Source organism: Pelodiscus sinensis, chromosome 10, assembly GCF_052426305.1.
Source record: "Pelodiscus sinensis isolate ZL-2025 chromosome 10, ASM5242630v1, whole genome shotgun sequence".
In the NCBI taxonomy this organism is placed as follows: domain Eukaryota; kingdom Metazoa; phylum Chordata; order Testudines; family Trionychidae; genus Pelodiscus; species Pelodiscus sinensis.
In genome coordinates, this window is record NC_143061.1 from 53,994,885 (window position 1) to 54,136,687 (window position 141,803).

The window sequence follows — 141,803 nt, forward strand, 5'->3', positions numbered from 1 at the left end:
CTGTGCCAATGGAGCGGGGAGCTGACATCTCCACCAGTTGTAACAACACCCGTCTCCTCAGAGCCTTGCCGGCTCTGTCACACAGTGGCTGGGTCGGGCTCTCTGCACAGCAAAAGGAGGGTTACAAGGAAGGCAGGGCCTTGCGCTGTTCCTAGCTGGAGACCTGAGCGGGGAAAGCTACAGTTTTGCCAGCCAGACTCGGCCACTCCCCCACAACCGCGCACGGCAACTGAGCTGTTGGGAGACTCGCATCTCTGTGCCGCTGCAGCTGCGACGTAGCGCCAGAGCGTAGGACCGGGTGGCATGGCTGGGCTGGATTGGTGGAATAGCTGGTGGACGGAGAACAGGCGCAGGGCAGCAAGACCCGGGCAGCCCTCTAACGGCTGTTCTGTGCTGGGGGGAGCAGTGGCCATGCAGATGTGTGAGTGATTTGTTGGGGTTGGGTGTTGAGGATGTACAGGTATGAAAGAATGGTTAGTGCAGGAAACTTATCTTTTTCAAGTGATCAGGAGTGGCCATGTAGCCCAGTGTCCTGTCTTCTGACAGTGGCCAATGCCAGCTGCCCCAGAGACAGTGAACAGAACAGGGAATCAAAGTGATCCACTTACTTTTCAGCCTCAGACAAACAGAGGCTAGGGTCACCATTTCTGGCTAATAGCCATTGATGGCCCTAACCTCCATGTGTTTTTCTAGCTCTTTATTGAACCCTGTTAAAGTCCTGGTCTTCACAACATCCTCTGGCAAGGAGTTCCACAAGTTGACTATGTGCTGCCTGAAGAAAAACTTCCTTTTGTTTGTTTTAAACCCGCAGTCTCTTCACTTCGGCTGCGTCTACACTGGCATGATTTTCAGAAAATCGCGTCTAGATTGGCAGGACGCTTTTCCACAAAAGCACTTTTTGAGGCAAAGCGTCCGTGGCCAATATAGACGCGCTTTTCATTTTAGCCATCGGGGCTTTTTTGCGGAAAACAGCGCTGTACTGTCTACACTGGCCCTCTTGCGCAAATGATTTGCGCAGAAAGGCTTTTGCCCGAACGAGAGCAGCATAGCATTTCCGCAAGAACACTGACGATCTTACATGAGATTGTCAGTGTTCTTGTGGAAATTCAAGTGGCCAGTGTAGACAGCTGGCAAGTTTTTCCGCAAAAGCAGATGATTTTGCAGAAAAACTTGCCAGTCTAGACACAGCCTTCGTGTGATGACCCCTAGTTCTTCTGTTATGGGAACAAATAAACAACTTTTCCTTATTCAATTTCTCCACACCTGTCATGGTTTTATAGACCTCTATCCTATCTCTCCCCCCTCCCCACCCCCGTCTCCTCTTTTCCTAAGCTGAAAAGTCCCTGTCTTTTAAATCTCTCCTCACAAGGACCTGTTCCAAACCCCTCATCATTTCTGTTGCCCTTTCTGAACCTTTTCCAATGCCAATATATCTTTTTGGAGATGAGGTGACCACATCTGTCTGTGGGATTCAAGATGAGGGTGTGCCATGGTTTTATACAGAGGCAATATGATATTCTCGGTCTTATTCTCTATCCCTTTTTTCATGATTCCTAACAACGTTTTAATGAGGCCTCAGCACCATTATTACATAATTAGCCGATGAAAGGAAAGCAAAATGTGCGATGATGTTTCATGAAGGCAAACGTCTTGTCCCTATCTTAGCGGCACCAAGCGGGGGAAAGAAATGAATATGTTGGCGTAACGCGCAGGCGGTTACAGTAACATGAGCATGCTTCCTTGCTGCCTAGCTGTGGGTACAATGTCACATACCACCTGCCCGGCTGTTAGCAACTGGCTGAGTCCTGTACGTCAATAAAAAGGAGGGAACGCAGTGAAAGGCAACACAAAACTATGAAATGGGCTGGAAAACCCGCCTGACTTAAGTCTGTAAGGGTTGGCTAGGCAGGGGCTAAGGGGATGAGCTGCAGTGTTGGCTCTGTATGGAGACACAGCACGCAGCTTTCCTGTGGCATCAACTAGGACAGGGGTCTCCAACCTTTTTAAGCACCAGATGACTTTTTCAATATGGCTACATCTAGACTGACATGATATTCCGGAAATGCTTTTAATGGAACAGTTTTCCGTTAAAAGCAGTTGCGGAAAAGAGCGTCTAGATTGGCACGGATGCTTTTCTGCAAAAGCACATTTTGCGGAAAAGCGTCCGTGCCAATCTAGACGCGCTTTTGCGTAAAAAAAAGCCCCAAATCCATTTTCGCGATCAGGGCTTTTTTGCGGAAAACAAATCTGAGCTGTCTACACTGGCCCTTTTGCGCAAAAGGGACTTTTGCCCGAATGGGAGCAGCATAGTATTTCCGCAAAAAGCACTGATTTCTTACAGTAGGAAGTCAGTGCTTGTACGGAAATTCAAGCGGCCAGTGTAGACAGCTGGCAAGTTTTTCCGGAAAAGCGGCTGATTTCCCAAAAAAACTGGCCAGTCTAGACGCAGCCTCTCAGTTAAATGGTGCCCAGCCAGGGCCTGTTTCCGCTACCCCATCCCAGCCTTGATCTCCGTCCTGCACCGACCCCCTGCGCCCAAACTCCTCCCCGGAGCGTGCACCCTGAACCCCCAGCTAGACCCCAATCCTCTGCCCTGGGATAAGCCGCAAGCCCCTTCCACACTCCAAACCCCTTGGCCCAAGCCCAGAGCCTGCCCCCCAACCCGCTACCCAGCCTGGTGCAAGTGAGTGAGGACGGTGGAGGAAGAGGGATGGAGTGAGCAGGGTGAGGCTTCGGAGACAGGGCTTCAAAGAAGGGGCGGGAAGGAAGCCCTCAAGGATATTTGGGTTGGAGATAGATCTTACACTGCACTTATAGGCTGTGTCTAGACTGGCCAGTTTTTCCGGAAAATCAGCCGCTTTTCCGGAAAAACTTGCCAGCTGTCTACACTGGCTGCTTGAATTTCTACAAAAGCACTGACTTCCTACTGTAAGAAATCAGTGCTTCTTGCGGAAATATGATGCTGCTCCCGTTCGGGCAAAAGTCCTTTTGTGCAAAAGGGCCAGTGTAGACAACTCAGATTTGTTTTGCGCAAAAAAAGCCCCGATTGTGAAAATGGCGATCGGGGCTTTTTTGCGGAAAAGCGCATCTAGATGGGCACGGAAAGTGCTTTTGCAGAAAAGCGCCCGTGCCAATCTAGACGCGATTTTCTGAAAATGCTTTTAACGGAAAACTTTTCTGTTAAAAGCATTTCCGGAAAATCATGCCAGTGTAGTCATAGCCAGACAGTTTCCGGGTGGTGGAGCAGTGGGTTAAGGCAGCTGACTCCGGCCTTGAGCACTCCTGAAAGCAGCCGGCATGTACAGCAATGACTCCATGGCCCCTCCCACACAGGCACTGATCCCACAGCGTCTACTGGCCACGGTTCCCTATTACCGATCAGTAAGAGCTGCAGGAGCAGTGTCTGCAGGCCAAGTCAGATCTGCTGCTCTGCCTTTCTCAGGGGCTGCAGGGATGTGCCAGCCACTTCCAGAAGCAGCCATCCCCACAGGGATAATGACTCCAGCCACGCCAGGTTCGGCATTTTCCAACTCACTACTCAAAGCCTTAAATGTAAGCGTAAGAGAAATGAAAATGCTGAAATGCACAGACCCGTCAGAAACCGAAACGAACCCACTTTGCAAGCAGTAACAGGAGTAACAACCCCCCACACGTGAGTTGGGTCGGGAGAAGAGAGGGAAGGACCGTGTGTGTTTGTGAGAATGACACACACACACACTGTGGCTGCAGCGAGACTGGCAAGTTTTTCCACAAAAGCACCTGCTTTTACACAAAAACTTGCGAGCTGTCTACACTGGCCGCTGTCTACACTGGCCGCTTGATTTTGCGCAAAAGCACTGACGTTCTACTGTCCGAAATCAGTGCTTCTTGCGCGAATGCTTTGACGTTCCCATTTGGGCAAAAGCCCTTTTCAAGTGATCCTGACTGGTTTGGCCAGGAAGCTGTCAGAGGCTCCAAGATCTACCGGTAGATCCCGACCTCCTGGTTGACGACCACTCAACTAGGGCCAAAAAGCCATCAGCTCCCTCTCCGAGCCTTTTGCAGGGCTATCTGACAGCGTGACCCTGAGTTGGGTGGGACAAGCAACTTGCAAAGCGCCTAGAGGTTCAAGGGAGCCACAAGGAAATGGAAGGGAAAGGCAGGGAAAGTCTCCAGCTAGCTAGCTCTCTTTAACAGGGATGGTTCTCCCCGGAAAGCGATGGGTACCCTACTGCTCGAGCCATTTCCCACGAGTCGGGGCAGAGAAGTGAAGAATCCTGCACTGTCAGGGGACGGGCGAGAGGACAGACAAGGTGTTTCCTAGCTCACTTCAGTGCTGCTATGAAGGAAGCGTCTGAGTCGGCCCATCAATGAACCCTCCGTCCCTGCAGACAGCCTGTTCCCTAGCTGCTCTGCCGTCATGCAACGGGAGAATCCGATGCCCTGGGGCGAGGGGCAGCCGGGGACCGTTACTCGTTTGTCGTTCCCGCCTCCTTGAAATTCTGGTGCCGCCTCGGTTGTCGTGGGTCTGTCGATGGAAACCGGCAGAACATTCTTCCAGACAATGAAACGGCTCAATGCACCCAGAGAGTCCATCTTCACAGGCTGTGCTGAGGGATTCAGGCTGCCCGCCATCCGCAAGTTTTTGCTGCCATCTTGTGGCTGGGATACAAGTTGCTTTGTGGCTCCCACGGAGGGAAATTGGCCTTTAACAGGGCCCTCAAAGCCAAACAGAGATTTTTATCCCCAGGAGTAATGAATTCGGTCGTCACTATCTACAGATCGGGGCAAAAGGTCTCTCCCCTCAATGCCGGCATTTGTGTTCGGATTGTTGCTTGTCGTGGTTACAATATTGCCCGCCCCTACTATTCGAGAATCAGGAGTCGAGCCCCCCAGATTCTGAGCGTGGCTCAAACATTGAGATTATTAAAAACAAACACACACCTGGGCTACGTCTACACTGGCCCCTTTTCCGGAAGGGGCATGTAAATTTCATGAGTCGTAGTAGGGAAATGCGCGGGGGATTTAAATATCCCCCGCGGCATTTAAATAAAAATGTCCGCCGCTTTTTTCCGGCTTTTAAAAAAGCCGGAAAAGAGCGTCTACACTGGCCCCGATCCTCCGGAAAAAGTGCCCTTTTCCGGAGGCTCTTATTCCTACTTTGAAGGGCACTTTTTCCGGAGGATAGGGGCCAGTGTAGACGCTCTTTTCCGGCTTTTTTAAAAGCCGGAAAAAAGCGGCGGACATTTTTATTTAAATGCCGCGGGGGATATTTAAATCCCCCGCGCATTTCCCTACTACGACTCATGAAATTTACATGCCCCTTCCGGAAAAGGGGCCAGTGTAGACGTAGCCCTGTAGCTTTAAAAGTGTACGATTGTAAAGGTAATTGGGTCACATTTGCAAGCATTTCTTCTACAGTCATAAAGGCTAGAAACGTAAAGAAAATTTGACATGCTAACCTAGTCACGTGACTCCGGGAGCTGGGGATTTACAAAACACCAAGTATAGCAAATGATCAATCGTAAGAGCTGGTAACATCTGACTACCTCTCTCCCGCAACCCCACTCCCGCCCCCTGAATTTTGTGACGTGCACCGATATGAAGGTGACATGGGCCCTCAGCCCCACCCGGGTGCACGTAGGAAAATTCATTGAGGGAAAAATGAAAGGGGACACCGGTGCCAGGCCCACTCATCTTCTCCCTCCCCCGCCAGCTCCCTCGGTTTCCCCACGCCCGCTCCTCCCCTCTTGCGCTGTCTGCGAGGGAAGGTGGAAACTTCTAGAATTCTCCTCCTTCCGCCGTTGCAACGGCTGCGACTCCACCCGCCTCGTGTCCTGCCGCACAGCAGGCCCAGGCCCCAAGCGGCCTGAGGACGTCGACATGGCCTGCCTGGCTCTGCGAGGCTGCTGGGACCGGCACCATGGGAGCCATTATGGCGCCTGCCTAGTGTATTCCCGAGGCCCGAATTGTCCGCCTTCCGGGCAAACTCCGTGTATGCCCCCAACTCACGCCCACTGCTGTGGGGAGATGCACAGGATGGGGCCAAAGTGAGGGGAAGGCCTGGGGGGAGGAGGCATACAAGGAGCCTGACTCCTCCTCCCCTATGGGAGAAACCTCTGCCCTGAGGGGGCGGAGAGGAGACGCCTATAGGGGCAGCAGCTATATGAACGGCCCCACAGGCACGAGCCCCATCTGCCCTCCACAAAGGGCCCCCGTAGGAGTTCGCCCTCCTCCTCGGCCCAGCCATCCCAGCTGCGCCGAGAAGAGTCATGTACTACAGAGTCCCATTGGTTTCCAGGGGACCGTTTGGACAGATGAGTCAAAGCGGCACATCCCTCCTAAACTTCCTAGTCACCTCATCGGCAGCCGTCCATATGGCCCCCCCGGGCAGTGACGGTTGCTGGTAACATCAATGCTCAGGCTGAACCAGGCGGCCAATTCCCAGCTTAAGGGTTTGTCAGTAAAATATAAAAGCTCAAAGCATCTGTCACAAACACCATTTCACGCTTGTTGCTGCACCAAGCCTTTGTCTTCACTCATTGCTTTGGTGCCGTCAGATTTCCCTGGGAACCCCAGGAATTGTGTTTGCAAATAATACAGCCCAGCCTTCCAGAGGCCAGACGCTGGGCACTGAACAAACCAGTCGTCTGCCTCCCAGGTTTTTGGAAAGATAAAATATACATTGGCAGGGCCTCGGAGCCGGTGGACAGAGAATGCCCAGCGCCAGTATGTCTCTGTCTCTGTCTCTCTTAAATCTCCCGTTTTTCACAGAATCCTAGACCTTGAGAGGTCATCGATTCCAGCCCTCTGCCCTCACGGCAGGACCAAGCACCCTCTAGATCATCCCTGACAGGCGTCTGTCCAACCTGCTCTGAGATATCTCCAGTGATGGAGAATCCACAACCTCCCCAGGCAATTTATTCCAGCGTTTAACCACCCTGACAGGCAGGAAGTTTTTCCTAATGTCCAACCCAAATCTCCCTTGCTGCAATGTAAGCCCATTGTTTCTTCTCCTCTTCTCAGAGGCCAAGGAGAACAATTTTCCTCCCTCTTCCTTGTGACACCCTTTTAGGCACTTGAAACCTGCTCTCATGTCCCCTCTCAGGGTACGTCCAGACTAGGTTTTTCGACAGTGAAAGTAGTCTGGATGCATTTTTTGGGGGGGGAACCCTTTTTTGAAAAAAACGCTCTTCCAAAAAAAAAAAAGAGGTCTACACAGTTTTTCAAAAAAGGGGTTTTTTTTTCTGAAAAAGATGCGTCCAGACTACGTTCACTTGTAAAAAACCCGCTTTTGAAAAGGCGATTGGAAGAAGATATGGAAATTAGCACTGAATTTGCATATCTCCTTTTGAAAATAAAACTTAGTCGAGACGTACCCTCAGTCTTCTCTTTTCCACGCTAAACAAACCTAATGCTTTCAGCCTTCCCTCCTAGGTCACTTCCAGAAAGGAGGAGGATAAAGCTGCTAAGGGGTTCACTCATGGTGCAATCAAATAGGAGCCTAAGACATGTGACTTTCTTGGCCAAGCCACAGAGAGAGGGTGTTAGCACCCGTAAAGGCGCCCCTGCTAACTACGGGGAGTGAACAGGCATGGTCCCCAGCACTCTGGGAATCTGACACCTGCTTTATCATGAAGAAAGAGAGAAAATCAAACAGGAAGAAGCTATACAACCTACCTAATCACAGCCCATTCAGACAGGCCCACCTGCCCCTCGGGAGGGAGAAATCGGTGCCATTTCACCCCAGCTTATTTCGAGCCTTCGGCTTGGCAGCCTGCTAGGAAGGCCACTTCCAGTTGGCCAACTGGTGAGGTCTTCCCTACTTCGCCGGGTCTGTGTTCTCCCACTGACAATCCATCACCTCTCAGGGGTCGGAGGGTCAGTGAAAAGTAGAGTTGACCAAGTGAATTTCAGCTCAACAGGTTTGCCCTGGAAAATATCACTTCGTCGGAGTGACGAGGAGTCCAGTGGCATCTTATAGTCTAACAGAAGTGTCGGAGCATAAGCTTTCGTGGGCAAAGATGAAAGCTTATGCTCCAACACTTCTGTTAGTCTATAAGGTGCCACAGGACTCCTTGCCGCTTTTGCAGATTCAGACTAACACGGATATTTGTCGGAGTGGAAACTTTTCCCACAAAGAGGTTGGCTTTGAGCTAATTTTTGCCAGGAAGAGAACATAAGAACATAGGAATGGCCATATCAGGTCAGACCAAAGATCTATCTATCCCAGTATCCTATGTACCGATAGTGGCCAATGCCAGATGCCCCAGAAGGAGGGAACACAACAGGTAATCCTCATGTGATTCCGCCCCTGTCACCCATCTCCAGAGAAACAGTGGCTAGGGACACCATGCCTACCCATCCTGGCTAATAGCTTCATGGAGGTTAGGTCCATCAATGGCTATCTAACTCTTTTTTTGAACCCTGTTAAATCCTGGCCTTCACCACATCCTCTGGCAAGGAGTTCCCCAGGTTGACTGTGCACTGCATGAGGAAAAAGTTTCTTTTGTCTGTTTTAAAACAGTTGCCTATTTATTCCATTTAGTGACCTCATAGTTTTTATATTGTGGGAATAAGTAAATAACTTTTCATTATTGACTTTTTCCACACCAGCCATAATTTTGTAGACCTCTATCCTATCCCCCCTTAGTCTCCTCTTTTCTAAGCTGAAATGTTCCAGTCTTTATAATCACTCTTCATATGGGATCCCTTCCAAACCCCTAATCATTTTTGTTGCCCTTTTCTGAACCCTTTCCAATGCCAAGAGATCTTTTTTGAGATGAGGCAACCACATCTGTACATAGTATTCAAGATGTGGGCATAGCATGGCTTTATATTGAGGCACTAAGATATTCTCTCTTACTCTCTATCCCTTTAAAAGTGATTCCTAACATTCAATTTGCTTTGTTGACTGCCGCTGCACACTGAGGTTATGTCTACACTACAGAGGGGGTTTCTTTTTCAGAAAAACGGCCGTTTTCCTGAAAAAACAATTACGTCCACACTGCAATCACGTTCTCCCAAAAGAAAATTGAAAGAAAAGAGGGTTTTTTCCGACATTGGTAATCCTCATTCTACGAAGTAGTCTTTTTCCGAAAGAGCTTTCGGAAAAAGGCATGCATGGACGGGGAAGAAGAAGTTCTTCCGAAAGAAGAGGAAAGAGGAAAAAGCACAGGTGCCTTGGTGGCCACTCCATCCATAGTAATCACAGCTGAAATGCGAGGGAGCATCCATTTAGTGTGGACGCTATCTTTCGAAAAAGCAGATGGCTTTTTCGATGCGCTTTTGCAGTGTGGACACGCTCTTTCGGAAGAAGTTTCTCCGGAAGATCTCTTCAGAAGAAGCTTCTTCCGAAAGTAGCCTGCTGTCTAGACATAGCCAGAATGAAGACTATCCCATGAGAAAATACCCTCTCTGCCAATCCCCTATCTAAAAAAGAACTAGATTAAAGAGCATTAAGCAACGGCATTAGAACTAGAGAACTAGATTAAAGAGCATTAAGCAACGGCATTAGAACTAGAGAACTAGATTAAAGAGCATTCAACACGGTCTACACCCAGTCCACACTGCTAGTTAATCTAGGCGAGGTTGAGTCCGGCTTGCTGCAAACTGGCCGTTCATAGAGACAACCAAGTTGAGAAATGTAAGACGACAGAGCATTATAATATGCCATTGAGAACTGGGATGGGAAACATGAAATAATGATTGAGCCTGAAACTTTGGCTGGCAGTTCCTACCCAATAAAACTCTTTTGACCTTTAATGGGAGCTTACCTTGAAAGAGGCCGGGCCCACCGATCTTAATGCATGTGCGCAGGATTGTGGGCATGGCCGTGCATTTCTTCATCTTGGCACTTCTCGGTTTGGCCAGCTGAAACGTGCAACATTAACATCACACTAGCATTGGGGTTTTCCATCTAATTACTAACCGCAGAAACGTTGCTGAACTGGAGGGAATCCAGCAATGGCCGACAAGTCTGATAAAAGGATTAGAGGGTATGGCTCATGAAGAGAGATTAAGGGAATTTTATCGTGGGCAGCCTAGAGAAAAGATGACAAAGGAGGCACATAGGATAACTGCATAGAAACACTTGAGAGGAAATAGCGCTAACGGGGCAGATGATTTATTTATGGTGGTAAAAGAAGGAGGGACGCAAACCTGGGCGGGGGGGAAAAGGAACAGAAACCAGACATTAGGAAAACCTTGTGTTCCAGACCGGTCAATTTCGACAATGCAATTGATGCTGCTGAAGTAGTAACATTCGCGGTGTTTAAAATGAGACTAGACAGGAACACTGTGAGGGCAGTGGACCTACCGGCCTAGAGGATCCTATTTTCACCTCCAGACAAGCTTTCCTAAACTCAAGAAACCCAGTGCTGATACTGCTCCTAGTAATAACAGTAATAGGTAAGTAATCAAGAAATCATCCTCACTAACGAACACAGGGGAGGGGAGGTGTGATCCAAGCTTATGCAGGAGAATATGTAATTAATCACCGACATTTGAGAGGATGACTGTGATATTTGGGTATCTGCCACATCTTCAAACCAGGTGCGTTCCTTAGCAGACTCAAGAGCTGCTAAATAAAACAGTAGGTCATTTTGAAAATTTAGAAAATCATAGATTTAAGGCGAAATGTGTCAGCTTGGTGTCTAAAATTGAACTCCCAAATACATATTTAGCTGGCTAAATGATGACCTCTCTCTGCCTACGAACCTTTAAACACCTGCTACGCTGTGTCTTTGAGAAGCAATAAAACCTTCCACTCTACTGGCTGGCTAGATGTGACACTCAGGTGGCCAGTAGAGTAGGTTTTATTGCTTCTCAGAGAGACAGTGCAGCATAGGAGTGATGTTAGCACAGGATCCAGGGTAGAGCTCATGGGTCCCAAACCCCCATTTCCTGCTCTCAGTCTACTCTCCTCATCCTACCAGCCGAGACTAACTCACACTCCCAGCAACTGGTCCCTAAGCCCCCAGGCGGCCACGCCCCTTGCTCTGTTCAGATCCCTCCACCTAGGCCAGGTGGCTGGTGGCTTGGCCACTTCCTACATGCCTCCGCTCAGGAACCCATCCCCTGCTTTGTGCTGCACACACAGACACACATGCAGTCGCTGCAGACCACTGTAGGGCAGTAGGGATCACCCACAGCACAACAGAGCAACCAGTGAATGCAAAACCAGAGCAAATCCAGGGCCACAAGAGCGGGCAGCACCCCCACTGCGTCACAACCCCATTGGCAGCGCCGCGTGTGTTAATTACCCTACTCCCCGAGTGTTTCAGGGCAGAAAGTTTACCAAAGTAAAGAAAAGATATTCCTCCGCTCGGAACATGAATGAGATTTCACTTTGCTCGCTCTGAGGCAGGATGACAGGTCAACGTCGCAAATGTTTTTTGCAAACAGACAACCCGAGAAAAACTGGGTTGAGTGGATCTGAATGAATGACCTCCATTGCCCGTCTGGTTTTTGCCTCGTGAATGTTAGAAGAGCTGCAATCAAGGTGGTAAAACAGATTCTTTCTCAGTTCGGGGCTCTCAGATCTTCCAGCTGGCTGCGGAAAGTCTTTATAGTTATCAAGGATCTTCCTTTTCAAAGAAACATCTTATAATCTCTAGGAGCAAGCTGGTGGACAATCAGCTATTGTTGTCCGGTTTCTTAGTGCATGCAAACAGCCTCAGCCACCCATTGAGAAATTTAATAATCCCCAAGAAACATTCATTTCAAGGCTCATGGTTTACACAACTCCCCCAATAACATGCTAGAATTAATTAGCTTAGTTTGCATGCACTATTACCATTATTGCATGCCCAGTCTATTACACGATTCTGCGTGCAATTAAGTTGATAACTCGTAATTCGGGAAATATGTCCCAATCCATCCTTGTGAGTCCTTAGTTCATCACTTAGAGAGGGGGCAAATCCAGAGAAGTCTCTTAGCTGCGACTGAACTATTGATTGGAGCTGGTTAGAAAAACTTTGATGGAATCATTTTCTATTGGAGACTGATCCAAATCATTTGTGAAATCATGTGGATGTTGCCAAAAGTTCACTCTTAAGGTAAAAAAAAAAAGGGGAGGGGGAAGAAGCAAAGATCTAAGAGTTTCAACATTGCTGTCGTTTCCTGAAGAAAACGTTTTGATTTTTCATTTGGAAACAACGTCCCATTTTGTCTTTGTTGTTTTAAATTCAGTATCACAGAAAAAGCCCAAATCCATCAACCATTTTGATGCACCTGAAAGGGCGCAGAGGGGTGTTTTCATTTTTGAAAATTTCAATATCTTCCCTGAAAGCAAGTTTGAAATTCTTTGTGAAATGGAATTTTGGTTCCCCGCATGACACCTGTCAGGAACCGGGCCATGATTTGCAAACTCGTCTTGCAGCTGGGCAGGATAAGTAGAACTCTGCTATGCGGGCCGGTTGAAGTTTTCCTGCTGGTTTTTTTTTCCTTTCCTCTTCTCTGTTTCCTTTTTTCCTTTTCTTCTTGTTCTTCTTGTCTCTCCTCTTCCACCCTTCACCCCCATTTTACCTTCTCCTCTTCACCCCACAGCTCTCCCCTTTCGGGTTCTTCTCCTACTTTATGCTGTCCGTGGACATACACGCAAAGAAGAACCATTTGCATTGATTGGGCAAAACGTGTCCAACTTTGGGCCACATTAACGGAGACATTCATGGTCCCGCAGACATCCTCTTCTCCCATTAGGAACTAAATAATGGTTGCAAGTCAACCGCAGCAACTGTTGACTTGGGAAGGTAATGTCATCATATGGGGGATGCGTCCGCTGCTGTGTTATGCCCTTCCGCCACCCCATGTCCAAAAGGTGTTTCAGATGCCGAGAGGTGGTGGAGACCTGGACAAGTCTCTAAGGGTGCGTCTACACTGCACCGTTATTTCGAGAGAACTGGTGCGAGCGTCTACACAGCCATTCCGTTATTTCGAAACCATTCCAAAATAATGGGCGGCTGATTCCAAAATAGGAAAACCTCCTTCTACAAGGAATAATGCCTCTTTTGAAATAAAGCGGGTGGCGACGCCTCACTTCTGCTATTTGGAAATAGCCCCTCCCCAGGGCTATTCTAAGGTATTCCTCTAAATCGAGATAGCACGTCCACATTAGGGAACCCTGCCTTGGACTCATGTTGAGGCTTCCCTGTAGTGTAGATGTGCTATTTCGAAAGAAGCTATTTTGGAATAACTATTCCGGAATAGCTTATGCCGAAAGAACTGTGCCGTGTAGGCGTACCCTGAGTGTCTGTTGCTGCCGATTGGTGATTAAGCTGCCTCCACTGGGCACAAGTACAGTGAGGCTGGAGCGAAAGGATAAACACGAGAGCAGTATTAGCATGTTCTTTGGCTCTGAACAGCTGGCGAAAGCACAAGGAATCTTTTGGCACTTTTTTCCCCGGGAAAAAAAAGAGAATATCTTTAATTGAAGCCCACAATGTTGTATAAATGGAAGATCTAAGTTTTAATTGAAAAATAATTATAACCATTTAATCATTTTAAATGAGGGCTATAATTGCAGTCACTTCATAATAGCCAAATGCAGACACTTAGATTCCCACAATAAAGCAGGGATGGTAGGGTTTGATTTGCTAATAGCACTTACACTTTCTCGCCCCTTTTGTCTCCGAGATTAATTCAGGCAAGGGCGATTAGTGCCGTTAATTGGTTCTGCAATTTAGACCTTGTGCTTGTGAATGAGTGACTGATGCGAGCCCTGCCGCCCGTGATGTGAGCACTCTGTCAAGGCGCGCCTCATTGTCCGGCCGGAGAGGACTTCCTGCCACCCCACCTCGCCGCGTCCCCAGAGGGATCGCGCTGAAAGAGCCTCTGCCGGCACGAGCGACTCGCTCGGCTTTAGATAGGGCAACGAGATGTCTTTGAAACGGCCGCAGACGGGGGAATCAAATAATTCGTCAGCCCTTGCAGGGACAAATCTGGTCGCCGGGAGGGATGTGCTGCCGCTGACGCCGGGGGAAGGAACGAGGTCGCAAGGAGGCCCGGCTGGAAGAAACCCTTGACCTTGTTGGACTGGAAATATACATGTCCCGGGCCTGATCCAAAACCTAGGAAAACCCACCGAAAGACTGTGGTTGGTGCCATAAATCAGGATCAGGCCGTAAGGAATGTGATCTCAGACGAGGGCTGGGCAAGATCGGCTCAGGGGCTGGATCCGGCCCTCCAAACACTTTGATCCGGCCTGTGGACTACACCTGGCTGCTTTCTGTTTGTGTCCTGCTGCCCCTGCCATCGAATTTCCAGGTGGTGGCTCAGGCAGCAGGATCCTATTTGAATGGCTCCTGGGCATGGTGCTACCCCAGCAGGGCCTGGAGCTGTGAGCCTCTTAAATCACCATAGCAACCCCAGGCGGCTGCCATGCAACATGGTAGCAGCAGGGTCGGGAGTCGTGAGCCCTTTGCTGTGTCTTTAATTCAAAGCCTCCGGCCTCAGACAGCTCTGGGAGAAGGGTAGTCCCCGGCCCCGCCCCTTCTGCTGCAGGCCACGCCCCTTCTGCAACAGGCCCCGCCCCTTCTGCAACAGGCCCCGCCCCTTCTGATGCAGGCCCCGCCCCTTCTGGGGGTGGAACTGGCCCATGACCATGTACCAAAATTAAGTGCCCCCCCTCCTTAAAAATTATTGACCACCCCTGTCTCAGACTCATCTTGCAAGTTCAGGTTACACCCTTACTAGGTTGACTGTGTCTCTTATAACAAGCCAAGTTGAAAGAATTACCTGTAGGGGAGAGATGTGTCTACAGCCATTAAGAGACGATGTGCTATTGGGGGCGGAGCTAAGATTTCAAGGGATTCAAGGGACTACCCATTGAAATGGGACTTTCACTTCAAAACACCTTTCACTCTTTAAGAAATCTATGCCTAAGATGGTGGAAGGATATTGCGTTGTCCTCCCTAGTTTGAAGGAATTCAGACTAATGGCCCATGCAGTCAATCTGTGGAACTCCTTGCTAGAGGATGTTGTGAAGACCAGGACGTTAAAAGGGTTCAAAAAAAGAACTAGATAAATTCATGGTGGATAGGTCTATCAATGGCCAGGATGGGTAGGAATGGTATCCCTAGCCTCTGTTTTTCTGTGCCTTCCTATTAGTTAGGTCTTGTTTACGCTTCAGCATTAATCCCGATTAAGATTAAGAGCTAGGGGGGTCACCCAATGAAATTAATAGGTAGCAGGTTTAAAAGACACAAAAGGAAGTTTTTCTTCATGCCGCGCAAAGTCAAACTGTGGAACTCCTCGCCAGAGGATGTTGTGAAAACCAGGACTTCATCAGGGTTCAAAATAGACCTAGATACATTCACGGAGGACAGGTCCATCAATGGCTATTAGCCAGGATGGGTAGGAAAGGTGTCCCTAATGTCTGTTTGTCAGAGACTGGAAATGGATGACAGGAGAGGGTTCACGTAACGGTTACCTGTTCTGGTCACTTCTTCTGGCATCGGCCACTGTGGGCAGACAGGACTAGATGGACCTTTGGCCTGACCCAGTCTGGCCGTTCTTGTGTTCTGATGCAGGGGACCCGCCTAGGACTTGAGGGAAGCAGATGAAGAGGCGGACTTTGGCTCTGCCTCGGGGTGCGTCTACACAGCAAAGTTATAACAGCTGCTATTCCAAGATAACTATTTCGAAACTGTTTTCGAAATAACGGACGGCTTATTCCAACTTCTGTGAACCTCATTCTCTGAGGAATAACGCCTCTTCCGAAATAGCTATTTCAAAATACAGCGTGCGGAGATGCTCCGCCTCTGCTATTTGGAAATAGCCCGTTGCCATGGCTGTTCTAAGTTTTCCTCCTGGGGCTCTCAAACGAGAGAGCACGTCTACATTAGGGGAACCTGCCTCCGACTCATCTTGAGGCTTCCCTGTGCAGTGGAGACGTACCCTGGTTGCCTTCCGTCTGAAATAGTCCTGTCTACAGGCACGTTTCGTGCCCTCGCACCGAGCCTCCACACACTGCTCCTGGCAGGCCAAATCAAAAGGAGAAGAGCTGGGAAGGCGCCTTTCCCTCCGGCCTGGATACCCTTCAGGATCCTGGGCAGATTTCTGGCCCTGCCGGTCACTGCAGGGGCTGGCGCACCTCATGAGTCAGAGTGAAACTGCCCGGCAAGGTAAACAGAGAGCAAAGTGTTAACAAAGTGACTAACAAATGGCTCTTGGTACCGGTTATCTCCCCAAACAGATAAAGGGAACTGGGCAAGCCCATGGTGCACAGGCCGGCTCCTTCCTGCCTCCATTCCTGACGTGGCCGGCGACTGCAGCTACAAGAAGCTTTGTGTTCGCGGGGAGCCCAGGCGCGATTCGGAGGGTGCGCGTGCCCATTCGGAGAGCGAGCCGTCAGCATGTCGGTGACAATGTGCCAATCCCTGGGTTTTGTGGTGTCCGTTTTAGGGGTCGGCGGGATCCTCGCGGCGACGGGCATGGACATGTGGAGCACTCAGGACATGTACAACAACCCCGTGACCGCCGTGTACACCTACCAAGGCCTGTGGCGCACCTGTGTCAGGGAGAGCTCGGGTTTCACTGAATGCCGCTCTTACTTCACCATCCTTGGGCTGCCAGGTAGGGGCCTGCTGGTCTTATAACGTCCCTGAGGGGCAGAGGTGGGAGTCGGGGTGGGGGCTCTAGATCGGAAAGAGCTGGGCCTGCCGTCTGTCTTCTTCCCCCTACCGTTTCCCCCATTTCTGTAGTGATTGAGGACTAAATCTTGCAGAGGGACACGTCGTTTGGGGTTTTCCAAACTGAGGGGCGGGCAAAAGGCCTGTTGTTCTGAAGAGCAGGGTTCCCTCAAAATGCCTCAGCCTGTGTATCCAAAAAGCACCCGTCACATCTAAACACGTTATTTTGGACTCACGCAGTGAAAAGCAGAACTACGGCGTTTGAATACCACTTCCCCTTATTTCGGAATAACGGGCGTGGTAGTGCGGACACACTGCTTACAAATTTTACTGTGGGGGGGGAGGTATTTCGGACTAAGGTCCTCATGTAGACCAGGCCTGAATGTGTAAAGTGCGCCGTTTGCCATACAATCAGCAAAGTAGAGCAGAGGTAAAAGGCAGTAGGCTGGGATTATATTTCAATACACTCACACATTATTCAAGCACAATGAGATTCAATCAGTCAGAGCCATAATGAATGCAGACGGGAGCCCCCAAAACGATGCCATTAAATAGTGGTAGGTTCTAGAGTTCGCAAAATGCATATGATTAGCGTAATGGAGGGAAGGATACAGAGTCATAGAAAGCTCCCAATTTTCATTTTGCAACTCTTCCTCTGTGCAAAGTTTGGAATTCACCAGTGCTATCTTCCAGGAAATGTTTTTTGTTCACTTGTTTTGCTGGACTGAGGCTTATTTTACACTCGGGTCTCAAAGAGACAGTTCCGACGCCCCCGAACGAGCTGGAAAAAGCAGTTTACGATTGTGCCGTTCCTTGCACAGCTTTTCCAGTTCCCCACATTTCTCCTGGTTCTTGAGATCTTGGGTTGATACCTACAAGAAGAAGCTATTTCACTCTGCAAACATAAAGCAGGGGGGATCAAACTGATCAACTCACCAAACACTCGGTGATTTTCCAAATCATCAGAAAGCAAGGCGTTTTTGGTGGGCCAAAAGACAATCAATCCAAAGAGCATCCCACAGTGCAAACAGGCTTTTAATTAATTCATCATTTTCAAGTCCTACCAGTTAGAATCAGAAGCTTCAGGGAGTAGCCGAGTGAGTCTGTGCAGGATAAACTTAAAAAACAACAAATGGTCCGGTAGCATTTTAAGACTAACAAAACATGTAGATGATCTCATGAGCTTTCGTAGGCACAGCCCACTTGAATTCTCGGGCTCATTGCAACCACTGACAGTGGGGGTAAATCTCTTGTAAAAAAAATGGGGGTGATACGCAGGCCTCAGTCAATGGGATGTGAATATCGCCATGGGGGGGAGGGGGCACGCAGATACATATGAATATTTATGTTCTGTCTTTCTGATTTGCTGATCATTACGTCAGACGCAACCAGGAGTCTTGTGATACCTTAAAGACGCGCAGATTTATGTGGGCAGCAGCTTTCGTGGGTCAAAACCACTTTGGCAGACACAGACTAACGTGTCTGCCCCTCTGAGATCTGCGGCAGACAGTGTCTGCACTATCCGATGAAAAGGAACCTGGCTTTCCTTAAGGGGAGGGAAGTGAAAGAGACTTTCCTTGCCTGTTATACTGCATGACATTTCAAGTCTCTAGTGACAGTGGGGGGCGGGGAGGGAAATCCGACAGCCTCCCCATTGGATCTGTCGCAACATTGGCTTCGTATCTGAGCTAATTCTGCTGCACAGAAACACTTTTGCACTTGCAACTGTGGGGCTGGTTTTCAGCTAGAAAAAAAGCGTGTGAAAATTAAACAAACCCCTATCTCTTTTTCTTAATCTATTTTATTGAAGATGATCAGCCCGCCCACCCGTTTTAACTATTTCACCCCCTGATTTGCATTACAGCCGCCTTGCAAGTCGTGCTATAATTAATGGTATGTCAGTATTTCCATTATAAACCTCTATTTATTATCCCGACAATGGCAATTTATATTATGAACAATGGGGCCGTAGTGAATAAAAACAGTAAAACAGGTCAGCCAGGTGACCCGAGTGCATGATTGAATTTTGAGTTTCTGTATTTTACTTTTCACTTCTCAACCCGTAGCATAAGACAAACAGCAGAGTTGTAATTTTCCATCTTTTAGCATGTCTCTAATTTTTCTGGACTTTTAAATTTTGAATGTACTGGGGAGAAATCAATATAGGAAATTTGAAAACGAGAAATAACTTCTGTAGTTTATTGCTCTGACTTCAGCTGTTCCATTATAAACATTCTGTCTGGGAAGAAATTTGTCATCCAAGGACCAAGCTTGTTTGGTCTCATTTTGTTTCTGAATATTATTTTTTCTGGTAGATTTTCTGGACAAAAATACTCTTTTGTGATCATCTGAGGCACATGATCTGGATTTAAATATACAATAAATAGAGAGGTAAATAAACAAAATAAACAAATACATAAAAATAATAAATAACCATTACTAATTCTTGGCGGCATTTTATTAACTGTATTAAATTCAGCTGGACACGTTCCATTATATACCATAGTTTTCAGTTGGTTATAACTTGGCCACACGTTACTAATTCAGGATGAAATTTTCCACATCAGATGTCTGTTTCAGGCTGAATTTTTCTGGGAAGTTTCAGTGACATTGGTTCAGCCAGTCAGCGAATGAAGCCACATCGTCACTCCATGGAAAATTGCTGCTGTCTTGATCCATCTTCCAGAGTTCTATTTAGTGAGTCTGGTTAAGACTTGCTAAATCAAACTCAGAGAACGGCCACACCTGCATCCAGTACTCCTGCTCTAGCAAGGAGTAAGGGAAGCTGACAGGAGTGTTTGCATCCCGTTGGCATCCCATTGTGGTCCAAAGAAACATCCCTATGTGCTCAGTACAGATGTGCTAGTGTTTGGCAGCTAAGTTCTCCAGAGTTTCCATCTTCACTGATCATTCTCCAATTGGCGGTGTGTGACTATACTCTGCATGTGCCATCCCCACAGAGTGACGGGCATGCTCCATCCCAGGAGGGTCTCTGCAATTGCTGCTCCCGGCTCATGGGGTGCTGGGTACCAAAGCTGAGAGCAGGGATGGAAGGAGGGTACAGCTTGAGGGAGCTGAAACCAGAGTGATGGGTGTGGATAGAAGGAAAGGGGGAGGGAGACAGGTGGGCACACAGAGACAGAATACTCTATAACCACTAGATCATACTCCCCTCCAAACCCCAAAATTGAAACCAGTTGTTCTGAATCTCTATATTACTCTGCTACATAAGAACATAAGCATGGCCATACTGGGTCAGACCAAAGGTCCATCCAGACCGGAGTCCTGTCTGCTGAAAGTGGCCAATGCCAGGTGCCTCAGAGGGAGTGGACCGAACAGCTAATGATCAAGCGATCTCTCTACTGCCATCCATCTCCACCCTCTGACAAAAAGAGGCTAGGGACACCATTCCTACCCATCCTGGCTAATAGCCATTAATGGACTTAACCTCCAAAAATTTATCTAGTTCTCTTTTAAATGCTGTTATAGTCCTAGCCTTCACAATCTCCTCAGGCAAGGAGTTCCACAGGTTGACTATGCCAGAAAAGACTTATGAAACCCACTGGGAAAGAAGTGTGTCCTACCTCTTCCTGCAGTGGCTAGTCTACAACATAGAAGAGAAGAGCTTCTACTTTTACCAGTTATCCCGTTAGCTCAAATGGCAGAATTTTGTGTGGTGGACCTAAGAGTTCCAACCTGCTGACGACAAACGTTGAGCGCCAATATAGCGCCACATGCTAGAGCCTTTATCTCTTCTGTCTGTCCGTTTGTTTGAAATAGGAACTTACATTACAATTCTACATGAAAAGAACAATGATATGGCAAAGCCAAGCATGGAAAAATGCCCGAATGAAGGTTTCCCTTGTCAAAGGCATAAGGAGAAATTTAATTGTGGCATCACCTAAATGATAACTCCTTGATTCTACAACCGTAACAACCTTTTCACATAGGGTACGTCTAAACTACATGCCTCCGTCGACGGAGGCATGTAGATTAGCCAGATCGGCAGAGGGAAATGAAGCCGCGATTAAAATAATCGCGGCTTCATTTAAATTTAAATGGCTGCCCCGCTCTGCCGATCAGCTGTTTGTCGGCAGATCGGGGCAGTCTGGACGCGACGCGCCGACAAAGAAGCCTTTCTTGATCGGCACAGGTATGCCTCGTGAAACCAGGTTTACCTGTGCCGATCAAGAAAGGCTTCTTTGTCGGCGCGTCGCGTCCAGACTGCCCCGCTCTGCCGACAAACAGCTGATCGGCAGAGCGGGGCAGCCATTTAAATTTAAATGAAGCCGCGATTATTTTAATCGCGGCTTCATTTCCCTCTGCCGATCTGGCTAATCTACATGCCTCCATCGACGGAGGCATGTAGTCTAGACACACCCATAGTGTTTGGGACATAATCATGAATAACGAATGCACATCTGTTCCTTAACACTAAGACTTGTCAGAGCATGTTAGTTATAGAGCAGCAAAGTTTGAAAGCCAAAGAAATCATAGTTAAAATTCAACAGCCATTACCTCATTGCCTCCACCCTGGCTGGTCATGCTGTATATCCAAGAGTTAGACAGGGATTAGGGACTAGCAAAATACAGAGATCAATAATGAAACTCCTTTTGACTATGGTGGGGCTGGGATTTCATTGTATGTTTGGGAGTTCACATAGGTCAGTGATAAGTCTTCTCCGGTGCAGGGTCTGAGTCGTATCAGGAGGTGAACGAGGAGTACTAGAGTCCCAAAGAGCCCTATTTGGCCACCCGACTCACGTTCAGTGACGCCTTCTGTGGCAAGGATCTCTGCTGATTTCAGCAGCCTCATGGAGTAAGAACAGGAGAATGGCCAGACTGGGTCAGACTAAAGATCCATTTAGCCCAGTGTCCTGTCTGCCCACAGTGGCCAATGCCAGATGCCCCAGAGGGAGGGAACTCAACAGGTAATCCTTGTGTTATCCCTCCCTATACACCCATTTCCAGACAAACAGAGGCTAGGGACACCATTCCTACCCATCCTGGCTAAAAAGTATTGATAGACCTAACCTCTCTGAATTTATTTAGCTTTTTCTTGAACCCTGTTAAAATCCTGGCCTTCATCACATCCTTTGGCAAGGAGTTCCACAAGTTGACTGTGCACTGAGTGAAGAAAAATGTCCTTTTGTTTGTTTTAAACCTGCTACCTATTCATTTCACTTGGTGACCCCTCAGTCTTCTATTATGGGAACAAGTAAACAACTTTTCCTTATTCACTTTTTCCACACCAGTCATGATTTTATAGACCTCCATCCTATCCCCGCCTTAATCTCCTCTTTTCTAAGCTGAAAAGTCCCCATCTTTTTAATCTCTCCTCGTGTGGGACCCGTTCCAAACCCCTCATCATTTCTGTTGCCCTTTTCTGAACCTTTTCCAGTGCCAATATATCTTTTTGGAGATGAGGCAACCACATGTGTCCGCAGAATTCAAGATGTGGGCGTTCCATAGTTACATGTAGAGGCAGAAGGTATTCATCAGTAGGAATAAGGCTGGCTTTATAAACACTGGGCTCTCTGGCTAATAGCATCCGGGTGGATAGAGAAGTTGTTTCTTGAATAAGTCTGGAAGATATGATGTCTGAGTTCTCATTGTCATGAACAGCCAGGTTTCACACCTTGTGCATTATAAACTGTGAGGCTGAGGAGGAACCTCATATTATATGAGCACAGAATTTGGTGCTTGGAATTTTGAAAAGTGAAATTTCCCCTGAGTGTGAATGGGCACGTGTGTGACACCAACAATAGTCTAATAAGATTTCTGGCTTATGTTATTGATACATATTTAAAATTCAGCCTTTATAACTAAGTGATTAGGCAACAAAACGGCAAACGAATTTTAATGTTGATAAACATAAAGTAATGCACGTTGGAAAAAATACGTATAGTATGATGGGGACTAATTTGGCTACAACTACTCAAGAGGGAAATCTTGGAGTCATTGTGGATAGTTCTCTGAAAACTTCCACTCAGCGTGCAGCAGCAGTGAAAAAAGCAAGCTGAATGTTAGGAATTATTTTTAAAGGGGTAGAGAATAAGACAGAGAATATTTTATTGCCTCTATAGAAAATCATGGTATGCCCAGATCTTGAATACTGCGAATAGATGTGGTCACCTCATCTCAAAAAAGATATATTGGCATTAGAAAAGCTTCCACGATAGAGGTCTATAAAATCATGACGGGTGTGGAAAAAGTGAATAAGGAAAAGTTATTTACTTACTCCCACAATATTAGAACCAGGGGTCACCAAACGAAATGAATAGGCAGTAGATTTAAAACAAACAAAAGGAAGTTTTTCTTTACTCAGCGCACAGTCAACCTGTGGAACTCCTTGCCAGAGGATGTGGTGAAGGCTAGGACTTGAACAGGGTTCAAAAAAGATTGAACAGGGTTCAAAAAAATAGATTCGTGGAGGTTAGATCCATCAATGGCTATTAGCCAGGGTGGGTAGGAATGGTGTCCCTAGCCTCTGTTTGTCTGGAGGTGGGTGACAGGGGAGGGATCACGTGAGGATTACCAGTTGTGTTCCCTCCCTCTGGGGCACCTGGCATTGGCCACTGTCAGCAGGCAGGATACTGGGCTAGATGGACCTTTGGTCTGAGCAGTGCGGCCGTTCTTATTGGAACAGAAGTCAGGGACCTCTGCTGACATCTGTGCTGAGTAGGACCGTTTTTAACCACTAAGTGATCACGGCAGTGCTAATGGGCATTGTGTCTTCCTCAACGGGCAGGAAGTGCAGCGGTTTCATCAACGCGAGGCCTGTGCTCTGCCTAAAACCCTTTGCCCCAGGCAGTTCCGCTCCTGAGTTGGACACACCAGTAGGGGAACGACTTAAACATCTTCCAAGGCCAGCTTTGTGGATGGCAGGGATGTGAGCCTCCTAGGGACAAGCCTATGGACTTCCCAGAGGAGATAAGGAGGCCTCAGAATGACCAGAGGCCAAAGAGACCAACACACAGAAAGGAGACCTCCATGCTAGGGGATACGACTTGTCCTCTTCTATGAAAGCAATGGGGCTCCCCCCAGATTGCTCTAGGTTTGGAAGCAGGGACGCTGGGGGCAGAGTGAACTGGGTCTCGTGACCTGGGCCATAATGAAAAACTCAGAAATACACTTTCCAGCCCATCCCCAAACCAGCCCCTCCGGCGTCAGTCTTCAATCAGGCCAACAGAAAACAACCCGACGCCAGCGTGTCTCTGCTGAGCCATTTACAAAATGGCCCGATCCCCTCCCAACCCGCAGTGGAAAGTGTCAGAGTAACCCCGCTGCTTTTTCAGGCTATCCTAACTCCCTCCTGACCTGACTCAGACACTCCAAGAGGTCGGGAGGCAGAGGAGGTGGTAGTACTCGGCTTACACTCTGCCTGCAGTACCCTGTCCCCAATGCGGCTGGATGTTCTTGTGCAAACATCTGGGATGAAAGAGTTAAGAGTGTGGTCAGTAGGGACCAGAGTTAACACGATCTGATGTGATGCAGGGGGGCAGTTCTCAACTCACTTAGAAGGGCTGGTTCAGTCTCGCTGCCGCGGTTTACGGCCAGAAGGCTTTCTTCATGCGCAGAAGAGCTAGAAGTTTGCAGGGAGCTAGGTCCCAAGTTGCCGTATATTGGTGGCGCTGCACTGAAGTGGGCAGGGTGACTCCAAAGTTTAAACTCTTCAGAAACTGGGGGCATCGTGTCACTATGTGTCCTCGACTCAACCCATCCTGCCACCATCCCTCTGCCCCAAGCCCCTGGGGCCGTCAAAGATAAACCAGCCTGAAGGGGAGTCCAGGGCCCGGAGGAGGCCAAGGCGCCTTCAGTCTCCAGCAGACTGCCCGGAGTTCTGCTTTGCTCCCGCTAACGTTAAAGGCACCAACCCATTGATGCACGAGGGGCATCTAGCAAACTCCAAATGCTCCTGAAACCCCCACCGAGAGCTTCCGAGAAATAAGCCCCTCCATTCCCCCAATACCAGGTACCAGGAGACCTTCATGGTGCCATGGGGGGTTCTGGCGACTCCGGTTTTGCAAGTCACGTAGAGCAGGAGAAGAGGGTGGGTGTCTTTTGACTCAGTCTGAGTCGGGAACGGCTGTTGTGGGTGTGGTTTTGTGTTTGCCAACCACAAAGTACCTATGAGCAACAAGTAACTCCACGGGAGCAGCCGAGATAACATTCACCGGCGGTAATGGGCCCAGCGATTAGGTTGGAGATAAATTAGCACCGGCCAGATAAAGGAGGCGTGTCCTGAAACAAAGATTTTGACTTTCAGTTTGGTCCCAAATGGGGATGGAAATTCAAACCCACAGACTGTTTCACCCACAACTATTCCGGAGCGATTTCCATTGGCTCAGGCTGAGATGTTTCATCACAAGGCAAGCGGGTCTCCTTGTATGCTGGCATGTGTAATCCTTCGGCCGGGTCATGTCCCCTTTCTTTGGGACTCCTTCTGAAAACTTAAATAACACCCGCTCGAGCTCCCTAGCAGAAGCCTGAAACACTGAAACCACCGGTGGCCTTCTTCATAGAATCATAGAATCATAGGACTGGAAGGGACCTCAAGAGGTCATCGAGTCCAGCCCCCCGCCCTCAAGGCAGGACCAAGCTCCATCTACACCATCCCTGACAGATGTCTATCTAACCTGTTCTTAAATATCTCCAGAGAGGGAGATTCCACCACCTCCCTTGGCAATTTAGTCCAATATTTGACCACCCTGACAGTTAGGAATTTTTTCCTAATGTCCAATCTAAACCTCCCCTGCTGCACTTTAAGCCCATTACTCCTTGTCCTGTCCTCAGAAACCAAGAGGAACAAATTTTCGCCTTCCTCCTTGTGACACCCTTTTAGATATTTGAAAACCGCTATCATGTCCCCCCTTAATCTTCTTTTTTCCAAACTAAACAAGCCCAGTTCATGAAGCCTGGCTTCATAGGTCATGTTCTCTAAACCTTTAATCATTCTTGTCGCTCTTCTCTGGACCCTTTCCAATTTCTCCACATCTTTCTTGAAATGTGGCGCCCAGAACTGGACACAGTACTCAAGCTGAGGCCTAACTAGTGCAGAGTAGAGCGGCAGAATGACTTCACGAGTTTTGCTTACAACACACCTGTTGATACAACCTAAAATCATATTTGCTTTTTTTGCAACAGCATCACACTGCTGACTCATATTCAACCTGTGGTCCACTATGACCCCTAGATCCCTTTCCGCCATGCTCCTTCCTAGACAGTCGCTTCCCATCTTGTATGTATGGAACTGATTGTTCCTTCCTAAGTGGAGCACTTTGCATTTCTCTTTATTAAACCTCATCCTGTTTACCTCTGACTATTTCTCTAACTTGCTAAGGTCATTTTGAATTATGTCCCTATCCTCCAAAGAAGTCGCAACCCCACCCAGTTTGGTATCATCTGCAAACTTAGTCAACACCTAACGCCACATCCCCCCAAAGGACTCTGGTTCCAGTCTCGGGGATGGGAAGAGCTAGGGGGCAGATTACCTCTGAAGGGAGCAGGCGATACTGAAAGTTGTAGGCCACAGCACACTCCGACGGCAAAGGGCGAATGGCAAAGCCTAGCATGCCCCCAGAGAAAGCTAACCGTGCTGGACAAAACGGTGGGTGGAGGTACAAACAGCTGTCACCTCTGGAACAGCTGTACTTGAGCCGCTGCGTTCTGGGAGAGAGGTAGCGCACTCATCCCTTTCTTCATTTTCTGCGGGGAGTCGCTCTCTGGCTTGGGATTTTTGCTTGCCACGTGTTTGTTCTGATAGATGGGAGGTCCGCCAACCCATTTCTTGGCCCATGCAAGACTGCCTCCTCCGGTGCATTCACTAGCGGTTTTTTAGGGTCACTGTAACAACCCCAAGCCTTGGAGGTTCCGCCATGTCCCTTCGAGGGGTGCTTCTTAGGCAGTGCTACCCAGAGGCCTTCCAGAGATACAACAACTCTTTTAGGTCTTGGCCTAGTTTTACCACAGGCTACATGAAAATCCCTAGCGCGGTCAGTACAAACCCCAATTTCATACAGACAACGAGTTGGTTATACGGCTCTGTATACTGGTCACTGAAATGTAAGTACAAGATGTCTACTCCACTGGGTTTATCTGATAATTATCTGGTAGGAATGTGAAAGGTGGCATTTTTCAGCAGTTGTGTTCTGCAACCCGTTTGTACGGCTGAGTTTTTAGACGTTAGGCGAGGTGAAACTTTGGAGGGACACGCAAGAGAAATCAGACTCCTGAAGGGGTGCCGTAATATGGAGCAGGTGAGAGCCACTGCCTTAGAAGACACGTCCGGACCCTAACCCGGTATGTTGTTCATTCATCTCCCATCTTGCGGCTCTTTCTCAGCCAGGCAGGCGTTTTCAAAATGAAGTGTCAGGGGCACACTGTGTTCCGAAAATGGTCCCTAAATTACCCTAGGGTCATGACCAGAGCTTGGGTGGTCAACCCCACGTGTTAGAGCAGGGGTAAAGGTCAGGGGTCAAGGGTCAGAGTCAGTGACTCAATCTACAAGTTAGAACTAGAACGTATGATCAGTCAAGAGCAAGGGTGTGTCTAGACTACAGAGTTTTGTCGACAAAAGTGGACTTTTGTCGACAAAACTATACCTGCGTCTACACTACTGCTGAGTTCTGTCGACATAACGTCGACAGAACTCAGCAGTTTTGTCGACGCTGGTAAACCTCATTTTACGAGGCATAACGCCTTCTGTTGACAGTTCTGTTGACAGAAGGTGTTATTGCCTGTAGGGTTGTGTCTAGACTACAGGGTTTTGTCGACAAAGCAGCTTGCTTTGTCGACAGAACTGAATGTAGTCTAGACGCTCTTTGTCGACAGAAGCTTTGTCGACAGTATCTGTCGACAAAACTTCTGTCGACAAAACCCTGTAGTCTAGACGTACCCCAAGGCCGAATGCGCCAGAATCTCACTGCCAGAAACAACCATACAAAATATCTAAAAATCCCTCCCCCACCCCAAAAATCATTTCATTTCTCTGTTTTCTGAAAGAAATGTTTCCATTTTTAATTGAGCAACTATTTTTGAATTTTAAATCAGTTTTATAAAAAGGGGGAAAAAATCCCACCCCCCCACCCAAATAAACAGAATAATTTATGGTGGAGCAAATGAAATGTTTTGTTCAACCCAAAATGAGAGGCTTTGTATGTTTTCAGTTTGCTAAACATTTTTAAAAAATGTTATTTCAGGTCAACTTGAAAGATTGCTTTTAAAATTGTTTTTGTTCAGATGCTGAACTGGCGGGTTAACAAAAGATTTGACTATCCCATGAGATCAACTCCTCCTCTTGCGAGCGTTTCTGCCCTTACCTCATTCCCATTTATTGCATTCGTTGTGTAAATTTAAGGCCCAATTCTCATTTTAGCTGCCTGGGGAATAGATCCTTACTGATGTAATTCTAGTAACATCAATGAAGCGATGCCAATTTATACAAGCTGAGGGCCTCCTTGTGAAATTCGCTAGCCCACAAGCAATTTGTGAGCTGACTTTGCTGCACTGCGTGTGATTTGCGATTATGCTAGAGATTGATATCGGGCCTTTTACGGGATTCTCACCTACAGGTTGAACCTCTCTAATCCAGAACTTGCTTGTCCAGAAACCTCCGTCATCCGGAACGATTTATAATTAGCTGCATGTCCACTTTCATGGCCAAGTTTCCAGCAGTTCCATAAAGTCTGTTAACATCCACCCATCCTGGCTCTGTATTTAATTCTAATTTACCCCTAAATGACCTTGAACAGCCTAGCAAGCAGTGGAAGGGTTGGTAATGCTGCTAGACAATATTGACCTCTCATGGTCTGGATTATTTTCTGGTTCAGAACTGGTCAGGTCCCAAGGGTGCTGGATTAGAGAGGCTCAACTTTATCATTGAAACTTTAAAATACAGGCAGAAAGCATTCTGTTTGCTGCCAGTCAGTTGCAAGAGGCAACCACTAGCAGCTAATTTGCAAAGTTCGACTTCTCGGATTGTGCAAAAGTGTAGGGGTGTCCCTCTATGAGCAGATGTTCCTGCTTGTCTCGGGGTGGACAATTGAAGCAATCCCCTGTGGACTCCATTAAAGCAAGAAGAGAAAGCCACGCGAATCAGCTCAGAGGGCAACCCCAACATCATCCTTTCTCAGGGGGAGCGATCTAAACAAAAGACACAGCTGCTAGCTAATTCTTGCGGCTGTTCCACCAGGGTTCCATATGATTTCCTTCACCTTCTGATTATAAACCTAGGCCTAAATGGACCACGATTTTCGTGCGGTATTCCTCCTTGTAAATCTCTCTCCTTTGTCAAGATCAGGATGCATTTGCTCTGGTGCACGTAAAATCTTAAAAGGGACGTCTTGGGGATGTCATTATATAGGATACAGAGGCAAGGTTTATAATAACCCCCTGTAAATCACCCATCCTTGTAGTAACCTCACCGCTCTTCCTGGTAGCTTGCCTTCTGCTTCCTAACGAGGCGATCACGGTCACTATCCCACCGCACAGAGCGCGCTCTGGATTGGATAAAGACAGAATTTGTTTCTAGGTCAAGGCTGAAGTAAATCAGCCGGGACAGCGCAGTCAATCAGAATGGACGAGCGGGGAGTCGGGACGCTCCTGTAACTCATAGCAGCCTGGCAAATTGATATTGCTCCCCGGAGCAGAGCCCTTGGCCACGGGGGGGGAGAGAGAATTGATTTCCTCCTTTTCGCATCCCCTCTGCCTTCATGAAGAACTACTCCTGAGCCAAACCTCTCCCAGCGTCGGTTCTCCTGACAGCGCACACCCGGACAATGCGCATTGACACTGGGAGGTGTCACAAGTGGGGGCCAAGTGGGGTGGTATCGCGTGATGGTTCCCTGTTTTGTTCACCCCCTCTGGGGACCTGGCATCGGCCACTGTGGGCAGACAGGACACAGGACTAGACGGACCTTTGGTCTGACCCGGTCTGGCCGAGCAACAAAAACGAGGAAAGGTCTAGAGAACATGAGCGATGAGGCAAGACTGAAAGAACTGGGCTTGTTTAGTTTGGAAAGGGGAAGACTGAGAGGGGACGTGAGAGCAGTTTTCAAGTATCTAAAAGGGTGTCACAAGGAGGAGGGAGAAAAATTGTTCTCCTTGACCTCTGAGGTTAGGACAAGAAGCAATGGGCTTACACTGCAGCCAGGGAGGCTTAGGTCGGACATTAAGAAAAGCTTCCTAACTGTCAGGATGGTGGAACCCTGGAATAAATCACCTGGGGAGGTTGTGGAATCTCCATCACTGGAGATATTTCAGAGTGGGTTGGACAGACACCTGTCAGGGAGGGTCTAGATGGTGTTTGGTCCTGTCGTGAGGGTCGGGGGCTGGACTTGACGACCCCTCGAGGTCCCTTCCGGTTCTGTGATTCTTATGGACAATTGACCTTCCCATTTGGATTGTTCCTGTATGAACATGTAGCTACCCATCTGGTAACCAGGCTAGCTATGGGCAGCTCTCCAGATGATGTAAAACTGGGGCTAGGCTGCACCTGCTTGTGCTGCTGATAGGCATGGCCAGGATCTGCTTCGCTCCTCTGAGGAACTGTTTGGTGCCGGTAGCAACCGCAGCCCAGCTCCTGCCTGAACTCGGCGTCGGAGATGGGGGAAGGTGGTTGAAACGCACGCGACTCCTCTAAGGCATGCTGGGGATACCTCTGGTGCCCAGGAGAGCGGCAGCTAGTCCTTTCCATTTTATCCTTATTACAGCTCCTTCCTTTCCCGCTCTTGGTGGCAGATCTTTGGAAGCACTCACGTAAAACACACATGGCCCGATTTCCCCCTGTGAAGCTGTGACGGTGGGAAATGAACGCAAGGGGAGCATAGGTTGTACCACCAGCCTGAGCTACGGGTGCCTGTTTGGATAGGGGGTTAAGAACGACAGAAGGAGCAAGGTGTGAGAATGAGATCCTTGTAATCCGTGAGGGCCTTTGGAGGGAGCTGTGTTGGGCAACACTGGCACGGTATGTCTACCCCAAAATGGGGAATTCATTTGTGTGTCCAGTTCTCCCTTGGTCCCTCTCCTCCACCATGCGCCACACACAGAGAATAAGTGGAGCAGACTCCAGCCTAGCTAGGCACGGTGAGAGAAACAGGCACGTTCAGGCAAGGGAACGTGCCTCCGAACTTGGTTCAAAGCGGGTTTGCCCTACACTTGACCAGCAGTGACTGCTTAACTCTGAGAACAAGTGCTCGGAAAGGACAAAAGCCCCTATCTCAAGCCTCGCCAACCAAAAACAACACACAACCCTACCCAACGAGAGCGAAACTGGACTATCTTGCAAAAACACTTTGAGCAAACAAAGCCACGGAGCAGGCACCATCTGATAAGAGCAGCTGCGTTTCTGGTGACTCAGTCGAGAGGACTTGAGTGTTCCCAGAAGGTCTCCGGCTTCCACAGAGGTAGCTCCGATCCTGGCCAAGGGAGAGACATGTCGACGACCCTTTGCCAAGTGATGGGCTTTGTCGTCTCGTCTTTGGGTGTGGCAGGGTGCATCGCGGCCACTGGACTGGACATGTGGAGCACCCAGGACTTGTACGACAACCCAGTCACGGCCGTGTTCCAGTACCAGGGTCTCTGGAGAAGCTGTGTGAGGCAGAGTTCGGGTTTCACAGAATGCCGGCCTTATTACACCATTCTTGGGCTACCAGGTAGGGGCAAAAGACGGACCCAGGAGAACCACTGGAGTTTTCTTGAAGGATAAATCCAACACTGTTTTCACTGAATTGTAGGAGAGGCTATTTTAAAGCGCTTTGCATAGGGGGGAAGGAGGAGGGGCTCTCCAAAGTATTTAGCATATGTGCATAACAACACGTGTACATTGTATTACTATAAATAATAATCTGACATGGCAAATATTACAGATTGAGGCAGATCTGTCTTGTACCACAATTGTTGTCCTCTGCTAGAAATAAATTAGCACACCTCCGTTGATTCTGCAGCGATTCTGACTCTTTGGATTTAAACATACATGAAACGGGGGATCAGAACCATTCTGGAATTGTATTTAACTGTTCCAGTCTTGTTGGCTGATCATACTGATAATTTCCAGCAAGAGACCAGTGGAAACATCCCCCCAGCTCCCCAAGGAAAGAGGTTATTCTGTGGAGAAAGCCGATGCTGAAAGCAGACATAGAGGAATTGGCACGCAAGAGTCTAGAGGGTAATTGAAGGGCCCCTTTTTTGTACATGAAGTGTCACTGGAAGGTAGTGGTTGATTTGATTTGATTTGATTTTAATTGTAAAAGTTTTGGATCTTTAGGGTATTTTTGTAAATGGAGGCAAACCAGCTCACCTGATCTGTGACCTTTACAGCATCTCACCCAAAGCTGATTCGGATGGATAAGGACGGGTGTATGAAAGCTTGTATTAAAATATGGCGTCGTCTATGTCCCACTGGATCATTTGGTTACCATGCCATTATTCCTGGGGCCTGATCCTCTGTGGCTGAGCTATTTGTATAATGATTTGCGCCCTTGCAAGGTAAATGCAAATTTGGTTTCAAACCCATTTGGATCCAGTAGCATTTTGCAGTCACTGTACCCAGTTGTAGAGGGGCAACGGAGTAAAGAACTCAGAGCAAGGTATTGAGAGGAGTTGGGAGGAAACTTAGGAGTGTTGAAATCAGGGGACAGTCCCTATTACCAAAGCATTTTGTTAAAAAAATATCCAAACATTTTATACCCGCCTTAGAGCATTTGAGTAATTTACGAAGCCCTAGGAGATACTGAGGTTGGATCCACGTTGAAACTGACCAGAATGATCAGTATGATTCACCATTACTGTGCGCAGTTATTTACACCCGTTCAGGGTGGAATAAAAAATTAACACTGCGTCACTGGCTCATTTGACATCCATTTTTCCTTGCCCAGGTGCAAATCAGTGCCCAGGATGCAGGGCAGTGACAGATCATGGCCTTTTATGTTCATATTGACTTGTGTAAAGCAGAGAACAGATCCTAGAATTTTTCACCTGTTCTGTGCGTTTGGATGGCTGACTTGCTTGGTCTTTGAGAAGCCACCAGAGACTGTACAGCTGAAGACAAACATTTTTGTTTTTGTGTTTGTTGCTTGATAAAGTTTGGGATGTCTCTCCAGAGAAGTGATTTAATAAATACACCCAGGTTCATTATGGCTGGTAGACAACATGTTATTTGGTTTTGGAAAAACAAAAAAAGCGTTTGAAGTCGGTGCTGTCCTTTTATTTTAATAATGATCTCTAATAAAGTTGTACAAGACTGATTATGGTTTAAGAGGGCAATATATTTTCCCGTTGAGACAGTGATGATTAGGTTTGACTTCACTGATTTATCACTGTCAGGAGACAGATTTTAATTAGGTTACTCTTTAAGTCATATTGCAATATGTAGAGACAATCAGGAGTTTTTTGATGAAATACATTTTTGCAGGAAAAATGTCCACTCATTAAAACCAAAACTTTATGCCAGAAACGGTCAAGTTCTAACAAATTTTCTATGTGTATGTGTGTGAAGCAACATGTTGTTTTTCAGTCTGAGATGCCTTTTCACGGAGAAATGTAAACTGTTTTGGTAGTAAAGCAATACACCAAAATTTGAAAGGTCAATATCCAATTGAAACAGCGAAAATTAATTAAGTAAAACATTTTGTTTGGCTTAAAATGACGTTGTTGGATTTTTGGTTTGTGAAAATGTTGAGAGTCTGAATTTTTGTCTCAATTAAAGTTGGGAAACTTTTTATCTAAATTTCAATTATTTTTGCAGGAGGGGAAACTGTTTCGGTCCTAATCTCTAGGAATAAGAACATGCATTAGACAGACAAAGAAACACCATAGTGCAAAAACAGACGTTCAATCAGTGTTATTTTCTATAGTGCATTGCTAAAATGTAAACTTGGAATGACTTGACTTTAAATTGGCAGATTTTTCGAAAGATATTCATAGTCTAGTAACTGTAAATGGCCGTAGGGTTTTTATGACTTATATTTGAAGGAATACAGATGATGTAGGCCCAAATCTTCAAAGGTATTTAGGAGCTTAACTCCTATTGGTGCCTAAAAACCTTTGAATGTATAGGTCTCAATGCATATTATTTATAGCAACATTGGGAAAAGAGAGAGAAGTCTCTTTCACATCTCTTTGGGCTGAACAACCCAATGATGAGCTACAATATTAATTATTACAGATCATTCACGGCTGGTTCAGCCAATCAGATTGCTTGACTGACAGATCATTGGAAAACTTCCATTTTATAGTGATGTGGCTGATGGATAATTCCATTGTTCTTGATTGGGAAGTGGGTGGGTGGGTGGGTGGGTGGGTAAGGGATTTTGTTATTTAATGTCAAAATATTTTCTGTTCAGGTTCATTTATATCACTGGTTGGATTTTTCAAAGGAGGTCTATGCCATTGCATGGATGTATCTCTTGTTCCTATCTTGTGCACGCAACCCCTTGAGGTGTGCATGCCAATAAGAGGTGCAAATAGACATTTGTGCAGCTGACTGTCCATGTATGTTCCAAGCAGGTCCGTGCGTGATAAGTGTATGTATATTTCATAGGCTTGGTTTAAAAATATGGCTATGGATTATTAAGTGCTCCAGCTGACACCTTTAGAATGTTTTATACTCTCCGTTTGGAGGAACTCTTCGTTCCTTCCACCGTTGAAACAACTATCCTCTTAGACATCATTTTATTAAAACGGTTACTGATTGTTTCATTCTTTTGCTGAAAATGACAATGCTTCCGATCCCAACTGTTTCCACTCACCAGCCCGTGTTCAGGGTGAGAGATAGCACAAGGCCCATAATATGAACATAACGTGGCATCAGCTCAGGTGGCACTTCTTCTGTGGTCTTCTGCCCGGTGGGAATGGGTAGGAACCAAGCCCAGAGTGGGATACAGCCGTAAATCGGCGTCCCTCCATTGCAGTCCCATAGACAATGGCCATGCTTGATGGCCCCATACTGATTTACACCAGCTGGGGAGGTGGCCCACCATGGGTGCGCTAACTCACTCCATTTCGAACGACAAGGGGCTTGAGCCACAAAGAGGTCGAGGCTGGCGCTGAGGAAATGCTCAGGAGAGGGGTGGAGCCGAAGTCCCGCCTTTCAAAGGGATGTAGGCCACCAGGAGGTGAATGTAAGGCCTATCTTTGTGGCACAGAGGATGAGGTGTCTTGCTCTTTCCCACCCCAGGTGGGACTACAAGGCGAGAGAGAGATCTGAGTGCATAATCCTTCATTTTTGCTTCTGTTGGCGTGAACGACAGAGTCGAAAAGCTCATGGGCTCCGTCTACACTGGCATGATTTTCCGGAAATGCTTTTAACAGAAAAGTTTTCCGTTAAAAGCATTTTTGGAAAAGCGCGTCTAGATTGGCAGGACGCTTTTCCGGAAAAGTCATTTTCGCGATTGGGGATTTTTTGCGGAAAACACTACTGTGCTGTCTACACTGGCCCTTTTCCGGAACAGTTTTCCGGAAAAAGACTTTTGCCCCAACGGGAGCAGCATAGTTTTTCCGGAAAAGCACTGATGATTTTACATGAGATCGTCAGTGCTTTTCCGGAAATTCAAGCGGCCAGTGTAGACAGCTGGCAAGTTTTTCCGGAAAAGCGGCTGATTTTCTGGAATAACTTGTCAGTGTAGACACAGCCATGATGTCTCAACCATCCCATAGCCAAGCCATGTCCGCACCTACCTGGCCTTCTGCCACTCAGCTGCATCGGGACAGAATGCCACTGCCGATTTTAAAACTCCCCAGCTCAAAGGAGTCCGTTCCTTAGCTCTGGCCCCAATCCACCAGTCCAGGCTGGACTTCACCCAAAGATTCTTCTTCCACAAGGACTCACAGTGTCGGGACTCATGTGTTTTGTAACACAAGGTCAAATCCAGGGTGGTTCCGGCTGCTTCACCCCAGACCAGAGAGATACAACGCAACTGAAATGTACCAATTTATCTCATCTAGAATGTGCTAGCAGCATCTATCAATACACCCTCCTGCCATCTTGCTCACTCCCAGAGATTGTAATCTTTTAGGCTACGTCTAGACAGCGGTGCTTTTTCAGGTGTCCATCAGTATCGTGAAATAGCTATTCCACGTCTTTTGAGCACGCCTGTTATACATAACACGCCTGTTATACATAACAGGCGGGCTATCCCGGCATGCCTGTAACCCTTGTTCTATGAGGGTTAAGGAACATTTCGGAATGGCGCTTTATTTCAAAATTTGGCGTTGTGTAGACAGCGCCAAATTTCGAAATGAGCTATTTTGAAAGAAGATCGAAATAAGCTACGCAACTTGCGTAGTGCAAATTGCATAGCTTGTTTTGAGTGAAGAGTGCAATGCAGACACACCTTAAGTGTCTCAGAAGGGTCCCCATGTAAGTCTGTAACTTTGAAAACAACAAGTCGTCCCGTGGCACTTTAGAGACTCACAAAATTATATATCATGTGCTTTCGTGGGCAAACCCCACTTCTCAGGCTCCTCGAAAGAAGTGGGGTTTGCCCACGAAAGCTCACGATAGTATATATATGTGTGTGAGTCTCTAAGCTGCCCCAGGACTGCTCGTTATTAATCTTTTAAGGACATTCGTAGGAAGGAAAACAGTGTCACGCTGGAGGGCTCCTTGCTCCCTGAGAGGAAGCCAGAGGTGCAGACTCTGTTCCGGTGTGGCTTACTCACCGCAATGGAGCGTTAATTTCACCGGATGTCAAAACACCAAGCAACACAGGCCTTGCCTGGGGATATCACGGGCTACTTCTGCTCTCTCGCCGAAACCACAGCGGCTGAAATGAAACTGCAGCCTTTGTAAAGCAAAATGTGCAAAGACACATGGTGATTTTCTTCTCGCGGCTTCCGCCTGCGCCCCGGGAACACCCTTCGGGGCTGATAACAGGTATCCATCAGCCGCTGGGTTTCTGATGAATAACAATGAAATCGCACCTCTGCGCTGATGAGTGGGAGGCTGAAAATGCCTGCTTTGTTAACACTGGTTATCACCTGATAAGGGCATGCTTGATGAGCAGAATGACTCATGGCAGCAGTAGGCCGGAATGGCCAAGATGGCCGAATCCCATTGAAAGCTGTGGTTATTTAGGTTGGGTCTCTCCATGCGTCCACTGCTGTGTGTCACGTTCATTGTGCGGAGCTGACAAAGCTACTGGTTCTACCCACACATGAGGTAACCCACCGAATGGCGGGGAGGTGTCATGGTCCCCTGACCACCTCCTCATCCGACGTGGGTCAGGAAGGTCGGGCAAAGCTGGCAGAATTGCCGATTCCCCCTTCACGCCTGGCCAACTTGTTGTGCGATGTAATTTTTTCCTATGGTCACTATGGCAGGGGGGAGGGATAGCTCAGTGGTTTGAGCATTGGCCTGCTAAACCCAGGGTTGTGCATTCAATCCTTGCGGAGGCCGTTTAGGGATTTGGGGCAAAAATTCATCAGGGATGGTACTTGGTCCTGCTGAGAAGGCAGGGGACTGGACTCAATAACCTATCAAGGTCCCTTCCAGTTCTAGGAGATAGGCAATCTCCATTGTTATTATTGTTAAAATTCTGTGGTTGTGAGGCAACCCACGGTCTTGGCGATGTGCGGGGTGGAAAGAATAATTGACAAAGGGGGCCCCAAAGCCCTGAGCAACACTCGTTCAAAACGTTCAATTCACCTCAGAGTGGCGCTGGAGGGAATGGCCACTGAATCGTGGCTTCTCCTCTGTGCAGTGCATCATGGCTCACTTCTGGCTCTTTTCCATATGGTGTCTTCTCCCTCTCTGTCAGCTGATATACACTGTCAACCGATGGCCATACAAGTCAATAGGAGCTTTTATCACAGCCAGCACCGGTTGGTAGCAACACATGAACATCTAGAAAACTTTCTGTCTCTAGACACTCCCCCGTCCTTCACTCCACTCACTCGGCTGAGGCGAGGGTACAGAGTGGTGTAGAAGATGGCCTTGACAGCTCTTTGCCAGCTGAGAACAACTAGATACCAAGGGACTTCCCAGCTGATGGCATCACACTAGAGACTCCTGCCCTCTTGGTCACATGATTACTCTTGTGTTTGCAGAAATACAGCTGTTCATACCCATGAGAGCGTTGAGATAAAGAGAACTCAGTCACTGTATAATCATAGAAGGACAAAAAGAGGCCCAAATGCATCAATATCAAATTACCCATAGTACTTTGCAAATGTATGTGTGACTGCATCCATCCACAATTTGACACGTGGGCTACAGCCGCATGCTGTGAAGTCCGATGTTTCTTTTCTTGACTTGTTTTGCAGCCATGTTCCAGGCAGTGCGAGCCCTAATGATCGTGGGCATCGTCTTGGGCGTCCTTGGTCTTCTCGTGTCCATTTTTGCCCTGAAATGCATCCGCATTGGCAATATGGAGGACTCTGCAAAAGCCAACATGACCCTGACCTCTGGCATCATGTTTATTGTGGCTGGTAAGTTCAGGCATCCTTGTGCGCGACACGATTTCTTCTGTTGCATGCAAAGCTCAGCCAGCTAGATACATTCATGGAGATTAGGTGCATCAATGCTTATTAGCCAGGATAGGTAGGAATGGGTGACAGGGGATGGATCACCTGATGGTTCCCTGTTCTGTTCATTCTCTTTGGGCCACCTGGCATTGGCCACTGCTGGAAGACAGGACATTGGGCTAGATGGACCTTTGGGGTATGTCTACACTACCCTCCTAGTTCGAACTAGGAGGGTAATGTAGGCATACCGCACTTGCAAATGAAGCCCGGGATTTGAATTTCCCGGGCTTCATTTGCATAAGCGGGGCTCCGCCATTTTTAAATCCCCGCTGGTTCGAACCCCGTGCCGCGTGGCTACACGCAGCACGAACTAGGTAGTTCGAACTAGGCTTCCTAGTTCAAACTACCGTTACTCCTCATTCCACGAGTGGACCCTCATTCCACGAGGAGTAACGGTAGTTCGAACTAGGAAGCCTAGTTCGAACTACCTAGTTCGTGCCACGTGTAGCCGTGCAGCACAGGGTTCGAACCAGCGGGGATTTAAAAATGGCGGAGCCCCGCTTATGCAAATGAAGCCCGGGAAATTCAAATCCCGGGCTTCATTTGCAAGTGCGGTATGCCTACATTACCCCGCTAGTTCGAACTAGCGGGGTAGTGTAGACATACCCTGGGTCTGACCAAATATGTTCGTTCTTATGTTCATCTGCTGAATTTGAGACTAGGAAAGTCTCCGTAAAACAAAAAGCAAAAGAACAAATACAGTCAAGATGCACAGGGAAAGAACGTTTCAGAATTTCGAGTGGCAGGAACCCCAACTCTAGCAATATTTCTGATGCTTTTATTAACACCACTGGTTTCTGTGGTCCTGGCTCCTTAAGCCTTCCCATCCAGGCCATCAATCGGGTACTCCTTGCATATTTATTTGCTATTAAATTCCATTTCATTTCCACAGCCCTCAACTTTTCAGTGGGCAGCATGCTTTAGACAGGGCTCCTTGGAGAGGAGCCAGAGACTTTGCTGTCTGGATTAAGGATAGATGGGGCTTTTGGAAGATGTCACCATCAGCATTGCTGGTTGGCAAGCAGAGGGGTTTTTCCGGGGGTTGAGTCTTTCCCTCCCCACTTTGGGACACGGATATCTGTGACTTTAGATATGCAAGTGCATGGTTTGGATTCCTCACTCCAACCCCAGCAAACCTTCACAGCAGGTATTTGCTATTTGCACCTTTCTCACTATCGCAACGGGGGGCAAAATGATTTTGGTTTTCCCCGTGAAAAATGTGGGCAACAATGAAAATTCTTTCTTTGAAGTGTTTTGTTGGAAAACGGAACGTTCAAAACCAGGAAAAAGGTGGGTTTTTTAGCAATCACGGCTTACGTGACCCGCAGATTTGCTGTTGAGAAAAGGCTGAATGGAGAGAGCATCTACCAGCGCTCCTAGAAAGATGGTTTTTGGGAGGGTTGGGGAAAGAGAAGGGATGAGGTAGTGGATGCTTTGATTCTGGAGTGCTCTATCATTGAGCAATTTACATAGAAACCTGATGACTCTTGGTCTCACTGCCATGGCACAGCTTGGGCAAAGCGAGTGCCATCGGAAGGGGAGGTAGCCCTTGATGCCTATTCTTGCAAGATCTGAATCACTCCATGCCACAGGAGGCAGTGGGGAATCATGCTCCCACCTTCTCCCTGTTCCCAGGTCTATGCGCCATTGCGGGAGTGTCCGTATTTGCCAACATGCTGGTCACAAACTTCTGGATGTCGACAGCCAATATGTACCAAGGATCGATGCAGACGATCCAGACGAGGTAACTTTCTCTTCTTGTGCAGAACAGTCGGGGGAGGTTGGTACAGCTCGGGAGCAAAATCTTCGCTTGGGCATGCGGTAGCTAGCCATGGCTGCCCTAGAATGACCAAGCTTGCAGCAATGGAGTCTAGTCTGTGCTTGAAGACGAGTTTGGATGCCGTGTACTGATGGATTTGTGAGGACTGATCTTTAGCTGTGATGGGCACACAGTGTAGCTTGAAACCACCTTTGGGGTCCCCTGACATCCATCAGGTCTGCTCTTTCCAATGCCAGTTCCCCAAGCATCTACTCAGCTGGGGACAGGTCTACCTAGCAATGTCATCTTTCTAGTATGGCTGCACGGAAGGGGGCACAATGTAGAAGTCACTATCGTGAGGAGACACTTGATCGTTCCCCTACATGGGGTGGGACCAAGGAAGTGGGGAGGTCTTCCTGGCCAGGTCTACACTAAAGGAGAAAGTCGACTTCAGATATGCAACTCCAGCTTCGTTAATTACGTACCTGGAGTCAATATATCTTAAATCTTGTTTTTGGGCCATCCTCACAGAGGGAGGTCAACAGGAGCAAACACTCCCATTGGCTTCCCTTACTCCTCATGAGGACCAGGAGTACTGGCACTGATGGGAGCACCCTCTGAGTTCGAATGAGTGGGTCTTCACTAGACCCACTAAGTTGAGTGCTAGAAGATCAACCTCTGGAGGTTGATCTTCTCCGTAGTGTAGACAAGCCCCCTGTGGCTAGTTAATCCTGCTTTAAGATCTGACCCAAAGCCCAGGGTAGTTAATGGGAGTCTGTCTATACCTTCAGTGGGCACTTTGAAGACTGAAATGAACAAGCAAGCAACGCAAACAATGTGGTGTCTATGCTCACTCATTAAACGAGGGGAGTAGGGAGAACACATCTGCCCACTCTACGACGTGGATCACACTAGTGTGGTGGGGATGAAACATAGTCACACTCATTGCTGTTGTGACAGAGGGAAATCGGAAGGCAAAAACGAAGAGAGATCTCCGCTAAGAGAACAACATGGCAGAAAGCAGGTCTTGTTCCAGGCCAGAATTCTGTGTCTTACATACACTTCAAAGCAATTAGCACGGCAATTTCCTACACCCTCATTGAAGTACGGGCCCTTTGGTTTTTTATTTTGTAGATACACCTTTGGCTCAGCCTTATTCGTTGGCTGGGTTGCTGGCGGCTTGTCCCTGGTAGGGGGCGTCATGATGTGCATTGCCTGCAGGGGACTGGTCCCAGAAGAAACCCAGTAAGTTGTGTTTGGTTCTACCTTGTAAGTTTTGCTGGTGATGAAATAGTGTTTGGCTGGGTCTAGATGACAAAGAAAAGTCGGAAAAAGATACGCAAATTGCAATATGCATACCTTTTTCCACTTTTCTTCGGAAAGAGGCTTTTCCAACATTTAGCTCATCTACGCTGCACCAAATGTCGGGGAAAAAAGCCTCTTTCAGAACATCCCTTCTTCCTTATAAAACGAGGTTTACAGGGGTGCCGAAAAAACACGTCTGCTTTTCTGAAGGTTTTTTTTCCGGAAAAGCAGATGCGTTCCTTGGACGCGACAGATGCAGAAAAATTCCGCAGTCTAGACATACCCTTTGAGCATGTATCAGGAAGAAATGGGCACTCTTTTGCAGGTTGCAGTATTATATGGCACATGGTAAATTTCTAGCTTAGACTACTCTGTCTAGCACACCCTGGTTACAAAGGATATAATGATTAGAGCTTGGCAGGTTTTTTTCAGAGAACAGTAATTTCACTGAAAAATGCATTTAGGGGCACAAACTATTCACAAATTCATGCTGAGAATGATGCATGACTTTGGCCAAAAATGTTTTTTTAAGTAAAAAACACTTCTTTTCGATTTTTTGTTTTGTTTTATTTTGAAACGTTGCTTCATTTTGAAATGCGGCCACTTTTTTTTTTAAATGAACAACTGTGAAAAAACAGCGAAAAAGAACCAAAATGGAAACCCGCAAAGCATTCATAATAAGCTCACCAAAACTTCATTTTCTCAAGCTTTTCAAGTCAGTGAAACATTTGGAAAAAAATGGGTTTGGGTTTGAATTGAAGCCAACTGTTGGGGGAGAGGGAGAAGGGATTGTGCATTTTGGCCCCGGCACTCAAAACCAATTATTTGCTCAGCTGTGATCATGATGTCTGTGGGCCCCCTAAGAGTTCAGTACACTTGTAAAGTACAAGTTCAACCTCTCTAGTCCGGCACCCTCAGGACCTGACTGGTTCCGAACAAATTTTCCAGATCACAGGAGGTCAAATGACAGGAAGTCAATATTGTTTAACTTCATTATCAACACTTCTGCTGCTTCCTGTGCTGTTAGAGGAAATTTAGGAGTTGATTAGAGCTAATTAACAGCACAGACACTGAGCGCCAGACTGGTGGCTGTAAACAAACTTTATGGGACCACGGGAAACTTGGCCACACGCATGAAAAGTGAACATCCGGCTACCTAAATTCATTCCAGACCATGGATGTTTCCAGACCAAAAAGTTCCGGACTAGAGAGGTTCAACCTCTATTGATTACTTACATGAATGACCACGGGTATTGTATTTTTCCCGGACTGGGGGATTATATATACATATATCAACAAGGTACGAACTGCAATTTTTACAGTCAAATACACAATTCAAAATGTGCACTGTGTTTGTTAGCTAACTTGGTTACACAAATCACAGCATGGCTTGCAAATTTGGTAACCTGTCATGCAGCCTCCCAAGCCAAAGGAGCTAAAGCGTGAGAATCTGTCCCTGTGTGTTTCACTGTTACATTTTCAAATGGCAATGCAAACAATTTGCGGTCCAGGAATTTATTTGTGGAAGAAACCGGTGAAGCATTTCAAATAGTAAATTTAGAGGAGAGAATTATGCAAATCTGTTTGTGGACGTTCATCTTCCTCAGGGACTCAAGGGTTATTATAATACAAATAACAGGAATAAATATAGTGCTTAATCAGTTGTGTTTAATCCAGGAACTCACAGGAATAAAGTTCACAGTGGAACGGACATTGGAGGTTCTCAGGGTCTGAATCGCCGACGTTGTATTTTATTTCTCTTTCAGTTATAAAACAGTGTCCTACAATGCGTCAGGACGGAATATCGCCTACAAGACCGCACCCTACAAGGCTGGTACTGGCTACGAATCTGAAGCCAAAAGTAAAAAAGTCTCAGCATACGATGACACTGCTCGTAGTGATGATGGGAAACGCTCGTACCCTTCAAAGTATGACTATGTCTAAAAATCCTGTAGGGGTCAAAGATACACTATCGGTTTATACCACTTTTCAGTCCAAAAAGAAACCGAAAGGAATACTCAGACAAAATATACATTGGTTTACTCTTCCTTATTGTGTTTGGTTTGCTGTGATGAGGTGTAGGGCATTTTCATTGTCTATTCGTGTGACCTTGATTTGACTTTTTACTGGTGTTCCCAGTGTGATGAGGTCCATAAAAACACCAGTGTGTTCTAATTGTTCTCATCTTTAAAAGCGATGGTTAATATTTCAAATACAGCTTGTGAAAGCCAAAAGCATGGTTCTTCCATGCACCATTACCCATTTCTTTTAATCAATTGACATTTCTATTTCATAACACAACAAAGCGGAAGTCTGCCAACCCACGTAAATCAATGCCGGTTGCATTTGCAGCTGTGACGAAAAGCCACACACCACTGACGGTAGGCACGAAAGGCCTTTGCGAGTCAGGTTGCTAGCCCCAAAGGCCTGTGCTGATGAGCTACCAAAGGAAATTGTTTGCAGAAATGCTGGTGGCTGATCTTGGTTACAGAGCAGGGTGTAAAAACAACACAACAATTCGCCCATCTCCTCATACAAAGGGAAGTTCATGCAAGGTATAGAGTTCACCCAAGCCTCTTGGGGAGTGTGGAGACCTTAACGCAACTTCTAGTGATGTTCAAAGAAAGCAACGGTGCCGTGTTTAAACCCTAGTGTATCTTTGCCCGAGTTTTGTAACCCAGCTTTGCCATGGCAGGTTGAAGAGAGGAAATATCATGGCCTGATGTGTTTTATGCTGTGTGCTTTAGTTCCAGTGGCCTTTCTTTAAGCATAGTGGGCAGATCCAACATTTGCAATGGGCCATCACTTGTACCCAGACACTTCCTTGCCTCATCCCGTCACGTACCATACAACGCTGAGTTGGTGTGATATTTAATTTGATTGTCCTTAGACAGGGAACATATATATATATATATATATATATATATAAACCCCATTGTTATTCCTATGCCTGGTATTTGATGTGAGAGCTGAGAAGCTTTGTGCATCATTGGTACTCCTGCAGATGTCATCTCTAAGGAAGCCAGCTGACTGTCCCCATGTGGAATGAATTAGAGTTACATTCGGAGCAGGAATCCCAGGGAAGATTAGATGAGTGATTCTCTTCCCTGGCATTAGGGCTTCCTCATGAATTCTTTCCATGCTGATTTGAATATTCACCCCTTAAAGGGTCACTATTATCTTCTCGGTGGTCAATGGACAATCCAACCTGCTGTGAGTATTGTAGGCCAAGATCCCAGAAAAGGGATCTGTCCCAATCCAGAGCATGGGAAGCCTCAACTCTTCCCTCAGCAGGCTTGACTCAAGGGGTATCTTGGATGGGTCTCTGGACAGCGACTCCCTAGCAGTGTGAGGATTTTCTGTTGTGGGGCTTTGATGGTTTAAAGGGATAAGCAAAAGAGGGATCCCAGAAGCCCTTCCCTCAACCCGCCACGTTGAGAGCTAGCAGGGACGTTGCCCTTGTTCTTGGGAACAGCTCTAAGTTCTCTGCTCTCTGGAGCAGAAATGAAGGCAGAAGGGTTCCTCCACAACTGGATCCTTGCGGTGTCTGGAGGCCTTGACAGCATCCCCTTTCAGCATGCATTGGGTGTGTGTCTGTTCAGCTCCTGAGCATAGTAGCCCACACTCATGAACGAGGCCCATCACATGACCGAAGCCCCGCAGAGAGCCCACGCTGGAGGGGGAGGACTATGAACTCCATGAGTATCTCCAGACTAGCTCCAAAGAGGAGAGAGTGTAAAGGGAGTATGGAAGTGGGATGGGGTAGAGACATAAGGCTCAGTGAGGTTGAGTTGCATCCCCTAGCCCTAGTGTAGACCCCAAAACGAAGTCTCATTGTACTGCCTTGGGGCGGGACCACATGACCGTCACCGATGAAGCTCAAAGAACTCTCACGTAAGTCCCAAGCCCGAGAAAATGCAAATCTGCATAATACTAAGGAACTCCATGGAACTTTGCTGGCTTACACCACTGGGGGAATTCTTTTTACAGGGCCGTTGAGTCACATGGCTCTATCGCGTATGTTTGGTGGGGTGTTTTTTAACAGCTGTCTTTGTTACTTTGAAGACTAGATTTTCATACCGCTCTGATACATCATTTGCTTTTGTGTCTGTGTTTTGCATGCTGGAAATATTGTGCTTGGTTAATGTTTTTGTTACTTGAATATTAAAGAAAGTGATGTTACGATCCCAAAGCGTTGGTTCACTTCTTTGGCTTTTGTGTTGGCGTTCTTTGAAGTTCGTCGGGATTACTCAATTCATTCTACAGTAAAACTCCATTGGTCCGGCATCCAATGCTCTGGCACTCCTGATGGTCCGGCACCATCGGGAACCTGGAAGTGCTCTGAGCAGCCGGACCATTGGAGCTGCTCTGTGCCCGGCTTCTCTGATTCAGCCGCTGCTGAAACTGACCAGCAGCTGAATCGGGAAAGCCCGGGGCAGAGCAGCTGGGGTGCTGCTGAGTTGGTCCAGTAGAGCCGCTCCTCGGCGCTGCGAGACCAACCCGGCAGCACCCCAACTGCTTTTGGGGACGCCTGGGACAGAGCAGCTGGGGTGCTGCCAGGTTGGTCCCGCAGCGCCGAGGAGTGGTGCTACCGGACCAACTTGGCAGCACCCCAGCTGCTCTGCTGCAGGCATCCGCGATTCAGCTGCTACTGAAATTGACCAGCAGCGGCTGAATCGGAGACGCCTGGGGCAGAGCTTGACTATCGGAAGGGGGGGCTATGAGGGATTTGGGGTGGCATCTCCCTCCACCCCACCCTAGACCCCTCAGAGCCCCCCCTGCCGATAGTCCAGCACAGCTGATAATCTGGCACCCCCTGGGTCCTAAAGGTGCCAGATTATCGGAAGTTTACTGTAGTTTTGGACCGCTCGAGTTCCCCTGAGTGTGATCTGCCAGAGAGGGGAAAATGGGTCCTTTCTTCTTTTTTGCTTCTCCTAGGTGTCTAAAGAAGAGCTAGAAGGTCGTTTTCTTCTTGGGTTTTCAGAGTTTCTTTCCTGCTTGTTGTTACATTGGAAATATAGTTTCATATGTAAGGTTGCTTTGTGCTCCAAATGTATATGTGCTCTGTACAAAACACTGCATAGGATCTGGGACAATAAATCAGGAATCTACACCCGAGCTTTCAAGAGTTATGTGAATTAGCCCATCAACTCCAAGGACCACATTTTGCCCAACAAATGCAAAGAACTCTCCTATTACCCTTTGCAAAAAATGTAGATCTACTATAGTGCATTACCAGGAGATGTAGCCATGCCAGGTGCCTCTTATTAAAAAGCAAATCAATCACATATTTGCAGGTGGCTGCTTTTCCTGGGTAAACACAGAGAACCTGTAACAGCAAAGCACAAGAAAGGTTTGTTCTGATAACAGAGACTCGGAGGGCTGCTAGTTTTCACCACCAGTCTGGTTCACACACTCATTCTGCACACGTGCAAAAGGTAGCTTGGGTTTTCTCATCGTTTCCTGTTCGGCAGCTCAAGGGTCTAATCTCACAAACTGCACAGTCCAACCCGCGATCTCCAAAGGATCGGGTGTGTCTTTCATCCAGTTGTATTGCTACTGCCATGGTTCATCATCGTAGGAATATAAGAAACGTTGTAGTTCAGGCTTTGGTCATCTTTCAAGAAGCATTAAAATACCCTCTGGGACTCTATATGACAACCCAGAAGAGATGCTACTATAACTCGCTGGTGAGTAAATGTTAAAGGCGTCTCTATGTCCCATTCACAGAGGGCAGGATTCTGTTACAACCCAAGCTAAAAATGACTGATTCTTTCATTTTTCCAACAACAGCTCTTGCTTTTAGCTATGGAGGTTCCGGTTCCATCCCTCGTGTGTCTCTTAAGAAGGCAGTACAGGTTGGACCTCCCTGGTCCGGCGTCCTCAGGAGTTTGCCGGACCAGGGGGGTCAATTCCAGCCTCTCTGCTCCTGGCCAGAATCCCTTCCTGGCCGCTAACCCTTCCTTGGCCACTGTGGGCAGACAGGACACTGGGCTAAATGGACGTTTGGTTTCACCCAGTATGGCTGGACTTATGTAACACCACTGCCAGTTCCAACCACTAGGCTCCCTGCCCCTGGGCTGCTGGCCTGGCTCTGCAGTCAGCCCTGTGTGGGCTCCTGGCCTCCAGCCCCCTGGCTGCCAGATAGGCTCTGCTCCTGGCCCCAGATGCTGGTCCCTTTGCTGTTAGACCCCCAGCTGCCCCCCCTCCCAGCTGTTCCCAGGACTCTCTGGTCCAGGGGCTCTCGGACCGGTGATATTTAACCTGTATCACTTTATCACAAGGCCATGGGCTTGATTCAGCATAGCAAGGGTACGTCTATACAGCGAAGCTATTTCGGGATACCGGAAACACCCCGAAATACCTATCTCATGTCTTGTGACTGCACCCACTATTTTGAGACCTATTTCAGCATATCTGTAACCCTCATTGCACAGGGGTTAAGGGCTGTCTCGAAATAGCGCATTATTTCCAAATTTGACACTGTGGAGACACGCCACATTTTGAAACCCGCTGTTTCGAAATTCAATCAAAATAAGATGGCAATTACTTTGCGCTTAGGGGGCTGTGTAGATGCACCCCAAATGAGCGGATTTCCCCCGGCTTGGAACTGAAGGAACGTAGTGATGAATTAAGCCTCCAACCTGCCCCAGATCTAACAGTTGGACAAAGAACATTGACCAGCTGACTGTGCAGAAGCCTCGAATCACAGAAATCACAGGTCCCAAGCCAGCGAATCCTTATGCAGAAGTTTAACTGACGCCACGTGAACAGCCGCATTGAACTCAGAGAGTCTATTCGCAGCGGTAAAGGATATTTGAATGGTTCTTGAAAGGGGACCAAAGACTGAACTACGTCATGTCTTATATTCCTACGATGATAAAGATAAACATTCTTGCAGGATCGGGGTCCTAGCCACTTCAGGCTCTGCTATTCTTTAGCACTCAATAGCCCTCCAGGGAAAAAAAACCAAATACTTCTGAGCACTTCATGGTGCTTTGAAAGGGACAAAAATGGCTGGTATGTACCCACTTCTGCTGCTAGATTCTGTCTGGGGAGAGATTGAAACGCTTGGGACTGTTTAGTTTTGATAACAGGCAGAGACTTGGTAGCATGTTACGTACAATAACGAGAAATCAAATCGAACAATGGAATAATCACACGAATACATTTTCGACCGTCCTAGAACAAAAGGCAACCCAGTTAAATTATACAGAAGTGTAGTACTTTTTTTTTTTTTTTAACACAGCACGGTTAGCTCTCTGACCCTGATATTATGGAGGCAAAATTTGTAGTGATTTCAAGTGAGTAACCGAATCACAAGAGCATACGCTCCCAGGGAAATTCCAAATGGGAACTGTTTGGTTTTTTCCTGAAGCAGGAAGAGAAATCAAACCACCCGCATTTTTCATGGAATAGGCATTTCTGAAAACATTCAGTTCCGAGATATCAAAATGCTTCCTTCTGAAGCTGTTCAGTATGAAACGGCACCGGCCGAGTTTGCCCCAGTGCCTCATGGGAGTTGTAGTTTCGGTGTTCCACGGGCCATTACCCGCGGTTGGCCAGACTCCCTGGCTGGACTATATGGTTCACGAGGCAGCCGTAGTCATGCGGGATCCAAAAAATGACTTGAGCATCCCAACCCCACCTAGAAAAATCATGGCACCCCACTGTGATCCCGGTAAGAACAGCCAGACTGGGTCAGACCAAAGCTCCACCCAGCCCAGGGTCCTGTCGGCCGACAGTGGCCAAAGCCAGGTGCCCCGATGTTGTCCTTAAATAAGTGACGGGGAGGGATCATGTGATGGTTCCCTGTTGTGTTCCGTCCCTCTGGGGCACCTGGCGTTGGCCACTGTCGTGGGACAGGACGCTGGGCTAGATGGACCTTTGGTCTAACCCAGTCTGGCCGCTCTTATGTTCTAGAGGCTAGGGACCCCATCCTTACCCATCCTGACTAATACATATTGGTGGACCTATCCTCCATGAATGTATCTAGCTCTTTTCTGAATCCCGTTAAAAGATCCTCTGGCAAGGAGTTCCACAGGTTGACTGTGCGCTGCATGAAGAAAAAACTTCCTTCTATTTGTTTTAAACCTGCTCCCTATTAATTTCATTTGGTGGCCCCCACTTCTTATGTTATGGGAACAACTACATAGCTTTTCCTGATTCAATTTCTCCATACCTGTCACGATTTTATAGACCCCTATCATATCCCCCCTTTAGTCTCCTCTTTTCTAAGCTGAAAACTCCCAGTCTTTTTAATCCCTCTTCATACAGCAGCTGTTCCAAACCTCTCACCATTTCTGTTGCCCTTTTCTGAACCTTTTCCAATGTCAAGAGGTCTTTTTGAGCTGGGTTTGGTGCCTAGGTTCCTCATGCAACGAATGTGGGGCACTGGCATCTTAGAAAGTAATCTATCAAGCCAGCATGCTAAATGGGGAGCTGCCTCACGTAACCACTGAGAAATATTGTCCAGAAAGGGATGTGCTGAGTCACTTGCGATCCATCAGCAGATCCCAGACACTGGGGCTGTGTCTAGACTGGCAAGTTTTTCCGGAAAATCATCTGCTTTCCCAGAAAAACTTGCTAGCTGTCTACACTGGCCACTTGAATTTCTGGAAAAGCACTGACGATCTCATGTAAAATCATCAGTGCTTTTCCAGAAAAACTATGCTGCTCCCATTCGGGCAAAAGTCTTTTTCCGAAAGACTTTTGCCCAAAAGGGCCAGTGTAGACAGCACAGTACTGTTTTCCGCAAAAAAGCCCCGATCGCGAAAATGGCGATCGGGGCTTTTTTGCGGAAAAGCCCGTCTAGATTGGCCACGGACGCTTTTCCACAAAAAGTGCTTTTGCGGAAAAGCATCCTGCCAATCTAGACGCGCTTTTCCGAAAATGCTTTTAACGGAAAACTTTTCCGTTAAAAGCATTTTCGGAAATTCATGCCAGTGTAGACGTAGCCTGGGAGTCAGGTGGCTTTGGGGCCTGAGACATTCCTTGCTGGAACGAATTAGGTGCCTGCTTTGCTACTGACTGGTTTTGTTGTCGCACAATTTGGTCAGCTAGTGTAAAAGATCCGGGACCGTCCTTCTAGTCTCACCCAATCCAACAGGCTCTAAACGGTGCCCCTGTTCCCCACGTTCATTCCGAAGGCACGTGGGCCCCCGAGACATTTCTGACTTTCCGGAGTGCGGTGAATTTGTATTGACTTTGAGCGAGGGAAGCACAGGCCCATCTCGGGAGCTCCAAATTGGACTGGGAGATAAGAACTCTCCTGAAATCTATATGCAATTAAAAGCCCTATCTCCCTGCCTTTAGTGACAAGGTTACTGCTTTTATATAGCTGAGCCGAAATGAATGAGGCTGTGGATTAATAGCGCTAAGATTTATGACACTGCGCTGCCCAAATATTCTGGGAGTGCGGCTCGCTGGGGGAGAGATTCCAGCTGCATAAGTGCGATAGGATTTTTCTTTTCCTGTATTTTTCCGCTTTTGTGGGTTGGGGGTGTGTGCTGTGTTCCGGAGGGGGGTGTGTGTGCTGTCTGATTACCTGTTCGTTTTTCCAGGCACTTACATAGCCTATAAGGCTACGTCTACGCTAAGCGTTTTCTCGGCCAAAATATGCAAATGAGGGACTTATTTGCATGAGCCGTGATCTCATTTGCATATTTTCTGCCGATCCGTTGTTGCGCTGGGGTTTTTGCGCAAAAACCCCTTTCCCCGCAAGATCGGTACACCTGGGGACCAGATCCTGTGCACCACTTCAGCCTAAAGCAAGAATTGCCTCTCCCCTGCGGGTTGCAGGACTAGCCGCTCCGAGACGCAGCCATTAATAACATCTAGACGCTTCATCTCTGCGTTCTGTCCTGAGACGGAATGTACCCAGTCAACACTGGCTCCCGGGGGCGGGGCCTGGGCAGAAGGGGCGGGGCTAGGGGTGGGGCTGGGGGCTTGCCGGTTATTTTATCTAATGTGTGGGGGCGTGGCAGAGACCCTTTCAAGCATAGGGCTGCATTGACTGCGGGGTTGGAAATCACGTAGCCAGGTCAGCCAGAATTGATTTTGATCTAAGGACTGTTGCAACCCAGGGTGATGTTTAATTAATGGTGCCGGGCTCCACGAGAGGCTAATTGAATAACAGAAAAGTCCATTTCCAGGGTGTCTGTCTGAGGGTGGGGAGGGCTCCTCAGATCCGGGATTGATCCATCTGTAGAATATCCGCGTTGCCCCCGGGGCGGTGCCTCTCGCCTGCAACCATCCCTCGCTCCGGCACACAGACCCATTTCTCCTTCCCCTCCTTTGCAGACGGTGGGCTACCAGCTCCTGTCCCTGAGTTTTGACTCTCCCCTGGGTCGGGTCTGCTGGGAATCTCTCCCTCTCCCCCCGAGTAGGTTTTATGGTTACGGCCACTCTCGGCGCTGAAATGGTTAAACACACGGGGCAGGGCCGCTGGACCTCGGACTCCCCGGTACAAAGTGGGTGTCGGTGCGGAGGTCGTCGTTAGGCCTCTCCACGAGAGCCCTCCAAGGCCAGAAGAGACCACTGTGATCCTCTCTCCTGGCCTCCTGCAGAGCGCGGGCCGCCCCGACACCATCCCGAGTGCCATGGCGTGGGGGAGAGTGGCAGTGGGAGTCCATGCTGGCAGGATTGCGGGCGGCCTCTCCAGGGGCGAGAGCCCGTGTGGTCCAATGACCAAGGCAGCAGGAAGCGAGCTGAGCTCCTCCAGTTCCGTGCTGCGTGAGTCCCTTCACTCTGTGTGCCTGGGTCCCGGTTCTTTGGAGTAGAAGATCTAAGGGGAGGGTCCGTCCCTTATTTCGTGTTTGTACAGCACCTAGCACACGGTGGTCAGGTGGAGCTACCAGAAATACAATGGGAGCGCCAGCTGGGGAATGACAGCCTTTGGCCCATACACTGGAAACTGGAGTTGACTTTCTTAGCCTATGTGTATCGATTGCAGCTTCGGGTACAGGTGGGACCTCTCTGGTCCGGCACCCTGGGGACCTGACTGTTCCCAAATGGATTTTTCCCGGGCCAAGGGAAGTCATTTCTGGTCTCCCTGCTGCTGACCCTTTCCTGCCCTACTACCCCACCAGGTTTCCCCCCTCTGTAGCCTGCTGGGACTCTGATCCTGGAACATCCATGGTCCTTCCGGACCACAGATTGTGCTTTACCAGAGAGTTCCAATTTATAGAGGTGCAACCTGTGCATTCCGGCTAATACCCTGGACCTGTGACAATGTAAACTCATTTGCTATTTCACAGCATGTTTGGTGGGACTCCTTCATTTTATGTCCTCAGACACCGCCTCCGGAAGGAATGATTTAAAAGCAAATCCCATCGCTGAAACACACGTTTTATTGAAGGAAGTATTCAAAATAGCCTGATTTATCTTCCAGAAAGAAGGATAATGTCTGTTTAAAGTAATTGTAGAGAATCAGATTTAGGTAGGACACTGTAGCCATAATAAATAATTAATACAAATAAATCATAATTCTCCCTTAACCGGGGAACATAAATTAGTTATGGGCATGGGTGGGCCATGCATCTGTGTTTTCAAACAGGGTTTGTTTGCGCTTGTTTTGAGAGCTACGTGGAATTTCTTAAGAGTTTTGAGACTGCCGGTGAGCAGGTGTGCTTGATATTTTATAAAAGCTCGAAAACAGCATTTTGGAGTGAATTTCTATTTGAATTCTCCTAAACTCAGACTCTTGCATTCCACAGATGATGAGACCAGCCATGTAAAATGTCAGTGTAAAATATTTCTTGCCTAAAGACAGAGGCATTAGAAATAAAGCTGGTTGAAAAAGGGGGGAAATATAATGCATTTTGGCCTTCAATTTGACCTTTTTTCTCTTAAAAAAAATTATGAACATGTAAAAATTCTATGTAGCTCTATATTTGACTGGGAAAAAAGTGTGTGTGGGGGGGTGGGGGGAGTTTGTGCAACTGTTCCTGTGATTTTTTTTCTCCTGTTCATTTTACAAATTTACAAAAGTACAAAGATGAAAAAATAACCAGAGTAGAAAGGAGAGTGCTAGAGCAAATGCAATGCAACCTTGTTAATCCCCATTGGAGTCTGCGGAAGTAGATCACAGCCTCATAAAAGTACCAGGAAAAGCATCAAGTGAGCGGGAGGTAGTATGTTGGAAGGCTGTTGTATTCTTTACTTGTATAACGATCGTTGTGCCGTACTCGGCCATTTTAGTCCACAGTTAGAATCCTAGGGCTGGAAGAGAGCTCAGGAGGTCACTGAATCCAACCCCCTGCGCAAGGCAGGACCTACCCCAACTCGATCATCCCAGCCAGGGCTTTGTCAAGCCGGGACTTCTACACATCTAAGGATGGAGACTCCACGCCCTCCCGCCCTAGGGAACCCAGCCCAGCGCTTCCCCACCCGCCTAGGCTACGTCTAGACTGAAAGCCTCTTTCGAAAAAGAGCGTCTAGACAACAAGAAGATTTTTCGAAAAAGCGGCTCGCTCTAGCCACTCTCTTTCGAAAAAGCCCTGTCATGCAATAGCGCCTTTTTTCGAAGATGACTTTCGAAAAAAGTTGTTATTCCTTGTAGAATGAGGGTTACCGCCGTCGACAAAAACTCTGCGTTCTTTCGATTTACTGTCGACAGAACGTGGCGGTAGTGTAGACGCAGGTACAGGTTTTTTGAAAAAACCCTGTTGTATAGACACACTCCTAGGGAAATAGTTTTTCCTAATATCCAACCTAGACCTCCCCCACTGTAACTTGAGCCCATTGCTCCTCGTTCTGCCATCTGTCACCACTGAGACCAGCCTCTCTCAGGAAGTTGAAGGCTGCTCTAAAATCCCCCCTCATTCTTCTCTTCTGCAGACTAAATAAGCCCCGATCCCTCAGCCTCTCTCCATCTCCTCTGGAACCCCCTTGGGGTGTTACACACGCGGGGTCAGATGTGTCATTAAGGCACAATTCTGCCTCACAAGTCTGGGGCTGCGCAATTGGGCTCCCCTGCCCCTTTTGGGGTGACATGGAGCTGCTCTGCGTGAGCCTTTCCTGACTACTGACATCCGGGAGTGGCCCCAGACCGGGAAGGTCCCTGCAAAGCGGGCCGCTAGGAAAGCGTTCGCATCCTTCTCCTTTGTGCTCCTGAGCAAGGCACAGCCACAAGCCACCTTGCAGACAGCCCTTCAGTCCAGCCTCACCGGCCCTGCTGGCCGGCAGCTGTATCCCTCTGGGGCAGCGAGGAGTCCAGAGGCCCTGCTGGCCGGGGGCTGTATCCCTCTGGGGCAGTGAGGAGTCCAGACGCCCTGCTGGCCGGCAGCTGTATCCCTGTGGGGCAGCGAGGAGTCCAGAGGCCCTGCTGGCCGGCGGCTGTATCCCTCTGGGGCAGCGAGGAGTCCAGAGGCCCTGCTGGCCGGTGGCTGTATCCCTGTGGGGCAGCGAGGAGTCCAGAGGCCCTGCTGGCCGGTGGCTGTATCCCTCTGGGGCAGCGAGGAGTCCAGAGGCCCTGCTGGCCGGTGGCTGTATCCCTGTGGGGCAGCGAGGAGTCCAGAGGCCCTGCTGGCTGGTGGCTGTATCCCTCTGGGGCAGCAAGGAGTCCAGAGGCCCTGCTGGCCGGTGGCTGTATCCCTCTGGGGCAGCGAGGAGTCCAGAGGCCCTGCTGGCCGGGGGCTGTATCCCTCTGGGGCAGCGAGGAGTCCAGAGGCCCTGCTGGCCGGCGGCTGTATCCCTCTGGGGCACCGAGGAGTCCAGAGGCCCTGCTGGCCGGCGGCTGTATCCCTCTGGGGCAGCGAGGAGTCCAGAGGCCCTGCTGGCCGGGGGCTGTATCCCTCTGGGGCAGCAAGGAGTCCAGAGGCCCTGCTGGCCGGCGGCTGTATCCCTCTGGGGCAGCGAGGAGTCCAGAGGCCCTGCTGGCCGGTTGCTGTATCCCTCTGGGGCAGCGAGGAGTCCAGAGGCCCTGCTGGCCGGCGGCTGTATCCCTCTGGGGCAGCGAGGAGTCCAGAGGCCCTGCTGGCCGGCGGCTGTATCCCTCTGGGGCAGCGAGGAGTCCAGAGGCCCTGCTGGCTGGGGGCTGTATCCCTCTGGGGCAGCGAGGAGTCCAGAGGCCCTGCTGGCCGGCGGCTGTATCCCTCTGGGGCAGCGAGGAGTCCAGAGGCCCTGCTGGCCGGGGGCTGTATCCCTCTGGGGCAGCGAGGAGTCCAGAGGCCCTGCTGACCTTTGGGCCTTCTCGGTCCCCACCGCACTTCCTGGTTTCCTGTGCACTTCCCAGGCCCTTCAGCGAATGGAGGGATATGTGGCTGCCGTTCTCCCAGGCAACAGTTCAGGCGGCTGGGTGTGAGAGACGGGCCAAGGTGGAAGCCGGCCGGGAGCCGGGCCTGGCGTGTGGACCTGACGCAGCTCTGCTGCTTTCTGTCATGTGCTCGGCCGCCTGCCACCTGCCGCCCTGCCTGTTTCTGGGGCTCTGGCGCCATCCAGTGGGCGCTTCTGGACATCAGCCCTCAGAGAATTCCCAGCATTCCTGGACACTGCCACCCTCTGCGCTGGGACCCGGCTCCTCGGCGCTGGCACGCCTGGGAGAGGCCGACGCTGAGGGCCTGTGCCTGCAGCCGAGGGGTCACCAGTCATGTTCCGTGGATTTGATCTTCTGCTCCCTGGCTGTGAAATCAAGCCCGATTCTGGCTCTGAGGGCACAGCCCCAGATGAGGCAGGGGAGGGGTGGAAACCCATGGAGGCTCCCCTAGGAAGGAGTCTCTAGTGGGGGGGGGTCCCCCACAGAACAGGCTGCGTCCCACAGGGAGGGAGGGCCAGGCACCCATCTGTGGCCCTGGTGGGTGGCCTCAACCCCTCCCCTCCATGGAACCGGCCTGATGGGGCCTCACAGGCAGCAGCTGCCTCTAGGACCCCTCGTGGGGGGCTCCGTGCAGGCAGTGGGGAAGCTGGGGCCTGTGCAGGGCTGGGGGGCATCCCAAAGGCCTCTCCATCCCTCCCATGGCAGCTGGCTCGGTTGCTACATGGAAGGGGCCCTCGGCACGAGAAACATCCCCGCTGCACGCCTGGAGTTCTGCAGCCCCATCGGGCTCCCTCGGGGCCCGATCCTGCGACACCCAGCACAGTGAGCTGCCTGCGGGGGGTCCCCTGTGGGGTGGGAGGAGTCGGGCACTGCTTCAGCCCCCCCACCCCAGCTGAGGAGGCGCTTTGGTGCCTCAGTGGCCTCCATGCTCCAGACTGGTCAGAGCCCCGCATGCCCCGAACGCTGACCCATCCCCTCCCCCTGCTCTCCTCGCCGGCAGAACGCGCCCTCCACGCGCACACAGGGGTGCGGGCCGACGAGCCTGCCACTCCCCCAGGACACACCGGCCCGCGCGCTGGGGGGGAGTGCGACTGGGCAGCCGTCGCACGAATGCATCCTGGCCAGCAAGTGCTGGGGGCCCTTCGGCTCACGCTACGCCAGTGGCTTGTTCCTGCACTGGAGCCCGGTGCCTGATCCTCCCGCGAGTGGCAGGAGCTGTCGGCGTGGCGGCTGGCCCCTGAAATCCCAGCACTCTGCCGGGTCCGGCGAAGGGGCCATCAAGCGCCTCACCAGACGCCAGCCCTCGTGCTGCCGGAGCTCCAGACACTGGTGCCCTGCGACCCGGCCGAGTCCCCGCTGCGCCTCACGCCCGGCGGCTGCTTCGTCTGGCGCCCGGGCTCCAGCAGCTGGGTGATCTCCTCCAGCGAGGAGCTCGCCACGTCGCTGTCCTCCGCGATCTGCACGGGGAACGGGAAGAGACCGAATGAGCTGGCATCGGCACGGTCGCTGCTGACAGTGACCCAGGCTGGCCTGGGGCCTGTGGAGCGGGGGACAGACCATCCCTGGCGTTCAGGGCCCCGGCTGGGTTTATTAATGCTCCCTCCAGCTCCTGGCTGGTGTGGTAGCAGCTCCTAGGTCGCGGCGCTGCCCATCGGCAGAACCACGGAGAGGGTCAAATGCGTGTCATGGAGCATGAAGGCCGAGGTCCCTCAGCATCGCTGGCATGTAGCCATGGGCCTGCCTGGACCGCTGGTCCGATTTCTTGCCTAACAGAGGCCCAGAGTCCCCCCGGGAGTCCCACACCGAGCCCATCTCCGGGGGGCTGAGCTAGGGGGCCTACTTCAGGATGGCCTGCAGGCCTTGTTTCCCAGGCCTGGGAGAGGGAGTGGGCAGAGCTGCGTGAGGCGTGTCAAGGGACAGAATTTCTATGGGGAGAAGGGCAGAAGGGATCCGGCGCCCTGAGGACTGGGGCAGGAGGGATCCAGCGCCCTGAGGAGTGGGGCAGGAAGGATCCGGTGCCCTGAGGAGTGGGGCAGGAGGGATCCGGCGCCCTGAGGAGTGGGGCAGGAAGGATCCGGCGCCCTGAGGAGTGGGGCAGGAAGGATCCGGCGCCCTGAGGAGTGGGGCAGGAGGGATCCGGCGCCCTGAGGAGTGGGGCAGGAAGGATCCGGCGCCCTGAGGAGTGGGGCAGGAAGGATCCGGCGCCCTGAGGAGTGGGGCAGGAGGGATCCGGTGCCCTGAGGAGTGGGGCAGGAAGGATCTGGCACCCTGAGGAGTGGGGCAGGAGGGATCCGGTGCCCTGAGGAGTGGGGCAGGAGGGATCCGGCGCCCTGAGGAGTGGGGCAGGAGGGATCCGGCGCCCTGGGGAGAGGGGCAGGAGGGATCCGGCGCCCTGAGGAGTGGGGAAGGAAGGATCCGGCGCCCTGGGGAGAGGGGCAGGAGGGATCCGGCGCCCTGAGGAGTGGGGAAGGAAGGATCCGGCGCCCTGAGGAGTGGGGCAGGAGGAATCCGGTGCCCTGAGGAGTGGGGCAGGAGGGATCCCGTGCCCCGGGGAGAAGGGATCTGGAGCCCTGGGGAGAAGGGCAGGAAGGATCCGGAGCCCTGGGGAGAAGGGCAGGAGGGATCCGGCGCCCTGAGGAGTGGGGCAGGAGGGATCCGGCGCCCTGGGGACAAAGGCAGGAGGGATCCGGCGCCCTGAGGAGTGGGGCAGGAGGGATCCGGCGCCCCGGGGAGAAGGGATCTGGAGCCCTGGGGAGACAGGCAGAAGGGATCTGGAGCCCTGAGGAGTGGGGCAGGAAGGATCTGGCACCCCGAGGAGTGGGGCAGGAAGGATCCGGCGCCCTGAGGAGTGGGGCAGGAGGGATCCGGCGCCCCGGGGAGAAGGGCAGGAAGGGGAAGGGGTGCAGTGGGATCCGTGGCCTTGGCAAGTGGGGGCAGGAAGAATGAGCGTCCTGCCTCCCCCCAACCTCCCTTACTGCTCAGCAGCCACAGTGCCCTCCTACCTGGGCCATACGCTGCTGCCCCAATTTCCAGCCCGTGTTGGCCTTTCCAGACGTTCCACCAGGAGGCACCCTCCCACGGGGCTGGCGCTGGGGCCGGAGACTGGGGCAGGAGGGCACTGCACCAGCAACACGGCCAGGCTGTGGACCTGGCCCACCTGTAGCTACCCCCCACTTCCGGGTCGCCGCTTTCTCCAAAAGGCACGATACCTGCAGTTGCTTGGCTGAGTGGCTGGCGTGGGGCGAGTCGGAGGGCGGCGCGGGGAGGAGTTTGAACCCGCCGACAGGCTTCCTCCCGGGCATGCTCAGCGTGCGCTCCAGGTTTCTAGCCATGGCCGACACCAGCGTCCCTGCGGAGAGCACAGCTCGGTAGGAGGGGAATGCGGGGCCCTGCCATCACACGCTCAATGTCGCTGCATCGCTGAGCTGCTCCCCAGGACCCAGCGTGGGTGGGAACGGATTTCCTTCCAGACCACAGGGCGGATAGAGCCCTCCACCCCCCATGCCCGTGCCTCCCAGACTGGTTAGAAACCGTCTTCCAACTTCCAGCCTCCGCTCCCCCATAGGGCAAATACAACCAGCTGCCGATGACTGCCCCCATGCACCTCAATCTGAAATTGCTACAGCTCCTGCTACGCTTTGCTGCCGCAGCTCACGGTCCATCGCTGATTGAAATGTCGGGGCAAAGTTCTGGCCTCTTGGGGGGTGGAGCCCGCAGGTCGTTTCCGGGCATAGCACGCCGGAAAGGACCGCTGGGACCCTCCAGGCTGATCTCACCAGAGAACTCCCCAAAGTAATTTCCAGATCAGAGCTTTCAGAAACACAACCCATCTGGTGTTGACACTTGTCAGCGAGGGACAATCCACCACCACCCTTGGCCGGCAGCTCTAATGGGTTAGCGCTTGTCTAGTAACTTCCAGCTCATCGGGTGCCAGGTAACTCAACACGTGCGTGTAAGGCATAGTCTTGTCATGCCTCGAATGCCTGTTCCAGGATAAAAGTGCTTGTAATTTTGGCTCCCCCTCTACCCAACTCCATAGTCAAAATTCTATCGTTTTTACTGCCAAAACCCCACTGTTTTTACAGTGGGATACCACACTCGCTACCCTGCTGGAAGACTCCGGTGGAGACAAGTCTCTGACTTTTACTGTGGGGAAGATAGGTGAGATCAACAGCCTAGCCCGGCCTGCGGTTCACCTTGAGTGTGATATTTACATCCTGCAGTAAACTCTTGGGGAGCATGCACACCCGCCTTTACAAGGGTGCTGGTAAAACACCTCCAGGGCACACACCTTTGCAAATAATGTGCAAGAGGAGTGTCGTTCAAAGGGATGGCGTCAAGATTTGGGACTGCAAATATGGTCCCCACGTAACACGCTTGCCAAAGACTGGGGCAGAGGTAGTGATGAAAGGGGCCATGTAAACGGACGTCTTTTAGCTCAAGCAGTAGAAGCCAGCTTGGTGGGGTTAAAGAAAGTCCTGGATTTATTCCCCTCTGGGAACTGGAATCTACTCGGGCACCTAAGGCTTCTCAGGGAGCAAGCTAAAATCAGTGGTTCTTTCTGTGGGGCGTTTGACAGCCATTTGCATAAGGTTTGTTTCACTGTTTCCCGGAATAGTCAGTTTCTATCTTGCTTAAACCCCTCTCCCCATATCAGCCTCAGCAGCAAACCTGATATTGGTTCCCCAAAAGCATGTTGGAAAAAGACAGCACACTGAGCAAACACTAGTGTCCATTAAAAACGCCAAGTGGTAGCCAGAAGCCCCAGACCCCTTTATATTTCTGGGCCCCCCCAGCAGCTTCCCCCTTTACTCCTCCGGTCGGTGATCCTGCTTCACAGTTTCCTCCTAGACGGAGAACAGGCTGAACAGATGGGAACACTCAGCTGGCTCTTTGGTTGAGAGGAGCTGTCAAAGATGGCAACTGACGTGCATGCAAATCTCCCTGGGTATGTCTACACTACCCTCCTAATTCAAACTAGGAGGGTAATGTAGGCATACCGCACTTGCAAATGAAGCCCGGGATTTGAATTTCCCGGGCTTCATTTGCATGAAGCCGGCCGGCGCCATTTTTAAATGCCGGCAGTCCGAACCCCGTGCCGCACGGCTACATGCGGCACGGAGTAGCTAGTTCGGATTAGGCTTCCTAATCCGAACTAGCTGTACTCCTAGGAAGCCTAATCCGGACTAGCTACTCCGTGCCGCGTGTAGCTGCACGGCACGGGGTTCGAACTGCCGGCATTTAAAAATGGCGCCGGCCGGCTTCATGCAAATGAAGCCCGGGAAATTCAAATCCCGGGCTTCATTTGCAAGTGCGGTATGCCTACATTACCCTCCTAGTTCGAATTAGGAGGGTAGTGTAGACAAACCCCCCTTTCCTCAGGGCCCGGACTACAATGGCGATTTCTGTTTCTAGTACCATAGCTGCCTTCCCGGAGAGGAAAATGATCCATGCTTCACCTTTCGGAGTGGTTCCTAGAGGCGGGCTGGCTTTTCCCTCGGAGGACTCCAGGTCAGACCAGTCGGACATGGTATTGTCATTCGGGATCCGGCTGGAAGCGGTGGGCGCTTGCCTCAGGGGGGTGGGATACTTGGGTTTCACTGGGGTGAAGCCGGCACGGTGCCCCTCAGAGTCCTCCTCAGAACTGAACGGCGGGGTGCTGCGATTGAAAAGATGGGAGAAGGAACAGTCAGATGCGGAGGAAGTGGAGGATTCTTGGCAGAGGGTATCTGGAGCTATTGGTGAAGAGACCTAGCTAGTTCCCCACCAACGGGCAGAGCAGGAATCTCGGACTGCCAGTCCATCCCCCTCGGGGCAAAATGCTGCCACAAAAACTCAAGTCCCTTGCCCATTGCTTGGCCTACTTCCAGCCCGTCTTCAAACCCCTCCATTGGCTTCTTCCTTCCACAACCCCACCCAACGCCGCTGCCCCAGATCTCTCCTCTGTCATCTCTTATCCTCGCCCAGGTGAGCCCTTCTTTCTACCCACACAGCAGGGCCTCTCCATTCTTGTCCTTAGGGCCTATGTGGACATTTGTCATCGAGACACTGTTGCTTAAAGAACGATACTTTTCTCAAAACGGAAATATTCTCAGAAAGTGGGGGTGAAACTCCCGGGACAGGAGAGAGCCTGAAACAAAGGCTTCGGATCAGGTCAGAACGCCCTGGCGCGACGCTCATGGAACGGAAAGTTCTAGATTGTGCAGTTCAAAGTGAAATGCATGAGGGGGGCCTTATGCAGCATAACATTTGAAAAGCATAACGGTCAGACTGGAACCAAAATGTTCCTATTTTTGTCAGCGTGTGGGCGGAGCGTGTGTCATAGACTAGGGGTGTCTACGCTCTGCCAGGCCGCGGGCCCCAGAGAGCACCAAGTGGAAGGCATGAGAGCAATGTCTACGGCGAAGACAAGTGGTGTCAACGGCCTCACCTCGGCTGCTGGCTGGCGGCCCGGTGTGGGCTTCTGGCTTTGGTTTGTGGGGTTCCTCGGGGCAGCTCTGGTAGGCTGTGGGAGAGGCTGGCTTTGCTCCGAGGAGCTGGCCTGGGCGTCTCCTCCGCATAGGGCTGTAACTCCACTTGCAGCACTTGGGGCTTGGCAGAGGTGACCCGGCGAGGCGACGTGGGGCTCCTCTGACCTTTAGCTGGAAAGGAAGAAGGGACACTGAGAGTCAAGGAGTGAAGGATCGGCGAGCGGCCTGGCCCACGCAAGTGTCTAGCAGCACGGATTGACAACGCACTAAGCCAGCCTGGCAAACGGGACTGGCTTAGGAAAAGCAAGCAGAGGTACAAGATGGCTGCTGAGAATCCCCAGGCTTTGAATCATAGAATCCCAGGGCTGGCAGAGACCTTAGGAGTCATGGAGTCCAGCCCCCTGCCCAAAGCAGGACCAACCTCAACTCCATCATCCCAGCCAGGGCTTGTCAAGTTGGGACTTACACACCTCTAGGGATGGAGATTCCACCAGCTCCCTAGGTAACCCATCCCAGTGCTTCACCATCCTCCTAGGGAAAGAGTTTTTCTGAATCTCCAACCTAGACCTCCCCCACTGCAACTTGAGACCATTGCTCCTTGTTCTGCCACCTGCCACCACTGAGAACAGCCTCTCCCCATCCTCTTTGGAACCTCCCTTCAGGAAGTTGAAGGCTGCTCTCAAATCCCCCCTCACTCTTCGCTTCTGCAGACTAAACAGACCCAACTCCCTCAGCCTCTCCTCGTAGGTCATGTGCTCCAGCCCCCTCATCATTTTGGGTGCCTCCGCTGGACCCTCTACAATGCGTCCACATCCTTTCTGTAGTGGGGGGGCTGAACACAATATCTCTCTTGCCCAGTTTTCCTTGGGGGTGCACAAGGGGTCCCAGACATGATGTCTTGAGACAACAGCTCCACGCTGGGATTGTGGCGCGGACAGGGTTCAAGGAGAGCATCGCAGCCCGTTACCTGGCACTACCGAAAGCTGCGGTGGGAACACGCCTTCATCCTTCTGGCGCTCCTTGACTTTCCAGGTGACCTCTCGGACGAGCTTGTCCCTTAAGCTGAGGAGATTTGGAAACTTCCTGGCCTTCTGCTGCTGCTGAGTCCGTATGAGGGAGCTCAGATTTTTGTAGGACTGAGGTGGAATCCCCTTTGTGGCCTAAAGCAGAGAGAATTGTGGGTAACATGGCAATCACCCCGGTTTAATTCTGACGCTGCCTCAGAGGGCGAAACCGGTCTCCGTTATCTCTGACAGAGAACATGGCCTTCTCCGGACGATGGGCCTCATCCAGCTGTCCATCAGCCTGGGCGCTGGATCTGGTCTTATGCCCAGGATGTTCTTCAGCATACAGCGGGGACCCAGTATCAACGGTGCAGCTAGTCCTCTCAGTGCAATCTCACCTATCCCTGAGGGGTTAGGAACAAGCTCAGAGAGTCGACTCTGTCCCCTCTGGGGTCACTCACCTGCCCTAGAGGAAATGGGGTGGACAAGGGGTGCTCCCCTCTTTAATGCCCCACTGCAACACAGAGCCCTGTTTCTTTTGGCTCTGCCGGGGATCCCTGAGAGAGGCCCATCCTCCCTCCGGAGCTGGAAGGGAGGACACACAAACTGGATGACAGGCTCTGGGCAGGGACTGTCTACACAGCCCGTTACAATGGGACCCCGTTCTGTGAGGGCCTCCCCTTAGCCAGGTCACTCTAAGAAACTGGAGCTGCTCTTTCTATCCATGCAGTGCTCCTCCCCCGTCAACTGTGCCCCAGCGAGGTAACTCACATAGAAAGCAATGGAAGGCGTGTAAGGGACGAGGCGGGAAGAGACCCACTTCCCCTCTCACAACTCTCACCTTCTTCACACCCATGTTCTCCAGCTTCTCCTCCAACGTCTCCTCCAGGATGGGGCGGAACTGCTTCAGCAGGTTGGGATTCCTCTTCAGGGCTTCCAGGAGCCTCTGCTTCCTGTCCAGGGTGTCCTCCAGGTCCGTGTCTAAACCCCAAATCACAAGGCTGGGTTTGGATGGACCGAACGCCCCACAGGAAATCAGAACCAGAGAGTCTGGGTCCAGAGGCGTGGTCCCTCCCGAAGATCCCCTTCTCTAGAGAGGATGGATTGGTAGCTCCCTGTTCACCAATTTTGTGGAGAGAATACCAGGGAGAGAGTACCTCACCCAAGGCCTGTTTTGTCCTGTCATTCCTCATTTTTGCACCCACTGATCCATGTCCAAAGCCCAAGAATGGCACCAGGAAAGAAGGGCTTTCACTTCTAGGATAGTTACCTTCGTCAGAAGATTCCTCTAGATCTGGTGCCTTGGGTGCTTCCTGGGTCACTGCAGAAGAGAGAAACCTGGGTTACGCCAGCAGAGTCCTATGTACGACTGGCTACCTATCTCGCTGGGAAGAGTCTCCTCCCCGGAAAAGGCAGACTCGCCCCTCTGAGGAACGCTGTGAAAACTGAGGCTTCCACAGCTAGTAATGCCACAGATAAGTGCTCTGCACAGGCTCTTAGGGCCTTGCAAGAGGTGAGGAGGTCAGAAGGTCTGTCCCATGCGCTTGAGTCCAGCACTGGAACCCGGGAGCCTGTGTCTGTAGGTCTGAGCCAGCCCTGATTACAGGATGGGCCCCATGCAAGAGGAATTAGCTGATTATGACATAAAAGGGGCCAGGGTTAAGTGCCCTGAGGGCCTGGTGGGGGAAAGGTTGGAGGGACAGAACTGCAGGGAGAGAGATCTTGCAGGGCCACGAGCAGGCAGAGAGGAAAGCTCTCCAGGCAGCGACCGACCCTGACTACATTCAGAACCGATTGGGAGACCATCAAGGTAGGAAGCGTTCCCAGGAAAACTGCAGTACAGGTCGAGGATCCAACCGAGAGACGGGGCTGAGGTGGGGTTCCCCGAGGGGCACAAGTCCCTTCCAAAGGTAGCTGGGCCCAGCAAGGAGGCCCAGAGAAGACGGAGGAAGGTTACTTTTTGTTTTTCTTAAGGAAACCAGGGACCTAGAAGCTGGGATGGTTGGGACTCCGGAAGGGGTGATGCTAAAATTCTGACCCGAGTTGACAGCCGCGTTCGCCAACCCACAGCCATGGCGCTGGCGTGATGGTCGGCAGGAGGTGGTGCAGGCCCAGGGTGAGAGCTGTCCCCCAGCCAGGGCATGCCCAGTCAGGAGCGGGCTTTACAGAGTTGGCAGAGTTTCAACATCCCTTTGCTGCCAAGTTTGGATGCTACAACTCGGACACTTGGGGGTTCTCTGCAGCTTAGTAGCCACAGCACCGGCAGGGAAGTCCTCGCTCTGCCTCGGCACTGGGACTGCGGGAAACCGCGATCTCCAGGAGATAATCGGGGATGGAACAATTCCTTATTCTCGTGCAACCGATTTTCTGGAATGAAGAGTCATCTGGGAGGGGTGCTCGCTTTTCTCACCAGACCCTGGTTTATATCTGAATCCCTGGGGGAAAGTCTACACTGCTGCCGGGGCATCTGCACTATTGTAGCCCACCAAATACAAATGCTATATGCCGATGGTAGGGCACCCTCCTGTCAGTGTAATTACCCCACGTCTCCCACTGACACAGCACCAGTGTGGACAATGCTCTCGGAGAGTGTCTATCTCATACCTCCAAGGGTGTAAGTTACACCGACTTAAGCAGTGGTATCCACCCGCCCTTAGACACAAGGGTCAAAAAACTTGAGATGCTCACGAGACATTTTCCTTTCTTGCTTGCCTGAGCCAGCAAGTATGTGGTAAAGTCTGTCGACCACGTGTTAACCACTATGGAAATCGTATCTGTTCTCACTCTCGTTAACTCCAAAGACGGACCATTACCTTCAGCTTTTCTTGCAGACAGCATCTTGATCTGCAAAGACATGATCTATCATTACCACCACTCAAAGACCAGTGTCTTTTGTCTGCAAAGTCTAGAAGCATTTTTATCTCGGCCTGGAGTCTGCACCATTTGGGCACAATTTCAATGGGTGCACAAAATGATTTGGAGACAGGCCAAAGTGGAATTGAGTTCATCAGACATGTGAGGGAGACATGTTTGCTGGAATGATTTCCCAGATGGTTCCCAGAAGGAGGCCTTGCCAGTAGGCAAAAGAAAAAGCTTTACTAATTGTGTCTTAAAAGTCTGGAAAAGAATAAAATAATCTGCAAGCCACAAAACGGGACTGCATTATTTTTCTGTTCCTGGCTCGTGCCAGCTCATTCCCACATGTGTGTGGTTTTGAGGGATGTAGATCACACTCCGGGAAGTATAAAGCCACAGTAGCACTGTAGTGTCGACACTCCCTACATCTACAGAAGAGGTTTTCCCGTCCATGTAGTTAAACCATCTCCCCAGCAGTGGTAGCTAGGTTAATAGAATTCTTTGATCAATTTAGCCTCCTCTGTACTAGGAATTAAGTTGGCTTTATTATAGAGCTCAAGGATGTGAAAAAAAAAGACACCCCAGAGTAATGCAGCATAGGCCATCCTAAATTTTGAAGTGTCACCCAGATCTGAGTCCCTGATACAACAAATCGTTTTAGCTCCTGCTTCAATCCATCCCAAGTTACTAAAACATTTAAGCAGGTGCTTAAAGTCAAGGATCTGTTGCTGAATCGGGGCCAAACTTCCTTAATTGTATCATCATTATATTCTTAGCTCAAGCACAAGCAGCAGTTAGAGTGAGAAACCTGAAAGACCTTCTTGCCTCCTTATAAGTGTCCATTTCTGCAAAACTAGGCATTTTTGAGACTAAGTGAAAAAACCCCAAACCCTCAACATTTTCCCCGTTGTGTATGAAAATCCTCCACTTGTCTTGCACATCAGCCATTTGTGCAAGAGTGGAGATATGCTGGGTGAATGGTCCTTCTTGAGGAGAGGGGCCTGTTTGGTTCCCAACGGTTACTGCCTCAGCTGGAGACCAATCTAAAGCTCAAAGGCTGTGGCAGTCTCATAAACTAGGTGCGGATTAGCCTCTAGAGCAGGACAGAGAGCTGGGCGGTGTTCACAGGCCCATACGAACATAGCTCACTTACTGTTTTCTCCTGCGACCTGATAACCTTGGTCTGCTCTTTGAGCCGAGCAGCGAGCGTCCCCATTTGCTGCTGGAAGCGGTCAGCTGCGATCTGTTGGTCCTGCGACAGGGAGGCCTGGAGTCTCTCGTTTTCACTCTTTAGCTGAGAGAGACAATAAGTGATTATGATGAGCCTAGACATGATGGGTAGGCATTAGGGATCAGTCGGCAAACGCTTCCCCAGCCGACCGATCTGTGTCTAGACTATCGAGCTGTGCTGGATCAGCTGATCGTCGGCACAGAGTGGCAGCCATGTTTATTTTAATGAAGGGGGGATTATTTAAATCCCCGCTTCTTTTCCTATGCCGGGTAAACTAGTTTACATGGCTCAGTCGACGGAACCATGTAGTCTAGACATACCCTAAAATTAACATTTTGGGTATGTCTAGACTACAGGGTTTTGTCGACAGAAGTTTTGTCGACAGATACTGTCGACAAAGCCTCTGTCGACAAAGAGCGTCTAGACTACAGCCAGTTCTGTCGACAAAGCAAGCCACTTTGTCGAATAACAGTGTGGACGCAAAGGACAGTGTAGATGCAATAACGCCTTCTATCGACAGAACTCTGTCAACAAAAGGCGTTATTCCTCGTAGAATGAGGTTTACATACGTCGACAAAACTGTTGAATTTTGTCGACGTTATGTCGACGTAACTCAAAGGCAGTGTGGACGCAGGTATAGTTTTATTGACAAAAGTCCACTTTTGTCGACAAAACCCTGTAGTCTAGATACACCCTTTCATTTCACATTTCAAAGTTCCGGACTTTCTCCTGACGTGGAAATTCCGTTTTCCCAGCGGCTCTAGTGGAAAGCGACCCCCGCCTGCTGCTGCCTGATGCTGGTGGTTGTTCTCTGCGAAAGGTCGGCGGAGGGTCCTGTTCCACCTCTGGGAGCACACATGGATGCCTCACAAAGCCAATGTCACAACTGAGGGCACCGTGGGACTCTTCCCGTTGACTTTAAATGGAGTCAGATTGGCTTGTTACATTTCAAGTTACATTTTTGTTTCCCCAAATGAGTCCTTGAACAGCTCTGCGAAGTGGGGTATTTTTATATTGTAGGGGTGCCAACACTGTGTTTCAAACGTCAGGAATGGTTTTCGTAGTACGCCTACTCCACCCTCCTCTCCCCGCTATTATTGTTATTTATTATGATTATCAAGTTCTCACCTACGTGCACCGGGGCTATTTCTTGCAGCTTTTTGTAATACTTGGCAACTCCCAATCTTGTGGTCCAGAGATGAAAAAATAAGCGATGTCCCTTTGTAAGAAGGGGCTTTTGGCCACCCTACGGCACCTCCGCACTGAAAAATCCCTAACGTGACTTTGTGAGAGAGCTGCTATTGAGAAAGAACACAAGAATGGCCACACTGGGTCTGACCAAGGGTCCATTTAGACCAACATTGTGTCTTCTGATGGGCCAGTGGCAGATGATTCAGAAGGCGCGAACAGAACAGGGGCCTTGTGTGTGAGTCATCCTTTCAGCCACTCCCAGCTGGGAGATTTTAGGGGCCTATGGCGCATACTAGGCATGGATGGAACTAGCCATTCCATGAACTCCTCAGATTCTCTATTGAGCCCAGTTATACTTTGGAGTTTCACCACATAACATGGCAAAGCCAAATGAAGAAAGTTACTGTGTGCCTCAGGAACGTATGCCTGATGTGCTGCCCAGAGAGAACTCCGAGTCACTGCTTTTAACTTCCGCCAAATACTTACCTCTTCCTTTTCCGCCTGGTGCTCCTTCTGGAGTTCCTTCAGCTTCCTCTTCCACTCTGTTTTCTGAGAATCCAAAAACACCGTTAGCTCTTCCTCACCCTGTTTGCCACGAGTGTGTCACTATTCACCACCAGAAGATTTACCCGGCGTGGCTCGGTTCCTTCACTCAATTATTGTTTTTCTTCATTTGAATCACTGCTCTGGGATGGGGCTGAGGAGGGGTTCAGTCTGCAGGCTACCCTGGGGAGAGAGGACAACCCCAGCCCTCTCTCACTACAGCTGGTTGGGTCTGGGTGAAAACCATCTTTCCATGGCTGCTGCAGCTCCAGCAGGCACATCTGGGAGGAGGGGTGCATGTCCCCCCCATTAGGGAACAGACAGACAGACAAAAACTCTCTCAGATACATAGTAGGTAGCTGTCCCTTTCTCCACTTCTGCTCCAATGGGGGATAGCCGTCCCGGTCCCTATCTCTGGCCCACTGCTGCTCCCTATGGTCATTATATAGCAACGCCCTCCCTTTCCATTTTAGGAGAAGCAATCCCATTCCAGGCACATCCCATTGTCCTGGGACAGCCAAAGCCAGACCTTGCTTTAAGCTATGAAAAGAGGAAGCTGCGTACCGAATTTGGTGGTCCCAGCTCTTACGGATTGGGACAGGGTTTCCCAACCTCTGGGTCGGGACCCAAATATGGGTCACCATTACATTTCAAAAGGGTCGCCAAGTGTCTCCCCCGGTGGCTCTGCCCTCCTTTCTCCCCCCATTTTTGAATTACCTCGGGTCACTAAGTCTTCCTGAATTGTCAAAATGGGTCCCCATGTGGAAAAGGTTGGGAACCGCCAGTATAGGAGGAGTTTTTGAACAGACAGACACAGAGAAACTCTCTCAAATACAAGAGATTGCTGTTATCCAAAGTGTCAGTGGTGAAGGCCGGTACAGGTGAGAGCCCCAATGTTTCCATTCCCTAAGGGTACGTCTACACTTGTGCCCTACTTCGAACTAGGGATGCAAATGTAGGCGATCGAAATTGCTAATGAAGCATGGATTTAAATATCCCACACTTTATTAGCACGATCGCGCTGGCGCGTTACTCCGCTCAACAGCTGTTCCGAAAGTGAAAGCGCCCACCGAGACGTGTTAGTTCGAACCAAACCCCTTGGTTCAAACTAACGTTACTCCTCATTACACCTATATGCCAATGCATATAGCTCATTCTTTACACACGCACCCACCCAGACACCATGTACGTGCATGGTTCAGGTTGCTAAATTGTACTATGCTTATTCTTGCTCACTTAGGGTGTGTCTAAACTACATGGCTCCATCGATGGAGCCATGTAGATTAGGCTGATCGGCAAAGGGAAATGAAGCTGATATTTAAATAATCGCGGCTTCATTTAAATGTAAATGGCTGCCGGGCTGAGCCGACAAACAGCTGATCAGTGCGCTAGTCTGAAAGCTCCCGCACCGACCTGAAAGCCCTTTATCGACCTCCCCGTTATGCCTCGTAGGATGAGGTTTACCGGGGAGGTCGATAAAGGGCTTTCAGGTCCCCTTTTCATAGTCTGCTGCTTTGTCTTTAGACAATACATTTGGTGGTTGGGTCTGTTGAACGCTGTAAAGAATGAGCCACGTGTGCAGTCAAACAACTGTAGTCAAATATATTGTGATGGTCACTGGGGGCTCTGTTTCCAGCTTCCCTCACTGGGAGGATGGTCAACAGCCCCCTAATTTAGCAGACAGGGTAGGAGACTGGAGAGTGCAGGTTCTATATTTCAGCTGGCCCATGACTGTTGAAAACGGAGGGCATGGTCAACCATGCAATGCACTGGCTTGTCCCTTCCCCTCGCTGTGTTACGCAATCATGGGAGAAGCTCCCACCGAGGCAGAGCCAAAAAGGCAGCTGCCGCCGGAGGTACTTCCTCACCTGTAAGTCCATCTTCTCCCTCATGCCCTGAAGCTCTCGCTGAGTCAGCGCCCGCTGCTGCTTGTCGTCAGAGTCGTCGTCCCGCAGGACTCCAAGGTTGGACGCCGCCAGATTTTGGGCCTGCAGCTCCTTCAGTTTCTGGAGAGGACGGAAGGAGGGATTGGAAGCGGTGTCAGAACCAGCTCGCTATGGCACCCGAAGGGGAGGGCACTCGAGCACTGAGGTCTGTAACTCACTGGTTAAATTGCCGCGTTGCCTGTCAGATGGGAGTGTTTGACCTTCGAATATGGTTTCCCTTTCGGTGAGACTCACCTTCATGATGCAGCGGAACTAGACACAAGCGAGCCTGCCTTGATACTGGTTTGGGTTCCCCTCGCTATTTTAAGTCCAGTGCTTTGCTTCCTAGTTTCACTGACATGTCCTCGTGCAACGCCCTCGTTCCCCTGCCCCAGTGGGATAAAGGGGAGCTGCGCTGAGCGACCGTGAGGAAAAGCACCCTAGCCAGCCTCTGGCGCTCTGTACTGGCCTGAAAGCAATGGGACAAACTGAGGCCCACACAGGAAGAAAGCCGAGCATCTCCTTCCCAGCGGAGCGGCGACTCTCCCGTTTCACTCACCCCTTCGAGGGCAGAGTTCTTGCTGGCAATTTCCTTGAATTCTGACAGGAACAACTGCCGCAGGCCCTCCATTTCCTGCTGGAACTTTGTCCTCTCCTCCTCTTTCCATCTCTCAAATTCCCTTCTTGCCTCCTCTTCTCTCTGGCGACTTTTCTCTGCTTCCTGCCAAGGAAACACAAACACCATGCAGGGGGCTGAGAAGAAAACTCCGTCCAGTGATTCAGACCCCCTTCCCCCTGGACCTTCTCTCCATGAAATGAGCCCTGACAATCTCGCTTCAGAGAGGCTGGCTGGTCTGCGAGCTTAGGTCTATCTGGACCCAAATTTTGTACTGGTTTAACACTAGCATTACCACTAAAGAGGAGCCTCCCCATTCACGCAAGGACGTAGTGAGCACCAGGCATAGTTATGCCAGTGTACCTACAACCATACTAGTGCTTCTACAAGTATATAGTGCCCATTTATAAAAAGGGAAATAAGAACAACCCAGGAAACTACAGACCAGTTAGTTTAACTTCAGTGCCAGGGAAGATAATGGAGCAAGTAATTAAGGAAATCCTCTGTAAACACTTGGAAGGTGGCAAGGTGATAGGGAACAGCCAGCATGGATTTGTAAAGAATAAATCATGTCAAACCAATCTGATAGCTTTCTTTGATAGGATAACGAGTCTTGTGGCTAAGGGAGAAGCGGTGGATGTGGTATACTTAGACTTTAGTAAGGCATTTGATATGGTCTCGCATGATATTCCTATCAATAAACTAGGCAAATACAACTTAGATGGGGCTACTATAAGGTGGGTGTATAACTGGCTGGATAACTGTACTCAGAGAGTAATTATTAATGGTTCACAATCCTGCCAGAAAGGTATAACAAGTGGGGTTCCGCAGGGGTCTGTTTTGGGACCGGCTCTGTTCAATATCTTCATCAACGATTTAGATATTGGCATAGAAAGTACGCTTATTGGCTGTGTCTACACTGGCACCCTTTTCCGGAAAAGGGATGCAGATTAGCCAAGTCGGAATTGCAAATGCAGCGGGGATTTAAATTTTCCCCGCTGCATTTGCATGAACATGGCTGCCGCTTTTTTCTGGCTCGGGGCTTTGCCGGAAAAAAGCGCCATTCTAGACAGGGATCTTTCGGAAAATAAACCCTTTTCTGAAAGGTTCCTTATTCCTGATTTTAAGAGGAATAAGGGACCTTTCAGAAAAGGCTTTATTTTCCGAAAGATCCCTGTCTAGAATGGCGCTTTTTTCCGGCAAAGCCCCGAGCTGGAAAAAAGCGGCAGCCATGTTCATACAAATGGAACGGGGAAAATTTAAATCCCCGCTGCATTTGCAATTCCGACTTGGCTAATCTGCATCCCTTTTCCGGAAAAGGGGTGCAGTGTAGACATAGCCTATGTGTTTATCAGCAGGGCTATGAAGTTCACAAAAGGGGCATCCAGACCAGGTATTGATCTGTGTGTGAGATATGGCAGTAAAATGCTTCTGCATAGTGCTTAGTTGAGAAGTAAAAACAATTAAATTAATTAACCAATTAGATGAGGGCAGGCCAGGGGACCACTCCTGACCCTACCGGGTTGGAACGCTCCCTTTGCCATGGAGGTGTGTTTGCAGGGGGCTTTTCTGCAGTAAGGTTCAAGTCCAAACGCGAGAAGGGTTAATGCTCCAGCAGACAGGGTGCTGTGGATACAGTGCTGGGAATGGACATTCTGTTGGATCAGCGACTGGGCGAGGGGTCTCTTGAAATGCAGGGCTGGTTGCTGGTTGAGCAGCTGGTTGATGCAGGATGTAGCCCTTGGAAGTGCACCAAAGCAGTCTGTGCCCGACAAGCTTCACTCTTTCAATCAATCCAGGGAAACATAAACTTAAAGGCCAGCACTCAGTGGCTGCGTCTAGACTGGCATGATTTTGCGGAAATACTTTTAACAGAAAAGTTTTTCCGTTTAAAGTATTTCCGCAAAAACGCGTCAAGATTGGCAAGTGCCTTTGCGCAAAAGCATTCATGGCCACTCTAGACGCGATTTTCCAGGTGGCCCCCGATTTTGCGCAAGAAAGGCCCGATCGCCATTTGCGCAAAACAGTTCTCCTTGCCAGAGGATGTGGTGAAGACCAGGACTGTAACAGGGTTAAAAAAGAACTAGATAAATTCATGGAGGTTACGTCCATCAATGGCTATTAGCTAGGATGGGCAGGGATAGTGTCCCTAGCCTCTGTGTGTCTGGAAATGGACGATAGGAGAGAGATCGTGTGAGGATTCTCTGTTCTGTTCACTCCCTCTGGGGTACCTGGCATTGGCCACTGTCGACAGACAGGACACTGCGGCTGGATGGATCTTTGGTCTGACCCAGTCTGGCCATTCTTATGTGATCATTTTGAATTATAATCCTGTGCTCCAAAGCACTTCCAACTCCTCCCAGCTTGGTATTGTCCTCAAACAATTACGTCCCCACCGTATAGAAGTTCTGTTTCCCTAGTTTGTTTATGAGGCAAGTGTGAATTACCCAGAATTCTGAGTGGGCTTGTACAGCTCATGCTGTCTCAGCATCACTGTTCTGGTACCCAAGCTAGCTAGATGAAACCGAACTCAGTCACCCCCTGTGATCACTGAGTAGACATACCTTCCCTCCACGAGACACGTGTGGAGCTGGCCTGGGGCTAAAGCCGGCACAACACGTCAGTGAGGCTTTTTGACATTTTTATAGCAGCAAAAGCCCCAGTGTAGCCATAGTTACATGGGCAGAGAAGTCATTTGGCAGCAAGGGAGGACTAGCACAAGCAGGAGGGCTTGGAGATTTGACACTGACTGTATATACCTGTATAATGACCCCCGCAAGTCTCTCTGAATGCAGCCTAGGCCTGCTTTTATATGACAGTTTGTTTTTAAGGGCAGTTACTATTAGGATATACCAACAATTTGGTGACTCTCAAGCAGTTTTGTCTTTCATTGCAGATTTTCTGTGAACAATTTTAAAAGAAATTCAACTTTTTCTTGATGTTGGAAACTTTTTGCTGAGATTTTCATTTTGTTTCCAATCAAAGTGAAATAAATGTTCTCCAACCCCCTTCCCACCTCGGTTTCCCCCCAGACCCTTGGAAATACTTTTTTGGTGTCCATACCTGAACCCTGAGCTGAGTCTCAGCCTCTCTCTCAATTTCCAGCTGGGCATGGGTCTCTTTCAGCTTCATCCTTAGTTCTTGAATCTCATCCTCCATATGCTCCACCTGTTTCTTCTTCTGTCTCTCTGCGAAAGCCATTCAAACCGAGGATGCATGAGTGATGGCCGGAATGGCCTGATGCTTCCACTGTGATTTATCTGGGGCATTTAGGATCGGATCCCATTTTCATTAAAGCCCATGGCAAAGCGCTCCCTGACTTTAAAGCTGACTCATTTACCCCAGAAAAGGGGCTCAGTTTTCTCTGTTTGCACTTGTTCAAAAGGGTAACAAAATTAAAAACACCAAGCAGTTGGGGTGGGGGTGGGGTGTTGGGATTTTTTGTTTTTGTTTTATTTTTTGTTTGTTCTTTTTCTTTTTGCTTTTCACTACAGGTTGTATTAAAATAGAATACTTGGGAAAGTGACTTAAGGATCTCACACCTGTATGGAAGAGCTATGTGTGACAACACTGCCCTCTGCTGGACAGAATAAATATCACAGCAGCTGGAGAGCCAGCCTTTAGCTGAGCTCAGCTTGCATTTTTTGTTGTGATTTCTGTCCTCCACTTGTTTCTGGGAAGTGGAACAGGTGACTACGGTGTCTGTTTTGCAGAGAGACAGTTCTCACGTCTTGTATCAGCCAAGCTGAAGCATCAGAATTCTGGCCTTGCTAAGTGAGGGTATGTCTACACTACCCCGCTAGTTCGAACTAGCGGGGTAATGTATGCATACCGCACTTGCTAATGAAGCCCGGGATTTGAATTTCCCGGGCTTCATTAGCATAAGCGGGGAGCCGCCATTTTTAAATCCCCGCTGCTTCGAACCCCGTGTAGCGCGGCTACACGGGGCTCGAACTAGGTAGTTCGGACTAGGGTGCCTATTCCGAACTACCGGTACACCTCGTTTCACGAGGAGTACCGGTAGTTCGGAATAGGACCCTAGTCCGAACTACCTAGTTCGAGCCCCGTGTAGCCGCGCTACACGGGGTTCGAAGCAGCGGGGATTTAAAAATGGCGGCTCCCCGCTTATGCTAATGAAGCCCGGGAAATTCAAATCCCGGGCTTCATTAGCAAGTGCGGTATGCATACATTACCCCGCTAGTTCGAACTAGCGGGGTAGTGTAGACATACCCTGACTAAATAGATCCCTAGATAAAGCTTTACAAAGGAGATCAGTGGCAGCATCTCCATTTTACAAACAGGGAAACTGAGGCATAGAAGGGGCAGTGACTTGCCCAAGGTCATCCAGCAGCATGTACCAGAACCTCAATCCACTGTGTCCATTGTTCTAGCCAGTAGACCACCCTGCCTCTCTTCTATCTATCTATCTATCTATCTATCTATCTATCTATCTATCTATCTATCTATCTATCTATCTATCTATCTATCTATCTATCTATCTATCTATCTATCTATCTATCCCCATCCACTCTCTCTCTCTCTCTCTCTCTCTCTCTCTCTCTCTCTCTCTGTCTGTCTGGGTCTAAAGGTGTTTTCCAAGCTGTTGTTTCTCATTTGAAATGCTCGTGCTGCATCGCTGATTTGGGATGTTCAGCAGCGCAGATGGTATATTTCAAACCTGGTGGTGTAATGTTATCCACATAGATCCGTTTCTATCAACTGAAATATGAGGTTTGATTTTCAGCAGGGCTGAGTATTATAGCTGTTGCTCTCACTTTCCCTCATGTAGCCCCTGGTCTTTTTGGCAGCACCCACTCTAGGTCCCAGCCCTGGATCTGTCACCTCTACTGTGGGGGGAGAAACATATGTAGACTAGATGCTGAGTGGCAATCCGCTGGAATCACCCTAGCAGCTCCCCCCCCATGAAGGCCATCCCCTGCAGCGGGGAGGTCCGACCAAAACCCTTTCAAAAAGAAGCTGAAGGAGAAAAACTCAGCCCCTTACTCACCCGCGTCACTGGCCTCAATGTGTCTGCGCTGAACGTGGGCTTGGAGGTAGGAGTAGTTCATGAAGGCCTTGTCACACAGCTGACACTGAGGAAGCGAAGGAGTGAAAGGGGTCAGAGCCTCACCGTGGCGTGTTCGCCCCATCCCATCCAATCCAGACAAGACGGCTTCATTCTGCTAGCTGAAACCAGAGAACCCGACATGCTTGGAGATCTGACTCAGGACCTTATCACAGTGCGACTGTCAGGAGCAGCTTCACTTGGAAGCCAAAAAAGAACCTGCCATAGGGTTGGATAAAAGAGGGCAATCCAAGGAGAAAAGTCAGAGGTCGCTCAGGCTTCCTGGGAAAACTTAGGGCTGCAGACAAGCAAAATGAATCAATATTAGCCACACAGTCCCAAGGGGCAAAAAGAAAAGGCTTTTGTAAAGATAGCCAGGCTAAAAGAAGCACGGGGAAGAAAGCAGGCCCATTAACAAAAGAGGAGGAGCATGAATTAAGGTTTCAGCTGGGGTACTGCAATTGAAAGCGAAAACTGTCCTGCTGGAGAAGACTCCGATGGTCCGGAATCTGATGGTCCGGCACTCCTGATGGTCCAGCACCATCAGGAACCCGAAGTGCTCCGGGCAGCCGGACCATTGGAGCTGCTCTGCCCCCGGCTTCCCCGATTCAGCCGCTGCTAAAACTGACCAGCGGCTGACTCCAGGAAGCCAGAGGCAGAGCTGCTTTGCCCCGGCTTCCTGGAATCAGCCGCTGGTCAGTTTCAGCAGCAGCTGACTTGGGTACACCTGGGACAGAGCAGCTGGGGTGCTGCCGGGTTGGTCCCGCAGCACTGAGGTGCGGCGCTGCGGGACCAACCCTGCAGCGCCCCAGCTGCTCTGTCCCAGGCATCCCGATTTAGCTGCTGTTGAAACTGACCAGAGCAGCTCTGCCTCAGGCTTCCTTGAGTCAGCCACTGATCAGTATCAGCAGCGGCTGACTTGGGGACACCGGGGGCAGAGCAGCTGAGGGGCTGCCAAGAACGTAAGCGCACGTCGCACGCAGGGTGGAGTCAGGCCGGATCAGGGCCTAACGGGGAAGTTTTCTCTCTAGTGCAGGGTCTAGGGCACAGCAGCCGGGGACATAAGAATGGCCAGACTGGGTCAGTCCATCCAGCCCAGTACCCTGTCTGCCAACAGTGGCCAATGCCAGATGCCCAAGAGGGAGGGCACACAACAGGGAATCCTCACATGACCCCTCCCCTGTCACCCACCTCCAGAGAAACAGAGGCTAGGGACACCATTCCTACCCATCCTGGTCAATAGCCATTGGTGGACCTAACCTCCATGAATCTATCTAGAACTTTTTTGAACTTTGTTAAGTCCTAGTTTTCACCTCATCCTCTGGCGAGGAGTTCCACAGGTTGACTGTGCGCCGAGTGAAGAAAAACTTCCTTTTGTTTGTTTTAAACCTGCTGCCGATTCATTTCATTTGGTGACTCCTAGTTCTTATATTGTGGGAATAAGTACATAACTTTTCCTTGTTCACTTTTTCAGTCATGATTTTATAGACCTCTGTCCTATCCCTCCTTAGTCTCTTTTTCTAAGCTGAAAAGTCCAAGTCTTTTTAATCTCTCATCTGGGACCCATTCCAAACCCCTCATCATTTTTATTGCCCTTTCCGTTGACCAAGTTGCCAGGGTTTCTGAGGTGAGTGGGGAAAAGGCTCCTTCCCCTCACTCTCCCCTTTCCCCAGAACAATCTAGGCTGGGAGGCTATTTTTGCCCTCTGCCTGGAGCTCACCTTGTGGTAGTTATTGGTCCCAGCCTGCAGGAGGAGTTGTTGGGTGGCAATCATCTTCTTCCGCCTCCGGCTCTCCTCCTTTACCCCCTTCAGCTCCTCCGCCTGCTTGTCCAGCTCCTGCCTGGTGCGCTTCAGCTCCTCCTGGGCCATCCGCAGATGCTCCTCCTGCAGCGCCACGCTGGCGCTCAGGTACTCCTGCGAGTGCAGCAAGTACTCGATGGTCAGCTGCGCCATCTTCAGGACCTTCAGGAGAACTGGGTCTATGGGCTGCTGGCAGTGCGGGCACTTTTCAGAGTCCAGGTTACAGAAGGTGACGCCGACAATGTTCTCCTGGAGCGTGGTCACGTCCAGCTCCCGGGCCACCCGCTCCACGTCAATGGCACTGAACCGCCTCCAGTCAACGCTGTCTCGGCGGGACTGGAATTTGAAGGCGGGAATTCCGCCAGCGTTGGCCGGCATGTTCCCAAAGACAACCCCGCTAGTAGGGTACGTCAGGGGGGTCGTATGCCCAGGCATAGCCAGCCACGGAGGTGTGAAGACAGGACAGTGCCAGGGGTAGAATGTATTTTGGAAGAAAGCCTGGAAAATAAGGAGGGAAAGGCCGGTAAGTTCATTTATTGTTCTTCATAAACCGATCTGCACTGAGTGTCCACATCGACCGTGTGCGGACACAGAGCCACCCTTCCTTTGCACACCTTCAAATCTCTATGATCCTATGGCTAAGTGCAACATTTGGTCAAATACTTTTGAGAACAAAAAAAATGGGTTTTTGAAATTTTCCAAAAAAATCTGGTTTTGTTGGAATATTTTGGATTTTTGTTTAAAAAGATCACCACCACTCAATCCTTTACTCATTTGGGTTTTCAATGACAAAAAACCAAATTATTTTGAGGGAAAATGTCATCTTTTTTGTAGTATTTTGTTGGTATTTGATAACTCTGTATAGATCTCATCAAGATACTGAAAATACACAGAGCCATGGTTTCTGCATATACGTGTACGCCTAAGACAGAGCATCTATATTTAAATCCTGCATACACACCTAAAGCGTATGCATGTATGTCCAGTGTGAAATCCAATAACGCATGACTACAACTACACTGTATACACACGTACATGTGTGTAGCAATGCACATACCCATCTAAATAGCCACAGTGAATAGCAGAGGCTATTAGAAAATGATTCTCACTGTGAGGAAGTGGTATCAGTAGATTTTGTTAAATTCTGCGGGGAAATACATGTCAGCTACTGGCATATTGAAGACCGAGCAAAAATCAACAGATGGTAAATATGCTGAAGCACACTTTTCAGCTTTTAGTAGTTTAAAGTAGAAACTTTAAAAAGAAACCCATCCTTTTTGACTTACTAGTGCTTCAATGATCTGTCTCTCTTTCTCCCACACACAGTTCTGACTGCTTTTAAAAACCACGGCTGTGTCTACACTGGCCACTTATTCCGGAAAAGCAGCCGCTTTTCCGGAATAACTTGCCAGCTGTCTACACTGGCCGCTTGCTTTTCCGGAAAAGCAATGACGATCTAATGTAAAATCGTCATTGTTTTTCCGGAAAAACTATGCTGCTCCTGTTTGGGTAAAAGTAGCTGATGTAGACACGCTTTTTCCGGAAATACTTATAACGGAAAACTGTTCCGTTTTAAGCATTTCCAGAAAAGGGTGCCAGTGTAGACGTAGCCCACATGTTAAACAGATTCATTGTATTTAAATATTGCAGCATGTTTTTATTTGCCATTCCTAGGCCAACACTTTTTGTATTACTCAGTTCTGACTTAAATCTGTCACTCGCTGATACCCGGTTTGGTCATGCTGTGTCCTAAAACTAGGGTTTCCAGATGGTTTCAACAAAAATATCGGACACACTTGACATTATATCACAATCTACATTACATCTTATTTAGAAAATACTGGACATTTATATTTTCTCATTTATATTTTCTCAATTTGTTTCCCAAACAGAACGCTCAAGTACTGGACTGTCCAGTTCAAAACCAGACACCTGGCAACCCTACCTAAAACACAGACATACATATTAGAGCCGTTGAATAAGCAGGTTTAAAAGATAGTTTAAAAATCTGCAAATCTCTTTCTAGTTTCAAGGAATGTTTCTCATTAGCCTTGGCAGCTGGAAATTCTGAAAGCGGTTAAAATCCATAACCTGTAAAATGGAACAGCTGTTTAACTGGTAAAGTCAGGACCTCAGTTGCAGGAGTCTAAAATTCTGCCCTCAAAGTTTGCAGAGTGGGATGGGAACCCGGCTGTTCTATAGTCCCCGGAGAAGATACTGAGAAAAGTTGCCGTTAATAAAATGCTACATACCATGTTTTCAGATGGACCCTGTACACCAAGAGGACTGACAACAGAGAGTTGTGTGGAGCAACAGCATGTTACTAGGTGTGTCGTGCAATAGTAACAAAGACACCTAAGAAGGGCCAGTTGCAGGCTTACACGGCAGCCAGTCTGAGATTGGCAGGTAGTTGAAATGAATCGGCGTCCCATTTGGAGTTGTTGGAGGGTCAGGGGCACTCCGTGATTACGTCACGGTCATTGACGGCCGTGAGGTGGGGGCGCTGATCACGCCTTCCGCCCAGGTCGCCAGCTGCCACAGCCAACCTCGGGCCACTCCTGTGGAGGGTGCAGTGTGGGTGCGTGTCTCCGACGCGACAGGGCCAGGAAACAGGGTGGGGGCTGATATAGCTGGGGCCCTATCACCAAAGCTGAGCTCTCTCAGATTTTCCTGAGCTGCTGTCCAGCTTAGCTCCCAGGCTATGTCTAGACTGCGAGCTTCTTTCGGAAGAAGCTTTTCCAGAAGAGATCTTCCAGAAAAGCATCTTTCGAAAGAGAGTGTCCACGCAGCAAAAGCGCAACAAAAAAGCGATCAGCTTTTTCAAATGTTAGTGTCCACATTGATTGGACACTATCTCACAATGAAGTTCTGATTACTGTGGCCCGAGTGGCCACCATGGCACCTGTGCTTTTTCCTGGTGGCCTCTTCTTTTGAAAAACCCCCTCTTCCCCATCCACACGTGCCTTTTTCCGAAAGAGCTCTTTCAGAAAAAGGTTTCTTTCTCCTCGAATGAGGTTTACCGTCGTCAGAAAAACCCCTCTGTTTTTTCGACTTTCTGTTGAAAGAACACAACTGCAGTGCAGATGTAAGTGTAGTTTTTCTGGAAAAAAGGCTGTTTTTCCGGAAAAACTCTGCAGTGTACACATACCCCCAGGGACAGACAAGGAGGCCCTTGTTCACAGATTATTGCACCCTGACATAGAGACTCGTGGGCCAGCCTCTGCTGGTGTAAATCCACATTGGCTTGTCGACTTCAAAGGTGAGGGTTCACGCCAGTGTTTTTCTCCTGTGCTGGGCCCAAGGGAGTAAAACAGGGGGGACACGAGGCAACAGGAGGGAGCCCGGCGGAGAGAACTCAGCCTGAGTTCTTCCCACCCAGAGCCTCACGAAGCACAATCTGACTCTCACCTACACCCATGGGACACAGAAGACCCCCATGTGGGTGTCCATGGCCCCTCACTGCACATGTCAGCAGGAGGAGAATTGGCTGGGCTGTGACTCACGCTGAGATGCTCGTCCTGCATCCGAGGAACACAGGACATGCAAATCCGCTCCCCACTACGTTTGTCACAGGTGCCTCTCCCCAGCAGCTGGCCTGGGTCACACACGACTGACTACAATTTGCTTTTATGACCTAAACATGGGTAGGTTCGCTTCCTGCTTCGTCTCTTCTCTGGAGGGGAATTCAAACCCACACTCACTGGGACAGGGTTCGCTCCCGCGAGTAATACCAGGATGGACAGAGTCTCTGGCCTGCGGAAGAAATGTCCACTATTCATCTTTTATTTCTTTGCTTTGTGGTAGCATCCAGTTGAGATCAGAACCCTGATGTGACAGGTGCTGAGACAAGACAGGTACAAACTCCAGTTAGTCACAGCCAGTGAGCTGAGATTAACCACTCGGCTGCTGGCCGTTGTCTGTGTCCTGCAATGTGACCGGCAATAGGATCTGGGGTGTGAATGCGGAGCCCTGCTCTGTGAAATCGAAACCAGCGGGGACGGCTTCTAGCCTGGGGTTACCAGCTCTGGTTGTTATGGTTACCTAGGGACTAACAGTGTGGAAAGCACCCCATGCTGTTTACATATAGCAAAGGTAACAGCAGGGCTGCTGCAGAAATACAGCAATATAGAGAACACAATGCTGCAGTAAATGGCATCTCTTTATAGTATGTCGGAGAGCATGACAGAGAGACTATAATCCTGCCGCAGAAGACGATGGGGAATCAGTTACCCCGGGACATACACAGCTCACTGTGTGGGTCAGGAGGTGTATTGCAGGGTACGACTGGCGGAGTTCCTTATGGGAACTTCGAAACTAAAGCATCATGAGCTGCCTTAGCCACTCCTAGGGGGCCAGTTCCCTATGACAAATCCTATATTCCTGCCATCCCAGTCAAAGTGGTTGGCTGGGGTGTTCTCTTCCATGAGGGAAACCCGCCCATGATGGAACTTTCCCAGTCCAGGGGTAGGCAAGAGGGATCGGGCAAGAGGAGAAAAGACCTGGTTGCTTATCTCTAAAAGTCCAGAAATTCTGTTTTGCCCTTTGCTTGTTATAAAACCTGGGAAATTCCAGCCACAAACCCAGCATTCACAGAACATTCCTGGGGTGTCAAAGGCAAGCACACAAATGCTAAGAGTTGCCAGAACTGAGGTGGTCTATCTAACCTTAATGTAGCCCTGATGAGCACGGTGACATGGTCTTTCATTACATCATCATATACGAATAGGGACCGCATACTTCGGGCACTGCCTGACTTTTGCAACCTAACTAGTATTTTTAATATAGGCTTTGCAGTATGCTGTGTCACTAGATCTGTTGTATTGTGTGTTGTTGGTCAGCTCGGCTATTTGAAGCCCGCAGTGGCTTTGTCGTTTCGATGTAGTATTTATGTTGTGTACAACGCAAAAGACAACCCTCTCCTGCTGCACTGAGGGAGCAGTACTGATTTACATCAGCTGAGGATGTGGCCCTATACACTTAGTTTGCCTGTGCCCCAGGACTTGCCCTGCCATATCACAGCTGGAGAGGCGTGATTTTCTGCCTCAGCATGTAGGGCTAAGGAGAATGTCTCCTCTACTTCTCTGGAAGCTCCTCCCAGCTCTGGAACACAGATGAAAAGAAGCATCTAAGGCTGAGTCCAAATGTGGCTCTCCATCAAACTGCCTATCTACCAACTCAGCCTGACTCTGAGCGTCTCGAAAGTTCCCTCATCCCTGGTGCACTTCCTGGGTATTGTCAGAGGGCTCATTAGGAACCACTAACGAGCTGCTCCAAGACGCTGGAAGCAGGTGTTGCTGTGCAACCTCACTAATATTAATAGTCTCATAGTGCTCCGTGGGAAAGGTCTTTAAGGAAGCAGCTTGAATAGGTGCCGGGCTGTACAGCCCAGAGCATGAGATTCCTTCCTGCAAGTGGGCCTCTGGGTGTCTGGGAACGCTCTGCCAGGCTGTCATTTTCTGCATGGGTGGCTTTTTGAAGCAAAAGTTCAACACAACTTTGTTTTGTAGAGTCAAACTCTATTTCCCATGGTATCTGGCTCTGCCAAGGGAGCCCCTGATTGGCCAATGTCCCAGCTGAGGACCCTGGATGGCAGGAGCTGTCCCCACCCGAGAAGAGATACCTCAGCTGATGGGGCAGACACTGCGGGCACTAGGTCGGAGTCAGATCCTTGGCTATGGTAAACCCGCAGCACTCTGTGCATTTCCAGGACACTGGGGATTTACACCAGCTGAGGAGCTCTGCGCAAAATCCTTCCCCAGCAAAGTGTTTTACCATGACCCACACAAGAGCCAGGACATGGCATCACAGCGGTATTTACACTCCAGTGTGTAAATCTGACCTCCCCTCTAAACAGGGATCATTTTGGCGTCCATGGCATTAAGTCAGGGTTAATACTTTGAGTTCATCTTCAGATTCCAAAGAGAAAACTGGTCATAGATTAGTAATAAAAGAAAAGGCCCTGACTTTTAGAAATGGAATGAGTAGTTTCCTTTGAACTTTGAGAAACAACCCTTCCCCACACCCATCTAGCCATTGTGAGAGACAGAATGGCTGAGAAATGCTGCCTCTCCTGTGTATTGTTCTGAAAAGAGGCTACCTGTAAATCTACAACTAGGTTTGGAAGTACTGGATTGTTATCAGCAAATGTTGGCAAACATTTCTAGGTGGTGCTTGGTCCTGCCTTGAGGGCAGGGGACTGGACTTGATGACCTCTGGAGGACCCTTCTTGTTCTCGTATTCCATGAATCTGTGATTTCCCTGTACACTTACAAACCAATAAACCATTTCAATAGATAATAATCAAAATATAGAGGAAGTCAAAGGAAGAAAAATAATGTTTGAGAACTTATTAGGGTCTGATTTAACAACATTTCTGCCATATATTGTATGGGGATGTTGACAGATCATTTTAATAGTTAGAAAACTCTAAATTTCTGAATCTCGATGTTCATTATAATTAAATATTGTTTTTTCCCCCTACTGTCTGACCCCCTCAATAATATCTAGGGTTATCAAGCAATTTAAAAAAATAATGATTAGTCATACAATTAAAAATTGTGATTGATAGTGTGATTAATTGCACTGTTAAATAATAACAGAATACCTTTGATTTAAATCATTTTGGATGTTTCCTACATTTTCAGAGAGTGCTCACTTTATTTTTTATTACAAATATTTGCACTGTAAAACTAAAAGAAATAGTATTTTTCAATTTCTCCCATTCTAAGCACTGTAATGCAATCTTTTGGCCATGAAAATTCAACCTACAAATGTAGAATTATGTACAAAAAGCTGCATTCAAAAATAAAACATTGTAAAACTTTAGAGGCTACAAGTCCACTCAGTCCTACATCTTGTTCAGTCAACTGTGCAAACAAGTTTTTTTACATTTGCAGGAGACAATGCTGCTTCCCTTTTATTTACAATGTCACCTGAAAGTGAGAACAGGTGCTCATATGGCTCTTTTGTAGCTGGCATTGCAAGATATTTACGTGCCAGATGCTCAAAGGATCCATGTGTCCTTTCATGCTTCAACCACCATTCCAGAGGAGATGTGTCCATGCGGAGACGGGTTCTGCTCAATAACAGTCCAAAGCAGTAGGGACTAATTCATGTTCATTTCACCATCTAAGTCGGATGCCACCTGCAAAAGGCTGATTTTCTTTTCTGAGGGTTCGGCTTCTGTAGTTTCCGTACCAAAGTGTTGTTCTTTTAAAATTTCTGACAGCATGCTCTACACCTTGTCCCTCTCAGATTTCAGAAGGCACTTTGGATTCTTAAACCTTGGCTCGAATGCTGCAGCTGTCACTAGAAATCTCACAAGGGTACCTCTTTGCATTTTGTCACATCGACAATGAGAGTGTTCTTAAGATGGACAGAACGTGCTGGGTCATCATCCAAAAATAAAAATAATATGCAATATAAGGCAGAATAAGAATCACACAATTCTCCCCTAAGAAGTTCAGTCGTGAATGTAAGCAACACAAGGTTATTAATGAGTGTCATCAGCATGCAAGACTGTCCTCTGGATTGGTGGCAGAAGCACGGACGGCATTCTATATTGCAGCTGAAAACAGTATATTTGAAAATGTCAAAAAATATCCAAAAATATTTTATACATTTCATCTGATTTTCTATTTTTAAGTATAATTAAAATGGAGGTTAATCGTCATTAAATTTTAACCCTAATTAATTTGAGTTGGTTGTGTGATTTAACGAGGATTAATTGGCATCCCTAATAGTTTACCAAGGAGCACAGTGGGGAGGCCAGTGATGTGCTGTGGAGTGGGACAAGGTGGGACAAAGCAGGAGCAGGAATAAAATAATCGAGGGGCAGGTTACTGGGGAGCTGAGACCTTACCCCTCCTCATCCTCATTTGTATCACCAAAGCACCTAGGAGACCCTGTTTTGGAACAGGGCACCACTGCATCAGGGGCTGCACAAACCCACCACAAACAGACAGACCCTGCGCTGGAGAATTTACAGCCCAAAGGATGGAGTATCCAGGCGCATGGAGCGCTCTGACCCTGTAAAGGGGGCAAGGGAGTGTTAACTGTGATGGATTAGTATCAGGGTTGGCCCACACACATTGCCTGGCCCTGGGGAATGGAAGTGAGCAGTGGGGTCAACTCCAGACCTCCAAACAGGCGAAGCCTCAGGAGGAGAAAGCAGGGCAAGGGTCAGCAAGCCGTCAGTGCCGCCTGGACTGTGCTGTGCGGGGCTCCAGTGCCGACTCAACAGGCCCGGGCCTCCTGTGCCCTTTAGCCACCCCATCAGTGGCCCTGATTCATTATCAAAACTCCCACAGCGTTGTGTCCTATCCCCTTCTCCCAAGTTACCTCAGGTTTCTAGGGATGTTCGGCCTGCTTTGCTGGCCTCTTCCACTCTTCGGAGGAACGCAGGCTGTGGGGAAGATGAACGCCTCCCAATTGCACAGAGCAGCCAGCAGCCTCTCCCCAACCCCTCCCCCAGTTTATGTGGAAATGCATCTCCTGGATAAACGCTCCCAACTGCCAGCAGCTGTCTTACAGTTGGGAGCTTTTATCCAGGAGACACTATGGCTACGTCTAGACTGGCATCATTTTCCGGAAATGCTTTTAACGGAAAAGTTAAAACATTTTCGGAAAAGTGCGTCTAGATTGGCAGGACACTTTTCTGCAAAAGCACTTTTTGCGGAAAAGTGTCCGTGGCCAATCTAGACGCGCTTTTCCACAAAAAAGCCCCGATGGCCATTTTCGCGATCGGGACTTTTTTGTGGAAAACAGTACTGTGCTGTCTGCACTGGCCCTTTTGCGCAAAAGTTTTTCGGAAAAAGACTTTTGCCCGAACGGGAGCAGCATAGTATTTCCGCAAAAACACTGACAATCTTACATGAGATCGTCAGTGCTTTTGTGAAAATTCAGGCAGCCAGTGTAGACAGCTGGCAAGTTTTTCCGGAAAAGCGGCTGCTTTTCTGGAAAAAGTGGCCCGTCTAGACACAGCCATTGAGAGGGCTTGGCTCTCAATTCTCAGCCCCTGCTCCAGGGCTTCCTCCTGGCCGGCACTGGACTGGTTTGACCATTTTCAATGGATTTGCCAGTTGCCTGTTAAATAATTTGATCTGCTGGTTTGTCCTGGGGCTGGAGATTTGCATCGTTCTCACCGGCGCTGGGGCAGGACGGGAAAGTGTCTGTGCAGCGAGAGGCAGGTTCCTGCGCCCGCGGGCTCAGCAGGACCAGACCCAGCCTGTTGCATTCACAGCAGCTGTCTGCCCGGCAGCGCCCAGGCATGCGGGTGGGAGTCGGGGGAGGGAGGCGCCCGGAGGTGCACCCCTCCCGTCCCCAGTGTGTCTGGGCGGGGGCTGTGGATTCACCTAGGGGGGGGCATTGCAGGGGGCTGTGGATTCACCGGGGGGGGGAGGGGGTGTTGCAGGGGGCTGTGGATTCACCTGGGGGGGTGTTGCAGGGGGCTGCCTTGGGGCGAGCCCAGCTCTGTGACCCCCCTGCTCCAGCCCCTCTGCCCGGGCGCCCCCCACTGGCTCTCTCCGGGCTGGGCCAGGACCCCGCCAGGCAGGACTCCCGGGCTGCACCCCCCCAGCCGGCACTTACCTGAGCTCGCTGCCACGGCGCCGCCCGTCCCTGCAGGGGAGCCAGGCCGGGCTCCCGCCGAGTGCCCTGCGGCCCCGGGGGAAGGGCCCCACCCGGCCGGGGATGCGACGGGCCGAGGCGCCGGGGCCCGGCCTGCTCCCTGGGGATCCCCGGGCCCGGCCCCGCCGCGGGGACAGGGGGGTTCCCGCTCAACCCCTCCCCCCCCGGGAAAGCCGCCGCCCGCGCGCAGCCCCCCGCGCAGTCCCGCGGGCGGGGCGGAGAGAAAACCCCGCGCAGAGCCGCCCCCCCCCCCGCGAAAACAAGCGGTTGCTGTGGCAACGGGCCGGGCCTGGCTGCCTCGCCGGCCGGGCGCGGGGCGGGGCCCGTGTGTGTCTGCGGCCCCGCCCCCGGCTGGGTCTGCCCGCGACACCGGGCAAGGGGCTGGCGCAGCGTCTGAGCGGTGCCCCCGGCCCATCGCACTGGGGCTCCAGCGGCCCCCCGCCCCGGGCTCCAGCCCTTCCCCCGGCCGGGCGGGGGGGGGGGGCGAACCCCGCGGTCCCCTCAGGCCTGGGCTGAGGCTGTCAGGGAGGCTCCTCCCCGGCCCGTGTTGTGCGGAGCGAGGGGAGCTCAGCGCACGCCTGCCAGACTGGGCCTTGCAGGGGCCTGGAGGCAGAAACTGAGGCGCAGGGGATCTGGCAGCAGGAGTCCGGGCAGCGGCAGGGCCAGGCCGTGGCTGACTGGGGCTGTGTGGGTGGCGGCAGTGCCTGGCACTGGGGGTGGGTCCCTGGGTCCCACGTGGGGCTCCAGGCCTCAGTTCCACGACGGGGTCTCCAGCAGGGAGAACAGAGCTTCCCAGCCGCACGGGGCTGCGGGGAGACGCCCACATGCTGCAAGAACGGGGCCATTTAAGGACTGAGAGAGACTCACACAGAAACCATCACTGAGCACAGACCCTCCCCCCCTTTCCTTTGCCCATCCCAGATGCTGGAGGGAGGCTTAGGTGAGGAAATACAAATTCAGAGCCATTGGGTGGGGTGGAGCTTTTATTTATAGAGACATTTAAAATGTCGCTGTGCAGACGGCAGGGTCCAGAGCTGAAGCAAAGGAGAGGCAAAAATTGTATTTATACCCCTATCTTCCTACTCAATTCATTAGGTCCTGGGGAAACTTGGAAGAAGAGCTGTATTCTGAGTCACTGACGCAGAGGAGATCCGTGATCCGTGTTGCGCACAATTTATTTTAATTACCGGACTCTCAGGGCTGGAAGGGTTACCTCGTTCTTCTAGATGCCATCATTCAGTCTTGTTTTGTTGCATATGGACCACTGCCTTCTGGGCCTTGAATAAGGACCGTATACGTGGTGGGGCAATATGTTTTGAAGAGGTTTTCCACTAAGGTGTTACTTCCTGCAACCACAGGCTTCTGTTTCCGGTTCATGTAGTTCCACAGATGCAGAGAATAGGAGTTCTTGAAGTTCGGCATCTTCTCCCAGACCTTGAAGTACCGATTCCATGCCGAGTACGGGATGGGGTAGAAACGCTGAGGATGCAGGAAGGAAATGTTCTGGCAGTTTATATCCTCCATGTTCTGGAAATTGGTCAGGCTGCACAACGCTTTAAGCCTCCTTGTCAGTAAGCTAGGACCTTGGTAGCCCCAAATGTGTCCTTTGTAGTTTTGAACAAAATCCTCCATGCAATCCCAGAGGAACCCGTGATGGCGAGAAAAGCCAAAAATCGCACTGCCAGAGACCTGGGATGCCTCGGCTGTCAGGAAGTTTTCCACTTGAATAGGCCTGATGGAGATGACATCGGTGTCCATGTAGATCCCACCGTATTTCCAGATGAGTGCAAATCTGCTAGCGTCAGAGCTGACATGCAGCCAGTACCTTTCCTGGGCTGGATTTACCTGCAGAGTTGGAAAGGGATCACAAAGATGCAATTGACACCACTTTGAAACATCTCAACACCTGCTCCTGTTAGCTATATACTGTACAAAACTCCCAGACGTGTCTACCCTAATTAATGTCCATTTTTCTTTTTCAGGTATGAAATGTTGCTGGAAAAAGGCAAGAGCAGATGTTGCTTTTGTTCATTGTCATAGTACGAGTGTGTCCAAGGCACAGGAAACCCCAAGGAAACATTCGACAGTTATGAAATAATGAGAATCTGAATCATAATAACACAACAATAGCCATACTAGGTCACACTAAATATCCATCTAGCTCAGGATTTTGTCTGCTGACCCCAAGTGCTCCAGAGGAAATGAACAGAACAGGGAATCATCGAGTGATCCCTCCCGTCATAAGAACATAAGAACGGCCGTACTGCGTCAGACCAAAGGTCCATCCAGCCCCGTATCCTGTCTGCCAACAGTAGCCAATGCCACGTGTCCCAGAGGGAGTGAATCGAACAAGTAATGATCAAGCGATCTCTCTCCTGCCATCCATCTCCACCCTCTGACAAACAGAGACTAGGGACACCATTCCTTACCCATACTGGCTAATAGCCATTTATGGACTTAAACCTCCATGAATATATCTAGTTCTCTTTTAAACCCTGTTCTAGTCCTAGGCTTCATAACTTCCTCAGGCAAGGAGTTCCATAGATTGACTATGCGCTGTGTGAAGAAGAACTTCCTTTTATTTGTTTTAAACCTGCTGCCCATGAGTTTCATTTGGTGGCCCTTAGTTCTTATATTATAGGAACAAATAAATAACTTTTACTTATTCACTTTCTCCACACCACTCATGATTTTATAGACCTGTAACATATCCCCCCTTAGTCTCCTCGGGTATGTCTACACTACCCTCCTAGTTCGAACTAGGAGGGTAATGTAGGCATACCGCACTTGCAAATGAAGCCTGGGATTTGAATTTCCCGGGCTTCATTTGCATAAGCGGGGCTCCGCCATTTTTAAATCCCCGCTCATTCGAACCCTGTGCTGCGCGGCTACACGCAGCACGAACTAGGTAGTTCGAACTAGGCTTCCTAGTTCGAACTACCGTTACTCCTCATGAGGAGACCACATCTGTACGCAGTATGCCAGATGTGGGCGTACCATGGATTTATATAAGGGCAAGAAGATATTCTCCGTCTTATTCTCTATCCCTTTTTTAATGATTCCTTACATCCTGTTTGCTTTTTTGACTGCCACTGCACACTGTATGGACGTCTTCAGAGAACTATCCACGATGACTCCAAGATCTCTTTCCTGATTAGTTGTAGCTAGATTATCCCCCATCATATTATATGTATAGTTGGGGTTATTTTTTCCAATGTGCATTACTTTACATCCATTCATCCATTCCCAACTTCTGACAGAGACTAGGGACACCATTCCTACCCTTCCTGGCTAATCGCCATTGATGGACCTATCCTCCATGAATTTATCTAGTTCTTTTTTGAACCCTATTACAGTCTTGGCCATCGTAACTTCCTCTGGCAAGGTGTTCCACAGGTTGACTGTGAGTTGTGAGAAGAAATATTTCTTTTTTTTTGTTTTGTTTTAAACCTGCTACCTATTCATTTCATTTGGTGACCCCCTGTTCTTGTGTAATGAGAAGGTGTAAATATCAGTTCCTTATCTTCTTTGTCTACCCCAGTTACAACATTTTAGACTTCAGCCATATCTCCCTAGCTGAAAAGTACTTGTCTTATTAATCAATCCTCGTACAGAAGCTGTTGCATATACCCCTTAACATTTTTGTTGCACTTTTCTGAACCTTTTCCAATTCCAGTGTATCTTTTGTGAGATGAGGCAATCACATTGGCATGCCGTATTCAGCCTGGATTTATGTATTTTCTCTGTTACCATCTATCACTTTCCTAATGATTCCCAACATTCTGTTTGCTTTTTTTGACTGCCACTGCACATTGAGCAGACGTTTTCAGAGAACTATCCACAATAACTCCAAGATTTCTGTCTTGAGTGGTAACTGCTACTTTTGACTCCATCATTTTATATGGATAATTGGGATTAAATTTTGCAAGGTGCATTACTTTGCATTTGTGGACCTTGAATTTCACCTGCTATTTTGTTGCCCAGTCACCAGTTTTGAGAGATCCTTTTGGAGCTCTTCACCATCTGCCTTAACTAACTTGAGTAGTTTTGTATCATCTGCAAAGTTTACCACCTCACTGTTTGCCATGATTTTCCAGATCATTTATGACTGTGTTGAATAGGATTGGTCTTCTGGGGTCACTAATATTTACTTCTCTCTATTCTGAAAAGTGACCACTTACTCCTACCCTTTAATTCCTATTTTTGTATCAGTTACCAGTCCATGACAAGATTTTCCTTTTTATCCCATGACCACTTACTTTGCATAAGAGCCTTTGGTGAGGGACCTTGTCAAAAGCTTTCTGGGATTCTAAGTGCACTACGTCCACTGGATCCCCCTTCTCCGCAAGAATTCTAGTAGATTGATGAGTCATGATTTCCATTTACAAAATCTTTGTTGATTGAGCCTCAACAAAGTATGCTCATCTGCATGTCTGGCAATATTTTTCTTTACCATAATTTTAAGCACTTTGCCTGATACTGAAGTCAAGTTTTTCAGCCTGTAATTGATCAAATCACTTCTGGGGCCCTTTTAAAAAAATGGTGTCACATTAGCTATCCTCCAGTCATTTAGCAGAGAAATTGAATTAAAGGATAGGTTATAAACCACAGTGAGTAGTCCTGCGACATCATAAAGATGAACAAATTTATTTGGGCATAAGCTTTCCTGGGCACAGAACTCTTTAAATGCATCGTCTTTCCCCACAAATGCCCAAATACATCTGTTTTCAAGCTACCACAGGCTTCTTCGTTTTTGCAAATATAGACTGTGGAGGCAGGAAAAGGGAATAAGGGAATTTGTGTGCAGCCATCTTGGTCTTGTTAACAAGAGAGCAAGAGTCAGGCTAAGTCTGTGGCCTGACAACGCGAGATCTGTAATTAGACGCTGCCTTCGCCTCTCGCCTCCATACGGAGATAAGGATAGAATGCTGACTGTGGTAGGGACCTTGAGATAAGGAGCATCTGGGTGGAACTAAATAACTGTTAGCCATTGGTGTTTGTAATGGGAAGGAGACTAATTGCTTTTGTTATTATATTTAATAGACAGTATATAAACTGCTTCATAATTGCTTGTATTCGAAGATCTGCCTCGGGGGGGGAGGGGCTTCCCCCCTGTCCGAACCAGTTTTTCCCTTGCTGCAGCTCGTAATAAAACTGCCTCTGGCTACTTGTTGCTTACAAACTCAGAGTGAGGACAATGTTTTCTTCCACAATTTGGTGCCGTGACTCGGATGGCAATGCCCGATTGAAGACAGCGACAGTGGCTGCAGACCATCCCCCTTCACCCCCATGGCGCCAAACGAGAGGTAAAAGACCTTTTGAAATCTCTACTGGGGTTTGGAGGAGGACTGCCTGTAGGGTCGTCTGCTTCTTGTGGGCTCACGCCATCCGAACTTCTTGAATCTGCAACAAGGTCAGACGCAAAACGGTTCCGGGGAGGTTGTTTTGTCATCCCCGAGTAGGCCTAAGTTTACGCAGTGCTGGGAACTGCTGTGATATTGGTGGTGCCGCCCCGGGTACGGGAAGAAGGTTGTATTGCGTCCGGACATAAGGCACCTAGGTTTATGCAGTGCTGGGAACTGCTGTGGTTCTGGGGGGAAACGTGTTGTTTGCCGCCCCTGGGGGGAACAGTGTTGTTTGCCGCCCCAAATATGGACGAGGTCCATAATGAGAGATGCATCTAAAAGTGGGAAAATTTTTGTGTGAAAAGCATGCTGAGGGTGAATGTAATGAGTGGAGTGTGAATGCCGCTGCCCAGGTCTCTGAAAAGTAAGCTGATTCCAGCCGCACCAGGGCTCTCCCACAAGGGAGTTCTGAACGCAAGGGGGGTCAGCCAAACCTCGAGACTGAGCAGATATGTGAGGGAGTGACGACTCCTCTTATTTCATGAGCTGCTGATAAGGTCTGACACTCTAGACCCAGCAGACCCCTTCTTTGGAGTGTGTAGATTTAGTTTCCTATAAGCCACTGAACAGACAGGGAATGGACAGGATGCTCCCCTGAATGACTAAAATGGATGGGGATCAGTCTAAGCATACCCTCCCAGACCGCTGAAAGGCACCCCTGCGTACTACATGTACGTGCATCATGGTCCAAGGACCTGTAAGCATTTGACAGATTGACAGAGAAAGAAATTAAAGCCTTGAGGGATGAGATTGAAGCTCAGAAAAGCAAAAATCTGCCCTGCAGTGAGAAATGTAACTTACACGCAAGTGCACAGCCTCTCCCAAGCTTAGGGGGGAATTTGGCCCAACATTACCCCCTCCACTCCTTTCTATGCCCAACCCTATATGGGCCCTTATCACACATTACTGAAGATAAAGAGGAGGCACAGAAGATAATTGAAAGGTGTCAGATCTTCCCTTTGGAAGAACGGGCTCTAGTTACAAATCTGTCCGATCCAAAGCAAAATACTGAGTTTTGGAATAGACTTAACAGCTTGTGGGAAGTATTCCTCCAAATTCTCAAGGAAGGAATGCCTGCCGACCATCAAGCCATATTGGCCCTAGGCATTTTGGTTGGAAACATATACACGGAACACAACGCAGGAGTAGGAAAGGGCTGCCAAGCAACTTTAGGAGATTCTCAAGCCCTTGTTAGCAAATAGATAGATAACTACAGCCTCTCTGGCTGGAATCGCAGGCTACCCAAGGATGTTTCTCAACGCACAAGTGGGGGCCGTCCAGAAAAAAAAACAGTTAAAACCTTTCCCTCACACACTGTTATAATTAGCTTGAGGGCGTGGGAGGACGTAACCTAAAAGCCACCCTAAAAGCCAACTAGTGGGAATTGAATTTGAAGATGTAATCACTAGAAGCTAAATCTGCCCTAACAAGGAGACACATTCTGCAAAATAAATCTCCTTACAGAGCATGGTCGAGTGATCCACCCCAGAGTCAGCAGCATAGATCAACTGCTGCAGCATGGATGTTATGAAAACCCTATACTGAGAAGTTTAAAATTAGTAATAGCTGACTGCAATAATACACATTTGGATTTACCTATTGAAAAGAATTAGGAGGTGAGGGGGCTAATGGGAAAGCCCATCCTCCTTACCACATTAATACTGGACAAACATGTGTCATTGGGAAGGGTCATTTAGCAGGAATCAGGACAGATCATAAGAAGGAATTAAGCGATTATTGTAATATATGAAGGGAAACCTGCTTTAAAAAGTGGCTCCTTGTTTCTTGCAGCCTTTTTCAATAATCCAGGCAAAGAAACAATCAAATTTAACTATTTGGCTACGGACTCTTTTGTTAAATCTGCAAAAGGAAAAGAAGGAATTCTATTGACACTTAACTGGTTAACTGTATAAAAGAATGAAATCTATACATTCAATCCTTAAGGTTAAATTTACTCTTTAAGAAAACAAATCTTTGTTTTAAGAATCCAAGCCCTGAAACTTCACTGTGTCTCTGTTCAAGGCTGAGTTGATAACACTTTTGGCTTGCTTTCAAATCCAACATTATATGTGAATACAGGCTGCCTGGCTATTTCAAAGGAATATAAAACACCTGTCCCCTCAAGTAAATTGTCCAAATACAAACAAAATATTTATAAGCGCCCATTTAACAAAATTTAATGTCAATATTATTATTACTATAGTCTTAATAAGTAACACTGTATATGATTCTTTTCAGGAAAAGAAAAGCTTTTTGCTTGCTGGAACAATAACTAACCAACACCTTGTGCTAAGGAGAAGCATTATAGCTTCACACATTAAGCCTGATCTGTGGTACAAGAGGGAAACTGAGGCATGTCACTGTTGGGGAGGGCTAGCAACTCTAGAGGTAATTCGAGGGAGTGGAAGGTCAAGAGTACCGATGAAGCGCCCTTGTTCTCGTAAAGTTATAGCTCATTCGCCCATGGAAGTGGTAAGGAACTACCTGTAACAGGTTCCCCTAGCAGATCTTAGGCAGTATTTTAAGTTATAATGGGCCACCCCGACGGGGGTAGAAATATTTTCTTGTCTTTCAGATCATCAGAAAGCACTGGTGCCAGCTGAAGAAAAACAACAAACAACAACAAAAAACCATGGTTCTGTGTCATGACACAATAAGTTTGTGTTCTGTCCAAGTTTGTCTTGTGTGTCTTAATTGTAATACGTATTGCAAATATTGTTGTGTGTAGGATATTGTTTTAATGAAAGGATAATTTGAGTAAAGCAGAAGCATTAATTTAAACCATCAAAATTAATAATTGGGCCCAATCAATTGGCAACTTTAAAATTCAGTGAAAGGATAATAGTTTGGAAATTGTTTAGGCTAGGAGAATGTTAACAATGTCTCCACAGGTGAACAAAAAAGGAACTGGAAGGAAGCAAGGAGTGCATCACGTGAACAGAAGGACTGGGAGTGGGGTACCAGCCCTCTCCCCCACCGGATTGGTTTTGCTTTAATGGCTACACAAATGAAATATTTAGCTTCTGTAAATTTGCACACCAACCATAAAGTGGTTTGGCCAGAGATAATAAGAAATTTATAAGAAACAACACGGGCAAGTGGGACATCAGCATATTTAAGTAAAGATGCCCACAACAATGAGGAAACTAGTAACCTCACCATTGCAATAACAGCTACTTGCCCTGCTACTCATTGGTGCCTGATGCCTTAAAAGGCCTCAAGAATTATGGAATTGCATGGGTTCCTATTAACAATTAAACATCTGTGAACCATGCTTGGTCCTATAAGAGAAACAGTGACTCTAGTCAATGTAACCTCCTTCAAGTCACATACATAGAACAAATACACACTAATAGCAATGGGGAATACATGGCCTTGGGCCACCCCTCATTCACACATTTATTTTGTTTATTGTAACAACATGAACACTACGAGGACAAAGAATACACAGTCCTCTGAGTTAAAGTTTGTATGGAATATTGTGGGAAAGAAGCTAAACACTAACATTAGGCCACTGAAGTTGGACCTACTGACTCCCACTGAGGCTTACCACTTAAAGCCCAGACAAAGGTAACCCCTGAGGCATGGCTGTCATTTGTTAAACAATGGCCATTGCTAACTTGCCCTCATTTGGATATTATTAACCAGGTCCTTAAGGACAAAATAGAGCCTCCCAATTGTGCATCATGCCCTGAACAGACCCGTCTCAGAACCAGGACAACTGTCACTGGTCCTTACATTGGTGATGTTCCACACTGGTATAGACCAGCTGTGTGCTAAACTGGCTAATCAAATTGGCAAGTGCCTGATTAGGCAACGAAGGGGCTTAGCAGATACCATCGCAGATTGGTTTGGGCCTGGAAACTCCGTCAGCAACACTTATGTCATAGCCCAGAAATTGTATGAGAATCCAGGCTGGTAGATGCAGTAATATCCAGTGCTCGTAAAGGCCTAGACACCAGCCAAGCCAACCGATTGATCCTGAATAGTTTGAAGGATCTGTCCAGCTCTGTGTCCATTTCACTAAACCTAACCAGATATTTGGACCAGAGACTAATTGGATTGTTAATTAATGGAACTAAATTAAAGGTATTAGACGGCCAGTATTGAAGAATAGGATAGCTTTAACCACCCAGCCCTTATGGTGATGAGTCCCCATCTCCCCCGTCCTACCCACGGGAGTGGGGAAGTAGAGAATCCATGAGGACCCAAAGGCCCACCTGGACAGGGCATAGTATAACAGTTCGTTTTTGGCCCCTCTGGGGATTCCTCACTCAGATCAGATCAGAATGGTAACCTCCCTACCTGTACCAAAGCAGGAGCATATAGATAGATCAAGGGCATCGCTTATTCTGAAGGTGTGGGAGCCTCCCTATACCCAGGGATTGTTGCATCCACTTGGATAAGGAAATTTTATGTACCTGCCCATTTAACATCATGACGAATCTGCCTAGGTTTGATGTGGTTGTCTCAGAGAAACAAAAACATCGAGCTGGTCCAAATAAACGGTACCTACTGGTGTTTGACTACCCAGACAGATCACTCCATCCTGCCCCTCTACATATCCGTCTGTGTGTATAACAGCCCCTCGCCGGATGATCCTGACCGTTGATGGAATGCGGCTCTATCGCACTTCGGCAGTGATGAGTAACCTAACATGAGATTCTGAGTGGCACGGCGGAAGTAAGTACCTAGAGGAGGGTTTACTGGCCCTGCAGGCGAAGATCGAGGAGTTGGTGGCCAATGCCCAAAGATATGTTGGGGCTGGCCGTCTGAGGTACACACAGATAGGGAAACACCGTGGGCCATGCCAAACACCTACCTCTGCAGCACTCAACCAGGCAGTAGAGGTCAAACCTATAATCATGGGCAGCGCCAGTAAGGTGATGAAATATCTTAAAGATGGATTTAAATTGTGTTTGCCAAATTATGTGGGAAGTTTTGATTTTAACATTTATAATAATGCTGGTGATATACTGGTACTTCCAGAGTAAATTAAAACCCCTTAAATTGTATTTAACCTGGTGGGTTAAGGAGAACCCCAAAGTCAAGAGAAAGGAACTATAGGAGTAAACTGAGGCAATCCATGGTATCTTGCTGAGAACTGACAACTCAAACCTGAAAGTATTAGGCCAGCTTGGGAAGTAAAACAGTTCAACAGTTACTGTGACCCTGGTTCCCCTGGCAACCACATTGCAAAAGGGCCTCACTTTGATAAGGCTGGTACCAAACAACCAAACAACCGCGCGGGATTGTTTTTACAATTTGCTTTATTCCTAGGAAATAACCTTGGTTCCAAAGGAGCTAGCTGGCTTTTAGCTCAGAGAATAGAGACTCTTATGTCCATCAGCAAAAGACTGCTCTAGAAAGACCTTTACCAAGTTTTGCTAACCACCAACACCGCTGTGAAGTGCCAAGAACTGACTGTTGGCCAATGCTTCTCACTGCAAAAAGATCCCTCCATCTCGAAATGATCCTACCCCAATTGCTGATAAGCCTCTCTCTTCTGGTCCTGCTTTCCTACCTGCTGGACACCAGGGCTACGTCTACACTGGCCCCTTTTCTGGAAGGGGCATGTAAATTTCACTAGTTGTCGTAGGGAAATCCGCGGGGGATTTAAATATCCCCCGCGGCATTTAAATAAAAATGTCTGCCGCTTTTAAATGTCCGCCGCTTTTTTAAATGTCCGCCGGCTTTTAAAAAAGCCGGAAAAGAGCGTCTAGACTGGCCCCGATCCTCCGGAAAAAGTGCCCCGATCCTCCGGAAAAAGGCTCTACAGTAGGAATAAGAGCCTCCGGAAAAGGGCACTTTTTCCGGAGGATCGGGGCCAGTCTAGACGCTCTTTTCCGGCTTTTTTAAAAGCCGGAAAAAAGCGGCGGACATTTTTATTTAAATGCCGCGGGGGATATTTAAATCCCCCGTGGATTTCCCTACGATGACTAGTGAAATTTACATGCCCCTTCCGGAAAAGGGGCCAGTGTAGACGTAGCCCAGAAGAACCAAAACATTACAGGGTGATGTGCTGGTAACCTCTCCCCTGCATGATGCTGAACCACGACTGTTTCAAGAAAAAAAAAGAGGAAAAGTCCGCTCCTCTGACACCGCCAAAGCCCAAAGATTTCTGACTACAAAAGGACATTAAGAACTGACCTTGGTGAAAGAAGCGAAGTATTGTATATTGCCAAGGAGAAACTTGTGGGAGTGGTTTGGGTTTCTCCCTTTGATCTGGACTCTGTGCTTATGGACAGGTACCATCAGCATGTACCTGCCCTCCCTAATTTGGTTACTAATTATATGTTGTATGATGTTACTAAAATTATAGAACACCCCCATCATAGAATTATATTGGGGATATTAATGATTATATTGCTTTTGCTTATTAAAAGTTTCATATTTGATTGTTGTAAGGGATGTGGTGGTAGAGATAGCTTTTGTGTTTGTGCTAATTGTGTAATGTTTAATGAAGATAAAGGTTTGGAGGGATAGTTGTGCTGTGGGCACAAAAGGGGGGATTGTGGAGGCAGGAAAAGGGAATAAGGGAATTTGTGTGCAGCCATCTTGGTCTTGTTAACAAGAGAGCAAGAGTCAGGCTAAGTCTGTGGCCTGACAACGCGAGATCTGTAATTAGACGCTGCCTTCGCCTCTCGCCTCCATACGGAGATAAGGATAGAATGCTGACTCTGGTAGGGACCTTGAGATAAGGAGCATCTGGGTGGAACTAAATAACTGTTAGCCATTGGTGTTTGTAATGGGAAGGAGACTAATTGTTATTGTTATTATATTTAATAGACAGTATATAAACTGCTTCATAATTGCTTGTATTCGAAGATCTGCCTCGGAGGGGGGGGGGGGGAGGGCTTCCTCCCTGTCCGAACCAGTTTTTCCCTTGCTGCAGCTCGTAATAAAACTGCCTCTGGCTACTTGTTGCTTACAAACTCAGAGTGAGGACAATGTTTTCTTCCACAAGACTAAAATAGTGACCCCTCTGACACTACCAGTAGTAGGCCTGTGATTTCATCTTTGAGTTCCTTCAGAACTCTTGGGTGAATGCCATGTGGTGTTGGTGACTTATTACCGTTTATTATATGTGTTTGTTCCAAAACCTCCTTTAATGACACCTCGATCTAGAACAGTTCCTCAGATTTGTCACCTTAAATCTTTTGGGAATCTCCCTCACATCCTCGATACAAAGAATAAATTTCGTTTCTTCACATTGGCTTTATCATCCTTGAGTGTCCTTTCACATCTCAATTATGCAGTCACCCCACTGGTTGTTTAGCAAGCTTCCTGCTTCTGATGTACTGACAATATTTTTTGCTATTACTTTTTGAGTCTTTGGCTAGCTGTTCTTCTAATTGTTTTTTGGTTTTAATTATATTTTTAGATATAATTTGCCAGAAGTTATGCTCCTTTCTACTGTCTTTACTAAGATTTAACTTCCATCTTTTTTTCTCTCACTGCTTCCTTTGTTTTGTTGTTCAGCCACAGTGGCAATTTTGGTTTTCTTTCTTTTTTTTTTTTTAATTTGGGGTATATATTTAAGACAAGCCTCTATTCTGGTGACTTTAAAAAGTCTCCATGCAGCTTGCAGAGCTATCACATTTGGTACTGTGCCTTTTTATTTCTCTTTAATTAACCTCCTCAGTTTTATGTAGTTCTCCATTATTATTACCTTTCATTAGCATTGATCATTAATTGTTACTTCCACAAACAAATCCCCTTCCCATCTGAATTGACACACTCCCTGTCTTATTCAAAGCTTCTATGAATCAGTTGAGAGAGTCTCATTGACTTCCCGGAACTTTGGAATAGACCCCTCCTGGCAATCTCAACAGAGGTTAAAAAGTGAGAGAGAAATTCAGGCTTTGAGTTATGCAGTGGCAGGGTGGGCTGGTGTACCAATATTCCACCCAGCTGCTGCTTATTATTCAGTCTCCTCTTTCATTTAAAAATAAACGAAGATTTACTCGGCTTTGCTTGGGTCCTTAACTCAGTTAATTTTTGTTTCTCTTCATTTCAATCATTGCTGTGGGGTGGGGCTAGGGAGGAGGGGTTCAGGCTGCCCGAGGAGAGAGGACGACCCCAGTCCTCTCTCACCGCAGCAGCTTGGGGTCAGATGAAAAGAGCCTCTCCATGGTTCATCTCTCCCTTGCACTCCCCAGCCAGAGTGAGGAATGCAGCCAACTGTGCACTTTTCCCTCGCTCCCTGATAAAGGGGAACAGCCAGCAGTGTCTCCATATGAATTGAGGGAAGAGCAGAAGGAGAGCTTGAGCCCCTAATGCCCTCCCTAAAGTGCTGTGGGGGGTGGGAGGCTCAGGGATGGGGCAGTCCATGATGGGTGGGCAGGGGCTCACCCTAGCCAGCCCCTTTCACCTGCCTATTGATTCTGTCTCTTTTCTGTATGGCTTTGAGAAGCAATCCCATTCCAGGCACATCCCATTGTCCTGGCACAACCGGATCCTGACCTTGCCTTAAGTTACGATAAGGGGAAGCTTTATACTGAATTTGGTGATCACCTCATTCTTTGGTGATCCTCATGGAATGAGGTTTAACTGTTAATTCGAACTAAGGGGTTTATCTCGGAATCACGCTTCTCTGCCGCATGTGGACACGGGCAGTTATTCCGGGCTAGTCAGTTTCCAAAATGGCGACCGCCTGGGAACATGCTAATGAAGCGCGGGATATTTAAATCCTGTCTTCATTTGCAAATTCGGTCACCCTCAATTGCCACCCTAGTTCAAACTAGGGGGCTAGTGTAGACGTACCCTTCCTGTTTAGGAGGATGCCTGCCTACGTTTTCAAAACAAAAACTCAGAGGGGTGTGAACTCTCAGAAAAACACTTCTGAGACGAGTGGGTAAAGAGTGGAGGCTTTTCCCCCCAAATTGACCTCTGAATTCTTCTCTCACTTCTAAAGCTTGTGCCCAGACATTTTTGTTGCTGTCAGGCACATTTAACAAGCACTGAAATAATGTTTCCCAAACAGTAAATCCTCACTTTAAATTCATGCTGACTGAAATTTTTCAAATACAACATTTTTATCAGTCTCTTGCCTTTTTGGAAAAGGGGGTGATTCCCCATTTTGATAAAATTATGATGGAAGTAGTCCATTTGCCATAACTCATCCATCAGGAAATACACAATGGCCATAACAATTTCAGTCAATATTTTGACTTTTGCATGGCAAAGAGTCATGAAAAATGGGTCCACACTGGTTGCAAGAAAAGGACAACAGCTTCAAAACTTGAATAAAAATGTGCCAAGCCCTTCATTGCCCTCTATTTCTACTTGATCTAAAATATTTCCCCCTTAATATTTCCTCTCACCTTATGATACCATGAGAACAGAGGTGTGTTCTCGAAAAAAGTTTCCATCTCAAAAGGAAGAAGGAAGACATTCTTCATTGCAGACAGAAGAGCGAAGGCTGCAGAAGTGGAATCTGAATCTTGCCATGTGTTATTTTTCAGCCCTTTCATGAAGAAAAGAACAGGTCTGTCTGGGTAGGCCCTGGCAGCAGACTCCACAGAACATGTAGCCAATGGAGAAAGCTTCAGGCGGTCTGTGGTCTCCACAAAGATGATGCCGCTGCTCTGGTTCACATCAGCCTTGTGCGTCAGGAATGGCTCAGGACTCAGCTTGAATGAGAAGCTGCAGCCAGGTGATGGAGAAAGTTTATAGACAACGGCCATGGCAAAGAAAAAAAAGAGCCAAAGCCCTATTTCAATTTTCAACATTGTTGCTTTGCCTTGGGCAGATGAATCTTAATAAAAAGAAACAAATAAAGTCAGTGTTACTGGTTCATTGATCGTCCCTGGGAGTCAAATACGACAGGGTAGGATTTCAAATGTTATTATTCCTTTGGATTATTTCTTATGTGATTGACAGCTGATTGCAAAATGTGGGAATCATGGAGTTAAACCAAATCACAGAACTGAGTTGGCATTAATCTCTCCAACTGATGCCATGATTTATGAAAAACTCCTGTGAACCGTCTGTGGGGCAAAGCCCTGGAGTTTGCAGTCCTGAAACCAGAGGAGTTTTCTGCTGAACGTAGTGGCAATGAAAAGGGTCCCTGAACATAACAGGAAGGAGAAACTGCCTGGACTCTACTGGAGCGGCAGACTGCATGCAAGCAAAGGACCCTACTGAGCTACAGTGGTGTGTGTTTGAAAAAGAGCAAGGGAAAGGCCCAGAAAACAGAACAACCCGCTGTCTTGTCTGGGGAGCTCCCTATGAGGGAGCAGAAGAGCCAAAGTAATTCACACCTTTCAGGAAGTGGTTCGTGTATTTTTCCGTGTAGATTCTCACTGCAGGGCATTGGTAATATTAGAATTCACATGGTCTACTTGGCTGTGCAGTCCCTGTGGGAGCAGAGTTACTATCCATTTGTCCTCTGTTTTCTTTTGTCTGTGTGAAATGAAAAATAAACGCACAGGCCAAATTCACCCTTTCTACACAACCTCAATGGATCTGAAGTTGCCTCATGAAGGAAGCAGAATTTGGCCCCGTGTCTGGACTGGCCAGTGTTTCAGGTGTGCTTCCTCTGCGTGGCCCGCTTGATTGATATTACCAGTGCATCTCCATTATAGACAGTTCTGCCAATGTTCCCAAGTCAGCCAGAGCTTTGTGAACAGCAGCCTCAATGCCGAAGAGGACCACTTGTGTTATCTTTAAGATAAGGCTGTAAGAGAGAAAGTGAGACCTGCCTGGACTCCATTCCAGTATCTGGCATAAGAGCAATTTTCTGGCAGTTGTGGATTTGAGGTGTCGGAAGGGGAAAATCTGCAGGAACTGTCTATAATACTCACTAAGTCTGTGAATAAATGGAGTACATTGCACTTCTAAAGTAAGGAGATATACCTGCATTGGTTTATCTGGTAATGTGCCTTTTAATGAATTAATCAGACCAAAATACAAAGTACCAGGTACTGCACACAAATTATCAGACACAAAAGAACATAGTATCTTGGAGAAGACTCAATATGGCTTTTTGTAAAGGGAAATAACGATTCACCAATCTACTAGAATTCTTTGAGGGGGATCAACAAGCACGTGGACAAGGGGAAGCCAGTGGATTTTATGGATTTGGGTGTGGAGGAAGCCTATAACAAGACCCAAAGGTTCTTTTAAAAAGTGCTGGATTGTGTAGTAAGAAGAAAGTTCCTTCAATGGACTGTTACCTGGTTAAAAGACAGGAAACAAAGGGTAGGAATAAATAGCCAGTTGTCACATTGTAGAGTGAGAAATATCTGTAACTAAGGCTATGTCAGAACTACATCCCTTTTTTGATAAAGGGATGTAGATTAGGCATGTCAAAATTGCAAATGAAGCCAGGATTTAAATATCCCACGCTTCATTTGCATAATGGCAGCTGTCGCTTTTTTTCAAAACGGAGCTTTATCGAACCCCCCCTTTTTTTTTTGAGAAGTACAGGAACTTTCAAAATGGGGCATTTCTGTCAAAAATGCCCAGTCTAAACTGCCCTTTTTTTCCCCAAAAAAAGCCCCATTTCAGAAAAAAACGGCAGCCACCATTTATGCAAATGAAGCATGGAATATTTAAATCCTGGCTTCATTTGCAATATCGACGTGTCTAATCTACATCCCTTTATCGAAAAAAGGGTGTAGTTTCGACACAGCCTCAGAGAAGGAAATACCAGTGCCCCCATGAAGAGTGAGTACGGAGACCCGGGCTGGTCAACATATTCACAAGTGATAACATGGCAAAGTTTGCAGATGATACAAAATTAATGGAAATATGAAGTCCAAACCTGACTGAAATGTTACAAAGGGATCTCACAACATTGGGTAACGGGCCAAGAAAATGTCCGATGAAAGTCAGTGGTGATAAATGCAAAGAATGCACGTTGTCACACATAATCCCAGCTATACATAGAATATGTTGAGGTCTAAATAAGCTATTACCTGGTCACTCCGCGTTCCCCACTCAAATCTCTCACGTCCACAGTGACTCCTGGGGGCCTCCCATCCACTGCCCTCTTGGTGCCACTTACCCAGGTGGGTTCCAGCCGTCCTGGGCTTTCCTCTCCCAGCCCTGCCTGCTCCGTCCCTGGGCAGCTTCCTCCCACTCCTGGCTCTCCTCCTTTCTCTGGGTAAGTCAGCTCCAGGTGCTCCTCCCTTTCCCAAGGTGTGACTGCCCGTTCCAAGGAGCAGCCCCTCTCGTGAAAACTTCTTAGTTAGATAGGCCCAGCCTATTCCCAACTCCGGGAGCCTGCTAGTACTCACTTGCCTGCTCCCTGGCTCTTCCTCCAGGTGTTGGCTTTGGGCTCAGTCCCACCCCCTTCCTGTCTGTGTTGGCTGGATGCCGCATCACAGACTCCCCCACTCCAGATGGCTCCCCGTGGGAGGGGGGCAGGTATCGTCTCCCCTGCCTCTGACATAGCTAACCCCAGAGTCCCTCCCTCTCCTGCCCAGCGTCACCCACCCCCAGCCCAGGGCATCTTTTCCTTTCTTCCCCCAGGATTCCGGGTCATGCGGAGCCACCAGAAAGGCCCCGTCCTCACCTGCTTCACTTCCCCAGCGAGTCCCCCAGCAGCACCCTCTCTCCCAGGGCCTGAGTCCCCACAAAGCCCTTCCCCCGTCCCCTGTTTCCCACCTGTGGGCCCCTGCACACTGAGGGTATGTCTAGACTACATGGCGCCGTCGACACAGCCATATAAATGAGGTTTCTAGACATAGGGGCTGTGTCTACACTGGGCCACTTATTCCAGAAAATCAGCCGCTTTTCCGGAATAAGCTGCGAGCTGTCTACACTGGCCCTTGAATTTCCGGAAAAGCAATGATGCTCTACTATACAAAATCAGCCGCTATTCCAGAAAAACTATTCTGCTCCCACTCGGGCATAAGTCCTTATTCCGGAACACTGTTCCGGAAAAGGGCCAGTGTAGACAGCCCAGTAGTCTTTTCCGGAAAAAAGCCCCGATCACGAAAATGGCGATCGGGGCTCTTTTCCGGAAAAGCGCGTCTACATTGGCCACAGATGCTTTTCCGGAAAAAGGGCTTTTCCGGAAAAGCAGCCTGCCAATGTATTTCCTTTTCCGGAAATACTTATAACGAAAACTATTCTGTTTTAAGCAGATCCGGAAATTCTTGCCAGTGTAGACACAGCCAGGGAAATGAAGCGGCAATTTAACTAATCGCCGCTTCATTTACATCAAAATGGCTGCTGCGTTGTGCCGATCAGCTGTTTGGCGGCATAGCGCGGTAGTCTAGACGCTCTGCGGTCGACAACGGAAGCCTTTGTCGACCGTCTCATTATGCCACGTGGAATGAGGTTCACCGGGGCGGTTGACAAAGGTTTCCTTTGTCAACAGCGGAGCATCCAGACTACCGCGCTGTGCCACCAAACAGCTGATCGGCACAGTGTGGCAGCCATCTTGATGTAAATGAAGCGGCGATTATTTAAATTGCCGCTTCATTTCCCTTTATCGAGTACACAAATCTACATGGCTCCGTCGACAGAGCCATATAGTCTAGACATACCCCAACATACCCCTTCTCTCTGGTCTGGAGCCACTCTCATGCCATGAACCGCAGAACCCTCTTCGTGCCTCAGCCTTCTGGCTGGGTCCCTCAGCGTTCCCCCTACTGCAGTACCGGCCTTCAATCCCTCTGTCGGCGCCACGCTGACTCTGGCTATCTCCCCGCTGGTGCCACTTCCCCAGGAATGGGTAAGGATCCCGGGTCCACGCTCCGCTCTGGGATCCAGAGACCTTCAGCCCAGCAGGCGAGAGGGGTAGGCTTCCTGATAAGTTCTGGAAACAGAAAAGGCAGGATTGGCCGCAGCCTGAATGTGCAGGCACAAGGGGAAGGACGAGTCCAATATGCTATTTGGTTTGTGTGTGCATGTCTGTACATGGGCATCTCTTTCAGTTGGAATCTCTGGCTCACGTGCAAAGTTTGTTTTGTTTTTTTCCCTTTCATCCTCACTTAACAAATGACCTGAGGGGGGGAAGAGCTGGATCTTCCAACTCCCTTGTGCAACAGGGTGCCTCACTTCAAATGCCTGATTTGGCTGGGGGAAAGGGTTAGGCAAGGCGAGAAGTGCTGTGGCTGAATCAGCAATCAACCAGTAGCAAGTTAATGTATGAAGATAGACCATCTCAGAGAGCTGGAAGGGACCTCAAGAGGTCATCAAGTCCAGTCCCCTACTCTCACAGCAGGAGTGAATACCATCCTTGACACATTTGCCCCCAAATCCTAAATGTCCCCCCTCAAGAACTGAACTCACAATCCTGGGTTTAGCAGATCATTGCTCAAACCACTGAACCATCCCTCCCCCCGACTTTTCAAAAAGACCGTCAGGCACCGTAGAACAGTGCACCTCCTGCCGCCTGTACTTGTGACAAATACAATTTGCTAGGGAGCCCTAGAGAACAATGAAACAAAATGTGAAAACTCCCTGAGAAATAATAAAGGGACGAAGGTGTGCTGACCCTCAGCCACCACCTCTGAAGGTGTATCTCTCTCACACACTCCTCCCGTAACGTGTGTAGCTCTTGTAAAACAGAGCTCTGCTTCTCCCTCCTTCCCCATGAGGCTCTGCTGTAGGGTCTACGGCCCCCAGAACTGGGTTCTTCTCCCCTTAGAAGCAGAGGAGCTCACCGACACTCACACCCACTACCAGAGCTCTGTGGGAGGGGCGGTTAATCAGCGCTCACCAGCTGACCCCTTGGTGTCCCTGGACTGAGCAGGCTGGGTGCACAGCAACGCCAAGCGGTGACCTCCTGGGCCCTTGCACTCCGTGGACTGATTTAACAGCACTTCAAGCTGCCACCTCATAGGCCTCCGGGTTCAGCACCTCCCTGTCCCCACTGTCACCCAGCAACTGCTCTGCCAGTGAGCTGCTTGACGAGCAAACCCACAGGATGTTTGGCTTAGGCACGAGGAGTGTTGTTGCAGAGGGGAAGGGGGGAAGAGAGATCGCACCAGTCTGGGAAACGTGGTGATGGTAGCGGGGGGTCCAGCATGCTGGAGACAGGCAGAGCAGAGCAGAGCCCCCACCAGGCTCAGCGAGAAGATGACGTCCTAGTGGAACTGATGCAAACTCTAGATCCAGGCATCAGAACCCTTCTCCTGAGCAAGTGTAGCCAGACATGAACCCCCCTTTTAACATCCATTTTTGCTTGCCTGGAGCATGCAGGGCACACAGAGCAGAAGGCCCAGGCTGTGTGACCGTGAATGGCTGTAAACAGAGATACGCCAATTGCTGACCAAGAAGCTGCCAAGGAGTGCCCTTGACTTAACCCATATTGATACGAACACACAGCCGTCCGCGGGGGGAGGAATCTCCCGCCCAACAAAGAACACCCAGCACTCCTAATTTAGCTATCTTCCTCTCTTACAAGTGTAAATTAACTTGAAACTTCTTGTAAGAACTGGCGCCACAAAACGGACCAGTACAATTTGGCCTCTTAAGATAAGAAAGAGAATAAGGGCCCCCAGGGATATAAAGATAGGCCCAGCAGCACACTTACTCTGAGTGTCAATCTACCATCTATCTGCTGGTCAGGTTAGATGTTTGATCTCCCGAGGTTCCAAGGGGACGCCCACCTCGTATTTGTCTTTCCTAGGAATTGAGAGACCGGCCCTGGCTGCTCCAGAGCGGACACCGCAGCCGACACTTACCCAAGCTCACTGCCTCGGCGCTGCCTTTCCCTGCAGGGGAGCACAGAGATGCGGGTTCCCGCTAGACACGGGGCTTCGCATGGGCAGGGCCCCAGGCCGAATGCTCCGTGGCACAGCGAGGAAGGCAGCCAGGCCATCCCGGGGATGCAAATGGCTGAGAAACAGGAGCCTGGTCTGCTCCTTCCACACCAGCCTGTTCCCTTTGGATCTCTGTGGCTGGACTGGGGTTATTAGATGGCGAGTAATTGAATCTGGAGGGAGGAGGCTTGTCCATCGGAGCTCTTGGCAGTGACAGTGTCTCTCCTGCAAGCCCAGGTGTCATATTCTACAATTCCTACATTTGGGGGTTTCAAGGCTTTTGACCCCACAACAGCCAAAGGAGTTACAACAGGCAAAACACCATTCTAACAACTGCAGGAGAGACGTCAAAGGTCCTTGCCCACGAAAGCTGATGCTCCTACACGTCAGTTAGTCTATAAGGTGCCACAGGACTCGTCACCGATTCTAACAACTGAGCATCCATCAGCCCCCCAGCACTGACTGAACTGGATTCACACACAAACTGGTCCTGGATTTCTTCCCCAACCCAGCAGGAACTGTATTTACATAACAACAGCTGAATACCTTACAGGGCTAAGCACCTGAGTGAGCATAACCACACCCAGGACTCCTCTCCCTTCCAGCTAGCTGCATTGGAAACTGTGAGTCACACCCTGTGTACCTGTGTAGTTGACAGGATTAATCTATAAGCCCAGGCTTATTGGTTAATTGCACAGTTGTTTATGCGAAGGCATCTCTAGACTAGCCCACGAGGAGAGAGCAAATCCCAGCCACGGGGGTTGTGCTGCAAAGAGCAGCAGGAGAGCCTCAAAGGTGCCACAGTCTGAGAGTCACAGACCTTGGGGATCTTTTAAAAAATTCACAAACAGCCCCAGCGTGACCCCCCCACCTGGAAACCTGGAGCAAAATCTTGCCCTGGGGTAGAAGGTTTCCCCCTTTACCGGACGTGCGTCCAAGGAGTGAATCCCGGCTGGCAAGGGCCTAGATGCCACCGGCCTCCAGCTCCAGGCAGGTCCATGCCAAAGGCCCAGCATGCGAGGGCAGGTCGGAGTGACTCCAGGAAGGGCCCCCCCCCCACCAGCACCCCTAGAACTGAGCTCATAACTTCAGGGTGAGCGGGTACAGCCCCCACATTGTCCCCAGACCGGAGGAGCCAACAGCCTCCATGGGCCCCAGGAAAGATGAGGAGGGGGACACAGTTTGTCAGAGCCTCCCCCCAATCTCCAGCAGGCCCCTGCTCCGCGTCGGCCCTTCCAAGCCTTCCCTAAGGATGAGCGGCCCCCTTAAACGGTCCGGTTGCTGGATCAGGAAACAGACCCAGAGCCAGTTTAAACTCAGCCTAGTGACCCCAAAACCCTCCCTGTGCCTGCGGGTGCCGGGAGACTCCAGTGTGAGGCAGCGTGGGGGGTCCCCCCGAGGGGCTGGGGTCTCTATGGGGGTCTTACAACTGAGGGACTCCCCCCTACTCCTTCCCCACACACTGGTATTAGAGGGCTGTGCTCCCTGCCCCCAGCCCACAATGAAAATAGGGGTCCGGGACAGGCTGAGGTTGGGCTACAGGCGCACACAGGGGTTCCTGCCAGCCGGCCGGGACCCCTAGGCTGTGGGGTACGAGGTCCGAGTCCCTCTCTTGTGGAGGGAGAACGTGTGTCCCAGACGCAGGCCGAAGGGAGGGCCGCGTGTCTGTCTCCCTGGGAACGGGCGTGTCTGGCTCTGGGTACGTCGCCCTGCCCGCGGCCTCCCAGCCTGGGCCGACCCACTGGGGTGAGCGAGCCTGGCGCTAGTGCTCCCCACACAGCTGTGCACACGGCACTGCGGGGTTGTGGCTTGGGCTGGGGTGGAGGCTGTGAAGCCCAGAGAGAGGGGGATGCGGTCCAGGGCCGGGCACCTCCACCCACAGGGCCGGTGTGGGAGGGGCCTGGCAGGGGTTTTTATGGAGGAAATATAAACCCAACCCTTGAAACTCCCTGACTCATTACTGAGGGTGGGGAGATGGGATGGCGGAGGGGGAGCTCCTCAGGCTCTCAGGTCACCTTGGTGCCAGTGTGAGGCAAAGTGCAGAGCTGAAAACACAGCTTTCCGAGAGGCCACAGGAAAAGATGCTGATGAGCAGCTGGCATTGAAAGGAGACATGGAGACAGAATGACGTGGGTACCCCCCAACTCTGGGCACCCCCAGGCTCCCCAACTCTCCTGTAGGCACACGCTGCAGATGCTGAGTTTCCACAGATTTCACACAGATATTTTACACATGGGCCCCAAAAAGCCAAAGTTCGGGGGTTATTTGGACCCCCCTAAGATGGCATGTGCACTCCCCCTTTCAATAAACATCTGCCCTCCAACAGGCTTAGTTCTGGTTTCAATCTTTGCCTGCGGTTTTCCTTATGGGGTTTAAGCCCCATTAGCAAGAGCCAAGCGGAATGCATTGTACTTTTTCTTCTTTTTTTTTTCTTTATTTTCTGAAATGTGAAGATGTGGGTGCCTTGAAACATTTGGCATTCACCAATTCGTGCTGATTGGGGAAACTAAACCGCTAAAAAGAACAACACTTGGGGCTGTTCCCAACGTTTTCGAAACAGGGGGCTCAGACACAAAACAACTCCTGCTTCCTAATTTTACTTCGACGTTAAAGTTAAAGAAGGTTTGAAAAAACCCTGGGCAGTGAACGGGATGTTTCCTTTCAGGCTGAACTCAGCATTCGAAATGCAATTTCATGTCAACGTTCTTGCTTCACGAAAGGTATTTTAAAATAAATAATCTGATGGAGGCTGAATTTCCACCAATGGGCCAGAGCTTCCAGGCACCTCCCAGGAGAACATTGATGTGGTTTAAGAACATAAGAACAGTCATTCTAGGTCAGAGCATGTAGCCCAGAGCCCTGTTTTCCGACTGTCATGGGGTGTCTACCCACGCGGGACTGATAACCAGCCTGTTACCTGCATAGCCTGCCCCTGAAAGGAGAACCAGGGTGGTAGCTAAAAAGGAGGCCTTTTGGCTGTCTTACATGACCTGGAATCCTGGGGGAAGAAACTAAGAGATGCCCTGGGATGAGTTTAGGTGACATTGGGCAGGAGTGGGAGGGTCTCTGGGCTTAGCTATGTCAGAGGCAGGGGAGACGATACCTGCCCCTCCCACGGGTTAGATATCTGGAGTGGGGCATGCCTGCGATAAGGCGTCCACCCAAAACAGACTGTAATGCTAAAGGATTAACTCTACACTTTGGAGAACAGCCAGGGAGCAGGCAACTGAGTGCTAGCAGGCTCACCTAAGCAGGAATAGGCTGGGCCTATAAACTAAGAAGTTTGCAGCAGAGGGGCTGCTGGTGGAAAGGGCAGGGAGCTGGGTCTGGAGCGGATTGAACCAGAACCAGGAGCTGTAGGAAGCCGAGCAGGGCAGGCAGTGAGGGCTGGGAGAGGAAAGAACAGAGCTGCTGGGCTGAACGTCCCCCCACCCAGCCCTGGGGAAGTGGCTCCAGCAGGGCAGCGAATGAGCAGAGCCCTTGGGTCACTGTGGGAGGGAGAGATTGGACGAGCCGCGCCCTGGCAGGGGAGCGCTGCAGGACCGGGCTGGCGGGCAGGGAACAGAGGAGATTTGGTTCCGCAGTGGCTGAGGGGCTGCAGGGCAGAGCGAGAGAGAGGACGGGACGGAGGGAGCGGCAGTGAACAAACCGTGGAGGAGAGGGGGCCTGACGCGCTAAACCCCAAGCTGAGCGACGGGAGGCGCCAGACAAGAGGTGAGTGGAGCGTCCTGGGACCCCCCTTGGTGGTGCCAGGTGCGTCGGAAGGCAGGAGCAGAGCAAGGCAACGCTGAGTGGTCCTGTCACCCCATCCCAGCTTGGAGCAGGGCAGTTCATGGGATGGCTGGAGCGGCTCACAGGACAGCAGGTGGAGTGTGGTGAAGTGACTCGCATTGACGGCGGCAGCAGAACCCTATGGAGAGGCAGAGCCGTCGGTGGACCACGTAAGGTGTATCAACGCCCCGCCCCCGCCATTCCACCCAGGTTGGGATGGTAAAACCCTGCCGGGTGAACTTTTGAACCCTGGGGTGGCACTGACCCGGGGCAGAGACTTTTGGGGTGTTCGACTTTGGGACTTCGGGTGATTTTTGGGTTGCTGGACTCAAGAGACTCTTGGGGTGTCAGACTTTTGGGGACTTTGGGTGATTCGTGGCTGGGAGGAGGGTCTTTGCTCATGCTTGATCTATGAATTTGAGTTGTGGTGATTCCCCCATTTAATGCAGATGTCGGTTACCTCATGTTATAAAGATTTGCTGCTATACCGAGGCTCTGTGCTTGTGAAAGGGGAAGAATTTCCTTTTTGAGGCACCCAGGGGTGTGTGTAAGATTTCCCAGGTCACTGGGTGGGGGCTTGAGCCGGTGTTGTATTATGTTGTTGGGAGGAGGCCCCTAGATACTGAACCTGGCCCTTGCTGCTATTAACTCGGCCTGGCAGAAAGGTTACATTTAATTGAATAGTTGATGAAATTTGCATTGACTCTTCAATGAGTCGATAAGGGCGACTGCGCCTCTGAAACTTAGCCACAGCCTTAGAGGCTGCTGCTACACTTCAAAGGTGAAAGTGCTGCAGGGAGCACAGGGCTAGTGGGGGACTCAAGCAGTCTCCATGCTTCCCAGATGTCAACCGACAGTCGGGGTAGTGAGTAGTGTGTGTGTGTGAGTTCTATTATACACCCGAGACTTCAACTGCTAGGACACAGGGTCCCTTCGCAGTGGGCAGCCCAGAGAGGCTGATAGGTGCCCCAAAAATTTACAGGAGAGCTTATTACACCCGAGACTTTAACTGCAAGGACACACGGTCCCTTCGCAACGGGCAGCCTAGGGAAGGCTGACAGGTGCCCCACGGATCTGTCCCCTGGAGGCGACATGAACCAAACGCCCAGCTCTGCCTGCGTCTACCTCTTTGACCAGCTGGAGTTCTTTTAAATTGTGCTTGGTTCTGTTACAGCGACTGAAGGAGTCAGATTAAAAACTTAAACAGTTACAAATGTATTAAAGAGGTTTCTAAAGCATGTGGTGACAGTGGCTATTGCTCTATTTCTTAACTGCTAGCAAATACAGATCTTAAAATGGTTGCAAAGGAAAAATAAAACAACAACAAAAATAAATAAAATTTAAAAAAAGGAAAAATAAAACAATATAAAACACAAATAATGGTACCAAATGACAGCTTAATCTTTAAAGAGCTCTACATCTATGCATGCACTTAAACAAAGGATACATACAGGTACAATTTTTACCCCCTTCTGTGCCTCTCAATTCCAGCGTCTTAGAAAGACGAATATGAGGCAGGGCGTCCCCAGGAGTTCAATCACATTACCCGACCAGCAGGCAGTTGGTGGATCGAAGCTCAAATAAGCGTGCTTATACCTTTATACCTATAGGGACACATATCCTCTTTCTTATCTAAGATGCCAAATTGTGCTGGTCCGTCTTTGTGATGCCAGCTCTTACAAGGGAGTTGTGAGCATAATTTATACTTGTAAGAAAGATAACTAAATTAGGAGTGCTGGGCATTTTTTTTTCTCAGCGGGAGATTCCTCCCTGGAGACTGTTGTGTGATCGTATCAATAACAGTGCCAGCCACGGGCAGTTTCTGTCGCCCTTGCGGGTTAACAAATGGCTGATGGCCCCTTCTATCTGTTGTTTACAGCCATCCAGGGTCACAGCAGCCAGCATATCCGGGCTTTCTGTCAAGGCTTCAAAGACTATGCTGATTTCATTGCTCTCTGTGCCCTGTGCGCTTTGAGGCAAGCAAGATTGAAGTTGCAGGGGGGTTCCTGTCTGGCTACACCACGGTGTTTGAAAGAGGCAGTGCCGCATGGAGCCATGGGTCAGCTGGGGACCCCGGGCTACATACAGCATTTCAAATCAGCAGACCCGAGGCTCCACACGGCCCTGTTGCTTTGAAGCATCCCCTCTTCTCCCCCTCCTTGCCAATACAGACACTAAGGGAGGGGAAGCAACTGGTCAACTAGGCTGTGTCTACACTGGCAAGTTATTCCGGAAAATCAGCCGCTTTTCCGGAAAAACTTGCCAGCTGTCTACACTGGCCGCTTGAATTTCCGGAAAAGCACTGATGATCTAATGTAATATCATCAGTGCTTTTCTGGAAAAACTATGCTGCTCCCATCCAGGCAAAAGTCTTTTTCCGGAAAACTGTTCCGGAAAAGGGCCAGTGTAGACAGCACAGTAGTGTTTTCCGCAAAAAAGCCCCGATCGCAAAAATGAGGATCGGGGCTTTTTTGCGGAAAAGCGCATCTAGATTGGCCACGGACGCTTTTCTGCAAAAAGTGCTTTTGCGGAAAAGCGTCCTGCCAATCTAGACGTGCTTTTCCGAAAATGCTTTTAACGGAAAACTTTTCCGTTAAAAGCATTTCTGGAAAATCATGCCAGTCTAGACGGAGCCCTAGTGTATTGACTAAAATGCTTATCGGGTATTGGACCAGTCGTTCACATCCCTAGTGTGAATACGCCAACGCTCTGTGAACAACAGCCCAGACCTCCCGCTTCCCTCCAGGTGTTCCCTACAATTGATTTATTTAATTCTCTTCCCTTCAGCTCCGCACGGTGGGTGCAGGCAGGAGGATGCTCGAACCCTGCAGAACCCGCCACACTGGGCATGTTGCAGGCAGGGGCTGCTCCCACTGGCATGCAGCATCTCTTGTCTGTGGCCTGGGAGGCTGCTCCATCCTGTCCACAGCAGATGGAGGACCCACCCCCAACAACCCCCCATATAAATCGGTTCACTTTCAAAGGAGGGGAGCTCTTCCAAATTCCAGACACGCCCCTGTGTAGGGTGCAGCAGTTGCTCCTGGGGTTCGTAGGTCTTGCCAGACCACGGAGGTTGCTGGACCAGAGAGTCCTGGACCAGAGAGGTTCAGCCTGTGTGTTGATCTAGATCCCTCTGCTAATACTTTAGGGCCACCATAACACCAGCCTCCGCCTGGACAAGGTCGCTCTCAGCCAAGCCCAGACTGACACCCGGCAGGTTCAACAGGCAACCAACTAGAAGCCGGGCAATCGGCTGTACCAGCCCAGCCCACGACTCAGATAGGGAAGGGAACGTCACTGGCACATTATCGATTTGTTTGTCTTTGAGACGTCCCTGCTGGAAAGAGCCGGGCCGGTCACACTCCCAGCCAACCCCGTCCACACGAGGACAAAATGGGGCAACAGACTGCAGCCCCCACTGGCTCTCTGCCCAGGACGGGGGCACACGGCAATTTCTGAGCATGCCCAGTGAGAGCGCTGGTGGCTGGCGGAGGGAGACAGGGAAGGGTCGGCCCCTCCCTGGCAGAGGCTGCAGGGCTGTGAGCAGCCTGTGGGCCGCGGTGTCCAAAGGGAGCATTTGTGCCGAGCGGTGACGGATTGAGCAGTCGCCCAGCCACGGCTCCTGTCAGAAGCCCCCTGCAGGGAATCGTTCCGAGTCCCGTCTGCCCATGGCCCATTCTGGCTCTGGAAGGCGTTACCAGCCGCAGGGACTGGCTGGGACAGACCGGCTAGGACCAGCCGCTGCCCCCAACTGACCAGCTGAACCGCCTCAGCAAAGGGGAAGTGGCCACACCCCCTGCCTGGCTGCTGGGGTAGCAGCCCTGTTGAGCTGGCCCCGCAGCAGACCGGCTGCTCTTCACTCGGTGCCAGGCCTGCAGCTGCCTTTGTCCTTCCAGGCCTTGCGCCAGCCTATGGCAGTCCCAGAATCACAGAACACGGAAACTGGCAGGACCTCAGGACGGCATCCAGTCCAGTCCTCTGCCTCACAGCACGGCCAAGCACCCTCTAGCCCATCCCTGACAGGTGTCTGTCCAACCTGCTCTTCAATATCTCTAGTGATGGAGAATCCACAACCTCCCTCGGCCCCTTCATCCTCAGCCTCCTGCCTTCAACCCCAGCTCTGCCTCTTCTTCACTCTCCTCCTCTCGCCTTTCCCTTCGGAGTCCCTCTAGTACTGACATGCAGCTTGCTTCCTGGACTCTGGCCACCATTCACCCAGCTCTCACTGCTAGGCTGAACTCCCCCTGCCACCTCGAGACCTGTGTGCTCAAGGCCCAGTTGATAGAACACACCCTCGCAGTCACACCTCTGCACCACTGTAATAACCTTTGTAGGCAGTGTGCATCAGAAGGGATCGTTTGACTAAGTATAGTTTGTTGCTCAGCATTGTCCTCATGAAATGTTGTGGCAGCACTGAAAGGGTTTGGGTGAGAAGGCAGCACGAGGGCCCTCTAGTTTCACCCACTGCCAAGATGCAGGGTACTTTTTTTCTAAACTAGGGCTGGGGAACCTAAGACGCTGGGGCCATATGCGGCCCTGGCTTGCCTGGATCTGGCCCCCAAGGCTTGAAGCGCCCACCACAGCTTTGTGGGGCTGAAGCACACAAAATCTCTTAGCCAGGGACCTCCTAGGCTCTGGTGTGCAAGGGGATTGTGGGGAGTGTCTCTCTCCTTCTCAGCTAGTGGCCACGTCAGTTGATGTTTTGTTTTGGGTTTTTTTTGCTTCTCACTTGTGTGTGGCCCCCGACTGATTTCCTGTGGGTCTTAGTCCCCGCACCTCTTTCAAGATGGGTGAGAATCCAGCCTCCATTTGAAACATTCCAGTGAAAGACCTTCTACCTCCTGAGGCGTCCGTCCCATTATTCTGCTGTTCGCAACAGAGCCTCCTTGGGTCAATTGAGACAAGGGGACGGGGGAGCACGCAAAGTTTCCTCCCCCCACCAGGAGCATGCAGCATTTAGAGGGAACTGACAGCTGTTTAAAACAGCTGGTGAGTCTCTCTATGCCCTGGAGTGTGTGAGGCAAAGTCTTCACGTGCTCCCCAGTCCAATCAGAGCTTGTGGGCGGTGGAGAGTACCTTATTGCCTGCCCCCACTCTACACGCTTTCAATACATTGGTGAGTAAAACTGGACACCAGATTCCAGCTGAGGCCCAAGCAGAGGGATTCTATCACCTCCCGTGACGTGCGTGCCTTGCCTCCCTTAAGGCAACGTGCAATTTTCATTTGCTTCTTTTACAACAGCTCCACATTGGTGACTCATGGTGAGAGTGAGATCCACCGAAGCTCCCATATCTTTATCGCCGTGCTACTGCCAAGCCAGTGTTTCCCCGTTCTGAATTTGTACATCTGGGTTTTCCTCTGTAGGCTCAGCGCCCTCTGTTGGTCTTTGGCCACGTCTGCACTCTGGGATAAGGTCGTGTTTGTTAAGGTTGATTTCTTACCACCTGATTTTATAAAGTCAAAGGTCCAGGTCCCCACCGTGTGCAAGAATTCCATGTAGTTTGAAGTAGCACTTCCCCAGTAGGGACAGGCGGTCGACATTGAGAGCAGTGCACTGTGGGTAGCTAGCCCCCAGTGTCACTGCTTTGCATTCTCCGTTATGCACACTGGCACCAAAACTGTGCAGTGGGTGGTTCTGGGTTCATGTTGTCAGCATCCCATATTGCGCTTGTCTGCTCCCTCCCCGTTTGCTTGGGATCCAAGGGAAACTGTCCTTTCATGTCCTTTTAGGTCCTGGTTACCTCCGCAGATGCCACAAGCTGTGTGTGCATGGCCCCCTCATGAATCCCATTTTGCATCACAGCACTGCCATGATGATGTTTATCTTGGTGAAGCATTTCGAGAGCGCATGCCTGGCCCTCCATGAAGGGGATGAGTATGAATCTTGGGATGCCATGGACACGCTGTTCAGGCAAGCCCTTAGGATGAGCGAATTGGAAATGCAGCCTGCACCTGATGGCCTGGACACAGTGCAATGCTGCTTCTGGGGCTGGGGAACAAGCACAGATCGGTGGGACCGCATAGTGCTGCAGCTACGGGACTAGCAGCAGTGGCCGCAAAACTTCCGAATGCACAAGGCCACTTTCATGGGACTTTGCAAATGGTTTTCCCCTGCCCTAAAGTGCAGGGACACGGGAATGAGACCTGCTCTGACTGTGGAGAAGTGAGTAGCAATTGTCCTGTGGAGCTTGCAAGGGCAGACAGCTACCGGCCAGTTGGGAAGCCGTGTGGAGTGAGGAAATCTACAGGGGGAGCTGCTGCTATACAAGTAGCCAAACCAATCCATACCGCTTTGCTATGGAGGAGGTGACTCTGGGGAACGTGGGTGCCACAGTGGGGGGCATTGCCGCGATGGGGTTCCCTCACTGCGGCGGGGTGATAGACGGAACCCACATCCCCATCTTGGCACCCAGCCACATTGCCAAGGAGTAAACCACAAGGGGTACTTCTCAATCACGCGGCAGGCGCTGGTGAAGCCCAGGGGCAGGTTCACTGACATCAAGGTGGGATGGCTGGGGAAGGAGCAGGATACGCACACTTTTAACAACTCCGGCCTCTTCTGAAAGATGCACCCAGGAACTTTTTTCCTAGATAGAAAAATCAGATTGGAGAGGTGAAAATGCCTGTTGTGAGCCTTGGCGACCCAGCCTCCCCCTAGGGCTGGTGTCTAATGAAACCGTACACAGGCAGCCTGGGCCGCAGTAAAGAGCAGTTCAGCTGCAGGCTGAGCAAGTGCAGAATGGTGGCAGAATGTGTTTTGGGCCATTTAAAGGGAAGGTTTAGGAGTATAGGGCTTAGGTTAGAGCTCAGCGAATGCACCATTCCCTTTGTCGTGGCTGCCTGCCGTGTGCTCCATAATATTTGTGAGCGCAAGGGGGGACGTTCTCTGGCAGGTGGGGGCGGAGTCAGAGCGCCTAGCTAGAGAGTTTGAGCAGCCAGACACCAGGGCGATAAGGAGAGCACAGCGAGGTGCAGTGCAAATCAGAGAGGCTGGGAAAGGAAGGTTTCCTGAGTGGCCAGTGTTGAGGGTCCTGCGCGTTGCTCTCGATGAGGTGCCCTGCGTCAGCAGTGACAGCGACTTAACATTTCTTATAGGGACTGTCCTAGTGCAACCCGGGTCCCTGCCAGCTCTTTCAATAACTCCCCTCTGCCTCTTCTTGCAACACTTGGCAGAGCTGCACAGCAGGGGGCCCTCACTTGGTTTCCCTCTGCCCTGCATTCGGTACGTGGGCCTGCACTCCCCACCCCACTCCTGCAAGACGAGCGATGAAGAGACCGCTGTTCAGAAATCTTGCGTTTTTAATTAGGGAAAAGGAGTCCGTGGTGGGATCCACGGGGGAGGGTGGGGATGTTAATCAGAAATGAGGAAAGGATGGTTTTTTACTTTATGACACACTGAAGGTTTGAATCTCCATCACCCCTGTGTCCTAGGGCCCCAGGGGGTGGAGGCTGCAGAACTGGGTGAGGAGGGTGGGGGATAGGGTCCTCTGCAAGCATACCGCCATGTGTCCCCATCACAGCCAGCAGGGATGAAAAGACATTCCCCTGGTGCTACACTTGCACTTCCCTGCTCGCTCTCCATTCCTGCCGCGCTGCTCACGTCCCCTCCAGGGGCGAGTTCTCCTCTCCCTTTGCTCTTTAAACATGTCTTCCCTTGGACATTGTTGCCTGCGGGTTTGTGTGAGCTGCACAGCTGGTAGGGCCGGGGGGAGAGTGAAGGAGGCTCCCTGCTGTTCCAGCTGTAAGGAAACGATAGCAGGGCACATGTGACATTGTGGAGATGAAACCCTAATCTGTTACCATCCAGTGAAGGTCTCTCTAAAGCCAATGGAGATGTGTTCTGTGCAAGGCCAAGGCTGTGCTTTAAAGTGGCTACTGTACAGCAGGTACCCAGCAACGCTCTCAAGGGGAAACTGGACTCATGTGCTCTGGAAGCAGGCACGGCAGGGTATGATCCTGCAGGTGGGAGAGTAGCAGGAGTCTGATTGTGCCAGTCGGTTAGGGCAGTGAGACACGTGGTTTTTCTCCTCTGTGTCTCCCACACCCTACTTCCCCGGCCAGTGCTATTTCCCATCCCACTGGAGCCTGCGAGCGGAATGGGGGACAGGGTCTGGTCATGCCAGTGGGACAGGGTGACAGGTCACATAGCTTCTCTTCTCTGTGTCCAGCACAGCCGCTTCCCAGGAGAGCCCTCACCGCTGAGTGTCCAGTCTCCAGCCACTGGGGAATTTTGCTACCGGCAGTTGCCAATGGCCCTCATGCCATCAGAGGCATCCCCCCCAGAAACGTATCTAGCTCCCCTGGAATTTCACTCCTTCGATTCTTAGAAAACTTTGCCTAATTTGGGGGCCAAACTTGTTCCTGGCCACTTTATAGCCATTTGGTTTCATGTCCATATTGGCCATTCACTTAAATAACTCCTCACCCTCCCTGATAGTTGTCTTTGGCTGTATTGATACAGACAGGAGCAGCCCTAGACAAGCTGCCAGCAACTGGCGCCCTAGGTGAAATGCGCGATCGGCGTCCCTGCCTCCAAAGCCCTCAACGGCTGTTTTTTTTGCACCCCAGGCAACCGCTTATGTTGCCTGTAGTGATGGGCCTGCCACTGGATACAGGGGCGCCATTTCCGAATTTTGGTGCGGAGGCTAAGGGGCAGCTTTAACTAGGATTCCATTTCAGAGGCTACTTAGGCACATGAACAGTTGTGGGGTTTTTTTTTCAGATAATAATCTAGAAATTAACTGACCGGACTGGAACAGCGTGCCTAAATCTTATGTAAAGTCAAAAATACATCAAATCCCAATTATGCCATATTGTAAGTTTATTTGTCAATTTAGAACAATCACCAGCAAGATATTTCCAGTTGCAAACCTTGAGGTGTCCATTTTGAAGCCTTAACACAAGTTTGACATGTGGTACACTGTCTATAGGGCTATGTCTAGACTGCAGGCTTCTTTCGGAAGAGGCTCTTTCGAAAGCATCTTTCGAAAGAGCCTCTTTCGAAAGATCGCGTCTAGACTGCAGGCGGATCTTTCGAAAGAGCAATCCGCTTTTTCGAAAGAGAGCACCCAGCGAGTCTGGATGCTCTCTTTCGAGGAAGCCCTATTTACATTGAAGAACGCCTTCTTTCGAAAGAGGAACTTTCGAAAGAAGGCGTTCTTCCTCGTGAAACGAGGTTTACCGCCATCGAAAGAAAAGCCGCGTTCTTTCGAAATTATTTCGAAAGAACGCGGCTTGAGTCTGGATGCAGGGGAAGTTTTTTCGGGAAAAGGCTACTTTTCCCGAAAAAACCCCTGAGTCTGGACACAGCCTAGGAGTGATAAATCAAATTTGCTTCCCAGTTACTCAGGGGAGGGAGATCTCAGTGGTTTGAGCATTGACCTGGTAAACCCAGGGTTGTGAGTTCAATCCTTAAGCGGGCCACTTAGGGACCTGGGGCAAATCTGTCAGGGATGGTATTTGGTCCTGCTGTGTTGTTATTTTGTAAATATATTATAATCCACATTGTGAAGAGGAGAATGAATGTTAATTTCTTCCAGGAATATTTACAAGTATGCAGCACTTTAAAGACTAACAAGATGGCTTAATAGGTGATGAAAAGTCATCCCTATTAAACCATCTTCCTAGTCTTTAAAGTGCTGCATAGTGTTTCCTTTTGTTTTAGCAAGATCGGACTAACACAGCTACCTCTCTACTACTATTCTACAAGTAAATAAATTACTGAAAAAACAAGCTACGCTCTAGATATGAGCGAAAGCAATGGCTAACCTGGTGTCATCGGGGCAGGGAAAAAACAGCAAAAATCAAATTGCCAGATTTCAACTGAATCAATAGTCCATGCTCACTTAAACAAAAAAAGAGTAAATACATTTGTAAATTTGCCCAAATTGTAAATTTGTCTAATTTATTTATTTAAACAATTTCTTCATTTAAAAAGAATCACTATCAAGAGTATCAGAGGGACGGCTGTGTTAGTCTGAATCTGCAAAAGCAGCGAGGAGTCCTGTGGCACCTTATAGACTAACTGAAGTGTAGGAGCATAAGCTTTCGTGGGCAAAGACCCACTTTGTCAGATGCATGTAGTGGAAATTTCCAGACCCAGATATAAATACGCAGGCCAGAATCAGGCTAGAGATGACGAGGTGGATCCAATCAGGGAGGATGAGGCCCACTTCTAGTAGCTGATCTGGAGGTGTGAATTCCAAGAGAGCAGAAGCTGCTTTTGTAGTTAGCGAGCCATTCACAGTCTTTGTTTAATCCAGAGTTGATTGTGTCAAACTTGCAGATGAACTGGAGCTCAGCAGTTTCTCTTTGAAGTCTGGTCCTGACGTTTTTTTGCTGCAGGATGGCTACCTTGAGATCTGCAATTGTGCGTCCAGGGAGATTGAAGTGTTTCCCTACAGGTTTTTGTATGTTGCCATTCCTAATATCTGATTTGTGTCCATTGATTCTTTTACGTAGGGACTTTCCAGTTTGGCCGATGTATACAGCAGTGGGGCATTGTTGGCACATGATGGCATATGTTACCTTAGTAGATGTGCAGGAGAATGTACCAGTGACAGTATGGCTGATCTGGTTAGGTCCTGTGATGGTGTTACTGGTGTATATATGTGGGCAGAGTTGGCACCGAAGTTTGTTGCATGGATTGGTTCCTGAGTTAGAGTTATTATGGTGCGGTGTGTAGTTGCTGGTGAGAATATGCTTCAGGTTGGCGGGTTGTCTGTGGGCAAGGACTGGCCTGCTTCCCAAGGCCTGTGAAAGTGAGGGATTATTGTCCAGGATGGGTTGTAGATCACTAATGATGCGTTGGAGAGGTTTTAGCTGAGGACTGTAGGTGATGGCCAGTGGTGTTCTGTTGGTTTCAAATAAGTGACGGTCACATAAACACCACCCAATATCGAAAACCTACCGACCACTATGCTTACCTGCATTCCTCCAGCTTCCATCCCAGACACACCACACGATCCATTGTTTACAGCCAAGCACTGAGGTACAACCGCATATGCTCCAACTCCTCAGACAGAGACCTACACCTACAAGATCTTCAACAAGCATTCTGTAAACTACGATACCCATACGAGGAAGTGAGGAGACAGATTAACAGAGCCAGATGTATACCCAGAAGCCTCCTGGTATGGGACAAGCCCAAGAAAGAAACCAACAGAACACCACTGGCCATCCCTTGGGTACATTGGGAAAATGTACCTCCTAAAGAAGGAGACATACTTGTCATGATTATGAGGGTTAGCCAGCAGCCTGGGGATTAAGGGGTTAACTACACCTAGCCAGGTGGAGTGACCAGTAGGAATGTAGGTGGGACTTTCAAACTGGGACAAAGGAATTTGGATTTTTTCCTTTCTCCCTTTTGTCTCTCTGGGTGTGCTCTCTGCAGCTACAGAGAGGGACAAGCATGTCTCTCTCTCTCCAAGACACCATTCTTCATTTTCTGTAAGTAGGGTAAAGTTTAGGTAGTTTCGTTAGGCTTTATTGTTTTAAGGGTTGGGGACGGGATCTGAGATCTGGCACTGTTTAAAAGATGTTTTGGCTTTTCTTTGTAACTAAGGGTATGTCTACACTACCACCCTAGTTCGAACTAGGGTGGTTAATGTAGGCAACCGAAGTTGCAAATGAAGCCCGGGCCTAATCCGAACTACCTACTCCGTACCGCGTGTAGCCACGGGCACGGAGTCCGAACTACTGGGGCTTTAAAAATGGCGGCGCCTGGCAAGATACAAATGAAGCCCAGGATATTTAAATCCCGGGCTTCATTTGCAACTTCGGTTGCCTACATTAACCACCCTAGTTCGAACTAGGGTGGTAGTGTAGACATACCCTAAGTTCTAGGCCCATGGAGTTTCTCCATGAGTATATTTTGTTACTTCCCATCTAGTCATTATGCTTGCAACAGGAATATTGTTGTAATAATAAAAGTTCTTTATTTTCTTTTTATTAACCTGGCATTGGTTAATTGTGTGCCCTGATTTTTATTTTAGGGGGAAAATTTCCCAAATGATCTTTCCCCTGATTTCTTTATCAACATTTGGGTGGTGGCAGCAGAAGTTTTATTCCCAAGATCTAGGTTTTTAAGATTTTGGGGGAAGTTTTATACCAAAGCCTGGTAGATAAGGCTTTGGGGTACACTTGCTGGCCCTCACTTCTGCATTTATCATGCCAGAGTGGGGAAGGAGCCATGACAATACTTATCAAGTCATCACGAATGGTATTTACACCCCCGGCTTCCCAGTCATTTCATTAGGGCCTGGGGAACCTTGGGAGAAGAGGTGGATTCTCAGAGGTTCTCTCTTACAAAGTCACCTGCAGAGAGAAAATGGCCGAGAGTCACTGGCTAAGAGGAGATACGCGTTGTGCACAGTTGATTCAGTCACAGCACTGTCAAAGGACGGAAGGGTCGCTTCATTCTCCTAGATGCCGTCATACAGTCTTGTTTTGTTGCAGATGACCACTGCCTTCTGGGCCTTGAATAAGGGTTTTATATGTGGTGGGGCAGTATGTTTTGTACAGATTTTCCGCTAACGTGTTACTTCCTGCAATTGCAGTTTTGCGTTGGCTATTCATGTAGTTCCACAGGTGCAGAGCATAGGAGTCATTGAAGTCGGGGCGTTTCTTCCAGACTTCATAGTACAGCCTCCATGCCGAGAAGGGGATGGGGTAGAATCGCTGAGGATGCAGGAAGGAAATGTTCTGACAGCTTATATCCTCCACTTTATGGAAATTGGTCAAGTTGCACAATGCCTTGAGATTTCTTGTCATTAAACTGGGGCCTTGGTAGCCCCAAATGTGTCCTTTGTAATTTCGAACAAAATCCTCCATGCAATCCCAAATGAACCCGTGATGGCGAGGAAAGCCAAAAATCCCATTGCTGGAGAACTGCGAAGCCTGAGCCGCCAAGAAGTTTGCTACTGGAATAGGCCTGATGGAGATGACATCAGTGTCCAAGTAGATCCCACCGTATTTCCAGATGAGTGCAAGCCGGCTAGCATCAGAACTGACATGAACCCAGTACCTTTCCTGGGCTGGATTTACCTGCAGAGGTGGAAAGGAATCACACAGATGTAATTGACTCCACTTCGAAACATCTCAACACCTGCTCCCGTTAGCTATGTCCTGTACAAAACTCTCAGCCGTGTGTGTCCTAACTGTAATCCCTTTGTCCATTAATGGACGTTTTTCTTGTTCAGCTATGAAACTTTGCTAGGAAAAGGTAAGAGCAGATGTAGCTTTTGTTCGATGTGATTTTGTCTATCTTGACTAACAGCCATTGATGGACTTATCCTCCATGCATTTCTCTAGTTCTTTTATGAACCCTGTTAAAGTCCTGGCCTTCACAATATCTTCTGGCAAGGAGTTCCAATCTCCTCTTGTTTCTGGAGCTTGTCCCCAGACATTTTCGTTGCTGTCAGACACCTTTAACAAGCACTGAACTCATGTTTCCGCAACAGCATATGCTTGTTTTAAAAAATTTTTTAATATACACATTTTTATCAATATATTTTCTTTTGGAAAATATGGTGGCCATGCTCCCCGTGCTTTATGAAAATGGGCTGACGAATATGACTATGCATGATTTGCAGAGCTTTTAAACAAATAATCTCAGATAACATAAATTTTAATGTCACAATCTGCTTAATGCGTATATCTTATTTTTGTGTGTGTTTCATTGTAGTATGTGCTTTTAGAACTACCGTATTTTAGCAAATATAACAGGCGGGTTATATTAGTTTTTACAAACCCCGCAGACACCCCCGTGGGGTATACTCGAGTGCGGGGTATACAAAACTTTCTTTACTCACCTGGGGGAGAGTGCAGCTGTGCAGGAACCGGGCGGTGAGTGTTTCTCCCATCAGGAGGCTTGGCCTCCGAAAGCTACCAGGAAGGTGAGTGCTCCCTTGCCTGGATCAGGCTCACAGGCAGGCATCACGGGACACAGTGCCAGGCAGGCCGTGCTGCACGTGCCTTGGAGAATGCCTTCCCCTCTCCCCCCCACTCTGAGAGCCCCTCCCGGCTGAACCTTTGCTGGGCTGGGGTTGAGAGCTGCAACCAGCTTTGTCCCTGCAGAGAGCCGGGGCCGGATTGAACAGTCCATGGCTGAACAACGTGGGGAAACTTACAAGCCCAATAATTTTTTCCCGGAGTGGCTCTCCCAGAAGGGGAGGCGAGGGACAAAGTCTGCCCGGGAGCCCGGCTCACTCACTGGGAACGCTCTGGAGCCGGGGCAGAGGCATCCACAGCAGAGGCTCAAGGTGGGAGGCTCCCAGCCTGGGCTGACAAAGGGAAGGAGCCCGGAGCCCTGTCCCGGACAACGGGTGGCCCGCGCTGCAGATCGCTGCAAACCGCCCGCGCCCCCTGGCAACCTGCTTGCAATCTCCCCTGTGCCCCCTTGCAAACCCTCCTTTGAGCCTGCTTGCCACACCTCGGAGCAGTTGTGGGCACAGGGTTCAGCGGCCAGCAGCAGCAGCGGGAGGCTGCAGGTGGCTACGGTGCACAGGAGTGGGGCAGGCAGGAATATATCTGCACCCGAATAAACCCCACCTCCCTCCCCCATGGGCCATACTCATGCACGGGGTATATAGGGATTTCTAAAGTCAAACGGGAAAAATTGCGGGGTATATTCGCGTGCAGGGTATATTCGCGAAAATACAGTATATAGTGTGGATCTATTGATGATTTGAAATGTGCTAAAGAAACTTAATGGCTCGGTGATCAAGTCAATGATCTGTGAATGGTTCTGTTTTTCCTGTAAGCCTGGATTGTGGTTGGTCATGCCTGGGTCTGTGGCTAGACCACCTTATGTGGAAACCCATTTTGGATCTTGTACTTTTCCACTGGTGGTGAGAAAAGATTGAATTGAGCACAAAGAATTCCCACCTTTGGCAAAAGGTTTAGAAGGGAGGGGGAATCAAACAATAGGGGCAATTACCAGATGTCAGGAGATTCCACCTTACTCCACGACTTACCACCTAGGATGCCTGCTGGAAATATCTAAGACTGAAAAGGAGGAAAGATCAGGGCCAAGGTAGAGATGTTTAGAGTTTAGGGTAAGTATTTGCATTCATCAAGTTTCTTAGGGTACATCTAAGAGCGTACTTCTTAGACTACAAGCCTCTTTCAATAGTGGCTTTTTTGAAAGAGACGTTCAAAAAAGACTCTTTCGAAAGAGAGCGTCCAGACTAAGGCCGTGTCTAGACTACAGGGTTTTTTTTCGAAAAAAGGAGCCTTTTTTCGAAAAAACTTCACCTGCTTCTAGACTACAGCCGTGTTCTTTTGAAATTAAATTGGAAGAACGCGGCTTTTCTTTCGACGATGGTACTCCTCATTTCACGAGGAAGAACGCTTTTTTTTTTGAAAATGCTCTTTCGAAAAAAGGTGTTCTTGAATGCAAACAGTGCTTTTTCGAAAGAGAGCATCCATACTACCTGGGTGCTCTCTTTCGAAAAAGCTGCTTGCTTTTTCGAAAGCACTGCTTGCAGTCTAGACGCTCTTTTTCGAAAGAGGCTTGCAATCTAGACGTAGCCTAAAAGAAGATTTTTCAAAAAAGCGGTTTGCTTTTTCGAAAGAGAATCTACATGCTCTTTTTCAAAAAAGCCCTGTTTTCATTCAATAGCGCCTTTTTTCAAAAGATGACTTTAAAAAAAAGGCGTTATTCCTCAGAAAATGAAGTTTACTGCAGTCGACAAAACTGCCGTGTTCTTTTGATTTACTTTTGAAAGAACGTGGCTGTAGTCTAGATGCAGGTGAAGTTTTTTTGAAAAAAAGCTACTTATTTCGAAAAAAACCCTGTAGTCTAGACACACCTTGAAGTAGATTAGGATTAGCTGGTGTTTTTAGTTACTTTAACTTAGTAACTTACTTTGATCTGACTTTTATCACTTACAACCACTTAAGTCTTACTTTTTATTACTTAGTAAAACTCTTTTGTTTATTATCAAGCCCAGTATAAATAATTGTTACCGGGGTGGGGGAAGCAACCATTGTGCATCTCTCTCTCATAGCTAAAAAGAACTTACTTTATGAGCTTTCTCCGTGTAAAACCTTTACTTGGACTAAGATGGATTTTTATTAGGGATTTTGGTTTCTTTTGCAGGTTGGTTTCCTGGGTGCTGAGCCCTTATAGTTTAGCCCTCCTCACGCTGAACTGGTTCTGCATTTGTGTTACTCTGCAGGGGGACAGTTGCCCCAACTTTATGCCTCTGGGGGAGACCAGAACTTCTGATCCAGCAGGACAGGAAGGTGAGGAATCCCAGAGGGCAGGTTGGAGGACATCAGTGGCTTGATCAGCACACAGGGAGAAAACCCCAAGTGGACTTCTGTGATCCAACTTGTCACAACGGTGATTAACCATTTTCATAAAATAAGGTGATCAAAATCATTTGAAATGTTCCATTTGCCATAAATCCTGCCAGGAAATAGAAAAGATCCATAACAATTTCAATCAATATTTTGACTGTGCATAGCAAACAGTCACGAAAAAGGAATCCACGCTGGGTGCAACGAAATGACAACAGCTTCAAAACTTGAAAAAAAGGTGCCAAAACACCACTTATTTTCAACCACCTCTACTTCAAATATTGTTCAAAAATATCCTGCCTCCCACTCCATATATTTCCTCTCACCTTACGGTACCATGGGAGCAGAGGTGTCTCCTCAAACAAAGTTTCCATCTGGAAAGGACGGATGAAGACATTCTCCATCGCAGATAGAAGAGCGAAGGCCACGGAAGTGGAATTTGAATCCCACTTTGTGTTATTTTTCAGCCCTTTCATGAAGAAACGAATGGGTCTGTCGGGATAGATTCTGGCAGCAGATTCCACAGAACATGAAACCAAGGGAGGAGGCTCCAGGCGGTCTGTGGTCTCCACAAAGAAGATGCTTCTGCTCTGGCTCAAATCCTCCTCTTGCATTGGGAGTGGCTCAGGAGTGGGCTCGCATGAGAAGATGCAGCCAGGCGGCCGGGAAAGTTTATAAACAATGGAAAAGACAAAGACAGAAAGGATCCAGAGCATGAATTTGATCTTCTTTAGCATTGCTGCTTTTCCTTGGACCGATGAGCCATAATAAAAACAAACAAAGTCAGTATCAGCAGTTTACTGTTTATCACTGGGAGACAAATACGACAGGAGAGGATTTCTAATGTTATTTTTACCTTGGATTATTTCTTATGCAATTGACAGCTTGTCACAATACTGGGGAATCAAGAGTTAAACCAAATCACAGACCTGAGTTGGCATCAGCCTCTTTGAATCTGGCAGTGGTTTATGAAAAAGGCTTGTCATGCTAAAGGAGATTAGAGAGGATATGGGCTGGTGGGGATTCTACCACTGAAGGTGCGAGCAGCTTTCTGAGCAGTATCCTTCCTGTCTCAGCAATCAATCTATTGACTTTAATCTTTATCTCCTTGGCTGTGTCTAAACTTGCCAGCTGTCTACACTGGCCACTTGAATTTGCGCAAGAGCACTGACGTTCTAATGTAAGAATTCAGTGCTTCTTGCGCAAATACTTTGACGCTCCAGCTCGGGGATAAGCCCTCTTGGGCAAGAATACTTGCTCAAGAGGGCCAGTGTAGACAGGCACCTTAATTTTTTGTGCAAGAAAGCCTGATGGCTAAAATGGCCATCAGAGCTTTCTTGCGCAAAAGCGCGTCTATACTGGGCATGGATGCTTTTGCGCAAAAGCACTTTTTGCGCAAAAGCATCTGTGCCAATCTAGATGCTCTTTTGCAGAAATACTTTTAACAGAAAAACTTTTCCATTAAAAGTATTTCCGCAAAATCATGCCAGTCTAGATGCAGCCCTTAGGTTTAAGTACCCATTCTCCAAATACTTAATGACGCCTTGTTTCCCACCTCCGACCCCTTCCTTTTTCCTTTCTCTTCCCCTCCCCTATTTATTTCCAGTTTTCATATCCCCTACTCATAACTCCGGTCATCTGAAGAAGTGTGCTGTGCCCATGAAAGCACCTGGTGACATCTACATGTTTTGTTAGTCTATAAACTGCTACCAGACCATTTGTTGTTTTTTAATACTAATAGGGGATTTCAATTACCCCCATATTGACTGGGTACATGTCACCTCAGGATGAAATGCAGAGACAAAATTTCTCAATACCTTAAATTACTGCTTCTTGGAGCAGCTGGTACAGGAACCCACAAGGGACGAGGCAATTCTCAATTTATTCCTGAGCGGCGTGCAGGATCTGGTCCAAGAGGTAACTGTAACAGGACCGTTGGGAAATAGTGACCATAATATAATAACACTTAACATTCCTGTGGTGAGAAGAACACCTCTGCAGCCCAGCACTGTGGCATTTAATTTCAGAAAGAGAAACTAAGCAAAAAAAATGAGGAGGTTAGTTAAACAGAAATTAAAAGGTAGAATGACTAAAGTAAAATCCCTGCAAGCTGCATGGACACTTTTCAAAGAGCCACTGTGGCTTAACAACCATGTAAAAGAAGCAATGGGAGAGAAAAAGGCCTCTTTTAAAAAGTGGAAGTCAAAGCCTAGTGAGGAAAACAGAAAGATACATAAACACTGTCAAATTAAATGTAAAAATGTAATTAGAAAAGCCAAAAAGGAGTGTGAAGAGCACCTAGCCAAAAACTCTACAGGTAACAACAAAATGTTTTTTAAGTACATCAGAAGCAGGAAGCCTGCTAAACAACCAGTGGGGCCCCTAGACGATCGAGATACAAAAGCAGCACTTAAAGACGATAAAGTCATTGCGGAGAAACTAACTGAATTCTTTGTTTCAGTCTTCATGGCTGAGGATGTTAGGGAGATTCCCAAACCCGACCCATCTTTGGAGGAGAGAAATCTGAGGAATTGTCACAGATTGAAGTGTCATTAATGGAGGTTTTGGAATGAATTGATAAACGTAACAGTAACAAGTCACCGAGACTGGATGGCATTCACCCAAGAGTTCTGAAAGAACTCACATGTGAAATTGCAGAACTATTGACTATGGTTTGTAACCTAGCCTTTAAATCAGCTTCAGTATCCAATGACTGGAAGATTGCTAATGCAACGCCAATATTTAAAAAGGGCTCTAGAGGCAATCCCGGCAATTACAGAGCATTAAGTCTAATATCAGTACTGGGCAAATTAATTGAAACAATAGTAAAGAATAAAATTGTCAGAATAGAAGAACATAATAGAAGAACATAATTTGTTGGGCAAAAGTCCACATGGTTTCTGTAAAGGGAAATCATGTTTTACTAATCTATTACAGTTCTTATAAGGGGTCAACAAACATGTGGACAAGGGGGATCCAGTGGATACAGTGTACTTAGATTTCCAGAAAGCCTTTGATAAAGTCCCTCACCAACGGCTCTTACGTAAATTAAGATGTCATGGGATAAGAGGGAAGATCCTTTAATGGATTCAGAACATGGTTAAAAGAGAGGAAACAAAGGGTGGGAATAAATGGTAAATTTTCAGAATGGAGAGGGGTAACTAGTGGTGCTCCTCTAGGTCAGTCCTAGGATCAATCCTATTCAATTTATTCATAAATGACCTGGAGAAAGGGGTAAACAGTGAGGTGGCAAAGTCTGTAGCCGATACTAAAGTGCTCAAGATCGTTAAGACCAAAACAGATTGTGAAGATCTTCAGAAAGATCTCACAAAACTAAGTGATTGGGCAACAAAATGGCAAATAAAATTTAATGTGGATAAATGTAAAGTAATGCACATTGGAAAAAATAACCCCAACTTACATACAATATGATGGGGACAAAATGAGCTACAACTAATAAGTAAAGAGATCTTGGAGTCATCGTGGATAGTTCTCTGAAGACATCTACGCAATATGCAGAGACAAACAAAAAAGCAAACAAAATGTTAGGAATCATTAAAAAAGGGATAGAGAATAAGACGGAGAATATCTTATTGCCCTTATTTAAATCCATGGTACGCCCACATCTTGAATACTGTATACAGATGTGGTCTCCTCATTTCAAAAAAGATATACTGGCATTAGAAAGGTTCAGAGAAGGGTAACTTTAGGGGTTTGGAATGGGTGCCATAGGAGGAGAGACTAAGAGGGGATATGTTAGAGATCTATAAAATCATGAGTGGTGTGGAGAGGGTGAATAAAGAAAAGTTATTTACTTGTTCCCATAATGAAATTAACGGGCAGCAGTTTAAAACAAATAAAAGGAAGTTCTTCACACAGCGCATAGTCAATCTCATAGGAACTCCTTGCCTGAGGAGGTTATGAAGGCTAGCATTATAACAGGCTTTAAAAGAGAAGTAGATAAATTCATGGGGGTTAAGTCCATTATTGGCTATTAGCCAGGATGGGTAAGGAATGGTGTCCCCAGCCTCTGTTTGTCAGAGGGTGGAGATGGATGGCAGGAGAAAGATCGCTTGATCATTACTTGTTCGATTCACTCCCTCTGGAACACCTGGCATTGGCCACTGTCGGCAGACAGGATACTGGGCTGGATGAATCTTTGGTCTGACCCAGTACGGCCGTTCTTATGTTCTTCTTATGTTCTTATGGATTAAAGCCCTGATGGAGAAGAGTCCACATGGCTTTTTGGAAAAGGAAATCACGACTCACCAATCTACTAGAATTCTTTGTGCGGGTCAACAAGCACGTGGACAAGGATGTTCCAATTGATAGTGTGGACTTGGGCTTTCAGGAAGCCTGTGACAAGACCCAAAGGTTCTTTAAAAATGATGGATTGTGTGATAATAGGGAAGATCCTCCAATGGACTGGTACCTGGTTAAAAGACAGGGAACAAAGGGTAGGAATAAATGGGCAGTTTTCACATTGTAGAGAGAAATATCTGTAATCACGAGAAGCAAATACTAGTGTCCCCATGAGGAGTGAGTACGGAGACACAGGCTGATCAACATATTTATAAGCGATGAGAGGGCAAAGTTTGCAGATGATACAAAATCAATAGATGATAAAAAATCACAGTTGTAACCTGACTGTGAATTGTTACAAAGGGATCTCACAACTTTGGGTAACGGGGCAAGAAAATGTCAGATGGAAGTCAGTGGTGACAAATGCAAAGCAATGCACATTGTCACGCATAATCCCAGCTATACATACAATGTGGTGAGAGCTAAATAAGCTATTACCGCTCAAGAAAGTTCTTGGAGTCATTGTGGAGATTTCCCTCCAAACTTCTGCTCAGTGCATAGGTGCAGTCTCTAAAAGCTAACAGACTGCCAGGGAGCATTAGGAAAAGGACAGATAATCAGGCATCAGATAGCATAATGCCACTGTGTTAATCTATGATATCCCCTATGCCCACACCTTGAATATTGCAGGCAGTTCTGTGTGCGCCAACAACCTGTGGAGTTCATTGCCCGGGATGTGCACAGGCCAGAAGCAGAGCTGGGCTCACAAAAAAATTAGGTCGGTTCCGGGAGGGCAGGTTCCTCACTGGCTGTTGGCCAGGAGGGTCCGGAGGGGAGCCCTGTGCTCGGAGGCGCAGGGACACACGGGCTGCCCCAAGCTGAGATGGGATGACAGGACCCCTCAGCGTTGCCTTGTTCTGCTCCTGCCTTCCAACGCACCTGGCACTACCAAGGCAGTATCCCAGGGCGCTCCACTCACCTCTTGTCTGGCGCCTCTTGCTGCACAGCCTGGGCTTTAGCAGTCGAGGACAATGCTTCCTTCCACCTATTGCCCACAGTCACTCCATCTCTCGCTGGCCTGCAGCCCCTCTCTGCAGCCCAGCAGGAGAGAGGGGTAGGCTTCCTGGAGAGTTCTGGAAACAGAAAAGGCAGGATTGGCCGCAGCCTGAATGTGCAGGCACAGGGGAAGGACGAGTCCAATATGCTATTCGGTTTGTGTGTGCGTGTTGGTGCGTGGGTACGTACGTGGGCTTATCTTTGATTTCGAATCTCTGGCTCATGTGCAAAGTTTCCTTTGTTGGTTTTTTTCCTTTCATTGTCACTTAGCAAATGACCCGAGGGGCTGAGATTAGAGGAGCCGGATCTTCCAACATCCTTGTGAAAGTGGATGCCTCACTTTCACATGCCTGATCTGACTGACGGGGAAGGTGAGTTAAGGGAAGGTGAGGAGGAGCGCTATGGCTGACTCAGCAATCAGCCATTGGCAACTTTTCAAGCAGACCGTCAGGCACCGTAGAGCAGTGACGAAGGTGTGCTGACCCTCAGCCACAAGCTCGGAGGGTGTATCTCTCTCACACACTCCTTCCGTAACGTGTCTAGCTCTTGTAAAACGGAGCTCTGCTTCTCCCTCCCTCCCCATGGGGCTCTGCTGCAGGGTCTAGGTCCCCCAGAACTGGGTTCTTCTCCCCTTGGAAGCAGAGGAGTCCACTGACACTCACACCCACTACCAGAGCACCTGTGGGAGGGGCGGTTAATCAGCGCTCACCGGCTGACCCCTTGGTGTCCCTGGACTCAGCAGGCTGGGTGCACAGCAACGCCAAGCGGTGACCTCCTGGGCCCTTGCACTATGTGGACTGATTCAACAGCACTTCAAGCGGCCACCTCATAGGCCCCTGGGTTCAGAACCTCCCTGTCCCCAGTGTCACCCGGCAACTGCTCTGCCAGTGACTTGCTTACGAGCAAACCCACAGGATGTTTGGCTAAGGCACGAGGAGTGTTGTTGCAGAGGGGAAGGGAGAAGAGAGATTGCACCAGTCTGGGAAACGTGGTGATGGTAGCGGGGGGTCCAGCGTGCTGGAGAGAGGCAGAGCAGAGCAGAGCCCCCAGCAGGCTCAGCGAGAAGATGGCATCCCAATGGAACTGACACAGACTCTAGATCCAGGCATCAGAACCTTCTCTTGAGCAAGGCTGGGAGTTCTTGTAGGGACACAGCACTGGGTCGATGGGAACCCAGGACTTGTTTATGGGTGAGCAGATGGTTCAGGGAGTATCCTGATGTTTTATGGTTGAGGTTTCACAATTCAAATTTATCATTGCTGGCTATGGGTGGTGTTCTATCACCTCCCGTGATTTCTGTGCTTCGCCTCCGTTAACGCAACCTGCAATTTTCATTTGCTTCTTTTACAACAGCTCCACGTTGGTGACTCTGGGTGAGATTGAGATTCCTCCGAAGCTCCCGTATCTTTATCAGCCATGCTACTGCCAAGCCAGTGTTTCCCCGTTCTGTATTTTACATTTGGGTTTTCCTCCGTAGGTTCAGCGCCCTCCGTTTGTCTTGGGCCACGTCTGCACTCTGGGATAAGGTCGTGTTTGTTAAGGTTGATTTCTTACCACCTGATTTTGGAAAGTGGAAGGTCCATGTCCGCACTGTGTGCAAGAATTCCATGTAGTTCAATGTAGCGCTACCCCAGTCTAGACGGGCCAAATGGTAGAAAAGCCTCTTCCAGAAAAGCAATCGGGAAAAGCTACGCAAATTCTGAAGAAAGGCTGTAGTGTAGATGCCAGTTCAGGTGCCGGGAAAGAAGCACAGACCGGTGGGACACCATAGTGCTGCAGCTACAGAACAACCAGCAGTGGCCTCAACACTTCCCAATGCACAAGGCCACCTCCATGGGACGTCCTGCAGGACTGAGGGCAGGTCATAGTGAAATCTGCAGCAATCACCTTCTGAGCGCGTCCTTCCCCACCCACCGCTCCCTCAGCCTGTGTCCCAATGGATGGGAAAGAATAGCTGCCAAAGTGCTATGGCTGCACCAGAGACACCTCTGCTTTGCTCTCGGTAGAGCAGAGAAGCGCCAGCCAAGAAGGGTGGGGAGTGGAGAGAAGAGGGAACTGCCCTGTCAATCAGTGGGGCTGAGCCAAGGGGCGTGTGGAGGGGGGGAGGGCTCAGAGAGGAAGAGCAGCAGAGGGAGCTGGAGAATGCTGGAAAGTTGCACCTTGAGGGCATCACTGCTGCGTACTGCAATACGGGGCCTTCCCCTCCTCTTCCTCATTGAATCCCGAGCACCCAGGGCCCCTGGTGTGGAGCAGGCCCCGCTGCACAAACCCACGAGGAACAGACAGACCCTGCGCTGGGGAATGTACAGCCCAGAGGTCGGAGCGCCCAGCTGCGTGGAGCGCTCTGAGCCTGCGAAGGGGCAAGGGAGTGTTCACTGGATCGATTAGTATCAGGGCTGGGGACACACGTTTCCTGCCCGGGGCCTACTGCTCCCTTTGCCGCCCCGTCAGATTGGGTGTGGGAGTTACAAGGGGCCTGCCTTGGGGCGAGCCCCACCTCCCTCAGCCAAAACTCTCGCTGGCTGCAGACCCAGCTGTGCACTTCAGGGTGTGGAGCCTGGTTTTGAAACTGCTTGGCAGGCTGCCAGCCTCCCCTGCCCCCGCCTGCCAGCGAATGACAGTCCTGACCCCGGTGGGTGAGGCTGCTCCAGACAGGACACCGTAGCCAACACTTACCTAAGCTCACTTCTGCGGCGCTGCCTTTCCCGCTGTTGGGGAGCACAGAGAAGGGGGTTATCACTAGACACGGGGATTCGCAAGGGCCGGGCCGGGCAGGGCTCCAGGCCGAGTGCTCTGTGGCACAGTTAGGAAGGCAGCCAGCCCATCCCAGAGATGCAAAGGGCTGAGAAACAGGGGTAGGTAAACCCTTCCTTCCTGACATGGGAATCTATCTATTGACTTTGATTTTTATCTGCTTAGGTTTAAGTACCCATTCTCCAGATACTGATGCTCCACCTCCTACCCCCTCCCTGTTTCTTACTCCTCCTCCCCTCTCCTATTTATTTTGAGTGTTCACATCCCAAACTCATAACTCCAGTCATCTGAAGAAGTGGGCTGTGCCCACGCAAGCTCATGGTACCATCTACATGTTATGTTAGTCTACAAAGTGCTACCAGACTATTTGTTGTTTTTTTCTGTGAGGGTATGTCTACACTACAAAGTTAATTCGAACTAACAGACGTTAGTTCGAATTAACTTTGATAGGCGCTACACTAGCGCTCCGCTAGTTCGAACTTAATTCGAACTAGCGGAGCACTTAATTCGAACTAGGTAAACCTCATTCTACGAGGACTAACGCCTAGTTCGAATTAGCTTAGTTCGAATTAACTAATTCAAACTAAGTTAGTTCGAATTAGTGCTGTAGTGTAGACATACCCTAATAGACTAACTCGGCTAACCCTTGAAGCTCATACAACAGATTGTGCAACCATATTCTGCATGGTCACATAAAAAATCCTGTAATGTCACCTTATCCCTGCTACATACCCCATTGCCACCTCTGTCCACATAACTATACAAGCAACACCGTCGCAGCACTAACCCCATTTGTAACATCATTAGGGGCTCAATCACCGGCACACCTCTAATGTGCTATCTGCCATCCAGTGCCAGCAATGCCCCTCTGCAATGGATATTGGCCAAACCTGACTGTCTCTGCGCCAAAGGATTAATGGACCCAAATCAGACATCAGCATGGGAACACACACAAACTATAGGGGAGTATTTTAACCAGCCTGGACATTGCATAATGGATTTCAAAGTGGACATCTTTCTAAAAAAGAATTTCAAAACCCAATTCCAATGGGAGACAGCTGAACTGGAGTTCATTTAAAATTCAAGTCCATCAACCTAGGATTGAATAAGGGTCTAAACTGGTTAACGCACTACAAAGACAATTTTCTCCCCTCTTGACTTTCACATCCCCACATCAACTGCTGTGAATGAGCCACTTCTACCCTGACTTGATTAGCTTCATTAACAGAAGTAACTTGATTCTTTTCTTGTCTATCTATATCTATATCTAATCTGCAGTAACCATCTATAATACTCACTAAGCCTGTGAATTAACTGAGTACATTCTACATTGGGAAATATACCCATATTGGTTTATCTTGTAACATGTCTTATAATTAATTAATCAAATCAAAATGCTAAGTACCAGGTACTGCACACCAATTATCAGAAACAGAAGAACATAACATGTAGGGGAAAAGTCAACCAAGCTTTTGAAAAGGGAAACCCTACCTCACCAATCTACAGTAAAACTCCGGTGGTCCGGCATCCAGTGGTCCGGTACACCTGATGGTCCGGCACCAACTGCAACCCGGAAGTGCTCCGGCAGCTGCTTCAAGTTGTTAGAGTAATTGATGAACTGCGGCGGGATCCACAGCCGACACGCAGTTAATGTAACTTTCCTCTCTACTGCCAGGAGGAGGGGGGGTAGGGGTCGGTGGTAGAGGGGGAGAGGGAAGAGGAGGGGGCGAGGGTGTGCCAAAGCAGCCGCATTCAGGACTTTCTGGTCAGTTATAGTCGCTCCGGCTGGATCCACAGCCGACACGCAGTTAATGTAACTTTCCTCTCTACTGCCGGGAGGGGGGGGCGGGGGTCCCTCTCCCACCTATCCCTACCTTCCCCTGCCCCCCCTCCTCCCGGCAGTAGAGAGGAACGTTACATTAATTGCGTGTCAGCTGTGGATCCAGCCGGAGTGACTGTAACTGACCAGAACGTCCTGAATGCGGCTGCCTGCCTGTCACCGCCTCTCCTCTTCCACCGCTCGCAGGCTCTGCCTCCCTGCAGCAGGAGGGAGGGTTTGGCACACCCCACCCCCTCCCCCGCTTCCCGTCCAACAAGACCCGCCCCTGCCAGAGTACCTCCTGATAGTCCGGCATTTCTAATAATCCGGCACCACCTGGGTCCCAAGGGTGCCGGATTATCGGAAGTCTACTGTATTAGAATTCTTTGAGGGGGTCAACCACCACTTGGACCAGGATGATCTGGTAGTGAGAGGGTACTTAGATTTTCAGAAAGCCTCTGATAAGGTCCCTTACCAAAGGCCCTTAAGTACAGTCAGCTGTCACGGGTTAAAAGGGAAGGACTTCTTATGGCTTGGTACCTGGTCAAAAGATAGGAAACAAAGGGTAGGAATAAATGGTCAGTTTTCAGAGGAGAGAGAAGAAAATATCAGGATCCACTTGTAGAATTGGTACTGAGACCTATGATGGTCAACATATTCATAAGAGACCTGGAAGAACATGGCAAATTGTGATGTGGCAAAGTTTCTAGTGTAGTCCCCTTAATAAAGGGGCCTCTGTTTTTTCCCTGGAAAGACCCTGTGTGCTGCAATCCAGACTACAATTCCCATGAGCCCTTGGGAAAAACAGGAAGGAAGGACTCTTGTGGGGAAGATGACTCTCTCTCCATGTGCATGGAGAAAGGAGGCCTAGGAGTCTGGGACTCTACCTTGGAGTTTGGAATGGAAGGGGAGCCAGGCTGCTGCCAAGGACATTGATCCAGTGCAGGGGCTGTTGGCTGCAGCTACAGACCGGGACTAGATGCCTTTGAAACTGGGATCTAGCAGGCTGCTTCCGATAGGCACAGCATGAGGCAGTAAGTTTCTGGGCCTTGTAGGGAAAGTGCTGCCTGGGACAGAGCTGCTGTCTAGCCTGGACAGAATCTCCACTACAGCTGCAACATCAGCGCCAACGCAAGCAAGCGTCCGGACTCTGAGTCCAGGGGTGTGCACACTCCGGGGTGGGGTCACTGTTGTACAAATGTTAGCTGTAGAAGCTTCCATTATTGCTAAGTTTTGATAATGCTGTTCATTGCTAAACTGTTAATCCCTGTTTATTTAAGTTAAGTAAAGATGGTTTATTTTAAGATATTCTATTAGATGTCTATGATTTGTAGCTGTTCTGAATTAGATCCAGATGATAGTTGGAATGAGTATGTTCCTGGAGGCTCTCAAGGCACCCGTGTGTGTACAAGGCCAGCCAGGCGGAGGCACCGCCATTCTACATTCATCACAAGCAAGGGACTGCAGCAAGGGGGTGGATAGGGCTTTCCCCAACTAACACCATCACCACTAGGGTGCTCAGGATCTCTTTTGGGTTAAAACATCAGGCGCCCAGGCACACCTGTGAGTGTGACCTGCTCCCAGTAACCCGGGGAGGAAAAGGGGGGTTACACTAGATAATATAAAATTAATCAAAAGCGGACTGAGAAATGTTACAAAGGGAATTCACAAAATGGGTTGACCAGGGAACAAATTGGCAAATGAAATTCAGTGGTGAGATGTGTGAAGAAATGCACATTGGCACACGTAATCCTAAGCACAAATAAAACTGCTGAGATCTAAATCATCTCTTAGTACTCAAGAAAGATCTTGGAGTCATTGTGGATAGTTCTCTGAAAACATCCTCTTACCATGCAGCAACAGTCTAAAAAGCAAACATTGCTAGGAAGCCTTAGGAAAACAAAAGATAATAAGACATCAAATATCATAAAGGCACAATATAAATTCACTTCATGACCATATGTTGAATACTGCAGGCTGTCCGGTTTGCCCCATCTCCAGAAAAAATAAAAAGATAATTTAGAATTGGGAAAGGGTTTGGAAAAGGGCAACAGAACCAAGTAAGAATACGGAACAGCTGCAGCATGAGAAGCAATGAAAAACTGGGGACAGCTCAGCTTACAAATGGATCGACCAAAGGGGGAGATGATGAACGGGGAAAAATTCATGAACGTGTGTAGAAAGTGAATAGAGAAATGTTGTTTTATCATCCACATAATATAAAAGTAAGGGGTCGCCCAATACAATGAATAGGCGGCAGGTTTCAAACAAACAGAGGGGAGTAACTTTCCCTCCCAACATCCAGGCAGCCTGTGGAGTTCATTGCCGGGGACGTGCACAGGCCAGAAGCAGAGCTGGGCTCACAAAAGAATTAGGTCGGTTCCGGGAGGGCAGGTTCCTCACTGGCTGTTGGCCAGGAGGGCCCGGAGGGGAGCCCCGTGCTCGGAGGCACAGGGACACGCGGGCTGCCCCAAGCCGGGATGGGGTGACAGGACCCCTCAGCGATGCCTTGTTCTGCTCCTACCTTCGTACACACGTGGCACCACCAAGGCGGGTCCCAGGACACTCCACTCACCTCTTGTCTGGCGCCTCCCGCCGCTCAGCCTGGGGTTTAGCGCGTCAGGCCCCCTCTCCTCCACGGTTTGTTCACTGCCGCTCCCTCTGTCCCGTCCTCTCTCTCGCTCTGCCCTGCAGCCCCTCGCCCACTGTGGGAACCAAATCTCCTCTGTTCCCTGCCCGCCAGCCCGGTCCCACAGCGCTCCCCCTGCCAGGGCGCGGCTCGTCCAATCTCTCCCTCCCACAGTGACCCAAGAGCTCTGCTCATTCGCTGCCCTGCTGGGGCCGCTTTCCAGGGCTGGGTGGGGGGACGTTCAGCCCAGCAGC

The 141,803-nt window shown here is 49.1% G+C and overlaps 4 protein-coding genes across 8 annotated transcripts; 1 reads left to right on the forward strand and 3 right to left on the reverse strand.

The window, feature by feature from the left end:
• The first annotated feature begins 30,965 nt into the window (after positions 1–30,965).
• On the forward strand, positions 30,966–45,277 carry CLDN18 (claudin 18). The gene is made up of 5 exons (XM_006111176.5): positions 30,966–31,264; positions 37,872–38,036; positions 39,768–39,876; positions 41,026–41,136; positions 42,963–45,277. The coding sequence occupies exons 1-5, from the start codon at positions 31,045–31,047 to the stop codon at positions 43,138–43,140; spliced, it is 783 nt and encodes a 260-aa protein (XP_006111238.1). The 5' UTR covers positions 30,966–31,044; the 3' UTR covers positions 43,141–45,277.
• A 7,252-nt stretch (positions 45,278–52,529) lies between these two features.
• On the reverse strand, positions 52,530–88,044 carry DZIP1L (DAZ interacting zinc finger protein 1 like). Of its 2 annotated transcripts, XM_089780911.1 has the most exons (17): positions 87,744–88,044; positions 86,496–86,559; positions 78,075–78,653; positions 76,298–76,382; positions 74,353–74,477; positions 71,233–71,394; positions 70,617–70,754; positions 68,692–68,754; positions 66,937–67,077; positions 65,741–65,771; positions 64,198–64,248; positions 63,769–63,908; positions 62,891–63,083; positions 61,884–62,094; positions 60,913–61,112; positions 58,663–58,802; positions 52,530–56,910 (listed from the first exon to the last, which is right to left on the reverse strand). In XM_089780911.1, the coding sequence occupies exons 3-17, from the start codon at positions 78,588–78,590 to the stop codon at positions 56,740–56,742; spliced, it is 2,367 nt and encodes a 788-aa protein (XP_089637037.1). In that variant the 5' UTR covers positions 78,591–78,653; positions 86,496–86,559; positions 87,744–88,044; the 3' UTR covers positions 52,530–56,739. The 2 variants fall into 2 exon arrangements, with proteins under 2 accessions (XP_089637037.1, XP_089637036.1); XM_089780910.1 differs by lacking the exon at positions 86,496–86,559.
• A 752-nt stretch (positions 88,045–88,796) lies between these two features.
• Positions 88,797–106,832, reverse strand: LOC142830729 (alpha-1,4-N-acetylglucosaminyltransferase-like). Of its 4 annotated transcripts, none has more exons than XM_089780913.1 (3): positions 106,700–106,832; positions 102,514–102,947; positions 88,797–89,627 (listed from the first exon to the last, which is right to left on the reverse strand). In XM_089780913.1, the coding sequence occupies exons 2-3, from the start codon at positions 102,919–102,921 to the stop codon at positions 89,019–89,021; spliced, it is 1,017 nt and encodes a 338-aa protein (XP_089637039.1). In that variant the 5' UTR covers positions 102,922–102,947; positions 106,700–106,832; the 3' UTR covers positions 88,797–89,018. The 4 variants fall into 4 exon arrangements, with proteins under 4 accessions (XP_089637039.1, XP_089637041.1, XP_089637040.1 ...); XM_089780915.1 differs by lacking the exon at positions 106,700–106,832 and adding an exon at positions 105,112–105,246; XM_089780914.1 differs by lacking the exon at positions 106,700–106,832 and adding an exon at positions 103,453–104,470.
• An 18,133-nt stretch (positions 106,833–124,965) lies between these two features.
• LOC149523882 (alpha-1,4-N-acetylglucosaminyltransferase-like) lies at positions 124,966–129,726 on the reverse strand. The gene is made up of 2 exons (XM_089781005.1): positions 129,316–129,726; positions 124,966–125,728 (listed from the first exon to the last, which is right to left on the reverse strand). The coding sequence occupies exons 1-2, from the start codon at positions 129,724–129,726 to the stop codon at positions 125,117–125,119; spliced, it is 1,023 nt and encodes a 340-aa protein (XP_089637131.1). The 3' UTR covers positions 124,966–125,116.
• Between the last annotated feature and the right edge of the window lie 12,077 nt (positions 129,727–141,803).

Excerpts from the sequence above, each read along its gene's own strand:
- CLDN18 (XM_006111176.5), top strand. The coding sequence starts at position 31,045 with ATGTCGACGACCCTTTGCCAAGTGATGGGCTTTGTCGTCTCGTCTTTG. Across the intron at positions 31,265-37,871 it reads CACCATTCTTGGGCTACCAG|CCATGTTCCAGGCAGTGCGA; the intron begins GTAGGGGCAAAA and ends CTTGTTTTGCAG. Across the intron at positions 39,877-41,025 it reads ATGCAGACGATCCAGACGAG|ATACACCTTTGGCTCAGCCT; the intron begins GTAACTTTCTCT and ends TTTATTTTGTAG.
- LOC142830729 (XM_089780913.1), bottom strand. The coding sequence starts at position 102,921 with ATGTTGAAAATTGAAATAGGGCTTTGGCTCTTTTTTTTCTTTGCCATG. Across the intron at positions 89,628-102,513 it reads TGTTCTCATGGTATCATAAG|GTAAATCCAGCCCAGGAAAG; the intron begins GTGAGAGGAAAT and ends CCAACTCTGCAG.
- LOC149523882 (XM_089781005.1), bottom strand. The coding sequence starts at position 129,726 with ATGCTAAAGAAGATCAAATTCATGCTCTGGATCCTTTCTGTCTTTGTC. Across the intron at positions 125,729-129,315 it reads TGCTCCCATGGTACCGTAAG|GTAAATCCAGCCCAGGAAAG; the intron begins GTGAGAGGAAAT and ends CCACCTCTGCAG.
- DZIP1L (XM_089780910.1), bottom strand. The coding sequence starts at position 78,590 with ATGCCTGGGCATACGACCCCCCTGACGTACCCTACTAGCGGGGTTGTC. Across the intron at positions 65,772-66,936 it reads TCAGGTCGCAGGAGAAAACA|ATCAAGATGCTGTCTGCAAG; the intron begins GTAAGTGAGCTA and ends ATGTCTTTGCAG. Across the intron at positions 64,249-65,740 it reads GTCTGCAAGAAAAGCTGAAG|TGACCCAGGAAGCACCCAAG; the intron begins GTAATGGTCCGT and ends TCTCTTCTGCAG.